Raw genomic sequence first — 143,902 nt, 5'->3', positions numbered from 1 at the left:
GCATCGCAGAACCTCCATATAGAGTTTGCTTCAAATGTGGCAAAACTAGGCATTGGGCAAAAAAACTGCCCTTGTCTTGACTGATGACAGCTTGCTGTCCAAGCTGTGGACAAACAGGACACTGGGAAGTCAATTGACTAACTTTGCAGAGTCAAGGTAGGCTAGTGCTTCAATATTCCTGCTTCACAGATAAGTCTGCCATCTATTCTGGGCCTGTAAGCTAAGGATAGATGGATGCCCCAATGTTGCAGAGGAACCTTGGGTGGTTGTCCAGGCAGGCAACAGTCTTTGTCATTTCTGGAGTTTTGGAAGTGGCTTTCTCTCTACTTCCTGTTTACTCAAGTAATATTTATCCTTCTCAAGTCTCTGATGGGATTGAAAACTAGATAGTTATAGTCTCACATTAAGCTTGATTTGTTTAGGTTTTAAAAAAAGGGTTTAAGGTCTAAAAAAGATATTTTTAGATTGGTAATGCAATTTATAATAGAAATTGATTAGGTACAGAACTTTGAACTCACCAAGATAAGATACAGATGGAGTACTTTCTCCAAGGTTGCCAAATACAAATGGATTAGACACTGTAAATGTAATCTTATGATATAGTTCCTATAATTTCCTTATTGTATATGGTTTATTTATTTTAGAAAAATAATCTTTTACTGGACAAAAAGGAGACATTGGGATAAAAAGATAATAATAACCTTTGTGTAAAGATTGCCTTTGTATTATTTAAGAGTTGATTTCCATGCCAGCAGAGAGCTGAGTACTCTCCAGACTTTGATTTTTTTTATGAAGTGTCACCAGTTTCAGTGTTTTGTAAATATCTTCTCCATCATCTCCTTATTGGTTTAATAAATTACTGATGACGATAGATGAGGCAGGAGAGGGACATCCGGGTAGAGATAGCAGCTGTGGGAAGAACTGAGATGTAAGAGATTAGCTAGGCAGACACAGGAAGTTGTATGTACTGGGACTGAGTTAGAGGTAACAGGCCATGTGGCGAATGTAGAATAGAATAACCCGGTTAATTTAAGCAGTATGAGCCAAGATGGAAATAGCCTAAGCTAAGGACTGAGGTATAATAAATAATAATAGTCTCTGTGTCTGTCACTCTTGGTAGCTGGCAAGTCTAGACAGTGAGATGATAGTCATCTCTACCAGCAACTTCCCCTCCCTGGTGCCTTCCATCCCACAAGCTCAACCTCTGATTCTACCAAACTGGGACAGCTCTGGCCCTCCTCTTTCAGACAGTCTCACCGTGCACATGCTGGAGGAGAAGCAGGAGCTCACAGGCTACAACATACAGTCAATCGGGAAGTCTAGCCAAAGGCAAGGTTGAATCTCAGGCCTGAACCTGTGCTGCTGCTACAAGATGAGAATCTGCTGAGAGCCTCCTGGCCTGGAGAGGGTAGAGATGAGGCACAGAGTGGGACTCTGGTGTGGCTTCAAAGTCTGAGGGTCTCTGGATGTGTTAACTCTCTAACTATACTGAGATGCTGATGATAACTTCGAAAAAGTCCTAAAAACTTTCTTGGTCCTTCTGAGGGTAAAAAGCTGCTGGCTTATGCAATCGACACCTGTAGTCTAACAGCTGGGGGGGATGGGGGGATTAAGTAATGTGGCCTTTGTTTTATCTCTTTAGGAACTGCTGGGTTCTAACTTTCAAGCTTGCTAGTCAGAAGTCAAAGAAAAAGGGACACTTTGAAAAGTGATTACAGCATTTATTATGGCGTTATAAAAAGTTTCATGTGGAAGCTAACTAAGAAAAAGGGGAAAGTGGAAAGATCCTAAGCAGGGCAAAGGAAAAATTATTCCTCTCATCTTTTTGTCCTCAGTAATCACACATCTTTCAGAATACATGAGCACATGTTAAAAAGTTCATCACAAGTTCACACATAAAATCAAATCATAAATTGAAATAGAAGTTTACCATGGAGAATGTTTACATGCATATCCATTAGGAGTCATTATCTGGCTAAACATCTATCACCTGTCACAGCTCCACAGGTTCACTGAAAGTTGAAAACTGTAACTAAATTATTAGTGAAGTTTTGTATAGATAAACCCAGTCAATATTTTATCTTTTGTTCTATCACATATTATAAACTGTTAGTTCCCTTTTACTGACCTTTGGTTAATTGTTTTACAATCTCTTGAAATGTGCTCTTGGTAGTAGAAAGTCTTGTTACTATCTAAGAGCAATTAACTGGTGACACTTGGGAGACTGAGTTCTCATTGCAGTTTTGACTATCAGAAAAGGATCTAATAGTCCCACTATAAAAGAGCTTAATAATCACTGATAAAATTTTAGGAATTCTTATAGGATCATCATTAAGAATTAAGAAGTCATCTATTTGTCTATATTGTATTACTACAAGACAGTATATCTTTGTAGCTCTGCAGGGATCTGCTCAAAAGGGTGGGCTAATACCTAGTGATTTTTATATATGTTTAATAATAACAGGAAAGCATATTAATAGCAGGAATCTTCCCTAAAATGAATTTTCCCTGGAAATTTGCCTATTGAGCAAATCTGTTGCGGATTATAATCAGAAGCAGACCATCTCAGGAAGATCACTTGATAGCTATTAGCTTGTCCTATGAAGGCTCCTGACAAATCTCACAGCAGGAAACAGAAAGGATTGGCCTGGTTCAGGCAGGATTTTGTACATTTAGGGGTTTAGGTGTGGAAATTTGGTTGGATGGGGCAAAGTTCTTATTGCAGAAGAACCAATAAGGCAGAAGTCACAGGGAGCCAAGAGCCAGCAGGTAGGGCAAAGCCATACCTGTAGTTTCTGCTCCTTCCTTGGCCTCTTGGACAGACGTAGCATGGCACCTGAAGTCCTTCTAGAATGCCAGGTTTCCTGTCCTCCAACTCAGATCCACTTCTTCCTCTCTTTCCTCTCAGAAAGGAGCTAGCCTCCCAGGGATATCAACTGAACATGGCTGAACAAGTTACAATAAGACTAGGTGCAAACTCTCATTGTCAAGGTAACCTCGGAGGAGGGAAAGGGTCTCAAGAGTAGGCAAGATAATCACAAACACCCCACTTCTACAGTTAGGAGTCCCACAAAAACACTAAGCTACACAACTATAATATGTATGCAGAGGACCTAGCACAGTTCTATGCAGGCCCCATGATTGCTGCTTTAGTCTCCATGAATCCTTATGAACCCTACTTTGATGATTCTGCGGCTGTGTTATTGGGGTGTCCTTGACCCCTCCTACAATTCTGTTTCCCACTCATCAAAGAATTCCCAAGCTCTGCCTAATGTTTGACTGTGAGTGTCTGCAACTGCTCCCATCAGATGCTGATTGAAGCCTTGGTGATGACAACTGGATTAGACATAGATCTGTGAGACTAGCAGACTATCATTTGGAATCATTTCATTAACTTTTTGGGCAAGTGTTTGGTTCTATCTTAGGTCTCTGGGCATTCCAGACTCTGGTTCCTGGCCATCCAGGCAGTGTCAGGCATGTGCTCCCTCTCATGACATGGGCCTCAAGTTGGATCAGTCATTAGTTGACCATTCCCACATGTTCTCCACCACCATTACCGCAGAACATTTTGTAGGCAGAACAAATTGAAGGTCAGTATGGCAGTTCCTAGGATAATTTGGAATTGATTTATCTCAAAACCCAGCTATACCTCTCTTGGGTATTTACATAATGGATGCTCCATCATACCACAAGGACACTTGCTCAATTATGTTCATAGCAGCTTTATTCATAATAGCCAAAATTTGGAAACAACCTAGATGTCCCTCAACTGAAGTATGGATAAAGAAAATGTATTACATTTACACAATGGGGGACGACTCAGTTGCTAGGAAAACATGGCACCATGAAATTTGCAGTCAAATAGATGGAACTAGAAAAAAATAATCACCCCTAGTGAGGTGACCCTGACCCAGAAAGACAAACTCACTTACGACTGGATATTAGCTGTTAAGTAAAGAATAATCACACTACAGTCCACAGATGACTCAGAGAAACTAAGTAGCAAGGAGGTCTCAAGTGAGGAACATGGAACTCCCAGGGAAGGAGAAGTAAAGCAGATGTTTTTGGGTGGAATGGGCATGTGGGGGAACAGAAGCAGGAATCAGGAGCAGGGGAGGGATGGAAGGAGAGGGCGCTGGAAGAGACGACTGGGATTTGGGGATATTTTGGGGAAACCCAGTGCAGTGGAAACTCCCTGGAATCTACAAGGCTAACTCTATCGGAGACTCATAGTAACAGAGGATACAGAGCATGAAGCAGTCATTTTCTGTAGCCAGGTAAGGCTTCCTGTGGTGAAAATAGGTAGGACAGAAACATTTCTGACAAGGAGAAAATGCTTTAGGGGAACACAGAGACAGGTTGAACACAATTTGTCACCTTTATATGATGGCATAAAGGATAGGAGAAAGTTTTTATTTTTTAATAAAAGGCCCAGAATTAACCAAAGAGTCTCAGGGGCATCTGTGAAAGTTAGAAATAGCTGTCCATACATGGACACACATCACAGTCAAACATATTCACAGATTCCCTGAGCAGGGGAACATGAACCTCCATGCCCTGAGGTTTGAGGAGAAACTTCAGCAGACTCCAAAATACACAGACAGACAGACAGAGAGACAGAGAGACAGACACAAACACACACAGACACTGTCTCAGGCTAGAGGGACTAATGGGCAAGTGTAAGTCCAGATCTCCTTAAAATATGTGTTACCCATCACTTATTAAATAGATACATAAATAAGTGGGTGGATTGTCTTAAATGTCAGTCATAGGTAACACCTGAGTTGTGTCATATGTTGAAGCTCATCCTTAAATATAATGAAATTAAGAATCAGGGACAGTTATAATAAGGTTGTCAAGTCATGGCAACATTGTTTATACTTTCTATCTTGTGAGGACACAAGTTACATCTTTGAGCTAGAAAGCTAGTCCTCATAGCACAGCACATCTACTAGCATCTTGAACCTAGATTTATAAATCTCCAAAACTATGAGCAAAGTTTTATTGTTTATAAGTTGAAAACTTATATGTATAGTCATACAAATATGTTCATATATAAAATTATTGATACATAATTCTTCTATATCAGATGGATAATTCTTATATTCCTGAGCTCACACAATCCTCCTGTCTCTGCTTTCCAAGTAGCTGGGACATAGACACCTGACTCAACACAAAGTTAGCAGTTTAGAATGACTTTGCTACAACAGCTGTATCATGCAGAATCCTTTAAAGAAGTAGAAGTGATAGACTACATACATTATACATAGGGATTTACTGGAATATCTGGCTTACATGATAAGTATTAGGTTCTCTAATGATAACAATCTGTACCTTAGAGAGGCTTAGAATCCTGATAGCTGCTTATTCCATGATGTTTAATGCCCTAGCAGTTTCAGTCTGGTGTTGAAGGCCTGGAAGATTCCTGGAGACTCTCCCATCTTCAACACACATTGGAAGACTTGAAGAAACTAACGTCTGATGTCATTGAAAGATGGTAGTACCATCAGCAGAGCTGGTTAGATGCTCACACCAGGAAGAAGCAGAGGGAAGAAGGCAAGGAATGTTGCCGTTAACATGGAACATGTTAACATGTTAACATGTCTGGGACACACTCTCAAGGAGGCTCCTTTCCCCTCAGCTCATCCCTCCTGCCCCCAGAATGTTCTTCAAGACCCAACCAAAAGTGTGTCTCTTAGTTGCTTCCAGATACTATGAAGTTGGCAATCAAGATTTAATATCACTGCAGCTTCAACCTATTAAGACAAAAGACTTTCAGCTAATCAAGGTTTTAGTGGCCACTCATAGATATGTGAAAACACAGGACTTGCTCAAAGATGATGATAAAAACTTGATACATACGCATAATGTGGCCAAAACTTCTCAAAGCTCCTGCTTACTTTTAGTGCTTGAGACTTGGAGACTAGGTAGGGAAAGAAGATGAGGCAATGAAGAGATGAAGAAACCAAGGCTTATGGGAGGGTGTGGATAAAGTTGGCATTGTTTGGGGCACATACATATACATTGTCTTGTGGGAATTTACTGAGGATTTGTACACACACACACATACACACACACACACACACACGGGGCATTTACTGAGGGAATAAATAAGGCAGGAAGAATATTGTTTTTGCAACTAGGGGCATAGGCATAGCGAGGATTCCTTTTAAATGTTAGGTGAACAGGCTGTTGAAGAGTAGATACATAGAGACATATATAATGCAGCCACCCTTGGCTATCTGTGTGTGTGTAAACATCTCAGAATGCCCTCACTTGCACTCAGGATAGCACCGTCCTTACATGCTGCAGGACTATATGCTTGTCCTCAGCCCATTTGATCTCCTGGGTCATCTGAGGACAGGATCTGCATCTAGAATTTGGCCTGTGGACTTTCAGATGATGGCTCATAGTAGGCAACATGTCCAACTGCAAATGTCACTTATCCTGGTTGAACATAGGGTATTAGAGCTGGCCTTTGATGCTAAGGTTACTGCAAATACCTCCTTTCAGCAGGATGAGAAAAATGTCACTCAGAGTCCTGATGACTCCAAGCCTTATCTCCCAGTTAGGGCCCATATGGGCAGTGAAGGGGGTCATGGAATGGGATCACAGAGCTATGAATTTGATGATTAGACAATCAAAGAGTGATCAGCATCCAATGCATGTAGAGCCATGTGATGGAGACAGCATCTCTTTTCCCTCAGAGGTAAGCTTCTCTCTATAAAATCCATAATACCCAAACCCACTAGATCTTTGTTTACTGACCAGGAGCCAGCATCTAGAAGTTATCCCTGTCTAAATGGATCTTGGCACAGAGGAAGGAGGCTACCATGTGATCAAGAACAAATGCCTGGTGGCAAGGCCACCAAAGAAGAGCAGAGTTCTGAATACTTCACCACCAGGAGACTGAGGGAGGGCCATCTGCTCACACATGTTATGAAATGTTTGTCCAGTAACCCTCCTCCTGCACAGCAGCTCCTCCTCAGTGAAGTCAACTGCAGACAGGAGGAGGATGAGGGTCCTGACCACAGCATGCAGCTCCCAGTTCGTGCTCAATACTTACCATCCCTGCTTCACCTGATCTGAGGACTCTTCTATGGTCCTTTCTTTCCTCCTCTACCATCCAGGATCCAGGCCTGCCCTTTGCCCATCTTTCCCTCACTAATCCTTGACTCATTTCCATGTCAGAATGACTTCCTTCCCTTTGGCACATAGGACTTCCTGACAAACATCAGGTCAATTTAGATTAAGCTATCTGAGTCTTCCCAGCTAAAAGCCTAAGCTATAATAAAAAATAATAAGTATCTGTGTCTTTATTTAACCAATGGCTGGTCCAGAAAGTCCTGGTATATTAGGCAAAGTAATCAGCCTTTTTTTTTTCTTTTTCTATTTTTCGGAGCTGGGGACTGAACCCAGGGCCTTGCGCTTGCTAGGCAAGCGCTCTACCACTGAGCTAAATCCCCAACCCCAGTAATCAGCCTTTTTATACATGTATCAAAGCAGAATTATATCATGGTTCCCATGATATAATGGTGGGTGCATGCCCTAGACATGGGATGTAAGATTAACATTTAATGTTAATTTTTCAACCAAATACCTCATTCTTCACCAAGCTCTATGGTACACAGAGAGACCCATAGGTTACTGTATGCCTCACTGCCTGAGGATGTGCCTCAGTTTCTCAGGAACTGAAAGGCACACAAAACGTGTCAGGTATTTCAGACTCAAACCTGAAAAAGCATGACTCATGCATGCCTCTCAAGGCAGCTAGACCAGACCAACTTTATAATTCCCTGAAATTATAGAACTGAGGACCACCAGCTCAGGGATGACACTACCTACATGTGCTGGACTTTCCCCCATCAATCACTAATTTTAAAAGTGTCCTTCAGCTGTTAGGTTTTATAAAGAATTTTTTTTCATATTAAACTTGTAGTTTTATTCAGGTTTGATTTTTAACAAATGTGTCAGGGAGAAAGCCCACAGGAAAGGGTAAAGCCCATGGGAGCAAGGCCTTCCCAGATGCCTGAGGAGGGATCGTGTCCTCTCCTCCCTCCTCTTCTTGTCACCCCTAAAGAGGGGTTTGGGAAGAGACACAGGCAGGGAAGGGGGCTGGTCCCCACTTTGTACAGTGGTGCTTGGGGATGAAGGACTATGGAGAACAGGGGACCAGATGGGTTTGAGTGGGATAAAGGGCACAAGACCATTTGCCAGAATCCACAGCTTTCTGATTCCAAATTGAATTAAAAAGAAAAAGGGAGAGGGGAACCTAAACCACAAGCAGTGCCCACTCCCTTTCCCCCATCAGGGCTGCGAGAGAAGAGGCAGGTAGCTTCACCAAGGCCATGGCTCCCTCATGCCTGGCCAAGGGAGCTAGGTGAAGGGCAGGGTCTCCCCGACAGTTTGAAGGGGTGAGGAAAACCAAAAGAAAACGTCAAATAAATTGGATAGGAGTCCAGCCAAGGGCCCAGCCAGAGCTGGGGGAGGGGCCTCTGTAGGCTCATGGATCACTGCTGCCACCACCGCCACCCTGGAAGCCAGTTATTTTGCCATGGCCTTGATTGCAACAGCTGCCTCCTCTGTCATGGCGGACAGCACTGTGATCAGGATCTCTTCTCCACAGTCATACTTCTGCTCAATCTCCTTGCCAAGGTCTCCCTCAGGCAGATGAAGGTCCTCTCGTACCTCCCCACTGTCCTAAGAATTTTTTTTCAACTGAGACTCCCTTCTTTCTGATTTCTATGGCTTGTGTCAATTTGAAAAAAAAAAGCCAACTAGGCAGAATACCCTATATATTTCATTTTATTATTAAGGTATCAGTTAGTTTGGTCCAATCTCTTGCTATATAGGTCAGGCTGCCTTGAAACTAGATTCTGCTGTTTCTCTGCCTCATGCAAAGTGCTGGGTTGCAGGTACAGGCCAACACACACAGCTTATACCCACCCTCTAAAGAAATCCCAGGCACTATGTATCAGCGGTACCTAGCACTAGTGTTAGGAGGATGAGGCAGGCTTGGGAGGGATGAAGGAGGAGGGAACACACCTCTACGCCTTCTACTGTTATCACTGATTCTGAACCCATGCATCCCAGCAGAGGATGTTCTGTAAGTGAGGTAGACCTTCCTACCTAGAAAGGCTTGGTGAGATCCCAGAGCCTGGGAAACAGCACGCAAGGGTCACAGGTAAGGTAAGTATGGCCTCTGTAGGTTGGATTAGATTGGCAATCCTGGTGGGAGGTCATCAGAGTTCACACTGGACACATAGAGTGGTAGACATCAAGGGAATTATATGTGTTTGTGTATACATATATGTATATGTATATGTATATGTGTATGTATATATTCTGGATACTGAACCCTCCTGAGTAAACTTTTGATATAAGCCCAGAGAACACAACCTTAACCCTAGAAGCCAACTTGTTTCCATGCCCAAGGTCAAATATATAGGGGAAGATTACGTGTAGATTCTCATTTCAGCAGTAGGATATGGGTATATGAACTGTGTACCTTAGAGCCAGGAAACTTGCTTAATGTCCTTCTAGAGGGTGAAAGGTTGTTCCTATAGCCAAGGAGGTGATACTAAGAGTCCAAACACATTATGATGACATGATCAGTTTCATTATTATCTGAGGGTCAATAGCAGCTACAGTCAATGGTACAACTACAACCCAACATGAAGAAGGGAAATGTCACATCAGTCTTGTTTTGAACTTTGTGCCTGGAAACCTTGACCTGCAGATCCAGCTCATGAAAGCCCCTTTGGAGAGCAGGCTCCTGAGTGATGAGTATCTTTAGTCATTGCTAACCTTCAGTGGGCCACAGGGTCCACCTCCAGGTTTGGCTTTGGCACTATCATTTGTCATCTATACTAGTTTACACCTCTACTGTCCCTTGCCACCAGCCTTTTTAGCTTCTGACTCTCTGACCCCAGTCCTTATCTCCACCAATTTGCAGTGTTAGCAAGCACACAGAGGAGGAGAAGCAGGAACCCATAGAATACAGCATTCAGGAATCTGTTCAAGTGGCATTATTGTCTCCTGAATCTGTTTTGCAATCGCTATACCATTTTCCAACAGGAAGATATGGTAGGCCTTGTCTGTGAGGGAATTTTTACCCACAGTAGGCAGGCAGCTTGGTGGGGCAGGGCAAGAGAGCTGCACTGACTAGACAGAAGAGTCAGCATTTAGCAGGGGGAGGAAGTCATATCTACTCTGCTCGTGGGAAGGCATAGTTGGCCTCTGAAGCCATTGTAGATACCAGCAGCCCTTACCCACAATCTAGAGTTCATGATCTTCACATTCACAGGAAAATGTTGGTTATATATTGGAGATCTTGGAGCAGAGGGCTCTAATCACAGATTCTATTTTCTCTAAGTTGTGTGTGTTAAGGAACCCACAGATGGAGAATGGTCAGGCAATGACTTCTTAGTTTAGGCATCAGAGCTTGGACTGCTCCAAGTGTGTCTTCTACAGCTTGGCTTATTGTCTTTTCTTTTCATTTGACTCTAAACTTTCTATATTTCTTCCTTGATTTCTTCAATGATGCATACATGATGTCTAATCTATAGTTTCTCTTATTGTGGAATTAAAATTTAATTCTGTCGTGATAAAATAGACATAATTACTTCAATTTTTCACTGTTTCTTAAAACTTGTCTCCAGTCCAAACACACAATCTATTTAATAGAAAACTCTCACAGAATTCAAGAATAATGTGTCTTTTGTAGTATTTAGATGGAATGTTCTGTAGGTGTCTATCAACTCCACTATATCTATGCTATGTTTTAATTTAGATGATAGTCTGTTTTCATGTGACACTTTTTTTTTAAATTTAGAGAATACTTTATTAGTTTTTGTAATCAAACCCACATAGGTAAGACCTTACATATTTAATACAGTGCGTTACCCCTGTACAAATGGAAAAAACTTAAGTTCAACATTTCTAGACCAATATGGCTGTTAATTTCTGTACAGTGCCAACTCAACACAGTAAACGGGGATACTTTTTTCCAAAGTTGACAGCACAGCTAAAGTTTCAAAAAATTCAAATTATATATCTGTATATATATATATATTTATATTTATATAAAAAGACCAATAATAGCAGTGTGTTATGCATCAACAGCAGCAACAGCTTTTCCAGGTTCTGCAGTCATCTGAACAAAACTGTAGAGACATCCAGCACACTCCATTAAAAAAAAAAGTAAAAAAAACAAAACCCGAGAAAACAGCACAGTTCTGTTACTCTTGTGGTACCTGGCACCATTTTTTTTTTTTAAAATTAGCTTCTCAATCATCTGGAAAGAAAACATTCTGAGCAACATCATTAAAAACAGCTCTGATAAAGCACGGTCACTACTACGTATCATAAAGCAGGTACAAGCTATTTTACATCCACAGAGGTATGATACAGTACTGTCCTACATCTATAATACTAGAGGATACAATTTAAAAGGCATTATTTGAGACTTGATTCTACTTTTCCAGCAGAGGGCCCAAAGGATGGTGTGACACAGCTTTGTAAAGAAACATACTCTAGACAGGATTTCCTTTCACTAGTGGCACAGTTCTAAGGATTCATTCTCTCCATGAATGTCAGCTAAAACCGTTATTAAAAAAATGAAATATCCCTAGAACAAAACCATATAACCACCGGATTCACATGAAGATGACCTAGTGGAGACAAGCTGGACCTCACCTTACCAACAAGCTATCAAATCTGTTATGTTTAAACAGTGAGACCTCCAAGGAAGGAGATGCCAAGTAGTGCTTCAAAGCTTCGGACCACAATCAAACACAGCATCCTTTTCAACAGAAGCAGAAGCTCATCTGAATATGCTCAAGGATGCTGACATCAACATTTAATCATCTCCTCACTCATCCAGGAAGAAGGGGAGATCAGTTACTACTGTACTTTATTGTGTTCAACCAAATCATCATGTTACAAAAATAGCAAGCTGCCATAATAAAAAATAAGGCTCCTCTATCCAGCACCAGATAGCATCATTTTACTTTCAAGCCTAGAAATTGCACACTTGTATATAAACCAACCGAAGATGAGGATTGAGAGTTCATCTTGGTGGGTTTTTCCTTTGATGAATATGAAGTGTCCTTACTTATCTTTTTTGATGACTTTTAATTGAAAATTGATTTTATTTGATATTAGAATGGCTACTCCAGCTTGCTTCTTCTGACCATTTGCTTGGAAAGTTGTTTTCCAGCCTTTCACTCTGAGGTAGTGTCTGTCTTTGTCTCTGAGGTGTGTTTCCTGTAGGCAGCAGAATGCAGGGTCCTCATTGCGTATCCAGTTTGTTAATCTATGTCTTTTTATTGGGGAGTTGAGGCCATTGATGTTGAGAGATATTAAGGAATAGTGATTATTGCTTCCTGTTATATTCATATTTGGATGTGAGGTTATGTTTGTGTGCTTTTCTTCTCTTTGTTTTGTTGCCAAGATGATTAGTTTCTTGCTTCTTCTAGGGTATAGCTTGCCTCCTTATGTTGGGCTTTACCCTTTATTATCCTTTGTAGTGCTGGATTTGTAGAGAGATATTGTGTAAATTTGGTTTTGTCATGTGACACTTCTTAAGTACCTTTTCTCCCTTCATATGTCCTCTGTGCTGTGGCTAGTGTGGTGGCAAACTCCTACGGAGAACAAGGTCAGAGTCATTTATTCACCTGACAAACATTTTTAGATCCTGATGTTCCCAACACTGGGATTCACTGAACAATCAGAACATATAATAAAACTGGAATACTGGGCTATGAACAGGAGTGTCTCAATTCTACAGAACTTGTCAGGATTCACTAAAGAGTACAGGGGTTCATGGAGGAAACTGGCCGTCTACTGCAGAGAACCATCATTCTATATGTCTCCTTCCCTCCAGCCCCCAGTAATCTAGAGTTCCCACAGCCTGGCACAGCAAGCCTTCTTCCACAGTGCTTTTCCCCTCACCTTGGCAGAGAGATATAACAGGAGAAGCCAGATGGATTCCATGAGAAGGTCACAGTCAAGATGTCACAGGAGAAATGGGCAAATGCAGGAGCTTTGAGTGTGACTTGCGTCCTCAAGACTCCTGTGCTTTGAAGACTCAGTTTACTGAGCCTGCTTCCAGGGTCCCTGATCCCTACAATCATTTAGGGTCTGCATGACACTCTCCTTCTTAGATCACATTTTTTTTCAAGAAAACACACTGAAATTTTGTTGCTTTTAGAGTCCATAGTCCTGTTCTCTCCACTGTTTTGCAGTGTCTCCTCTAGTGGTCAGCTCCTGCCAAGATCAATGTCAAAGTCACTCATCCATTTAACAAACCATTGTGTTTGCCTTTATTTTGCTCATGGATGTGTGGACGCTCCCTGGCCACTTATGATTCATATATTGAGGTGAAAGGATAATTTGTGTTACGTCCTCCCACCATGTCAATCTCAAGGCAGAACTTAGATAATAATAATTATCTCTTACCACACCCTGATCAGTCTCATTCTTATCCATATGACCAGTATTTAATAGGGCCTTAATAGCTCCAACACTGGGTTCAATCTATGATAAAGCTGATAGACAAATCTAAAAATAGAAGTTTCAGAATTACAAAGAACCCCGACAGGATATATGAAAGAATGAAGGACCAGGAGCCAATATCCAGTCCAGTCTGACTCCTTGGAGGAAGTGTTGTGGCTATCAGTGTCAGACAGCCTCTAGTACAACCGCAACTTGACCTTGGCTCTAAATTATAATTGCCATCATAATTAACCAAATAATAATCCAGATCCTGCAGTATGGCATAACAAAACTTCTTCCTTGTATCTTTTTGGCTGCTTCTCTGGCACAACACGGAATGGTTCTTTTTCACTGTTTCTCTAAAATCAGCAGGGGCCATTTGGTTTAATTTTGCCCCTCCAATGGACTCTTTTCTTGTCTATGGTCAAAACCTTTCTTGGTAACTGTTCTCTCTACACCACATTCCATGACCAAAGAATTGCTAGAAGAGGAAGTCTGGGAAGTTCCCAGTTTGTCCAATCTTGGGATGGAGAAACCAGATCCCAATGGGTGCTGGGCATCCATGTGCTTCTTAATCCCAGATATTTCTTTAGCTAAGCTTGGGAAACTCTCCATGTGCTCTGCTATGTACTGCACCATCACTTGAAGGCCCCATGTTTATGGTGACCATGGCCCCAGTGAAGGTATAAAAGGAAGACTTTCAGGTTTTTCCTGTGGATTGAGGGAATAAGTAGGGGAAATATGAGAGATAGACAGAGATGCAAGGGACAGAGACAGAGAGAGACAGATACACACACACACACACACACGCACACACACACGTACACACACACACACACAGAGAGAGAGAGAGAGAGAGAGAGAGAGAGAGAGAGAGAGAGAAGAATGTAGAGGTTTAACCCCATGGAAATACATTCAATGACATACTTCTATATGCCCATTCAGTATAATTAGATTTAAGATCCACAGAGCCAAGTGCTGGCAAAGACATGGATACCCGGACACTCTCATAGAAGAGATACAGGATGGTATAGTCATTATAAATGACCCATCACCCATGCAGGAGCTCAGCAATACCTTGGGCTCCTGTAGAAGTATCAGGCACAGCTCATCTGTGCTCAAAGGAGGGGCTCTTCTCTCTGCCATGCTATAGAATCCAGACTAAATAGAGTGTAGACTAAAGAGTATTCCAATTTCTATCCTGCCTGTGGTGTTTGAAGGTGGCACAGGAAGAACTGTCATCATTTTGATGATGATGATGTTAAATTGGTTTAAAATAATGGATGGAAGAAGGACTGAGTACCAATTTTCCAAGATCAAGGAATAGTTAGTTGCACAGCCCTGTAATTTCAGTCCCCTAGGCAGGAGGGCTATGTTGGGTTTCAGGTCCTGCTAGGCTTGTTCACACTCTTTCTCAAAATAGCATAACATAATGTAATGTAATGTAACATAACATAAGGTACCCCCCTCCCCCTGCCTCATGCTTGTTTCTCTGCTCACTTGGGGTAGATACATAAGGGGGTAGAAGGAGCTTAAATTCTAACCCCACAGTAGCTTTTGAACTTTAAACAGTGCACAACTGGTCCTTTTCTCCCTTGAGGCTATTTCCACACCTGGACATGTTTCTTGCAGGGCAGGGATCAGAAATATGAAATCTGCAATTATCTTTTGGAACTGCAGTTGGAAGGTCAGGGGGTCTTCAGTGCCTCTCTTGAGCTCCTCTACCAGTAGGCCACCAAACTTAGGATTGTATTTGAAGGCTGCAGACCATTCAGGGTGAGGAAATAAAACTTTTGGATTTTCTTATACCCCAAAATGTAATTCTCTCCCACCCCCATATACACCCACTTATTAATTCAGAGTCAAGACAGAACTTAGAAAGAAATTACAGACTTTTTTATAATTGAATGAATATGAATATACAACATATCCAAACTTAAGGGAAAAATTGAAGGCAATTTCAAGGTCACAAGGGTGTACATAAAAATTTTGGAGAGATCTCACACTAGTAACTTAACAGCACACCTGAAAGCTCTAGAAGAAAACATTACATTCAAAATAAGTAATGGTAGAAATAATCAAACCCAGGGATTACATCAGTGATACAGAAACAAATAAAGAATACCAAAAAAATCAATAAAACAAAGAGATGGTTAGTTTTAAAAAATCAGGAAGTTTGACAAATACTTATCCAAAAAAATAAAAGGTGGAGAGAGAAGATCCAAATAACACAACTAGAAATGAAAAAAAAGGATATAACAACAGACACTGAGGAAATCCAGAGAATCATAAGAACGTACTTTAAACACCTGTCCTCCACCAAATTGTAAAAGCTAAAAGAAAAAGATAATTTTCCCAGTACATACCACTTACTAAAGTTAAGCCAAATAAGAGAAGCAATTTAAAGAAAGCTATAACTCCTAGTAAAATAGAATCAGTCATTTAAAGCCTCCTAACCAAATGAAACCCAAGGCCAGATGGTTTCAGTGGAGAACTCTGCATGAATTTCAAATAAGAGTTAGTGCCAATGCTCCTCAAAGTACTCTACAAAATAGAAACTGGGAGAACTTGGCCAATTTGTTTTACAAAACCACTCTGGTACTCAAACAATAATTTTTCTCATAAACATAGGTACAAAAATAATCAAATACTTACAATCTGAATCCAAGAATACATCAAAAGATCATCACCCATGATCTAGTAGACTCTATCCCAGAGACGCAGGGATGGCTCAACACAAATAAAGTGATAAATGTTATATACCAAACAAACAAACTGAAAAAAAAACAACCACATGGTCATCTCCTTAGATGCAGAAAAAGCCTTTGACATCATCCAATATGTGGTGTTCATGAGAAAGTTTATGAAGAGATTACAGATGCACCTCAATAATAAAGGCAGTTTTTAGTGAGGCCATAGGCAATGCCAACTTAATGGAAATAAACAGAAAACAATTCCACAAAAATTAGGAACAAGACAAATTCGTCTATTCTCTCCATGCCTATTCATTATAGTACTTGAATTCTAAGCTAAAGCAATTAGACAATGGAAAGACATCTAGGGGATACAGATCAGAAAGGAAGACATCAAAGTACCTGTATTTTCACATGATATGATAGTATGTATAAGTGACCTGAAAAATTCCACCAGAAAACTTCTACAGCTGATAAACACTTTCAGCAAAGTAGCTAGATACAAAATTAGCTCACAAAAATCAGTCACCCTCCTCTATACAAAGACAAGTGACTAAAAAAGAAATCTGGGAAATATCTTTCATAATAGCTGAAAATAATATAAAATATTTTGAAGTAACTCAAGATCAAAACTTCAAGTCATTGAAGAAAGAAATTGAAGAATATACCAGAAGATGCAAAGATCTCCCATGCTCATGATTTGTTAAAATTAACACAGAAATTACAATCCTATTAAAAAGAATCTATAAATTTAATGCAACCCCCACAAAAAATTCCAATGCAATTCTTCTCAGAATTAGAAAGGGCAATTTCAACCTTCATATAGAAACACACACACACACACACACACACACACACACACACACACACACACACACCAAACAAACAAACAAACCCAAATTAGATAAACAATCTGGAATAATAAAAGAACTCCTGGAAGTATCAACATTCCAGATTTCAAATTGTACTATAAAACTATAAGTAACAATAATGACAGTGGTGGTGGTGATGATGATGATGATGATGATAATAAAACACCATGCTATTGGCACCAAAATCAGACATATTGATCAATAGAATTGATTTGAAGACCTAGATATAAGTCCACACACCTATGGATGCATGATTCTTGACAAAGAGGCCACAAGTACACACTGGGAGAAAAAAAGACATCTTCAACCAATGGAGATGTTCAAGTGGATGGCCGTATATAGACAAATCCAATTTGATCCATATTTAATACCATGCACAAAACTCAATTCCAAGTGGATCAAAATCATCATCACCAACAACAAAACAAAAACAGATACATGGAATCTGATAGAAAAGAAAGTGGGGAATAGCCTTGAACTAATTGGCAAAGGAAAGGAGTTTTTGAACAGAACACCATTAGAACAGGCACTAAGACCAACAATTAATAAATGGGACCTCATGAAACCGAGAAGCTTCACATGACAGAGAACATTGTTATTCAGACAAAGAGACAACCGACAGAATGGGGTAAACTGTTTACCAATTACACAGATGGCAGAGGGTTAATATCCAAAATATATAAAGGAGTCAAGAAACTAGATATCAAGGAAGCAAATAACCCAATTAAAAATGGGATACAGATCTCAACTGAGCATTCACAGTAGAGGAAATTCAAGTGACCGAGGGGCACTTAAGCAATCCAACATCCTTGCCATCAGGGAAATGCAAATCAGAAGGACTTTGAGATTTCATCTTACACCTGTGACAATGGCTAAGATTAACAAAACAAGTGACAGCTCATGCTGGTGAGGATGTGGAGAAAGAGGCACACTCCTCCATTGCTGGTGGGTGTGTTTAATTAGGTGTACAGGCCTTGTTAAGTCAGTGTGGCAGTGCCAATGGAGGATGGGGATAGATCTACATCAAGATCCACCTATACTACTCAAGGACATATGACCAAAGATGATTCATTCTGCCACAGAGACACTTACTTCTTGACCATGTTCATTGCTACTCTATTCATAATATCATGAAGCTGGGATCAACCCAGATGTCCCTCAACAGATGAATGGATAAAGAAAAGCAGTGCATTTGCACAATGGAGTATTACTCAGCTGTTAAAAATATGACATCATGAAATTTGCAGGCAACTAGATAGAACTAGAATAAATCTTCCTGGGTGAAGTACCCAACCCAGATCCTGAAGTCAGGTATTATATGTACTTGCTTATATGTAGAAACTAGCTGTATAGTCAATGATAAGCAAACTATGATTCATTGAACCACAGACAATAGGAACAGAGCAAGGGAGCAGAGGGAACAGAGTGATCCTGTTAGGAAGTGCCCCTCGACCATTTGAATTTCCTCTATTGTGAATGCTCAGTTGAGATCTGTAGGTGCAATAATTAATTTTTGATAGAAGCAGAGAAGGAATTGGATGTTAAAGTGATGAGGATAAGCAGGGTTGTTAAAGGAGGGAATATGGGGAGAGGCAGACAAAACTAAAGGGTGTTTTAAGGGTAGTATGGAAACTTGATAGAATAAATACTTTTTAAAATATGTATGTATATGATGGAGATCTGAATGAAACTGTCAAATAATGGGGGAGACAGAGTATCAGCTGGCCATCTTTTGTCACCAAATGAAGCTTCAAGCATCAAGATTAAGTTACTTCTAATTCAGTTGTAATTGGGTTGTTAGCCAAAAAAGTCCCATGGGAATTCCCAAACAAGCCAGGCTATTCCTAACATCATAGGTTGTAATCCACAAACTGACAACAAGGACTCACTGGTGAAGACAAGACTTAAGTCACTGAACACAGGAAATCCAGCACCTTCACACCAGCATTCTGGCATGTTTGGTACAGAAAGGTACTCATGCATTGTTCCAAAAGAGCGACAAACATAAAACCATTTACAAACCCTGTGATCTACAGTGGTGTCCTTCTTGCAAGTTGTACTAGGGCAATGGTGGTACAAAGATGTAGAAGTGACCAACTAATGTCTGGTTTGAGTTAAGGTCCACTCCATGAGATGGAACCCATACTCAACACTTACTGGTGCTCAAGAACCTGAGACTAGATATCATCCTGAGTGAGGTAACCCAATCACAGAAAAACACACATGGTATGAACTCACTGAAAGTGGATATTAGCCCAAGAGGTCGAATTACCCCAGATGCAATGCACAGACCACATGAAACTCAAGAAGGATGACCAAAATGCAGAAGCTTCAGTCCTTAAAAAGAGGAACAAAAGTATCCATTGGAGGGGATAGGGAGGCAAAGTTTAGAGCAGAGACTGAAGGAACAACCATTCAGAGCCTGCCCCACATGTGGCCCATACATATACAGCCACCAAAACTAGATAAGAAAGATGAAGCTAAGAAGTGCAGGCCGACAAGAACCAGATATAGATCTCTCCTGAGAGACACAGCCAGAACATGTCAAATACAGAGGCGAATGCTAGCAGCAAACCACTGACTCAAGAACAGGACCCTCATTGGAGGAATTAGAGAAAGGACTGAAAGAGCTGAAGGGGCTCGAGACCCCATAAGAACAATGCCAACCAACCAGAGCTCCCAGGGACTAAACCACTACCCAAAGACTATACATGGACTGAACAATGGCTCCAACTGCATATGTAGCAAAGGATGGCCTTGCTGGTCACCAATGGAAGAAGAAGCCCTTGGTCCTGCCGAGGTTGGACACCCAGTGTAGGGGATTGTTGGGGGTGGGTAACGGGGAGGGAAATACCCTTATAGAAGGGTAGGGGGAGGAGTTAGGAGTGTTATGGAGAGGAAACTGGGAAAGGGAATACCATTTGAAATGTAAATAAGAAATACCAAATTTAAAAAAAATGAAAAAAAAAAGGTTGAAAATAGCCCCTCCAAAACTAAAAACTTTCTATATGGGAGGAGGAGAAAGAGAAATCCACAGATCAGTTCCAAATGGACACCATTACTACATTCTCATATAATCAGTGTTGACAAAGTCATGGAGTCACTGGCTTCCTCACACACATCTGGAACAAATGCGAAATGATGTTATCATTTTGAAAGACATATTATCATTTTCTTTAAAAGTTAGCACACTGTTCTTTGATTGAACATGTCTACTTTCATGTTTCTAGCCCTAGGATGTGAAAGTATGTCACAGAAACGCATGCTTGAAATGTTTATAACAGTTTGATTAAAAGACCAATATCGTTTATAAAGTTTTTTTTTACCAATATCGTTTATGAATATTAATGCAAAAATACTCAATAAAATTCTTGCAAACTGAATCCAAAAACACATCAAAAACATCATTTACCGTGATCAAGTAGGCTTCATCCCAGGGATGCAAAGTTGGTTCAATATATGAAAATCCAATAATGTAATCTACCATATAAACAAACTCAAAGAAAAAAAAATCACATGGTCATCTCCTTAGATGCAGAAAAAGTGTTTGACAAAATACAACACCCCTTCATATTGAAAGTATTAAAGAGATCAGGAATTCAAGGCCCATACCTAAACATAATAAAAGCAATTTACTGCAGACCAACAGCCAATATCAAATTAAATGGAGAGCTAATTGCAGCAATTCCACTAAAATCTGGGACAGAACAAGGATGCCCACTCTCCCTATATCTATTCAATATAGTCCTAAAGTGCTAGCTAGAACAATAAGACAACAAAAAGAGATCATGGGGATATAAATTGGCAAAGAAGAATTAGAGGTATCACTATTTGCAGATGATACAATAGTATACATAAGTGACCCAAAAATTCTACCAGAGAACTCCTCCCACTGATAAACAACTTTAGCAAAGTGGCCAGATATGAAATTAACTCAAATAAATCAGTGGCCTTCCTTTATACAAGTGATAAACAGGCTGAGAAAGAAATTAGGGAAACAATTATCTTCACAATAGCCACGAATATAAAATATCTTGTGGTAACTCTAACCAAACAAGTGAAATACCTTCATGATATGAACTTCAAATCTCTGAATAAATTGAAGAAGATCTCAGAAAACAGAGAGATCTCCCAGGCTCATGGATTGTCAGAATTAGCATAGTAAAAATGGCCATCGTTCCAAAGGCAATCTACAGATTCAATGCAATCCCCATCAAAATCTCAACACAATTCTTCAAAGACATGGAAAGAGCAATTCTCAAATTCACCTGGAAAGGTAGAAAACCCAGAAAAGTGAAAAAAAAATCTTAACAATAAAAGAACGACTGGGGGAATCATCATCCCTGACCTCAGGATCTACTACAAAGCAATAGTGATTAAAAACTGCATGGTATTGATACAGAGACAGACAAGTGAATCAACAGAATAGAATTGAAGACCCAGAAATAAAACCACACACTTACGCACACTTGATCTTTGACAAGCCAAAGGATCTTTAATAAATGGTGCTGGTCTTAGGCATCCAAAGATGCCCCATTATGCCACAGGGGCACATGTTCCACTATGTTCATAGTGGCCCAGATGTCCCATGACAGAAGAATGGATACAAAAAGTATGGTTCATTTGCACAATGGAATACTACTGAGCTATTAAGAATGAGAATGTCCTGAGTTTTGCAGTCAAATGGATGGAACTAGAAAATGTCATCCTGATTGATGTAACTCAGACCTAAAAGGACATGCATGGAATGTTCTCACTAATAAGTGGATATTAGTCAAAAAAAGTACAGAATACCCAAGATACAGTCCACAGAACTCAAAAAGGTCAACAAGCTGAAGGGCTTAAGTGAGGACATCTCAGTTCCATTTGGGAGGGACAAGAAAACAACCACAATGGGGGGGGTGTGGAATGGAGGAAGGGAAAGGGGATGGCGGTGGTGGAGCGGGGAACATGGTCTGGTATTGTGTGGGGGAGAAAGGGCTGAAGCCCTGAGGGTCAGCAGAAAGAATGAAAACAGGCAACCTCAGGAGGAAGGAGGTTGGGAAGACCCTCTAGAGTGTACCAGAGACCTGGGAAGTGAGAGACTTTCAGGACTCAAAGGGAGGGGCTCTAGATGAAAGGTCCTAGAGTGGGGAGAGGGAACTTATTGAATCCACCTCCAGCAGAAAGACAGAGCATCAAGTGAGGGATGGGGTTGCTATCCCACAGCCAAAGCTCTGACCCATAATTCTTCCTGTCTGAAAGAAATGCAGGGATGGAAATGGAGAAAAGCCCAAGGATAAGAAGGTCCAGCGGCAGGTCCAAAGTGGGTTCCAGCTCAAGGGGAGGCCCCAAGACCTGACACCATTACTGAAGCTATGGGGTGTTCACAAAAAGGGACCTACCATGACTGCTCTCCAAAAGACCCAACAAGCAACTAAAAGAGTCAGATGCAGAAAAGTGCACCCAATCAATGAACAGAAGCTGCTAATTCCTCTGGTTGAAATAAGGAAAAGCTGGAGGAAGCTGAGGAGGAGGGCACCCTGCAGGAAGACCAGCAGTCTCAATTAACCTGGACCCCCGAGATCTCTCAGACACTGGATCACCAACCAGGCAGTATATAGCTGAGATGAGGCCTCCAACACATATACAGCAGAGGACTCCTGGGTCTGGGTTCAGTCAGAGAAGATGCAATTAATCCTCAAGAGACTGGAGGCCCCAGGAAGTTTAGAGGACTGGTGGGGTGGGTGGGGTGGAGACAGGACCAGGGGTGTGGACAGTGGGGGTGGGTGGGGAAGAGGTGTGGAACCCTGGTGTTGGTGGTGGTTTGGGAGGGGAATGAAGTCTGGAGTGTAAAAACAAACAAACAAACAAACAAACAAACAAACAAACAAACAAACCAAGAAACTCAGGTCAGTGGGTGTGTTGGCACTGACAAAGACACTCGAGTGCCTGCTGTGCCTGAGAACCTGGAAGAAAGACACTCATGCCTCCACCCCAGACACACCTGCCAGGGTGGGCCCCTAGACAGACTCTCAAGTGTCTGACCAGGGCTAGCAGTCCCTGGGTAGCTGGAAGAAAGTGCTCCTCCTCCTCCTCCTATTCCTCTTCTTTCTCCTCCCCTACCTCCTAAATCTCAACATCCACCTGTCCTCCTCCTAGTCCCATCTTCATACAGCTTCTCCCCCATCTCCCTCTCCTTCTCCTCTGAGAAGGGGGAGGCCTTCCCTGGTATCACCTCACTCTGGCAGACCAAGTCACTGCAGGACTAGGTACATCCTCTCCCACTGAGGCCAGACGATGTGAGGGGGACAGAATCCAGAGGCAGGTAACAGGTTCATGGATAGCATCTGGTCCAGTTGTTGGAGGACTCATAGGGAAGACCAAACTACATATCTGATACATTCATGTGGGGAGCCTAGGCCCAGCCCATGTATGCTCTTGGGTCTCTGGGAGTACCCAAGGGAGTATTCTGTTGGTCTTCCTGCAAAGCCCCTGTCCTCTTTGGCTTCCTCAGGCCTTTCCCCAACTCTTCTGCAAGACTCCCCAAGCTCCATCTAATATTTGGCTGTGGGTATTTGTATCTCTTTCCATTGCCTGTGTGTTAAATCTCTCAGAGGACAGTTATGCTAGGCTGCCAGCCTAACACAGTATTATTGATAGTGTCAGGGATTGGTTATTTCTTGCCCATAGGCTGGGTCTCAATTTGGGATAGTCATTGGTTAGACATTCTCTCTGTCTCTGCTCCATCTTTGTCCCTGAACATCTTGAAAGCAGGACATATTTTGGAAGGTTTTGCAGGTGTGTTGCTGTCTTTATCCCTCCACTGGGAGTCCTGCCTGGCAACAGGAAGTGGCTACTCCAGATGCCATATCCCTCACTACGAGGAGTCTCAGCTAGAGTCACCCCCATGACCTCCCTGGTGCCTCCTCCCCTCCCTGGTCTCTGGCATGTGCTAGACATGCCTCAGCACCACCGAATTCCATTCTTTCTCCCCTGATCGATGTCAGCCTGGCTCCCTTTCCCCTTCCCTCTCCCACCAAGTTCCCTCCATCAATCGACCTCAATATCTGTTTAATTTCCCCTCCTGAGAAAGATCCAAGCATCTCCTTTGGGACCTCCTTGTTATTTTGGCTTCTTTGGTTCTGTGGATTATAGCATGTTTATCCTATAATTTATGGCTAATATCCACTTATAAATGAGTACATATCATATCACGCCCTTTTAGATCTGAGTTACCTCACTCAGGATGATATTTCCTAGTTCCATTCATTTGCCTGCAAAATTCATGATGTCCTTGTTTATAATAGCTGAGTAGTATTCCATTGTGTAAATGAACCACATTTTCTTTATCTACTCTTCAGTTGAGGGACATCTGGGTTCCTTTTAGTTTCCAGGTCTTACAAATAAAGCTGACTGAGCATAGTTGAGCAAATGTCCTTGTGGAAAGGTGGAACATCTTTTGGGTACACCCAGGAGCGGTATAGCTGGGTCTTGAGGTAGCATTATCCTAATTTTCTTAGAATATGCCAAATTGATTTCCAGAGTGGTAGTACAAGTTTGTACTCCCATCAGCAGTGAAGAAATGTTCCTCTTACTCCACATCCTAACCAGCATGTGCTGTCCCTTGAGATTTTGATCTTAGCCATTCTGATGGATATAAGTTGGAATCTCAGAGTTGTTTTAATTTGCATTTCCCTGATTACTAAGGCTGTTGAGCATTTATTTAAGTGTTTCTCAGCCATTTGACATTCCTCTGTTGAGAATTCGTTTAGCTCTGTACCCCTCTTTTTAAAAGTTGGGTTATTTGGGTTGCTGGTGTCTAACTTCTTGCGTTCCTTATATATTTTAAATATTAAGCCTCTGTCAGAGGTAGGGTTGATGAAGATCTTTCCTCATTTGTATGTAGGCTGATGTTTTCTCCTCTTTCTTCTCCTCCTCCTCTTTTTTCTTTTCTCCTCTTCCTTTTTCTATGTCCCCTTCTTTAATTACCCACTAAGTAAAATTAGATATATATGATTTTTTTTGTATTTCTTTTTAAAGACAGTTTCTCTGTGTAGTCCTGGATATTCAGGAACTTTCTCTGTAGACCACACTGGTACAGAATTCAGAGATATACCTGCTTCTCCTTCCCAAATGCTAGATTAAAGGTGTGCTCAGTTGCTCCCAGGATCCAGTGGGGATGACATTAGCTGAAATGCCCAACATCGGGGAGATAAAACCTGAAGATATTGCCTCCAGTAGATAGACATGGCCCCCAATTGAGGGATGGGGCCACCCAGCCATCTCAAAAAATTTAACCCATAATTGTTCCTGTCTAAAGGAAACGCAGGGACAAAAACGGAGCATAGATTGAAGGAAAGAGACTGCCCCACTTTGGGATCCATCCCATGTGCAGATTCTAAACTCCAATACTATTGCTGATGTTAAGATGTACTTGCTGGCAGGAACCTGGCATGGCTGTCCTCTGAGAGGCTCTGCCAGCACTTGACTGAGACAGATGCAATACTTACAGTCAATCATTGGACTGGTCCTGCGGACCTGTATGGAAGAATTAGGGGAAGAACTGAAAAACTGAAGGTGATTTCGACCCAAAGCAAGAACAATACTGTCAACTAAACAGACCTCTCAGAGTTCCCAGGGAGTAAGCCACCAACCAAAACACATATATGGGCTGGTCTGTTACTCTGGCTACATATGGGGCAGAGGACTGCCTTGTTTGGCCTAGAGTGGGAGGGGTTGTGCTTGGTCCTTTGGAGGCTTGACAGCTCAGAGAAGGGGGATACTAGAGGGGTGAGACAGGAGTGGGTGGGTCGGGGAGCACACTCTTATAGGCGAGGGAGAGGGGGGAATTGGGTGTGGGGCTTGTGGAGAGAGAACCAAGAAGTGGGATAATTAAAATATAAATAAATATAATTAATAATTTAAAAAATGGTGTGCTCAGTCACCACCTACTGGCCATTTTTTGGTACATTTTATGTGGAAACACACCACAACTAAAATTTATACTAGTATAGTATAGTAAGATAAAGCAATGTCATGTTCACTCTGAAACAGGGCTAAAGATACAGAATGGCAGGAAAAGGGCCTCAGGGAAGCATAGAGCTTATTCATGGCTTTCTTTTTTTTTTTTTATTAACTTGAGTATTTCTTATATACATTTCAAGTGTTATTCCCTTTCCCGGTTTCCGGGCAAACATCCCCCTCCCCCCTCCCCTTCCTTTTGGGTGTTTCCCTCCCCACCCTCCCCCCATTGCCGCCCTCCCCTCAACAGTCTAGTTCACTGGGGGTTCAGTCTTAGCAGGACCCAGGGCTTCCCCTTCCACTGGTGCTCTTACTAAGATGTTCATTGCTACCTATGTGGTCAGAGTCCAGGGTCAGTCCATGTTATTCATGGCTTTCTAAACTATACACCTAAAATAGATGAATTTAATTGCATGTAAACAACCCACAGTGGTCTGAGGGTATAGTTCATGGGTGGAACCATTGCCTAACATGCACAAGTCCTAAGACAATCCCTAACACTATTAAACAATCCACACCCAAGCTATCAATGATGAAATAATTATTAAATGTGTAAAGCATATTCTGATTGTCTGTTCCTGGTTTAGTGTGTATATACAGAGCTGATAAGCAGAGGTATGCTGGCAGTAGGAACACCAATCAGTGCTGTGCATATAGAATGGAAAAATCACACACAGTCTCACTGAGAGGAAGGTCTTCCCTGCCCCTACTTCAAGTCAGCAGGGACTTAATATTATCCTTATAATGGCCTTGTTTACACATCCTACAAGGAGAGGGCACAAGCAGTGCCCTTGAGAATGGTTTCCCTGAGAACTGTTTCTCACCATACAGGAAATCTATGGGTATCTTTACCCAGAATTTCTCAATCTACAAGACTGAATATTTGTTACTGTTTGTAAGATACTGAGGTTATGAGATTTTGTTTTGCTTCAGAGATGTGGGTCTTGTTATCTTGCCCCAGATTTATGTAATCCTCCTATCTCCACCTGCACACATCTGAGGACACAGATACTATTTGTAGTCAATGTTGTTTTAGGAACAGAATTCTGAAGGCAAAAAGACTTAGGGAAAGCAGATTTTCTATTGGTAATTATAAATATGAGAAAACATGAAGTTGTCAAGAGAGGACACAGGATTTGATTCAGTCAGTCTCTTAGTCAACAGTCCTCGAAGCATCTGGTTCATTTGAACAGGGTCTGGGACTTGGAGGAGAGTGAAGATGGGGAAGAAAGAAAGTAAGGAAGGAAGGAATAGAAAAAGAAAGGGAGGAAGGAAGGAAGGAAAGAGGAGCTTAGTCTCAGTGAAGGGTTAAAGAAAATGGAGGTAATTTTGGGCACACACATCCACATTGTTATGAGAGCTTTTATTGACTCTAATGAATGTTTGCCCAGAATGATAACACAGACTGTTTTTCATACATGTCTGAAAGAGTAAATGCTGAGGTGAGAAATGCTTATGTACTTATTGGAATGAATAAATGTAGATAATGGAGTTTGTAACCTCAGAATTACCCCATTTGCTTTCAACCTCACACTCCTGGCCCAGGATGCTACAGCTCTGCATGCTTGCTCTGAGAACCCTTTAGCTCCTGGATCTTCTGGGGCAGAGTCTTGGTCCAGAACTGCAGCCTTCTGGCCTTTAGGGCTCGGCCCACAGCAGGCTGGGAGTTCAACTGCAAATACTGCTCATCATGGTCCAACACAGGCCAGTGGGGTAGATCTTCACCATTGGGGTTCCTGTGGATATACCAGCCAGCAGGTAGGAGTGAAGGTCTCTCTGACACAAAGCCTGATCCCCTTATTTGGTCAGGGTAGTGGGTGAGCAGACCATGGGCTTCAGGGGACAGAGGGACTGGTGTACTGATATAGATACAAGTTTCACAATCAGTGTCCACTCCATGTGAAGCAAGGGGAGCTGGCTAGTTTTGTATCTCCTTCTCAGAGGAAAATCTAAAGAACGGTACTACAGTAGTGTGACTCATCCACCTGATCTCTGTGGGATGAACAGTAACTGAAAGCTATAAGGTATCTGCCTTAGTGTGGCCTGAGTTGTAGACTCTTGTGTTATTAAGGACACATGAACACTAATGGAACACACCCACACTGGGGCTGGAGATGGAGACTTGACCATAAAGAGGTTGAAGATGGGGTCTATTCTCACCCAGTTCTTGCAAAGTTGGCCCAGTACTTCATCACCCTCCTCTTCAGCAGCTCCTCCTCCTCAGTGAGGTCAACTGCAGACAGAAGAAGAAAAAGAGTCCAAGTCCTACCAACTCATGCTCTCCTATAGCAACCACAGCCAGAGAGTAAACCCTAGGCCTGGTTTATACATTCTTCCCTCTCCTCTCAGAATCCAGTATCCATCCAAAGCAGTACTTGAAGTTTCTTGGGTTCATTTCTACAGCAGTGTGCTCTCATTCCTTCTAGCACAAGCTAGACAAGGAAAGGATCATATTCAAACTGTAGCATATTTGGGGGGAAGAGCTTGGGTTGTTTTTTTTTTTTTATTTTTTTGTTTTTCTTTTTTTCTTTTCTTTTTGTCGGAGCTGGGGACCGAACCCAGGGCCTTGCGCTTCCTAGGCGAGCGCTCTACCACTGAGCTAAATCCCCAACCCCTTGGGTTGTGTTTTAAGCTCTGATGTTGTGAACACTTGACCTTGTCCCCTCCCAGACTCTCAGTTTCCCCAACTGGACAGAGAGCTCAATAATCCCTTGGGAACTCATCTGATGCTGATTCAGCCCAAGGAAACAAGAAAGACTCACAGGTCATGCCCCAGAAATAGGAGCCAAAGACAAAGACAGTGTCATCACCATGGTCTGCCTTCGGATAGAATGGCCTGACTTGCTTGATGAAGCTGAGCAGATGCTGGAACTCATAGAAGTAGACAGGAGCTTGGGAACCTGGAACACATGTTGACGTATGATTTCTCATATGGCACTTATCTGCCTCACCTTTGGTGACAAGAAACCTTGCTGTAAAGTTATCTAGAATCCCAGTTGAGTGGTGAGATCCAGACTGGGGCACTGGACACAGGAAATCTGTGTTAAGCAGAGGCCCTGGTATTCTAGCCGAGGAGTTGACAAGACACTGAGTGTATCTCACATGTTTCCTCCTCTAGACCTGGATTGGATGCCATCCTTTATACTAGACATAAAGATTCACTGGGGGGAAAGCTGTCTGCTACCTGAGACCTGACCAGGGCATGGGTCCAGCCTTGACACTGCAGAGCTCACCGGGGTCCCACAGCTCTGAGTACCCCCTGTCCTTGCTCTTGTCACAGATGTACTCACGTTGGAAATGTGCTACTTGCAGAGCAGGGATCACAAATATGAAGTCCCCCAGCATCTCTTTGAACTGTGCTTGGAGTGTCTCTGCATCCTCAGTATCCCCCATGTACTCTTCCATTATCAGGTCAATACACTCAGGAGGCAGCATCTATACCAGGAAGAATCAGGAAGAATGATGACAGGACAGGCAGGCAGCAGCCTCTAAGTAAGGAATGTGGCCAGGAATGAAAGAGGGTCTATGGGTAAAGTAAGAAGCTTTGTAGTGATCCCACTCAGAAACACACACACACACACACACACACACACACACACACACACACACACACACACAGAGAGAGAGAGAGGGGGGGTGCATCTAGGAACCCTCTATCAAGACAGGAGCCAAGGTCTCTCTCACCATCTGTGCTGCTGCGATCTTTAGAGCAGCTGGCAGGGTCTCTCTGGTTATGTTGTTTATGATATGATAAAGGCCCAGGATCTAGAAGGCAGAAGATATTCTTAGGTTTTAGATGGTTTGGAACTACATCCAAGTATCTCTGAGTCCCACCCACCATGTGAGTTTATGTTCTCAGGGGCTTAGAACTGGTCTCACCGTGGGGACTCCCCAGCCACATTCATCTGTGTTGACACCAATGATACTGGGGACAGGGTGAAAATCCTTAGAGGCCAACAGCTCCTGAGGATGTTTGGGTAGGAACTTTCCATCCACCACACCAGGAATCATCTTGAAGACCTATACAGCATTGACGGTCAGTACCGAAGATCAATCATATAAATATTCTAATGCTCATGAATATCCACAGCAATTCCCTATATCATATCTTATCTCAGGATACTATGCACACTCTAGAAGAAATGCACATTAGCTTGTCATGCTCTCTTTGCACCCTGTACTGAAAGGACACCAAACCATGGAGATGAGTTAGCAAATTGAGTAGTAAGTGAATAATGGTAATCCCACATCCTGGTCATCAAGTCCTCCAAGACACACAATTCTCCCAACCTGGTTAATAGCCAGGATCTCTTGTTTACTCTTTGCTCGCAGGCAGCGTATCAGGGCTTCTGAGTCTGAGGCCTCACATCCAGATAGGTTGGCTACTGTCTGTAAATGGAACAGACAATGGTTAGCTCATCCTTCCCAGCAGCGAACAGTTTCTTTGATACTAGTAGAAGTCATTACCCCTAAATACCACATCCTAGTGTTTGCTGGGGATGAAAGGAGTCAATGGAATTGTTGACATTTTCTGTTGCTCAGAGGTGACTGACAGCTGGGAAAGGACATTCTACCTGTGCATTGCTTTGTTGTTGCTTTGTTGTGTGTGTGTGTGTGTGTGTGTGTGTGTGTGTGTGTGTGTGTGTGTGTTACTTTGACAATAATTATTATGTAGCACATTTTGACTGAGAATGTCAGAGAGTAATCTCATACATGTCACCCTATCCCTTGTTCACTTTTTCTATACCAGCTTAGCTGGCCTACCAGGGAGTCTTTGTTTCCTGTATCTCCATAGGAACATTAAACATTTCTCAAACATTAAAACCACCAGCTTTGTATGGGTTCAGGAGATTTGAACTTGGGATCTCATGCTTGCACAGCAAGTACTTTTTCCAGTTGACCCTTTCCCTCAATTGTGTGTTCTTGTTAGATTTTTTTTTTTATCAGCTCAACGCAAGCCAGGATCAGCTGCAAAGAGGAACTTCAGCTGGGAATATTGTCTCTATCAGACTGGTCCATGGCAAGTCTGGGCCTTTTCCTGATAAATGACTAATGCAGAAGAGCCCACCTCACTGTGGGCAGTGTCCCCCATGAGCAGGTGTTCTGGGCTGTTTAAGAATGCCAGCTGAGGAAGCCATGTGTTACAAGCCATATGCATGTTGTTCCTTGGCCTCTGATCGAGTTCTGGCCCCCAGGTACATGCCTGATTGCAAACTTCCCTTCAAGATAGATTAAAAGCTATGAGCTGAAATAAACCTTTTTGTCCCCAAGGAGCTTTTGACAATAGTCTTTATCACAGTGATAAGAAACAAACTGGGAAACCATGCGTACGTGTTTTTGCTAATGACGGAATCCACTGGATATTGGTTTGTTGTTATATAACATACTCAGCATACATAAAATCCAGTTAACTGAACATCAGAGTACCAGAGGCAAAGACTGAGGTAGCTGGTGTTCTTAGGGCGCTTACCTTGTAGACCACCTCAGAAGTGTCAGAGATGAGGCCAGGCAGCAGGGCCACTCCACTCTGCATAATGGCTCTATGAAAGAGTCCTTTGGACATGGGGGACACAACATGGGAAGACACACTTGTGCCTCCTGCTGAGACTCCAAATATAGTGACGCTGTCACGGTTTCCCCCAAAATAAGCAATATTTTGCTGGACCCAGCGTAGGGCGGCCATTTGGTCCAGGTATCCCCAGTTGCCTCTGGCATGCTGGTCTCCAGTGCTGAGAAGTAACAGGAAGAAGAAGAATGTATGGTTGTCCATGTATTACTTAGTCCCCATTACCCAGCCCTGTCCCAGGCTTACCTGAAGAAGCCAAGGACACCCAAACGATACTGGATGGATACAATTACTATTTCCTCAGTAGCTGCCAGTGTGGACGCATCATTCATGGAAGCTGATCCTCCAACCAGCCCACCACCGTGGATCCATACCATCACCTGGAGAGAGGAACTCACCTACCAGGAGGCCCACATACAGCCCAAGCTCATCTAGACTGCCCATTAGGTTATCAACTGCTTTGCTCTGTGCAAGTTGACCTACAAACAGATCTCCTTAGGATCTCAGGAAGTGAGCCACAGATGGGGTACTTTAGGCCTATGAGCATATTTCCGTTCTAGCTTCCCCAACAGGAAATCTCAGTATGGATTAATGACTCTAGATCTAAATTAAAGTCATCATTACTCTCAGACGCATCAAAGTAGAACAAACAACAACAACAAAAACAAAAAACAAAAAAGGAGTGTTCTCTTGAGTGGCTTTCCTGATTGCCAATCAAAAAGGCCATTAGATCGCATTGGCAGAACAGGTAACTTGCATCTAGAAATTTCAGTAATGTCAATATTCAGCTTTCGTGCACTATCCTGAGTGAGTCTGCTAAGTTGATAGAAGAATTCTTGATTTAATTGAAGACCTAGACCCCTTTACCTTTCAGAGTGCCAGAACTCTGATTTGCATACACAGAGTTTCAGGCAGCTCACCATGGGCTGGTATGACCTTCTTGAATCCTAAATCTTAATCAGGCTCTAAACTACAGTGGACCTCAGAATTATTCCTTCCCTTCCCATTTTCCAGAGAAAGAAATGAACTCTTCCCCAGCTGACCATGTCCTGATAACTCACAGGCAGGTTGGAGTCCTCATGGGCATGAGCTGGTACATAGATGTTGAGATACAGGCAGTCCTCAGACATAGGAAGCTTGGTCAATTCTGTCTCCTTCATACCCTCTAAATTCATCATAGCAGTCTGCAAACACCTAGTGAAAATGGAAGACAGGGTGTCCAAGATACATAGTGGTCAAACATATATCCTAGTCTGAATTTTCTCTTAGCCACTTATAGCTACTGCTTTGTATGATGGCTGGCTAACATGATTCTTCTCTAAAGTTTCTACCACAGTAAATGCTACCAGTTCTGTGGAGATGGAAATGGAGTCGGATTTTTCAGGGAGGCCTCTTAATATATAATAATATTCTGGGAGTTATTATATGAAGACTTCTGGCAGCCTCTATGAAAATGATAGTTTTTCTGTTCCAACATTCAATCCTTCTGTTTGTATAATTTAAATCCTGGTGTGGTTGTTAGTTTTGATTGTTGACTGGACACACTGTAGAATCACTTGAGGGAAAAATTTTACTGAGGGATTGTGTAGACCCTGTTGGCTGGTTCGCATGACAGTGGAAAGTTATCTCAATTATGTTCTTTGCAATAGAAATACATGCCCATTTTAGGATGCACCAATCATTCCCTAGCAAGGTGGCTTTTGCATTGTATAAGAGTAGAGAGTCACTGAAGATTAGGCATGCATGTGTGCTTTAAACTCTGTTCCTGATTATGGATGTCATGTAATCAGCTCTCTCAAACTTCTGCCTCTGTGGTTTCCCACCAATGGTTGGTTATAAGCTGGAATTGTGACCCTTGAAAAAAATTTGTCTTTACTAATTTGCTTATGTAAAGATACTTTATCACAGAAATAGAAAGGTAACTAAGACACTTAGGCATTGGGGTACTGTGCCCACATAGCAACTATAGGAATGAATGGACTAAATATCATTCCATAGAGTAGTGAGACATTCTTTAGTTCACTTCCAAGTATCAATAAGTACTTCCTTGTTCCACATAGTCTCCAGTTGGAAGCATGAGTACTTGTTCCTTAGTCAGTGGCACAGGGATAACGGATGGTCACAGAGACTGTGAAAAATGGACTCAGTCTCTGCTCCTTACTGCAGTACCTTCAACAAACTCCCTACAGGTGCCAGGCTCTGACCCAGCAGGCTGGAACAGTTGTTCTACTCTAACCCTTAGCACATTCACCAGAAATGTGCATGGGAGACACCCCTCAGCACAGGAAGAAAACTGCTGTAGAGCTGAGTTGGAGAAAACATCGCAGTGTGGCCTCGAACTCATGCCTTAAGTCCTCTGAGTCCCAGAACTTACATGGCCGGCTGTGAGGTCGCATCTCTCACACCACTCCATGGCTCAGGGTCCTCAGGAGGTGCAAAGCGCAGCGGTCCTACAGGAGGCTTGGCAAAGGGAATTCCCAGGAAGGTATGGATACCAGATTTAGTGTCCTTCACATGGACAAAGCTGCCTCTCACCTGACCCGTGTGTGTGTTCCTGATGGGGCTGGCTGAGTCCTGGCCTGTAAGTAGAGAGATGCCATCAGCTGTCAATACACTTGGGGATTTCTACCTCATCATCATCATGGTACATGGGGAAGGTAAGCCAGGGCCTCCCAGTTCAGCAGTAGGATGTGGAAATGAGGGTTTCTGGATTACCTAGGGACAGAAACCTTGTCTACTGACTTTTCTTCCAAACTAACAGGGTTCTTCCCTAGCCAAAAAAGGGACAGGCTCAGAGCCACTTGGTATTGTGAAGGAATTATTGTCATTATCCAAGTACAGTGGGATTTCTAGCCACAACTACATGCAGATGAGGGACATGTCCTGCTTGTTCTTCTGTCTCTATTGCCTCCTCAGGATGTACTAACCTCAGACATCTCTGACTCCTGTGTACCGCGGTGGGACATTAGAAAGCACACAGTCGGGGGCTGGGGATTTAGCTCAGTGGTAGAGCGCTTACCTAGGAAGAGCAAGGCCCTGGGTTCGGTCCCCAGCTCCGAAAAAAAGAACCAAAAAAAAAAAAAAAAAAAAAAGAAAGCACACAGTCCCCTGTAATTCTGTCATTCTTCACCAGTCCCTTTCCCCTCCTTGGTGCCTTCCATCCCAGAAGCTCAGCCATGACTTTGCAGAACTGGAGCATCTCTGACCCTGGTCCCCTCCGTTCATTTAGACAGTCTCACCGTGCACATGCTGGAGGAGAAGCAGGAACCCACAGGCTACAACATACAGCCAATCAGGAAGTCTAGCCAAAGACATGGTTGAATCTCAGGTCTAAACCTGTGCTGGTGCAAGCCGAGATTCTCACAGCAGGAAACAGAACACATTGCCATGGCCCAGGCAGGAATTTGTAGCTTTTGGCATGTAGGTGTGGCATTTGATTGCATGGGGCAAAGTTTTCATTGCTGGAGAACTGATAAGGTAGAAGCCACAGGAAGCCAATAGCCACCAGGCAGGGAAAATCCACTCCTGCAGTTCCTGCTCCTTCCCTGGCCTCCTGGACAGACACAGCAAGGCATCTGAGGTGCTTCTGGAATTCCAGGATCCCTGACTTTCAATACTGAGCCATTGTGTTTTCTGGTTCTTTTACTCACCAACCCAATTTGGGCGTTAGTGTGAAGATTAGAGAGCAGAAAGTTGTAACAGGAGAAACCATGGGGCTCCTGTCAACAGGTGCATAGTCAAGATGCCAAGATAAAGAGAAGAGCAAGGGCAGGAGCTCTGAGTGTGCCTTCCTTTCATCCTCAAGACTCTTCTGTGCTGACATAACTCATAGAGTACTGAGTCTACCCTCAGAGGCCCTGGTACCTTAGGATTGTAGATATAAACTCTCCCCATCCCCAATTGGGTCATGGTAACTTCATTGAAAGATACTGAAATTCTGACACTTCTGCCTCAATCTCCAATGTAGATGCTCACACCGCCAACTCCTGTTTAGATGAACTACACAGTCATTTGTCCATTGACAAACATTTTACTCTTTCCTACCTTTTACTTATATGTATTGTGTCCATGTATGTATGTATATGAACACTCACAGTCCATCACATACACGCAGAGGTCAGAAGACAATATGTACTATCAGTTCTATCTATCTACTATATGGGTTCAGGGACCAAACTTAGATTGCTACGCTTGGCAGCAAATTCCCTAACTAGCTAAGCCCCTTGCCATCCCCCAATCCCCACCCCCACAATCTGACTTCTATGGGTTCTGGTATACATGTCCAGAATAGGAGTTTCAGAATCAAATGTCCTAGCAAGGTATATGAAGGTATATACAACCAGGAGTTTATAACTAGCCACACCTGACTTCCTGGAAGAAGTGGCATAGGAGCCCACATTGGGTAGTTTTTTGTTTCTGAGATTTGGTTTTGGCTCTATGGTTTCATTCTCAATAATATATGACCCCATAGCCTGGCACTGCAGGATTTCCTTTACAGCCCTGCTTTCTCCTGCCTCCCTGATACAGTGTTGTGCCTCCAACATATGCTTGTCCAATCTGTGGTCCTGGCCCTTCCTAGAGGATATTCTGCTTTTAGTATTGTTCTTCTTCCACATCCTCAGGGCCAAGGAAGTTCTGGACTGAGGGAACTGAAAGGTCTCCAACCCCTCCAATTTCTAGGTCAAGCAGTCAATTTCTTTGTTTCCTGAACCTTCTTGTGCTTTTTCCTAACTCCAAGTGTTTTGTAGCTTGGCTAGAGGAAAGTCCCCATTTCCTCTGCAGAGGACACTTACCATCAGAGATGCCAGAGACATGGTAAAATAGAATGTGTACTGGAGAAAGTTCAAGCCCTCTTTTGTTGAGGGAGTCAAGGACATAGACTAATCAGACAGACAGATTGACAGACTTTGAAACAGAAGTCTAAATGCAGAGGCTCAAATTTCATGGACATATCTTCATTGAGACACCACTCCACACCCATTTAGTATTCAGTGTTGGCAGAGACTTGGGACACCTGGCATTCCCATATATGACTGGAGGAGATTTAAAATGGTGTAGTCATTTTGAAAGATAGTGTGTTATTTTTATTCAAAAATTAACTACAACCTTGTCCTATGATTGAGAATTTCTTCTTTCAGGGATTTAGCACAAGGAAATAAAATTACTGATCACAAAAATCAACAACAAATAAACAAGAACAGCAAAAATTGTTCCAAATGATGATAAGAGCTTCATAAACAACAGGAAAAATAACAATGGACATCATATTCATATATGGACTGACACCATTTGTCAAGGATGGCACTTAAATCTCCAAGACTATTAATTAATTTATTAGCAACAGAACGAGTGACCAATCTTTTATTTTCCATGATAGAATATCTAGGGTCCTGAAATTTCTAAATCATACACCATTTCCAAGCTCTTCCATCAGAAAGCAGTCAAGTGGTTGCCAGAAACAGAGATCAGAGGGTAATTGACATAAAATAATAAAAGGAACCTTTCTCCAGTGAAAGAAACACTCATATCTGAAGTCAGATTGGTTGACTAGTTCGTATTCTTTGTGAATTAACCAGGCTATGTACAAACATTCAATAATTAAGCTTTTCAACAACGGAGTTAGTCAAAGTCTATAAATCTCTTTGGCAATGTCCAATGCATTAGCTGAAATGCCTTGGAACCTCACAGTGGTGTGTACAGCAGGAGTTGAATGATGCATTCAGGCCTGGTAGAAGTACCAGGCATAATCTGCCCTCCTGCAGGCAAGAAGAGCTCTTCCCTCTATGAGCCCAGCTGATCTTAATTTCTCTCTCTCTCTCTCTCTCTCTCTCTCTCTCTCTCTCTCTCTCTCTCTCCCCCCCCCCCCGTCTCTGCTTCCTGGTGTGGAAGATTGACATTGCAAGAATCATCATTTTAGTAATGTCCTAGGGTTGGCCTTCAAGCTATTGCATGAATCTTGCAAAAACCAGCACCCTGGGAAGATGCTGGTTTGTCATATGTAGGGTGCCTGGGACCATGGAGATCTAAAGAAGACAGAACCTGTTAATGACAGAAAATGCTTAGGAGAATACAGAGGCAGACAGAGCAACATTCATCACCATTGTATGATTGCATAAAGTACAAGAGAATGTTTTTAATACAGGGCCCTGAGGATGTGGAGAAAGAACACTTCCCCATTGCTGGTGGGACTGCAAGCTTGTAAAACTACTTTGGAAGTCAATCTGGCAGTTTCTCAGAAAACTGGAAACAGTTCTACCTGAAGACCCAGCTATACCACTCCTAGACATATACCCAAAAGGTTCTCCAACATATAAAAAGGACATATGTTCCACTATATTTATAGCAGTCTTATTTATAATCTTAATTGTAATAGCCAGATGCTAGAAAGAACCTAGATGTTCCTCAACAGGAGAATGGATACAGAAAATGTATATTTATACAATGGAATATTACTCAGCTATCAAAATAATGACTTCATGAAATTGTTAGGCAAATTGGTGGAACTAGAAAATATCATCTTGAGTGAGGTAACCCAGACACAAGTGAACACACATACTCACTGATAATACGTACTCACTGATAATTGGATATTAGCCCAAAAGCTCAGAACACCCATGATATAACCCGTATAAATGATATAAACCATACGAAGAAGGAAGACCAAAGTGTGGATGCTTCAATCCTACATAGAAGGGGGAACAAAATCACCACAGGGAGGAAGGAACCTGGGAGGGAGAGAGGAGGGAGTGGAAAAAGGAGGGGGGCAGGATTAGGTATTGGAAGAGGCAGGATAGAAGTACAGAGTGTCAGGAAAAGGAATAGAAATATGTAGCAGGGAGTATGGGGAACTGAGGTAACCAGTAGAAAGTCCCAGATGCTAGGCAAGCAAGAGGCTCCCAGGACCCAATGGGGGTGACATTATCCGAAATACGCAACAAGGGGAGATAGAACCCATAGAGACAAATTCTTGTAGATAGGCATGACCCACAGTTGAGTGACAGGGGCACCCACCCATCTCCAAATTGTTAACCCAGAAATATTCCCGTCCAAAGGAAAGACAGGAACAAAAACTGAAACAGAGACTGAAGGAAAGGCCATCCAGAGACTACCCACCTAGGAATCCATCCCATCTGCAGACACCAAACCCTGACACTACTGCTGATACCAAGAAGTGCTTGCTGACAAGAGCCTGGTATGACTGTTCCTGAGAGGCTCTGCCAGCTCCTGGCCAGTACAGATGCAGATGCTCACAATAAACCATAAGACTGAGCCTGTGGACCCTAATGGATGAGCTAGGGAAAGGACTGAAGAAGTCGAAAGGGATTGCAACCCCATAAGAAGAACAACACCAACTATCTGGACCACCCAGCTCTCCCAGATACAAACCAGCAACCAAAGTGTACATAGAGGTATCCATGGCTCCAGAGACATATGTTGCAGAGTATGGCCTTATCTGACATCAATGGTATGGGAGGTCCTTGGTCCTAAACATTTTGTAACAGTTGCTATTAAAAGGGCTATGTCAAAGCCTCATGTATTTAAATGATTCGCATAGACACAATGCCTATCTAAGAGTAACAATATTATTTTCATATTTTTATCAAAATACAGATTTATATCAATGAAAACATAAATCCTGTATCAATATTTAAATTCCGTACCAATGTAAGAAATTATAATTTCAATTTTGCCTCAATTATAATAATTTCCATTAATGTAAGGTTATGACTACATAATGCTTTCTTCAAGAATAAATTTAGTAATCTATTCCATCTATTTCTTCCCTGTTAAAAATTATAAACATTTCCAAATTATCCAATAAATGACAAGCTATATATAATTTATAAAATAACCATAACCAGATACCCAAACCCAAGGGATTGGATTGACAATTCTCCATGGCTTCTTCCTGTGGAATACGGGGAATGAGAAATTCTTTAAAGGAGTGAGGAGGGGTAAGAGCGTTAGAAAAATTGGTTAGACTTAAGAAAGTTTTAGCACTTAGTCTCTGTGTGCTTAGAAGGGTCAGGGCTTGACTGAAGTTCTGACTGGGTCTGTCTGAAAGGCTAGATAAACTGACTCCATTTGAAATCAGCAACAATTCCTGAAACTGTTCTGGAAGCAAGTCTCTGGACAGCATCAGAAAACAAGAGGCTGGAACAGCAGGTCATTTCAGTATCCCTGAGGATGAATCTTGCCAAGGGTATACAGCTTGTAATATTTTAGTACCATTCGTATATTTGTATAGATTGTGCAAATTACACAATTCAGATAAGGATGAAATTTTGCTCCTTGTTTGAGCAGGTGAAAGACAACTGTCTTTTATGAGTTAATTTGATCAGTAAACAGTTGTAATAAATCTTCATTCATGCTACATGAAGGAGGGCACAAAGAATCTTAAGGATTTCATAACCAACAAGATTTATTGTCTAACATTAGCTGAAGTTTTGGGCTAGAGACATTTTTATGTCTAAGCCAGTTACTGGACTGTTCCCATGTCGAGGAATCAGCAGATCAAGTTACTTGTCCTGTTTGATTTTCTCTCATTCTTCTCCTCTGTCTTCTACTCTTGTCATACCTGATCCATATCACTCTGTAAGGGGTCTAGAGCCTTCTCTTTTTTCCTGTCGACACAGTTACAGAGTCTCTCTTCTCCAGAATAGCATGTCCTTGCTCCAGCAACCAGAAATCATTAATAGTATAGCTTAACCTTCCTGTCAGAGAAATTTTATTATAACCACCAAACTCATAACCACATGAATTTTAATAATTAAAACAATTCAAAGCAATTAAAGCAACCTAAACAAATATTATCTGTTGTGACAGTGCTTCTTCAATGTTCCCTGCCTTGTTCTACCTGAGATCAAGGACTCTCCCCTCAGCAAATCCTCCCCAGAAATGTTCTTCAAGACCAAACCGAAGGTATTCTCTTAATTGCTTCCAGATACTATGAAGTTGGCAATCAAGATTTAACATCACTGCAGCTTCAACTTATTAAAAGACTTTCAGCTAATCAAGGTTTTAATGGCCACTTATAAGATATGTGAAAACACAGGACTTGCTCAAAGATGAGGATAAAAATCTGATACATACACATAATGTGGCCAACACTTCTCAAAGCACCTGCTTACTTTTAATGCTTGAGACTTGGAGGTAAGTGGGGAAAGATGAGATAATGAAGAGATGAAGAAACTAAGGCTTATGGGAGGGTGTGCATAAAGTTGGCATGCTTTTGGGCTCATACATATACATTGTCTTGTGGGACTTTACTGAGGGCATTCATACATTCTCTTGGGGGGAATTAACTTAGGGAACAAAGCAAGACAGGGACAATATAGGCTTTGTAACCTCATGAATGTTAGGTGAACAGACTATTGAAGTGTAAATATATAGAGACATATATAATGCAGCCACCCTTTCTGAGTAGGGTTGACGCAGTCTGGGATGGCCTCACTTGCACTGAGGATAGCACCCACTGTCCTTACACTCTGCAAGACTATGCTTGGCTTCAGCCCATTTGATCTCCTGGATCATTTGAGGACAGGGTCTGCATCCAGAATTTTAGTCTGTGGACTTTTAGATGATGACCCATGGTATGATACATGTCCAACTGCAAATGTCACTTATCCTGGTGGAACACAGGCTATAGGAGCTGGCCATTGATGCTAAGATTACTGGAAATACCTCCTTTCAGCAGGATGAGAAAAATGTCACTCAGAGTCCTGATGACTCCAAGCCTTATCTCCCAGTTAGGGCCCATATGGGCAGTGAAGGAGGTCATGGAATGGGAGCACAGAGCTATGAATTTGATGATTAGACAATCAAAGAGTGATCAGCATCCAATGCATGTAGAGCCATGTGATGGAGACAGCATCTCTTTTCCCTCAGAGGTAAGCTTCTCTCTATAAAATCCATAATACCCAAACCCACTAGATTTTGTTTACTGACCAGGAGCCAGCATCTAGAAGTTATCCCTGTCTAAATGGATCTTGGCACAGAGGAAGGAGGCTACCATGTGATCAAGAACAAATGCCTGGTGGCAAGGCCACCAAAGAAGAGCAGAGTTCTGAATACTTCTCCACCACCAGGAGACTGAGGGAGGGCCATCTGCTCACACATGTTATGAAATGTTTGTCCAGTACACCCTCCTGCTGCACAGCAGCTCCTCGTCAGTGAAGTCAACTGCAGACAGGAGGAGGATGAGGGTCCTGACCACAGCATGCAGCTCCCAGCTCGTGCTTCATACTTACTGTCCACCATCCCTGCTTAACCTGACCTGAGGACTCTTCTATGGTCCCTTCTTTCCTCCTCTACCTGCCAGGATCCAGGCCTGCCCTTTGCCCATCTTTCCCTCACTAATCCTTGACTCATTTCCATGTCAGAATGACTTCCTTCCCTTTGGCACATAGGACTTCCTGACAAATATCAGGTCAATTTAGATTAAGCTATCTGAGAGTCTTCCCAGCTAAAAACCTAAGCTATAATAAAATTAATATTTCCCTGTATATTTATATAACCTCTGGTGAGTCCAGAGAGTCCTGCTATATTATTCCAAGTAATGAGCCTTTATATACATGTATCAAAACAGAATACAATATGGTTCCCATGATGTAATGGCAGGTGCAAGCTAGACATGGGATGTAAGACTAACATCTAATGTTAATTATTCAACCAGATACCTCATGCTTCACTGAGCTCTATGGCACCCAGAGAGACCCACAGGCTACTGTATGCCTCACTGCCTGAGGAAGTGCCTCGGATTCTCAGGAACTGAAAGGCACACAAAATGTACTAGGAGTTTCAGGTTCAAACCAGAAGAAGCATGACTTGTGCATGCCTCTCAAGGCAGCTAGACCAGACCAACTTTGTAATTCCCTGAAATTATAGAACTGCAGACCCCCAGTCCAGGGATGACACCACCCACACGTGCTGGGCTTTCCCCCATCAATCACTAATTTTAAAAATGTCCTACAGCTCCTAGGCTTTATAAAGATTTTTTTTCAGCTGAGATTCCCTTCTTTCTGATTTCTATGGCTTATGTCAATTTGAAAAAAAAACCAATCAGAATACTCAGGATATTTTATTTTATTTATTACCATACCTGGTTAGTTTGATCCAAGCTCTTGCTATGTAGGTCAGGCTGCCTTGAAACTAGATTCTGCTGTTTCTCTGCCTCATCAGAGTGCAGGCATGTACCAACACACACAGCTTATACCCACCCTCTTAAGAAATCCCAGGCACTATGTATCAGCGGTACCTAGCACTAGTGTTAGGAGGATGATGCAGGCTTGGGAGGGATGAAGGAGGAGGGAACACACCTCTACGCCTTGTACTGTTTTCATTGATTCTGAACCCAGGCATCCCAGCAGAGGATGTTCAGTAAGTGAGGTAGAGCTTCCTACCTAGAAAGGCTTGGTGAGATCCTAGAGCCTGGGAAACAGCACGCAAGGGTCACAGGTAAAGTAAGTATGGCCTCTGTAGGTTGGATTAGATTGGAAATCCTGGTGGGAGGTGAGCAATGTTCACTCTGGACACCTGGAGTGATTGACACCAAGGGAATTATATGTATAGATGTGTACGTGTGTGTGTGTGTGTGTGTGTGTGTGTGTGTGTATGTGTATGTGTGTGTGTGTGAGTGTACACACATTCTGGATACTGAACCCTCCTGAGTATACTTTTGAAAAGAGCCCTTTACTATGGAAACCAAACCAACTTGTTTCTGTGCCCAGAGTGAGGTGTATGGGGAAGATAACCTGTGGATTCTCATTTTAGCAGTGGGATATGGGTCTAGGAACTGTGTACCTTAGGGCCATGAAATTTGCCCAAGATCCTCCTGGAGGGGAAAATGTTGTTCCTACAGACAAGGAGGTGACACTCAGAACTCAATGGCACTATGATAACACGGTCAGCTTCATTATTATCTAAGGGCCAGTAGCAGCTCCAGGTCACAGGTACAGCCACAACCCAACATGGAGGAGGGAAATGTCACATCTGTCCTGATGTGAACTTTGTGCCTGGAACCCTTGACCTGCAAGTTCAGCTCATGAAAGCCCCTTTGCTGACCAGGCTCCTGATGATGAGTGTCTTCAGTCATCGCTGACTCTCAGTGGGCCACAGGGGCCACTCCTGGGTTTGGCATTGTCACTGTCATCTGTCATCTATACTAATTTACTTCTCCACTGTCCCTTGTCACCAGCCTTTTTAGCCTCTGACTCTCTGACTCCAGTCTCCAACTCCCCCATTTGCAGTGTTAGCAAGCACACAGAGGAGCAGAAGAAGGAGGCCATAGGCTACAGCATTCAGAAATCTGCTCAAGTGGCATTATTGTCTCCTGAATCTGTTATGCAATTGCTGCACCGTTTCCCAGCAAGAAGATATGTTAGGCCTTGTCGGTGAGGGAATTTTTACCCACAGAGGTATAGGCAGGCAGCTTGGTGGGGCAGAGCAGGAGAGCTGCACTGACTAGACAGATGAGAGCCAGCATTTAGCAGGTGGAAGAAGTCATATCTACTGAGTTTGTTTACTCTATAGTCCCCTGGGAAGGCATAGAATGGCCTCTGAAGCCATTGTAGGTACCAGCAGTCCTTACCCACAGTCTAGATTTCATGGTCTTCACATTCACAAGCTCTAGTTGGTTTTATGTTGCAGAGGATGGAGTAGAGAGCTCTAATGACAGATTCTGGTTTCTCTAAGTTGTGTGTGTTGAGGAGCCCACAGATGGAGAAGGGTCAGGCAATGACTCTTAGTTTTGGCATCAGAGCTTGGACTGCTCCAAGTGTGTCTTCTAGGGCTTGGCTTATTGTCTTTCCTTTTCATATGACGACTGTACACATTTCTAAATTTCTTTCTTCATTTCTTCAATGATTCATACATGATGTCTAATCTACACAGGATTGTATGTGTTCTATAGTTTCTATCCCTGTGGAATTAAAGTTTTATTCTATTGTGATCAAATAGGTATAATTACTTCAATTTTCAGTGTTTCTTAGAACTGGTTTCCAGTCCTAACTCACAGTCTATTTTACAGAAAACTCTCACAGACTTCCAAGAAGAGTGTAGCATTTTGTAGCATTTAGATGGAATGTTCTGCAAGTGTCTATCAACTCCTCTAGATCTACTATACCTTTTAATTTGGATGATAGTCTGTTTGTTTCCTGGTGACACTTCTTAAGTACCTTTTTCCGTTTCATTTGTCCTCTGTGCTGTGGCTAGTGTGGTGGCAAACTCCCACTGAGAACAAGTTCAGAGTCATTTATTCACTTGACAAACAGTTTTAGATCCTGATGTTTCCAACACTGGGATTCACTGAACAATCAGAACCTGTGATAAAGCTGGAATACTGGGTTATGAACAGGAGTTTCACAATTCCATAGAACTTGTCAGGATTCACTAAAGAGTACAGGGGTTCATGGAGGAAACTGTGTGGATATCTACTTCACAGAGTCATCTTTTCTACATGAGAGCCAGCCTCCTTCTCTCCAGCCCTCAGTAATCTAGAGTTCCCACAGCCTGGCACAGCAGGCCTTTCTCCACAGTGTGAATGACATCCTTAAGACACTTGGGCTTTGAAGACTCAGTTTACTGAGCCTGCTTCCAGGGTCCCTTGTCCCCACAATCATCTTAGGATGTTCATGGTCTCTCTCCATACAAGGTTACATTTATTTCAAGAAAACACACTGAAATTCTGTTGCTTTTAGCGTCCTCAACTCTGGTCTTTCAACTGTTATGAATTGTCTCCTCTAGTGGTCAGCTCCTGCCAAGATCAACTTCACAGTCATTCATCCATTTAACAAATAATTGTGTTTGCCTTTATTTTGCTAATGGATGTGTGGACGCTCCCAGGCCATTTATGATTCATATATGGAGGTGAAAGTATAATTTGTATTGAGTCCTTCTACCACGTCAATCTCAAGGCAGAACTTAGATAATAATAATTGGAGGAATGTTCTCTTACCACATCCTGATCAATCTCATTCTTATCAATATGACCAGTATTTAATAGGGCCTTAATAGCTCCAACACTGGGTTCAATCTATGATAAAGCTGATTGACAAATCTAAAAATAGAAGTTTCAGAATTACAAAGAAGCCGACAGGATATATCAATGAATGAAGGACCAGGGGCCAATATCCAGTCCATTCTGGAAGAAGTGTTGTGACTATCAGTGTCAGACAGCCTCTAGTACAACTGCAAATTGACCTTGGCTCCAAATTATAATTGCCATAATAATTAACCAGATAATAATCCAGATCCTGCAGTATGGCACTACAAAACTTCTTTCTTGAATCTTTCTGGCTCTTCCTCTGGCACAACACAGCATGAGATTTTTTACCCCAGTTTCTCTAACCAACAGGGGCCATTTGGTTTAATTTCGTCCCTCCAATGCACTCTTTTCTTGTCTGCGGTCCTAGCCTTTCTTGGTAGCTGTTCTCTCTACACCAAGTTCTCCAACCAAAGAATTGCTAGACCAGGAGGTCTGGGAAGTTCCCAGTTTGTCCAAGCTTGGGATGGAGAAACCAGATCCTAGTGTGTGCTGGGCATCCATGTGCTTCTTAATCCCAGACATTTCTTTAGCTAAGCTTGGAAAACTCTCCATATGTTCTGCTACCCACTGCACCATCACTTGGAGGCCCCATGTTTATGGTGGCCATGGACACAGTGAAAGTGTAAAATGAAGAAGACTTTCAGGTTATTTCTGTGGATTGAGGGAATGCGTAGGGGAAGAATGAGAGATAGACAGAGATGCTAGTGACAGAGACAGAAAGAGACGCAGACACAGACACAGAAACACACACACACACACACACACACACACACACACACACACACACAAGAAAGTAGAGATTTGGTCCATGAAAATACATTCAATGACATACTTCTATATGCCCATTCAGTATAATTAGATTATTAGATTTAAGGTCCATAGAATCAAGTGTTGGCAAAGACATGGATACCCTGGCACTCTCATAAAAGAGATACAGGATGGTGTAGTCATTATAGATGACAGTTTGACCATTTTAAAAGTCAAACATATTTATACCATGACTGAGCAATTGGACTTCAGGTGTTTAGTTTAAGGAATTGAAGGCACCAATCACAAAGACTCATGCTTTTAAAAGTTCATAAAAGCTCAATTGAAAGCAGTCAAAATCAGGTCAGCTAGATGTGCATCAACCAAGGAGTGGCTAAAATGTTTTGTGTGCATATATGGAATGACACTGTTAATCAAATGACATAGTCGACTCTCAAATAGGTTTTATTTAGTAACCGGACCAGTCACAAAGAATTCTTTGACCATGAAAAAGCAGATGAGGCTCTGATGTTTTCAAATTATATGCAGCTTTCAAATTATAGCATCTGAAAGTGGTTGCTCTGGAGCAGAGACCAAGCAATGGTTGACAGAGAGGATACTAGTGAAAGAGTAGTCTCAGACCTAAGTGTAGGTGGTCGCATAACTCATATCTTCATGTAAAATTTACCTATGTATGCTGGTACATGAGTAAATTTGGTTGCATAGAAATCATTAGGCAACAAAGTAAAGCTTTTAAAACATAATAAGGATACTGAAATTCTTAATGCCATTTGGTGTAGTGTTTGTATGTCAGCAGAAATGGGGACCTCACAGATGTGTATGTGTGCAGCAAGAACTTAATACTGCATTGTGGTCCCAGTAAAATATCAGCAGTAACTCTCTTGCACTCCAAGGAAGAGGTACAGCACAGCTACTAAATAAACCAAGGCTAAAGGACAGATTTTTCTGTCCCTGATATTTGGAATGTGCAATATAAGAATCATCTCATCCATAAGGTATCAGGAATACAATGAACATACACAAACACAGTAAGGCAATATACAGCAAGACAATATCTAACATCAAATTGAATGGCGAGAAACTTAAAGCAATTCCACTTCAATCAGGGACAAGACAAGACTGTCCACTCTCTTCCTATCTCTTCTATATAGTACTTGAATTTATAACAAGAACAATAAGACAACTAACAGAAATCAACGTGATACAAATTGAAAACTAAGAACTCAAAGTATCACTATTCCCAGATTATATGATAGTATACATAAGAGACTCCCAAAATTCTACATCTGGTTTCTACAGGGAACTCCTACAACTGATAATAACCTTTAGCAAAGTGATTGGATATAAAATTAACTCAAAAAATCAATAGCCCTTCTTTATATAAATCATAAATTGGCTGAGAAAGAAAGAAGTTAGGGAGACAACATCCTTCACAATAATCACAACTAATACAAAATATCTTGGTGTAAATCCAACCAAGCAAGGGAAAGTCCTATATGACAAGACCTTCAAATCTCTGAATAAAGAAACTGAAGAAGATATCAGAACATAGAAAAATCTCCCATGCTCCTGGATTGTAAGGATTAACATTGTGAAAGTGTCCATCTTACCAAAAGCAATCTACAGATTAAACGCAATTCCTGTCAAAATTCCAATATAATTCTCAATAGACAAGGAAAAACTGTTCTCAATTTTACAGGGAGAAACAAAAAATCCAGGGTAGCTAAAACAATCCTGTATAATAAAAGAACGTCTGGAGTCATTACCGCTCTGATTCAAGCTGTGCTACAGAGTCATAATAATGAAAGAAATGCATGGATTTGGTATAGACAGACAGGTTGATCAATGGAATAAAAACTGAGATCCTGAAATAAACCTACATCCTATGGACACATGATTTTGATAAAGAAGCCAGAAATACACACTGGAAAAAAGACAGCATCTCCAACAAATGAAGCTGGTCAAATTGGATGCCTGAATGTAGAAGGATGCAAATAGATCCATGTTTGTCACCCTGAACAAAACTAAGTTCAAGTAATCAAAGATCTCAACCTAAAACCAGATACAATAAATGTAATAGAACAGAAAGTGGGGAACAACTTTGAACTCCTTGGTACAGGAGACAACTTCCTGAACAGAACACCAATGACTCAGACAATAAGATCAACTGTAAATGAGACCTTATGAAACTGAAAAGCTTCTGTAACACAAAAGACACCATCGATAGGACAAAATGGCAGCCTACAGACTAGGAAAAGATCTTCACCAAACCTTCATCTGACAAAGGCTCATTATCCAAAAAACAAATAGAACTTGAGAAGTTAGACACCAATACCCCCCCACCCCCCCAAAAAAAACAATTAAAAATGCGGTACAGAGCAAAACAGAACTCTTACCAGAGGAATCTCTACTGGCTGAGAAACACTTGAAGAAATGTTCAACTTCCTTAGTCATCAGGGAAATGCAAATCAGAACAACTCTCAGATTCTACTTTATACCCAGACCTAAAGACATGTATGTTATATACTCATTTATAAGTGGATATTAGCCATAATGTATAGCATAACCATGCTATAATCCCTAGAACCAAAGAAAGCAAAATAACAAGGAGTGTCCAAAGAAAGATGACAGAATCCTTCTCAGAAGGGGAAAAATAGATATTGAAGGTGGATGGAGGGTGGAACTGGGTGAGAGAGTGAAGGGGAGCAGGGCTGATAGGGATCAGGTGTAGTGAGAGCAGGGTAGAGAGAACAGAATTCGGTGGGGGGCATCTCTAGGAGGTTCCAGAGACCTGGGACATGGGCGTTGGGCAGAGGGTATAGGGGAATTTCTAAGAATCCTAGCAGTTGGGCATATGGGTCCTGAAGTGGTCAATCCTGTAGCCAGGCAAGACTGACAGCAATCCACCCACAAAATCTTTGACTCAGAATGTGTCCTGCCTGCAAAATGAGCAGGGACAAAGATAGAGCACATTCACAGGGAGCAGCGAACCAATGATTGTCCAAAATTGAGACCCACCCTATGGACAAGAACCAATCCCTGACACTATTAATGATACTGTGTTATGCTTGTAGACAGGAACCTAGCATAACTGTCTTCTGAAAGGCAACCCAATAGCCAATGGGAACAGATACAGAGACTCACAGCCTAACATTAGATGAAGCTCTGGGAGTCTTGTGGAAGAGTTGGGGGAAGGACTGAGGGACCTGAAGAGAACAAGGACTCCACTGAAAGATCATCAGAGTCAACTAACCTAGACCCTTGGGTACTCCCAGAGACTGAACCATCAATCAAAGAGCATACAGGGGCTGGCCCTAAGCCCCTTGCACATATGTAGCACATGTGCAGCTTGGTCTTCATGCAGGACCAACAACTGAAGGGAGGTTGTCCTTGAATCTGATGTTTGTCAGTGGATTCTGTTCCCCTAGCTGGGCAGCCTTGTCTGGCCTCAGTGGGAGAAGATACACATAGTTTTACAGTGAGGTCTTGGAGGATAGGATACAGGGGGGATCCCCCTTCTTAGAGGAGAAGTGGAAGTGGAAATGGAGGGGGTTGTGGGAAGAGGAGGCTGATATTGGGATATAAAATGAGTACATAAATTAATTAACTTAAAAAAGAGTTGGTCTCACTAAAAAGCCCAGGACAGAAGCATCACTATTTGCTTGAGTAGCTTAATGTAAACCAAAAGAACACTCTTTGATGAGAAAGCTAACCCTCAACATATAGCACAGAGAAGGTATATTAGCCTTGGATTTCATAGTCTCCAAAGTTAGATCCACATTTTTGCTGGTTATAAGCCACTTGGATTATGATACATACATACTCATTCATGTATGTAACACATATATATGTATATATAAGTGTACATATATGCACATAACTATGTGTATATGCAATGTAAGTGTATGATACAGGCTGACTCTTAGGATATTAGCCCTCTATCAGATGTAGGATTGGTAAAGATCTTTTCCCAAAGTATTTTAAATTTTAAAAAGTTAAAAAAAACAGAGAACCAGTAGTGTTATGCCCCTCAATAATCAAATACCTCTACTTCAATCCCATTTGAGGAAGCTCCAAATAATACTAAGACCCCCGAGTACTTTCTCACTCACGTGCCCCACTTGCAGTAGACTTCTCATCTCCACTATGTATTTCCTTTTGAATGAATTTTCTTAACTTCTTTGTAATTTGTACATCAAATTCTAGTTCTTTGAATAACCCCACAAGTACCTGGAAACAATAATTCCAGACACCAACTTCTTGTAACTTTTTGGGTCGGAACCGTAGTCATTTATGAGAGTAGAATTCCACAACCTGAATATTTCATTCAGACTCTACTTTGCAATATTACACAACTGGGAAGCAAACTCCCCACACAGGAGTTCTAAGGGGTAGTACAAAATTACAAGAGTGCACCTTGTAATATTTTTGGTAGTTTGACTGGGAAATTTTTCCTGTAGGCTCATGTATTTGAACACTTGGCCCCCAGTTGGTGGCACTATTTGTGTAGGTAATGCAACAAATTTGGAGGTGGAATTTTGCTGGAAGAACTACATCACCAAGGACAAGCTTTGAAGTTTTATGGCCTCACCACACTCCCTGTGGCCCATCTCTGCTTCCCATGTACAGATAAAATGTGATTTCCCTGGTTCCTGCTTCTGTTATTATGCCATGCCTTCTCTGTCTTAGTGAGTAGATTCCTCTGGAACCATAGTGAAAAGAGAAAATTTCTTCCTTGAGTTGTTTTTGGTCATGATATTTTTCTGCAATAACAGAAACGTGACTAATATATAAACTGGTACCGGAGAGAGTGGAGTTGTTTTGTGAGGAACCTGCTGATTTTTGGAGAAGAGTGGAAGACTTTCGATTGGGAAAACTGTTGAACTATTTAAGCAGATCTTAATAGCCCAATTTAGTTTGCCACATGGGAGACATAAGTGTTGTGAGTATTGTGGACAGTAGAGCCTCTCTGATGAGACTTCAAAAGAGGGCAGGAACTCTATTGGTGACTGGCTTAGAGGCCATTAACATTATTTTGCAAAGAAACTTTTCTGCCCATATACTAAAAAGTTACCTGAAGCTTAATAAAAAATCAATTGACTAATTTTTTTGAGCAAATTTCAAGGGGTAGATATCGGGGTGACCTTCCTCAAATGTTATGAAGGTGTGTCTGTGTTCTCAGTTGTTAATTTAGCTAGGACTTCAGTCAATCCCTGCTCTTCCAGGGCCTGGAGAGCATATGAAACTGCAAGCTCTCCCAGGATTTGGCCAATATCCCAAGCATTGTAGGGTCCCTATGTGGTGTTGTCACCCCACAGACTACAGGAAACACTTTAAAAGAACCCGACACCCTCATTCTCAAGAGGAGGGACGAGTGGGTGGTTATTTGTCATTCAGTGGGTTATAGATGGTTATTGTCATTTAGTGTGTTGGTTGTAAGTTGTTACTGACCTTGCTCAGTGAGGAAAGAGTGAAGATTAGAGTCAGGGATGCCTTTCTTCCTTTCTCTTTCTCTCCTCAATCCCTTTTCTCTGCTATCCAGTGTTGGGGGAAAGCAGGGGAAAGGGGCTGAAATGACAAAGAGCATGGATTATTTCATCTCTTTTCAGACTAGAAACAACACCAGGTCTCAAATATTTTAGGATGGCATGGATTTTGTATTATGATAGAATTTAAAATTGTACTTGCATAAATGATTCAAATGTTGTTTAAGGTATATGCATATGCAACTTATTAATGATGTGGTGTGAAGTTCTAATTCTATAAAAGCTACTATTGTACACTGCTATGGATAATTAAGGAATGCAAGCTAGTAGTTACTAGCTTACTTTTGAGAATGCTAATGAAGACTATAAGAGAGCATTAATACCTATAAAGGAGACTGGAGATATTAATGCTTTTATGAAGGCATGCAAGAATATCATTTCTGAAAATGGAAAGATGCATTTTTGGCACATATTGATCCAGATAGAGTTATTAAATTAAATATTTTAAATGCCTTTAAATATTCTACAGGAATTTTAGCTCAAGTTGTATTGCCTTTAGAATGGATATATACTAAACATAAATTTAGTAAAACATTAACAACTTATGAGGGACAATTTCTTTAATTATTCAACAAGGCAGACAAAGAACTGTTATACTGTCAGTATATGATTGTGGTACTATCGTTTTCCCATTAGGTAAAGATAAAGTGGAATATTTAATACAGATGTCTGAAGTTTTTCAGTTAGCCATGATTTCTTACACTGGAAATACTGAATTTCATTTTCCTCACAGGAAACTGTGGGATTGCTATAGAAAGCAGAAATTTGTGATAAATACACTAATTCTATTGATCCATTACCACCCACTGTTACTGTGTTTACTGATGGCTCTAAGTCCAAGAGGGTTTATTGAACCAAAGATAAATTTTGCGTACAGCAATATTCTTTTGGGTCAGGAGAGCAAAATGAATTATTAACAGTAATTAATGTAATACACAATTTTAATCATTATGTAAATATTATAGCTGATTCAGCTTGTCTTGTAGGAATAGTACAGAATATTGAGACTGCTGTTATTTCTACATCTAAGCCTGTATTAAATGTTATTTTGTCATATTAAAGGACTATTGTTAGTATGAAACTCTAGAATATTTATTACACATTTTAGATCACATTCAAAATTGCCAGGAACTTTAACTTTTGGCAATCATATGGTAGATTCGTTAGTGGAATTTGCTACCCCAGAAGAAGAATATGGCCATAATCATGTCAATGCAGGATATTTATATATTAAATATAAGATTCCCTCTTCTCAAGCCAAACAAATTATTGCTAATTGCCCTATTTGTAAGCCTTTGCATATAAAATGTATTCCATCTGACACTAATCCCAGAGGAATACAACCTAATAAATTGTGGTAGATGGATGTAACTCATATTTCTGAGTTTGGTCGATTTCCATATGTAAGCATAGATACTTTTCCAAAATTGTATGGGTTAAGCCATTGCTGGGAGAACGCACTGCTCATGTTATACAACATCTATTGGAAACTTTTGCTGATATGGGAGTGCCGTCTAAAATTAAAACTGATAATAGACAAACATATTTCTTATAAATTTAAACAATTTTGTCAACAGTATCATATTATACACATTACTAGTATAGAATATAATCCCCAAGGACAAGCTTTTGTTAAAAGAACACAACATACCTTGAAACACAAATTAAAAAATTTAAAAAGGAGGAAAAGAGATGACCTTACACAGCTTGAATGGAGTTTACAGACTAATTCCAGAGCTATACTGGCACAAGCATTACTTGTTATTAATTTTCTTAATTTACCACAAGGTGAAATTTTATCAAGATCAGATAGACACTTTATTGACCTTCCCCCTGAAGGCATGAAACAGCCAGTATGGATAAAAATTGCCCGAGATGCTGAATGGCAGGAAGGGACATTATTTTATTTAGGGAGGGGATAGGGTTTTGTCTGATTACATGATGGGAGACAATTCTGGTTACCCAGGAGATGGATCCAAGCATGTACTGATAAGAACCACGCCCTACTCTCACAGGAATCCAGTTAAACCAGCTACATTTTCTCCTGATGGATGTCCTTCGGTGATGAAGGAGGTGTCCTCCGTTACTGAGGCCATGGCTTCTTTTAAGGTTGACAAACGACAATGGAGAAGGATACATGCAGTGACAACACCATTACCTATGTGAGGTCAGGTGAAGGGATTAACCACTGAAAGACAAAAAATGTTCTCTCCTACACGAAAGTCCTTTACTGCTGAGCATTTATTTTTAGCAATGTGTGCTTTACTCATGGTATCTTCTGCTGAGGCCAATGTCACTTATTGGGCTTATATTCCTAATCCACATTTACTTGATCCTGCTACTTGAGGAGGGGAACAGACTTCGTTTTATACACCACTCCTAGCATTTTATCATCTCCTTGGAATAATTTGACTTATTGGAATAGATATGATGGAGCTTTGTATAATTTTCCTTATGCTGGAACAAAGATGCCTTTGTGTTTAGGACAGAGACCATGCCTGCAAATGGGTTATCAAAATTGGCTATTACCAGGAATTAATGTTACAGGCTCCAGGACTTGTCTACAGCAATTAACAGCATGGTTTATAAACCAAAATTGGAATAACATTACATTTGTTAGTGAGCCAGTATAGCCTATTTATGCTCAATTTACTTATATAGGCTTAAAATATTGTCCATTCATTTGGAAAAAGTGCCCTGGCACGTTTAGAAAATTTATTCAAGAAAAATGGATAAATTAGGTCCTTATGGCCAATTTATTAATACATGTTCAGAATGGAATGTTACCACTTGTGATTTGCGAAATGTCCACGAGGATGAGTGGAGAGAAGAATGAATGCCTTAATGGATCCTTGCCGATGGAATGGGGAGATGGTGACATTGCTGATAATTGACTGGCCTCTGTGGAAGAACCTACTGCATTCCAAATTCATTGGTGGAAGACTGCTGCTACATTGAAAGAAGTTGTGCTTACTAATGGAGGACTTTCACAGACCGCTCAATTTGCCTCTCAATATAATTTTATCACATTTATGAAAGAAAAGGTTACTACTTGTATTCCTATGCCATGTTTGTTTCTAACAGGTAGATTTAATTTTATTAATGCTTGTATTTACTGTAGTTTGTATTCATGTATTAACTGATCTATTTAGTTTAACATAAACCAAGATCTATTATGATTATTCAACAAAAAATACACGTATAGATTCCTGTTAATTTTAGACGTCATTGGTCACAAGATCCCCTTAATCATATGATAATTGATGCACAGAACACATGAAACTCAAGAAGTACGACCAAAACGCGAATGCTTCACTCCTTCTAAAGGGAACAAGAATACTCTTGGCAGGGAATAGGGAGGCAAAGTTTAGAACAGAGGCAGAAGGAATACCCATTGAGAGCCTGCCCCACATGTGGCTCATACATATACAGCCACCAAACTAGATAAGATGGATGTGGCAAAGAAGTGCGGGTTGACAGGAACTGGATGTAGATCTCTCCTGAGAGACACAACCAGAATACAGCAAATACATAGGCGAATGCCAGCAGCAAACCACTGAACTGAGTACGGGACCCCTGTTAAAGGAATCAGAGAAAGGACTGGAAGAGCTTGAAGGGGCTCATGATCCCATATGAACAACAATGCCAACCAATGAGAGCTTCCAGGGACTAAGCCACTACCCAAAGACTATACATGGACTAACCCTGGGCTCCAACCTCATAGGTAGCAATGAATAGCCTAGTAAAAGCACCGTGGAAGGGGAAGTACTTGGTCCTGCCAAGACTGAACACCAGTGAATGGGATTGTTGGGGGGAGGGTGGTAATGGGGGGAGGATGGGGAGGGGAACACCCATATACAAGGGGAGGGGAAGGGGTTAGAGGGATGCTGGCCTGGAAACAGGGAATGGGAATGACAATCGAAATGTAAATAAGAAATACTCAAGTCAACAAAGAAAAAAAATAATGTGTTTGTGGCTGGAATTGAGTTACCTCAGCTGTGTTGCTCAGACGGCTCAGTGCCCATTCAACCTCACTCTGTTTCTACAGAGGAACTCAAGGTTTGCCCCAGCCGTCTGTGAGCCAGATATTGCACAGAAAGACCAGGAAACAGTGCTGCTTTCCCGCTCCTCAGTTATGCTGGGTTTCCCACTACTGTACTTGTACACACAAGTACAGTGTGGTCAGTTGTTATACATATTTGTCATTTCTTACACAGGGCAACAGTGATTGACTACACCCCATTCTATAAAGAACAAAACTCAGGAAACCTGGCCCTTGGCAGCCATGTATCAAGAAACATCAAGGATGGTGGGGCATAAATCCTGCCAAGCAATGAACTCAGATAGGTTGGTTGCCAGAAAGATGTCTGGTTAAATAGCCCACTAGATTCACATTGTATCATCTTGATTTAATCTAAGGACAAAGAAGTGGAGTATCTCTGATGGCTTCCTTCTAACCCCTTGAAAGGTTCACTGGGGTTTGACCTCAGTACCTCATTCTTCTTGCTGGGGCAGCAGCACTCAGGGAAGCTTGAGATTGCTGTAGGCACAGTATTAGGCTAGAAATGCTGAGTAGGTGATAGTAAGTTGTTCAGATGGTGACAACCATTTCATTTGTTCTTAACGTGGACCTAAGAAAGACAGATCGAGGTCCTTAGAATAGAAAGATCATTTCCAGTTCTTTTCTACCACTCCAGAATGAAAGACTGGTCAGCAGAGAATCGTCAAAATTCCAGAATTGGTAGATGATGCTTTGAATGAAGAGTGGGTTTCAGTGCTGGTTTTAGACAGGGTCTCAATTACCCCAAGTTGTCCTCTTCCATGCTCGCCAGGTTCACTCTGAGCTCAGATAAACCTGCTTCCACTTTCCAAAGGATAGTCTTACAGGAGGGGCCTCCAAGGACTGTGAGGACATTCTTAGCCATTCACAATTGAGGTGTGTAACCCACAGCTATAACTTTATCCACTTTCTCCCAAGTCTACCAGCCATTTCAGGTCGTTGCTGTAATATGCCTGACAATCAAGGACACAGAAAATTAACTCGATACACAGCAAGGGCATGGCAATCATATCCTGTGTCGTTATGTATGTTCTGGATGAGGTTTGTTAAAACGACAATATTGCACAAAGCTTTATATAGGACCCATCAAATTCAGGGTCACTATGCATTGTCATATCTAAAATGTCCTAAGGAGAACTGACCACTGGACCACTATTCCTGTAACTTCATATGAGAAGCTTGTGCTTTTTGTTTTTTTCTTTTCTTCCTTCCATCCTTCCGTCCTTCCTTCTGCCCTTCCTTCCTTCCTTCCTTCCTTCCTTCCTTCCTTCCTCCTTCCCTTCCTTCCTTCCTTCCTTCATTCTCCCTTTCTTTCTTTCTATGTTCCTCTTTCTGTCTGTCTTTCTGTCTTTCTTTCTTCCTTCCTTTCTTTCTTTCTTTCTTTCTTTCTTTCTTTCTTCCTTCCTTCCTTCCTTCCTTCCTTCCTTTCTTTCTTTCTCCCTTTCTTTCTTATGTATTTATTTATTTATTTTGCTTTATGAGTTGTCAGGAAGATAGTTCAAGTCATGGATCTGCCCCCAAAATCTGAGCTATGCCTCTGATTAATCAGCATTAGTGTGTGCATTCAATAAAATAACTTGTTCTTTTTTTATGACAATAGAGGATTTGTGTTTTGTGGGGTGATCCATGAACCAGAAGGGAAGATGCTTGTTTCTTACTCTGTCCACTGAGTCATGTCTCTAGGCTTGTCCTACCCCTTTGGCTGCACCCCTCACATCTGCTGACTATTTTGTTTTTTTTTCAGATAGAATCGCGTGTTAGAGCTTAGAGAGGCCTGTAAGCAATCCTGCTTTGGTAACTTAAGTGCAAAGAGGAGAGCCCCACACTCAGCCTGAGGGTGCATTCACTGGTGGATCCAATATTTCCATTTCCTCTGCCAACAGATCTCCACATTGTTGCCAGGACCATAATGATTGCAATTCTCTCTCCTAAGGAATCTGGTGGCAACTGTCAAATGTTAAGCACAAAGCTTCAGGTTGTACCCATAACACACACCCACATTGCAACCTACCCTGCAGGCTATTTCTGGGTGTGATTTCATGCACCTGCACATGATGAGACAGGAGACCTCTTTGGCTACTTATGTAAACTGGTGTGATTTCTCAGTAATTTTTAATGGGTAATATTGCTGAGTGAGGAGAATTTGAGGTAGGATGAAACATTTCTGTGCAGGGATTCAGGAGGAAGCACTCATTTAGATACAGAGCAATGACTTAGGTTTTTCCACTCAAGCCTAGAGCCAAATTTGGCTTTGGAAGCATGTGGTGCTCAGTGGCTATGCCACAGGGAAGTCTCCCGAAAAGGGCACATCAGCTTTTGCTCAGTACAGGGAGAACATAAGCAGGGAGGCAAAGTCTGTTCCCCGTGACATCAGCCGTCCCTTCTTGGACATTCTATTGTCTCCTAGAGACTTCTTGGAATCCCTGTGATGTCACCAGTGTTGTAGTGACAACCAGTTCCCTAATTTTTCTCTCTTAGTGTCCAAAGGATATATCCACAGGCATGTTTGCCCGTCTTCGCGGGCGCTTTGGGAGAGTTGATTTTGATGGAGAAGAGTCTAGAGTGAAGCAAACGAAACCTAAAAGTAATGATGGACACAGGACGTGGTCATGTGGAATGTGGAGTAAGTTCTGGGCAGTGTATGTTGAGCTTCCTGTCAGGGGTGTGTGTGGGAGCTATAGATGGCCTTTATAGCAGTGGGCCACAACCACTGGAACATCTCCAAAGATATTGAATTCCATGATTATCACAATTCCTGAAAGTCGAGGTTTTCACATCATTAGTTTCTCCATACCCAAATGGAGGATATGATAATGCCTATGCTATCATTCTGTGAACTTCTAGCCTTTACTTTTACAGTGCATTCGGTATGTTAAATTGGTATAATAACACCATCAGGAGTCATGGAGGGTATAACTTTTCTGAATTAAACAGGGCATCAATGTACTTCACTTTCATTGCTTCTTTAAATTGAGTGGCTCTCTGACAGTCGCAACAGGGAGAGAATGGTGCTCCTGGCCATGACCTTATCTTTTTAGAACTCCTCTGACTACCTCTGGCTGGCAGGGCCAGCCTTCCCCTCATATATTAGAGGTTCTGTGTGGCAGATATTTTTCTACAGTAGCCAAACTATTTGGAGTGGGTAGACCAAGAAAGAGCCTGTAACCTATTGGCACTTCTGGGGCATTTGTCATTTCGGTAGGGGGAATTGATAAGTCTGCCAACCATGTCCTCCCCCTGCATGACTTTGTAATCCAAAGTTATTGGACTAGAATAGCAGTGAAGGATATCTGAGTATCCCTGATCACTCAAGTCTTTGTGGATGCTGAATTGATGATCTGACTTCTGAAACCACAGGGTGTGGGTCTTGAAACCAGGTTGTAGCCTGCGTAGCTGGTAATAATCCTGGAGAAGCCATTCTCTCTGGTACTTGTAAGCCTGTGTCGGCAGGCATAGGAAACACGTGGCTGCTTACATCTCTTAGTCTCTATATTTAGTGGGGGAACTGAGATCTACTTAGGAGGCCTCTTATGCATAGACCAAACTCCTTGCAGCGACACTGGCTTCCAGGCATGTTCTCCTGTTTGGGCCTCAGGGTGGTCTCTGTATGCTCTATGCATTCTCCCCATGCAGGTTCACTTATGTTCTTCTACCTACAGAGGCCTGCAGACAGACGTCATCCCCTGAAACTGTCCTAAACAAGGTGCAGGGCAACGAGGAAGAGGAGAGGCTGATTAGAGAGCTCGAGCTAACTACCAAGGAGAGAAATGAGCTGAATGATCGCCTCCTTTATGTGACAGATGTATCCATGAACAAGAGGTATGCATTGCTCCAAAAGCTCTTGTGTCATTCACCGCTGTGCAGTATCACTCTCATCTTATCCTATTAAGGTGGTGGGCTCTAGAATGCTGTGCCTCCCGAAAGACCTTGTCCTAAACCTCGTCTCCCATATAGAGGAGATTCAGAACCTGACCCTTAGTGAGGAGTGAGTTTGGAAATGTACTCTCTGGTTCCTCCAGTTGAAAATCGGAACTTGTGATCTGAGTGAAGAATTCAGGGATCAAGTCCCTGGAACATGAGTTCCCAGTGTATACTTGGAAAGCCCTCGACAGGTGGTAGCTTTGGCAGGTTCTAGGTGCTGTGAGTTTGTGGAGAGTCTTTGTACTTTCTAGGAAGGTGACTGAATGCTGGCATCTCCTGGGAGCAGCCTGAGGTGACAGGTCCCACATTGTTTATATCATTGCTTAACTAGAAGGCCCGAGACTCAGGCCTGTTCCTTCTTGTCTGTGTGCCTTATACTCGGAGACAGTAATGGTGCATACATTTCTACTGATTCTCACTGTGCTCTCTGTTTCCATATTTATCTCTCTTTCTCATTCTCTGAGTCTGTTTTCTTTTCTTGTGGGTGTGTCCCAGCTTGTGTGTCTGTGTGTGCACATGTCTACACGCATATGCACAACTTTTATATGTTTGTATATCCCTCCACACCTGGAATTTAGGGGTCTGTTTTTTGGCCTCAGGATTTACCTGTATAACAGTTTCATGGAGATGTGAGTGCTATATTTTGGAAGCCACACTTTCAACAGTACAGATCTTTGCCTGTGTGGTTACATTTGTCTGTACATTTGTATGCCTTGGGCAGATTATAAGTTTGTGGCAATATCTGGTCTCATCTCCAGAATTATGTGTACTGTCTGCCTCTAGAATATTAGTTATTCAGCTTGTAGCATCCCAGTTGTCAAAACAGGAAAAATGAAATCACAGGTTTCTGGTGTGTTTGTGTATGTGTATTTGTGTGTGTGTGTGTGTGTGTGTGTGTGTGTGTGTGTGTGTGGGCATAAGAGCTGTGGCCTAGGCTCCTGATGGCATAACAGGTATCAATGCAGATCCAGCCCTCCTGATTGAAAAAAGTGAGACAGGGATCCCTTTCTCTGGGTGTTTACTTTCTGTTGTCCTGGGCGCACAATTACAAGTTTCTGAACCTGAAGAAGATCCCATTATGTAGAATTCAGAAAGTGTCCTTCCAGAGCTGGGTTAGTACAGGACTCAGCCGAGTTCCTATAATCCTAAACGCCGATGTTCATTGGGTTCTCTCTTCCTGGGGCCAGCCCCTACTTCAGGCCAAATCCATTTTATGAAAAATTGAAGATAAAGGAGAAAGAGGTCATGTCATTACTGCACAACTTAGAGATAAAGAACACTGAACATTGTCAGAAATTTCAGGAGCTCAAGAAGGAGATTAACTTCTATCGGTAAGTACTGGTCAGAAGGGCCATCACTTGGGGAATGGCCATTTCTGCCTTTCTTTGTTCTGGATTGGAGATTCTGCAGCTCTGGTTCCATTACTTCTGCTGTTTAAATATCACTGTGCCGTGGGTCTTTTGGACTCAGTTTCAGTTTCATAAGAGACTGTTACTTATGAGCACAGTGTCTATGCATCTTTAGAAAACTCTGGATAGAACTACACTGATTCAGGCATCAGAGTGTTATTAGGCGGACCTGGGCCTCTGGAGTCGTACCAGGTTTAACAAAGCTCAATGTGTGGACCACATGGTTAGCATGACCTTCCCTTGGTTCTACTGTCCTCCTTTGTGGTTCTTTGCCTGCTACTAATAGATGTTGCCCCCACGCATTGGGCTTTCATGGATACTTGTAGATCCCTTGTTCTTTTGGAGAGACATGGACTCTTATTGGTGCTTGGGTCACAGAAACAATGCATTCTTCCCTGGATTGGCCGTTTGCTGTTTGTGCAGCAGCAGCAGCAGCAGCAGCAGCAGCCATGTATGTGTTTGGAGATGTATTCTGTGAAGTCTTTGTGGGTATCTGGGTCCTGGTGGAGTCTGTGGGATTTGGCAGTTGGAATGGGAGAAAGAGGCTTCAGGATCTTACTATGCAGAGTGTGTTTCCAGCAACCTGCAGAGCCGGCTCCTGATGGACCAGGCATGCATGAAGAAGAAGTTGGTCACATTGAAGCAGGAGAGCAAGGAGGTACAGCGGTACTTGTTTGAGTTGAACCCGAATGATGAAGACGAACAGGAGAAGACCAGCATCCTCCAGACCCAGCAAAATTTGGTAGGAACAAGCAGCTGCGTCAGATTAACAATGTCTGATACCATTTGCCTATTTGATACATCTTTGCTTTCCCCTATCATCTTTCTAATCTCTCACACCCAATCAGTCAACCACCTCCTGTGATACAGTTATTCATTGCTCTGTCTATGCACAGTATTCTGGGAAGTTAACCACTTTTCAGAAACTGAATTACTGGCAAGTATACTTTTCTGCTCTTTTTGAAACTGCAGTCCAGAAATGGTGACAGAGGAATAGCATATCACATTACTGCATCTCCCTGTGATAGATTGGATGCTATGAAGAGTTTTGAACAAGTTCTTGGTCGTGTTACAAAGGTCATACAGGGGTCATGTGATGGTTGGAAGCACCTTGCAGGGATAAGAACCAAGTGCAAATGGCAAATGAGTCCTTGTCATTGGCTTTGATCTGGCTATCCTGTGCCCTTCTCCTTTCTTCCTGCAACCCAATTAGTTCTCTTCCTGTTTCCCCGTTCTTGGTTTGCACTGGTAGAAGTCTGACTAGCAGCTTGTTATCCCACATTACTGTGAGGGTTGCTGGTGATTTTCCCCAGGCTGCAGAGATATTAGCAATGATTTCAGTTAAAAGATCAATGTTTTCTGCCTAATGCAGCTGAAGGGAGAGAAGGCAGCAACTTGACAGCTGGCAAGCGTGTCCCCACCAAATCAGCGTCTTAATAGCTGCCTTCTTCTCCCAGGTCTCAGAGATGCAGGAGAGATGGAATAGGACACATCCCAGGAAGACGGCCACCTGAAGAATGAGTTTCTTTCTCAGGAGTTCCCTGCTGACGACCATCGTCAAGTGCCAAAGCCTTTTTTGGGTGAATGTTCCTCATCTCAGTTAATTTTTTCAATGGTTAGAGACCCTAAATTTATCTATCAGTATGCCAGCCTGTCTGACTGAGGTCTTCATCCCTTTCTCATATCCACAACACCGTTTGAGAGACAACTGAGGGGACTTCCTTGACATCTCGTGTCCTACAACAGAAACAGCAGTACAATTGTTCTTCTAAATGTCCATCATAAAACGTTAAGAAACATTTTTGGTTATGATTTTCATTGAAGTTTGATTTTTGTTGTTTCATAGTTATATATTCCTGTTACTTTTTTTCATTTTTGATAACACTTTAGTTGTTCATTAAGACTGTTTTTTGTTAATTGTATTCCTTATGAATAAAAATTGATTTGGAACTCTTGACTCTTAAGACCACCTTCGTTATTCAATAGTCCTTTCCCCTCCTGTAGCCTTAGAACTGACATCTAGAATTGGATCTTTGAATGTTCGAGGGAACATGGGCTAAATAGTGAATTCAAAGCCACCAAGGGCTACACAGGGTGATAGGGTCTTTTGTGGGGATACTGTGACTTTTTTTTTTATGGACACACACTTTATGATGCAATCACTGCCATACTCTATCCATGCTGTCATGTGTTCTGCTCCTCCTAGTCTATATCAGTCCACAACACACATTCCTTATTGATTGTGTGCACCAGACATTGAGTAAAATACACTCATTGCTGTACAGCTGCAGAAAAAACATGACAACGTTCACAAAGGAATACAGAAGTAATCCTTACCGAGAACCATGTGCCTCAGTTTTTCTTACAATACAGCATCAGCATTAAACCACAGAGATAATGACCTTCAAAGTCATTTTGGGAAATAGGTTTTTATAGGTGCTGTTTTACTTGATCATTCATATGCTGTGTTTTTTATGGTTGCTGATTATATTTATTTTTATCATTTAAGTCAATGGATCTTTCTTTCCAACTCTATGTCTGGGTCCCTCCTGGGTGCATTTTCCCCATGACCCAAAAGAGGGAATAACATTCTCCGTTGTAGATGATTGTTAGGGACCACGTGGTTCTTCTGAGAGAGCAGCAGATGCTCTAACCTGGGAGTCATCACCACAGCTCCTGTAGGTAGCTTTTGTCCTTCCAGGGCATGTGCTGTAGTAGGTGGACATGATCACCTCCAATTAAGGAGACAGATCTCAGGAGATGTGTATGTACAGGTGGTTGAGCGGTGCCTGCTCAATGTGGTAGGCTGCTAGGCATCCATACCGGGCTCTGGTGCCTCCACTGCTCATTGTGCATTCAGGATCATCCTCCAGCATCACCCAGTTTCAATTCCAAACAGATCTCTCACTTACTATCAATGATGATTCCATAGATTATGCACATTTGATAAAATACAGAAGAGACTAGCCTCCTTCTACAGGCCAACTTGGCATAATGAATTCTTTTGATAGAAAGCAAGATAATTATCTTAATCTATGCAGCTTAGGGAGGACCTCAAGAGCATCCATACTGGAATGCAGACCGCAGCTGTGAACACATGTCTGTGTAAGCCCAGAACTTAGGTGGGACAGTTCATGTTGCCCCTTTTCCATGGGAAATCTGTGATTGTATTGAGAAAGTATTTTTTCGTGTGACTCATTTCCAATTTATGGAATTAAACTGACTTACTGAGAGTGGAGGTGACTCAGACAGATAAAGTACAGAAGAATAATCCAGTATGTCTGCAAATGGATGCTGCCTCATTAGGGCTTTTCAATGCTCAGCAGCTAGAGAAGCAAGGGAGAGGCATTGGTTACTCTCAAGCTTAGGTCCTCTAGTCACTATAAGCCTACCATGACAGGAAAAGAGTCATAGGTAACACAATAGAAACTAGTGACCAGATCTAACCAACCTATCCCATTAATGCTGTATTTGGTGGTATTTTTGGCTCTTTTAGAACCTGGAAGAGTTTTGGGGTTTTCTAATCATACTCATAATTTATTATCCTTCCCAACACTATGTGCTTTGTTCTGTTAATGCTAACAGCGGCATCCAATACCTTGGATATTTTCTACTGACACGTGTGACATGAGACAAAATAGTTGGTGTCATCCCTTACCTAAATAGACTGTCCTTAGAGTTCAGTGTAGTTGTAGGGTCCTTCTTTCCCCTCCAAGAGAGAGAAACATTTCCCGTCTTCAGACAAGTCTGTCAGCCATTGTCCAGTGACTGACTTGAGATGTCCACATTGTGGGCTGAGTGTCTTCATCCAGCCTGCCCTGTAACTGTTGTAAACGATTAATAGGGTTCCAGCCCTAGGATTTAATTCAGTGCTACAGTACTTGCCAAACACACTGAAAGCCCTGGCTGCCAGCCAAGAGAAAGAAAATAAAGCACCACATTGTCTATCAAGTTTCTCCTCCAATAACAGGAGACTCTGCATCGGGTCTTTTAAGTAACTCTAAGCCCCAGCTTCCCCACATTCCATTATTGGTGTATTTTCAGTAATGCTCACTTTATTCTTGGTGTGCAAAGGATGTGCAACATTTCAGTAAAGTCTCTGTGTGTGTATGTGTGTGTGTGTGTGTGTGTGTGTGTTTGCGTGTGTGTGTGTGTGTGTGTGTGTGTGTGTGTGTGTCTGTTCGTCCTCGAACTCACTATAAACTTTTATCAAATGACCCAGAAGACCATAGAGAAACCTGTCGAGGTGCATGCAGAACTATCCCTTGGCACCTTGCAGGGAACACTGAAATAGTGGGCTGCCTTAAGAGATCCTCAAACGAGGCTATGCATGGTTTTCAGTGAGATTGTGATGTGCAACACCACAGCAGGGATCAGCAGAAGCTTCATTTATTACATGCTGCTGTACCAAGGTGAGGCAAAGCCTCATCCCATAGAGAGTCTGGTAGGAGTTGATGGAAGGAAATAAACTCAGGGTTCAAATCAAGCCTTTAGAAACAAAGAGAAAAATACAAAGAGTCAGGGAAACCAAGATCTTTCTTTTTTTTTTCTTTGAGAAGATCCACAGGAGTAACAACCCCTTCCTCAAACTAACAATGCACGAGAGAGCCAATACATAAATTAAAGGTCAGCAATGCAATGAGGACATAACAATAGACGCCGAGCAAATTCCAAAATCATTACTTCTTATTCCCGAGAACATTATGCCAGAAAACTGAAATATCAATTCGATATTGTTGATTTTCTAGACAGATAACAATGACGAAAGGTAAATCCAGATCTGGGAAGGTATCTGAATCATACCCCTAAGAAAATAGATAACAGTCATTAAAGGTTGCGGACATTATATATTATGTTGCTTTCTTTTAGCATGATTAAACCCCTTCGAGGACATTTAGCTATGTTATAGAAAGTGTTACTTTTAAAACAAAAGAACAAAGAAAGAAATTGTGGAGTCATTGAGATACAGTTCCCAGACAGGATCAAGTAAAGACTGGTGACAGTTGCAAGCAGGGGCTGGAATGCTGCCCTTGAGAAGAAAATATTTTTTCTCACTTTACCTTACACTCTGTTGTACTATGTCCCATTTTTGTGGAAACGGCTCTCATGCTCTCTGGGTTATGACAAGTATATTGTGATTCTAGGAAGGGAGGTATTTGCTATACAGATATTGTAAGAAGAAGCCTTTGCTTAGTCTTATTGCTTTGCTTAGTCTTGCTTCGGTTGTTCCTGGCATCATGGGAATAACGATCTTATTATATCTTGCCAAAAGGAAAAGTGAGGTAATTCATATTCATGTCTACATAAGGATTAATAAACTTGCAACTGCATGCAGTTGCATCTGCCTTTGCTCTGCATCTCCTGTGTCCTGGTTATTTGCGAACCTACCTGGGCCCCAAATGCACAGGACGCTGACAAGAATCACCCTGTTCAGTGTCAGGTTTATTGTTTTTTTGTTTTTAAGAATCTATGATGTGGAGGCGTATTACAGCAACAACATGAAATAGCAGGCTGGCATGTATGAAAATTGCTGTGGTTAAGCTAGGTGTGGGGACAAGACCATGAAATGAGGTGTTGAGATGGGAAACCAATAATGTGTTTGTTGCTGGAATTGAGAAGCCTCAGCTGTGTTGCTCAGCCAGCTCAGCGCCCATTCAACCTCACTCTGTTTCTACAGAGGAACTCAAGGTTTGCCCCAGCCGCCTGTGAGCCAGATATTGCACAGAAAGACCAGGACACAGTGCTGCTTTCCCGCTCCTCAGTTATGCTGGGTTTCCACTACTGTACTTGTACACACAAGAACAGTGTGGTCAGTTGTTATAGATATTTGTCATTTCTTACACAGGGCAACAGTGATTGACTACACCCCATTCTATAAAGAACAAAACTCAGGAAACCTGGCCCTTGGCAGCCATGTATCAAGAAACATCTAGGATGGTGGGGCATGAATCCTACCAAGCAATGAACTCAGATAGGTTGTGTTGCCAGAAAGATGTCTGGTTAAATAGCCCACTAGATTCACATTGTATCATCTTGATTTAATCTAAGGACAAAGAAGTGGAGTATCTCTGATGGCTTCCTTCTAACCCCTTGAAAGGTTCACTGGGGTTTGACCTCAGTACCTCATTCTTCTTGCTGGGGCAGCAGCACTCAGGGAAGCTTGAGATCGCCATAGGCACAGTATTAGGCTAGAAATGCTGAGTAGGTGATAGTAAGTTGTTCAGATGGTGACAACCATTTCATTTGTTCTTACGTGGACCTAAGAAAGACAGATCGAGGTCCTTAGAATAGAAAGATCATTTCCAGTTCTTTTCTACCACTCCAGAATGAAAGACTGGTCGGCAGAGAATCGTCAAAATTCCAGAATTGGTAGATGATGCTTTGAATGAAGGGTGGGTTTCAGTGATGGTTTTAGACAGGGTCTCAATTATCCCATGTTGTCCTCTTCCATGCTCGCCAGGTTCACTCTGAGCTCAGATAAACCTGCTTCCACTTTCCAAAGGATAGTCTTACAGGAGGGGCCTCCAAGGACTGTGAGGACATTCTTAGCCATTCACAATTGAGGTGTGTAACCCACAGCTATAACTTTATCCACTTTCTCCCAAGTCTACCAGCCATTTCAGGTCGTTGCTGTAATATGCCTGACAATCAAGGACACAGAAAATTAACTCGATACACAGCAAGGACATGGCAATCATATCCTGTGTCGTTATATATGTTCTGGATGAGGTTTGTTAAAATGACAATATTGCACAAAGCTTTATATAGGACCCATCAAATTAAGGGTCACTATGCATTGTCATATCTAAAATGTCCTAAGGAGAACTGACCACTGGACCACTATTCCTGTAACTTCATATGAGAAGCTTGTGCTTTTTGTTTTTTTTTCTTTTCTTCCTTCCATCCTTCCGTCCTTCCTTCTGCCCTTCCGTCCTTCCTTCCTTCCTTCCTTCCTTCCTTCATTTCTCCCTTCCTTCCTTTCTTTCTATGTTCCTCTTTCTGTCTGTCTGTCTGTCTGTCTGTCTGTCTTTCTTTCTTTCTTTCTCCCTTTCTTTCTTTCTTTCCTTTCTTCCTTCCTTTCTTTCTTTCTTTCTTTCTTTCTTTCTTTCTTTCTTTCTTTCTTTCTTTCATTCTTATGTATTTATTTATTTATTTTGCTTTATGAGTTGTCAGGAAGATAGTTCAAGTCATGGATCTGCCCCCAAAATCTGAGCTATGCCTCTGATCAATCAGCATTAGTGTGTGCATTCAATAAAATAACTTGTTCTTTTTTTATGACAATAGATGATTTGTGTTTTGTGGGGTGATCCATGAACCAGAAGGGAAGATGCTTGTTTCTTACTCTGTCCACTGAGTCATGTCTCTAGGCTTGTCCTACCCCTTTGGCTGCACCCCTCACATCTGCTGACTATTTTGTTTTTCAGATAGAATTGCGTGTTAGAGCTTAGAGAGGCCTGTAAGCAATCCTGCTTTGGTAACTTAAGTGCAAAGAGGAGAGCCCCACACTCAGCCTGAGGGTGCATTCACTGGTGGATCCAATATTTCCGTTTCCTCTGCCAACAGATCTCCACATTGTTGCCAGGACCATAATGATTGCAATTCTCTCTCCTAAGGAATCTGGTGGCAACTGTCAAATGTTAAGCACAAAGCTTCAGGTTGTACCCATAACACACACCCACATTGCAACCTACCCTGCAGGCTATTTCTGGGTGTGATTTCATGCACCTGCACATGAGGAGACCTCTTTGGCTACTTATGTAAACTGGTGTGATTTCTCAGTAATTTTTAATGGGTAATATTGCTGAGTGAGGAGAATTTGAGGTAGGATGAAACATTTCTGTGCAGGGATTCAGGAGGAAGCACTCATTTAGATACAGAGCAATGACTTAGGTTTTTCCACTCAAGCCTAGAGCCAAATTTGGCTTTGGAAGCATGTGGTGCTCAGTGGCTATGCCACAGGGAAGTCTCCCGAAAAGGGCACATCAGCTTTTGCTCAGTACAGGGAGAACATAAGCAGGGAGGCAAAGTCTGTTCCCCGTGACATCAGCCGTCCCTTCTTGGACATTCTATTGTCTCCTAGAGACTTCTTGGAATCCCTGTGATGTCACCAGTGTTGTAGTGACAACCAGTTCCCTAATTTTTCTCTCTTAGTGTCCAAAGGATATATCCACAGGCATGTTTGCCCGTCTTCGCGGGCGCTTTGGGAGAGTTGATTTTGATGGAGAAGAGTCTAGAGTGAAGCAAACGAAACCTAAAAGTAATGATGGACACAGGACGTGGTCATGTGGAATGTGGAGTAAGTTCTGGGCAGTGTATGTTGAGCTTCCTGTCAGGGGTGTGTGTGGGAGCTATAGATGGCCTTTATAGCAGTGGGCCACAACCACTGGAACATCTCCAAAGATATTGAATTCCATGATTATCACAATTCCTGAAAGTCGAGGTTTTCACATCATTAGTTTCTCCATACCCAAATGGAGGATATGATAATGCCTATGCTATCATTCTGTGAACTTCTAGCCTTTACTTTTACAGTGCATTCGGTATGTTAAATTGGTATAATAACACCATCAGGAGTCATGGAGGGTATAACTTTTCTGAATTAAACAGGGCATCAATGTACTTCACTTTCATTGCTTCTTTAAATTGAGTGGCTCTCTGACAGTCGCAACAGGGAGAGAATGGTGCTCCTGGCCATGACCTTATCTTTTTAGAACTCCTCTGACTACCTCTGGCTGGCAGGGCCAGCCTTCCCCTCATATATTAGAGGTTCTGTGTGGCAGATATTTTTCTACAGTAGCCAAACTATTTGGAGTGGGTAGACCAAGAAAGAGCCTGTAACCTATTGGCACTTCTGGGGCATTTGTCATTTCGGTAGGGGGAATTGATAAGTCTGCCAACCATGTCCTCCCCCTGCATGACTTTGTAATCCAAAGTTATTGGACTAGAATAGCAGTGAAGGATATCTGAGTATCCCTGATCACTCAAGTCTTTGTGGATGCTGAATTGATGATCTGACTTCTGAAACCACAGGGTGTGGGTCTTGAAACCAGGTTGTAGCCTGCGTAGCTGGTAATAATCCTGGAGAAGCCATTCTCTCTGGTACTTGTAAGCCTGTGTCGGCAGGCATAGGAAACACGTGGCTGCTTACATCTCTTAGTCTCTATATTTAGTGGGGGAACTGAGATCTACTTAGGAGGCCTCTTATGCATAGACCAAACTCCTTGCAGCGACACTGGCTTCCAGGCATGTTCTCCTGTTTGGGCCTCAGGGTGGTCTCTGTATGCTCTATGCATTCTCCCCATGCAGGTTCACTTATGTTCTTCTACCTACAGAGGCCTGCAGACAGACGTCATCCCCTGAAACTGTCCTAAACAAGGTGCAGGGCAACGAGGAAGAGGAGAGGCTGATTAGAGAGCTCGAGCTAACTACCAAGGAGAGAAATGAGCTGAATGATCGCCTCCTTTATGTGACAGATGTATCCATGAACAAGAGGTATGCATTGCTCCAAAAGCTCTTGTGTCATTCACCGCTGTGCAGTATCACTCTCATCTTATCCTATTAAGGTGGTGGGCTCTAGAATGCTGTGCCTCCCGAAAGACCTTGTCCTAAACCTCGTCTCCCATATAGAGGAGATTCAGAACCTGACCCTTAGTGAGGAGTGAGTTTGGAAATGTACTCTCTGGTTCCTCCAGTTGAAAATCGGAACTTGTGATCTGAGTGAAGAATTCAGGGATCAAGTCCCTGGAACATGAGTTCCCAGTGTATACTTGGAAAGCCCTCGACAGGTGGTAGCTTTGGCAGGTTCTAGGTGCTGTGAGTTTGTGGAGAGTCTTTGTACTTTCTAGGAAGGTGACTGAATGCTGGCATCTCCTGGGAGCAGCCTGAGGTGACAGGTCCCACATTGTTTATATCATTGCTTAACTAGAAGGCCCGAGACTCAGGCCTGTTCCTTCTTGTCTGTGTGCCTTATACTCGGAGACAGTAATGGTGCATACATTTCTACTGATTCTCACTGTGCTCTCTGTTTCCATATTTATCTCTCTTTCTCATTCTCTGAGTCTGTTTTCTTTTCTTGTGGGTGTGTCCCAGCTTGTGTGTCTGTGTGTGCACATGTCTACACGCATATGCACAACTTTTATATGTTTGTATATCCCTCCACACCTGGAATTTAGGGGTCTGTTTTTTGGCCTCAGGATTTACCTGTATAACAGTTTCATGGAGATGTGAGTGCTATATTTTGGAAGCCACACTTTCAACAGTACAGATCTTTGCCTGTGTGGTTACATTTGTCTGTACATTTGTATGCCTTGGGCAGATTATAAGTTTGTGGCAATATCTGGTCTCATCTCCAGAATTATGTGTACTGTCTGCCTCTAGAATATTAGTTATTCAGCTTGTAGCATTCCAGTTGTCAAAACAGGAAAAATGAAATCACAGGTTTCTGGTGTGTTTGTGTATGTGTATTTGTGTGTGTGTGTGTGTGTGTGTGTGTGTGTGTGGGCATAAGAGCTGTGGCCTAGGCTCCTGATGGCATAACAGGTATCAATGCAGATCCAGCCCTCCTGATTGAAAAAAGTGAGACAGGGATCCCTTTCTCTGGGTGTTTACTTTCTGTTGTCCTGGGCGCACAATTACAAGTTTCTGAACCTGAAGAAGATCCCATTATGTAGAATTCAGAAAGTGTCCTTCCAGAGCTGGGTTAGTACAGGACTCAGCCGAGTTCCTATAATCCTAAACGCCGATGTTCATTGGGTTCTCTCTTCCTGGGGCCAGCCCCTACTTCAGGCCAAATCCATTTTATGAAAAATTGAAGATAAAGGAGAAAGAGGTCATGTCATTACTGCACAACTTAGAGATAAAGAACACTGAACATTGTCAGAAATTTCAGGAGCTCAAGAAGGAGATTAACTTCTATCGGTAAGTACTGGTCAGAAGGGCCATCACTTGGGGAATGGCCATTTCTGCCTTTCTTTGTTCTGGATTGGAGATTCTGCAGCTCTGGTTCCATTACTTCTGCTGTTTAAATATCACTGTGCCGTGGGTCTTTTGGACTCAGTTTCAGTTTCATAAGAGACTGTTACTTATGAGCACAGTGTCTATGCATCTTTAGAAAACTCTGGATAGAACTACACTGATTCAGGCATCAGAGTGTTATTAGGCGGACCTGGGCCTCTGGGGTCGTACCAGGTTTAACAAAGCTCAATGTGTGGACCACATGGTTAGCATGACCTTCCCTTGGTTCTACTGTCCTCCTTTGTGGTTCTTTGCCTGCTACTAATAGATGTTGCCCCCACGCATTGGGCTTTCATGGATACTTGTAGATCCCTTGTTCTTTTGGAGAGACATGGACTCTTATTGGTGCTTGGGTCACAGAAACAATGCATTCTTCCCTGGATTGGCCGTTTGCTGTTTGTGCAGCAGCAGCAGCAGCAGCAGCAGCAGCCATGTATGTGTTTGGAGATGTATTCTGTGAAGTCTTTGTGGGTATCTGGGTCCTGGTGGAGTCTGTGGGATTTGGCAGTTGGAATGGGAGAAAGAGGCTTCAGGATCTTACTATGCAGAGTGTGTTTCCAGCAACCTGCAGAGCCGGCTCCTGATGGACCAGGCATGCATGAAGAAGAAGTTGGTCACATTGAAGCAGGAGAGCAAGGAGGTACAGCGGTACTTGTTTGAGTTGAACCCGAATGATGAAGACGAACAGGAGAAGACCAGCATCCTCCAGACCCAGCAAAATTTGGTAGGAACAAGCAGCTGCGTCAGATTAACAATGTCTGATACCATTTGCCTATTTGATACATCTTTGCTTTCCCCTATCATCTTTCTAATCTCTCACACCCAATCAGTCAACCACCTCCTGTGATACAGTTATTCATTGCTCTGTCTATGCACAGTATTCTGGGAAGTTAACCACTTTTCAGAAACTGAATTACTGGCAAGTATACTTTTCTGCTCTTTTTGAAACTGCAGTCCAGAAATGGTGACAGAGGAATAGCATATCACATTACTGCATCTCCCTGTGATAGATTGGATGCTATGAAGAGTTTTGAACAAGTTCTTGGTCGTGTTACAAAGGTCATACAGGGGTCATGTGATGGTTGGAAGCACCTTGCAGGGATAAGAACCAAGTGCAAATGGCAAATGAGTCCTTGTCATTGGCTTTGATCTGGCTATCCTGTGCCCTTCTCCTTTCTTCCTGCAACCCAATTAGTTCTCTTCCTGTTTCCCCGTTCTTGGTTTGCACTGGTAGAAGTCTGACTAGCAGCTTGTTATCCCACATTACTGTGAGGGTTGCTGGTGATTTTCCCCAGGCTGCAGAGATATTAGCAATGATTTCAGTTAAAAGATCAATGTTTTCTGCCTAATGCAGCTGAAGGGAGAGAAGGCAGCAACTTGACAGCTGGCAAGCGTGTCCCCACCAAATCAGCGTCTTAATAGCTGCCTTCTTCTCCCAGGTCTCAGAGATGCAGGAGAGATGGAATAGGACACATCCCAGGAAGACGGCCACCTGAAGAATGAGTTTCTTTCTCAGGAGTTCCCTGCTGACGACCATCGTCAAGTGCCAAAGCCTTTTTTGGGTGAATGTTCCTCATCTCAGTTAATTTTTTCAATGGTTAGAGACCCTAAATTTATCTATCAGTATGCCAGCCTGTCTGACTGAGGTCTTCATCCCTTTCTCATATCCACAACACCGTTTGAGAGACAACTGAGGGGACTTCCTTGACATCTCGTGTCCTACAACAGAAACAGCAGTACAATTGTTCTTCTAAATGTCCATCATAAAACGTTAAGAAACATTTTTGGTTATGATTTTCATTGAAGTTTGATTTTTGTTGTTTCATAGTTATATATTCCTGTTACTTTTTTTCATTTTTGATAACACTTTAGTTGTTCATTAAGACTGTTTTTTGTTAATTGTATTCCTTATGAATAAAAATTGATTTGGAACTCTTGACTCTTAAGACCACCTTCGTTATTCAATAGTCCTTTCCCCTCCTGTAGCCTTAGAACTGACATCTAGAATTGGATCTTTGAATGTTCGAGGGAACATGGGCTAAATAGTGAATTCAAAGCCACCAAGGGCTACACAGGGTGATAGGGTCTTTTGTGGGGATACTGTGACTTTTTTTTTTATGGACACACACTTTATGATGCAATCACTGCCATACTCTATCCATGCTGTCATGTGTTCTGCTCCTCCTAGTCTATATCAGTCCACAACACACATTCCTTATTGATTGTGTGCACCAGACATTGAGTAAAATACACTCATTGCTGTACAGCTGCAGAAAAAACATGACAACGTTCACAAAGGAATACAGAAGTAATCCTTACCGAGAACCATGTGCCTCAGTTTTTCTTACAATACAGCATCAGCATTAAACCACAGAGATAATGACCTTCAAAGTCATTTTGGGAAATAGGTTTTTATAGGTGCTGTTTTACTTGATCATTCATATGCTGTGTTTTTTATGGTTGCTGATTATATTTATTTTTATCATTTAAGTCAATGGATCTTTCTTTCCAACTCTATGTCTGGGTCCCTCCTGGGTGCATTTTCCCCATGACCCAAAAGAGGGAATAACATTCTCCGTTGTAGATGATTGTTAGGGACCACGTGGTTCTTCTGAGAGAGCAGCAGATGCTCTAACCTGGGAGTCATCACCACAGCTCCTGTAGGTAGCTTTTGTCCTTCCAGGGCATGTGCTGTAGTAGGTGGACATGATCACCTCCAATTAAGGAGACAGATCTCAGGAGATGTGTATGTACAGGTGGTTGAGCGGTGCCTGCTCAATGTGGTAGGCTGCTAGGCATCCATACCGGGCTCTGGTGCCTCCACTGCTCATTGTGCATTCAGGATCATCCTCCAGCATCACCCAGTTTCAATTCCAAACAGATCTCTCACTTACTATCAATGATGATTCCATAGATTATGCACATTTGATAAAATACAGAAGAGACTAGCCTCCTTCTACAGGCCAACTTGGCATAATGAATTCTTTTGATAGAAAGCAAGATAATTATCTTAATCTATGCAGCTTAGGGAGGACCTCAAGAGCATCCATACTGGAATGCAGACCGCAGCTGTGAACACATGTCTGTGTAAGCCCAGAACTTAGGTGGGACAGTTCATGTTGCCCCTTTTCCATGGGAAATCTGTGATTGTATTGAGAAAGTATTTTTTCGTGTGACTCATTTCCAATTTATGGAATTAAACTGACTTACTGAGAGTGGAGGTGACTCAGACAGATAAAGTGCAGAAGAATAATCCAGTATGTCTGCAAATGGATGCTGCCTCATTAGGGCTTTTCAATGCTCAGCAGCTAGAGAAGCAAGGGAGAGGCATTGGTTACTCTCAAGCTTAGGTCCTCTAGTCACTATAAGCCTACCATGACAGGAAAAGAGTCATAGGTAACACAATAGAAACTAGTGACCAGATCTAACCAACCTATCCCATTAATGCTGTATTTGGTGGTATTTTTGGCTCTTTTAGAACCTGGAAGAGTTTTGGGGTTTTCTAATCATACTCATAATTTATTATCCTTCCCAACACTATGTGCTTTGTTCTGTTAATGCTAACAGCGGCATCCAATACCTTGGATATTTTCTACTGACACGTGTGACATGAGACAAAATAGTTGGTGTCATCCCTTACCTAAATAGACTGTCCTTAGAGTTCAGTGTAGTTGTAGGGTCCTTCTTTCCCCTCCAAGAGAGAGAAACATTTCCCGTCTTCAGACAAGTCTGTCAGCCATTGTCCAGTGACTGACTTGAGATGTCCACACTGTGGGCTGAGTGTCTTCATCCAGCCTGCCCTGTAACTGTTGTAAACGATTAATAGGGTTCCAGCCCTAGGATTTAATTCAGTGCTACAGTACTTGCCAAACACACTCAAAGCCCTGGCTGCCAGCCAAGAGAAAGAAAATAAAGCACCACATTGTCTATCAAGTTTCTCCTCCAATAACAGGAGACTCTGCATCGGGTCTTTTAAGTAACTCTAAGCCCCAGCTTCCCCACATTCCATTATTGGTGTATTTTCAGTAATGCTCACTTTATTCTTGGTGTGCAAAGGATGTGCAACATTTCAGTAAAGTCTCTGTGTGTGTATGTGTGTGTGTGTGTGTGTGTGTGTTTGCGTGTGTGTGTGTGTGTGTGTGTGTGTGTGTGTCTGTTCGTCCTCGAACTCACTATAAACTTTTATCAAATGACCCAGAAGACCATAGAGAAACCTGTCGAGGTGCATGCAGAACTATCCCTTGGCACCTTGCAGGGAACACTGAAATAGTGGGCTGCCTTAAGAGATCCTCAAACGAGGCTATGCATGGTTTTCAGTGAGATTGTGATGTGCAACACCACAGCAGGGATCAGCAGAAGCTTCATTTATTACATGCTGCTGTACCAAGGTGAGGCAAAGCCTCATCCCATAGAGAGTCTGGTAGGAGTTGATGGAAGGAAATAAACTCAGGGTTCAAATCAAGCCTTTAGAAACAAAGAGAAAAATACAAAGAGTCAGGGAAACCAAGATCTTTCTTTTTTTTTTCTTTGAGAAGATCCACAGGAGTAACAACCCCTTCCTCAAACTAACAATGCACGAGAGAGCCAATACATAAATTAAAGGTCAGCAATGCAATGAGGACATAACAATAGACGCCGAGCAAATTCCAAAATCATTACTTCTTATTCCCGAGAACATTATGCCAGAAAACTGAAATATCAATTCGATATTGTTGATTTTCTAGACAGATAACAATGACGAAAGGTAAATCCAGATCTGGGAAGGTATCTGAATCATACCCCTAAGAAAATAGATAACAGTCATTAAAGGTTGCGGACATTATATATTATGTTGCTTTCTTTTAGCATGATTAAACCCCTTCGAGGACATTTAGCTATGTTATAGAAAGTGTTACTTTTAAAACAAAAGAACAAAGAAAGAAATTGTGGAGTCATTGAGATACAGTTCCCAGACAGGATCAAGTAAAGACTGGTGACAGTTGCAAGCAGGGGCTGGAATGCTGCCCTTGAGAAGAAAATATTTTTTCTCACTTTACCTTACACTCTGTTGTACTATGTCCCATTTTTGTGGAAATGGCTCTCATGCTCTCTGGGTTATGACAAGTATATTGTGATTCTAGGAAGGGAGGTATTTGCTATACAGATATTGTAAGAAGAAGCCTTTGCTTAGTCTTATTGCTTTGCTTAGTCTTGCTTCGGTTGTTCCTGGCATCATGGGAATAACGATCTTATTATATCTTGCCAAAAGGAAAAGTGAGGTAATTCATATTCATGTCTACATAAGGATTAATAAACTTGCAACTGCATGCAGTTGCATCGGCCTTTGCTCTGCATCTCCTGTGTCCTGGTTATTTGCGAACCTACCTGGGCCCCAAATGCACAGGACGCTGACAAGAATCACCCTGTTCAGTGTCAGGTTTATTGTTTTTTTGTTTTTAAGAATCTATGATGTGGAGGCGTATTACAGCAACAACATGAAATAGCAGGCTGGCATGTATGAAAATTGCTGTGGTTAAGCTAGGTGTGGGGACAAGACCATGAAATGAGGTGTTGAGATGGGAAACCAATAATGTGTTTGTTGCTGGAATTGAGAAGCCTCAGCTGTGTTGCTCAGCCGGCTCAGCGCCCATTCAACCTCACTCTGTTTCTACAGAGGAACTCAAGGTTTGCCCCAGCCGCCTGTGAGCCAGATATTGCACAGAAAGACCAGGACACAGTGCTGCTTTCCCGCTCCTCAGTTATGCTGGGTTTCCACTACTGTACTTGTACACACAAGAACAGTGTGGTCAGTTGTTATAGATATTTGTCATTTCTTACACAGGGCAACAGTGATTGACTACACCCCATTCTATAAAGAACAAAACTCAGGAAACCTGGCCCTTGGCAGCCATGTATCAAGAAACATCTAGGATGGTGGGGCATGAATCCTACCAAGCAATGAACTCAGATAGGTTGTGTTGCCAGAAAGATGTCTGGTTAAATAGCCCACTAGATTCACATTGTATCATCTTGATTTAATCTAAGGACAAAGAAGTGGAGTATCTCTGATGGCTTCCTTCTAACCCCTTGAAAGGTTCACTGGGGTTTGACCTCAGTACCTCATTCTTCTTGCTGGGGCAGCAGCACTCAGGGAAGCTTGAGATCGCCATAGGCACAGTATTAGGCTAGAAATGCTGAGTAGGTGATAGTAAGTTGTTCAGATGGTGACAACCATTTCATTTGTTCTTACGTGGACCTAAGAAAGACAGATCGAGGTCCTTAGAATAGAAAGATCATTTCCAGTTCTTTTCTACCACTCCAGAATGAAAGACTGGTCGGCAGAGAATCGTCAAAATTCCAGAATTGGTAGATGATGCTTTGAATGAAGGGTGGGTTTCAGTGATGGTTTTAGACAGGGTCTCAATTATCCCATGTTGTCCTCTTCCATGCTCGCCAGGTTCACTCTGAGCTCAGATAAACCTGCTTCCACTTTCCAAAGGATAGTCTTACAGGAGGGGCCTCCAAGGACTGTGAGGACATTCTTAGCCATTCACAATTGAGGTGTGTAACCCACAGCTATAACTTTATCCACTTTCTCCCAAGTCTACCAGCCATTTCAGGTCGTTGCTGTAATATGCCTGACAATCAAGGACACAGAAAATTAACTCGATACACAGCAAGGACATGGCAATCATATCCTGTGTCGTTATATATGTTCTGGATGAGGTTTGTTAAAATGACAATATTGCACAAAGCTTTATATAGGACCCATCAAATTAAGGGTCACTATGCATTGTCATATCTAAAATGTCCTAAGGAGAACTGACCACTGGACCACTATTCCTGTAACTTCATATGAGAAGCTTGTGCTTTTTGTTTTTTTTTCTTTTCTTCCTTCCATCCTTCCGTCCTTCCTTCTGCCCTTCCGTCCTTCCTTCCTTCCTTCCTTCCTTCCTTCATTTCTCCCTTCCTTCCTTTCTTTCTATGTTCCTCTTTCTGTCTGTCTGTCTGTCTGTCTGTCTGTCTTTCTTTCTTTCTTTCTCCCTTTCTTTCTTTCTTTCCTTTCTTCCTTCCTTTCTTTCTTTCTTTCTTTCTTTCTTTCTTTCTTTCTTTCATTCTTATGTATTTATTTATTTATTTTGCTTTATGAGTTGTCAGGAAGATAGTTCAAGTCATGGATCTGCCCCCAAAATCTGAGCTATGCCTCTGATCAATCAGCATTAGTGTGTGCATTCAATAAAATAACTTGTTCTTTTTTTATGACAATAGATGATTTGTGTTTTGTGGGGTGATCCATGAATCAGAAGGGAAGATGCTTGTTTCTTACTCTGTCCACTGAGTCATGTCTCTAGGCTTGTCCTACCCCTTTGGCTGCACCCCTCACATCTGCTGACTATTTTGTTTTTCAGATAGAATTGCGTGTTAGAGCTTAGAGAGGCCTGTAAGCAATCCTGCTTTGGTAACTTAAGTGCAAAGAGGAGAGCCCCACACTCAGCCTGAGGGTGCATTCACTGGTGGATCCAATATTTCCGTTTCCTCTGCCAACAGATCTCCACATTGTTGCCAGGACCATAATGATTGCAATTCTCTCTCCTAAGGAATCTGGTGGCAACTGTCAAATGTTAAGCACAAAGCTTCAGGTTGTACCCATAACACACACCCACATTGCAACCTACCCTGCAGGCTATTTCTGGGTGTGATTTCATGCACCTGCACATGAGGAGACCTCTTTGGCTACTTATGTAAACTGGTGTGATTTCTCAGTAATTTTTAATGGGTAATATTGCTGAGTGAGGAGAATTTGAGGTAGGATGAAACATTTCTGTGCAGGGATTCAGGAGGAAGCACTCATTTAGATACAGAGCAATGACTTAGGTTTTTCCACTCAAGCCTAGAGCCAAATTTGGCTTTGGAAGCATGTGGTGCTCAGTGGCTATGCCACAGGGAAGTCTCCCGAAAAGGGCACATCAGCTTTTGCTCAGTACAGGGAGAACATAAGCAGGGAGGCAAAGTCTGTTCCCCGTGACATCAGCCGTCCCTTCTTGGACATTCTATTGTCTCCTAGAGACTTCTTGGAATCCCTGTGATGTCACCAGTGTTGTAGTGACAACCAGTTCCCTAATTTTTCTCTCTTAGTGTCCAAAGGATATATCCACAGGCATGTTTGCCCGTCTTCGCGGGCGCTTTGGGAGAGTTGATTTTGATGGAGAAGAGTCTAGAGTGAAGCAAACGAAACCTAAAAGTAATGATGGACACAGGACGTGGTCATGTGGAATGTGGAGTAAGTTCTGGGCAGTGTATGTTGAGCTTCCTGTCAGGGGTGTGTGTGGGAGCTATAGATGGCCTTTATAGCAGTGGGCCACAACCACTGGAACATCTCCAAAGATATTGAATTCCATGATTATCACAATTCCTGAAAGTCGAGGTTTTCACATCATTAGTTTCTCCATACCCAAATGGAGGATATGATAATGCCTATGCTATCATTCTGTGAACTTCTAGCCTTTACTTTTACAGTGCATTCGGTATGTTAAATTGGTATAATAACACCATCAGGAGTCATGGAGGGTATAACTTTTCTGAATTAAACAGGGCATCAATGTACTTCACTTTCATTGCTTCTTTAAATTGAGTGGCTCTCTGACAGTCGCAACAGGGAGAGAATGGTGCTCCTGGCCATGACCTTATCTTTTTAGAACTCCTCTGACTACCTCTGGCTGGCAGGGCCAGCCTTCCCCTCATATATTAGAGGTTCTGTGTGGCAGATATTTTTCTACAGTAGCCAAACTATTTGGAGTGGGTAGACCAAGAAAGAGCCTGTAACCTATTGGCACTTCTGGGGCATTTGTCATTTCGGTAGGGGGAATTGATAAGTCTGCCAACCATGTCCTCCCCCTGCATGACTTTGTAATCCAAAGTTATTGGACTAGAATAGCAGTGAAGGATATCTGAGTATCCCTGATCACTCAAGTCTTTGTGGATGCTGAATTGATGATCTGACTTCTGAAACCACAGGGTGTGGGTCTTGAAACCAGGTTGTAGCCTGCGTAGCTGGTAATAATCCTGGAGAAGCCATTCTCTCTGGTACTTGTAAGCCTGTGTCGGCAGGCATAGGAAACACGTGGCTGCTTACATCTCTTAGTCTCTATATTTAGTGGGGGAACTGAGATCTACTTAGGAGGCCTCTTATGCATAGACCAAACTCCTTGCAGCGACACTGGCTTCCAGGCATGTTCTCCTGTTTGGGCCTCAGGGTGGTCTCTGTATGCTCTATGCATTCTCCCCATGCAGGTTCACTTATGTTCTTCTACCTACAGAGGCCTGCAGACAGACGTCATCCCCTGAAACTGTCCTAAACAAGGTGCAGGGCAACGAGGAAGAGGAGAGGCTGATTAGAGAGCTCGAGCTAACTACCAAGGAGAGAAATGAGCTGAATGATCGCCTCCTTTATGTGACAGATGTATCCATGAACAAGAGGTATGCATTGCTCCAAAAGCTCTTGTGTCATTCACCGCTGTGCAGTATCACTCTCATCTTATCCTATTAAGGTGGTGGGCTCTAGAATGCTGTGCCTCCCGAAAGACCTTGTCCTAAACCTCGTCTCCCATATAGAGGAGATTCAGAACCTGACCCTTAGTGAGGAGTGAGTTTGGAAATGTACTCTCTGGTTCCTCCAGTTGAAAATCGGAACTTGTGATCTGAGTGAAGAATTCAGGGATCAAGTCCCTGGAACATGAGTTCCCAGTGTATACTTGGAAAGCCCTCGACAGGTGGTAGCTTTGGCAGGTTCTAGGTGCTGTGAGTTTGTGGAGAGTCTTTGTACTTTCTAGGAAGGTGACTGAATGCTGGCATCTCCTGGGAGCAGCCTGAGGTGACAGGTCCCACATTGTTTATATCATTGCTTAACTAGAAGGCCCGAGACTCAGGCCTGTTCCTTCTTGTCTGTGTGCCTTATACTCGGAGACAGTAATGGTGCATACATTTCTACTGATTCTCACTGTGCTCTCTGTTTCCATATTTATCTCTCTTTCTCATTCTCTGAGTCTGTTTTCTTTTCTTGTGGGTGTGTCCCAGCTTGTGTGTCTGTGTGTGCACATGTCTACACGCATATGCACAACTTTTATATGTTTGTATATCCCTCCACACCTGGAATTTAGGGGTCTGTTTTTTGGCCTCAGGATTTACCTGTATAACAGTTTCATGGAGATGTGAGTGCTATATTTTGGAAGCCACACTTTCAACAGTACAGATCTTTGCCTGTGTGGTTACATTTGTCTGTACATTTGTATGCCTTGGGCAGATTATAAGTTTGTGGCAATATCTGGTCTCATCTCCAGAATTATGTGTACTGTCTGCCTCTAGAATATTAGTTATTCAGCTTGTAGCATTCCAGTTGTCAAAACAGGAAAAATGAAATCACAGGTTTCTGGTGTGTTTGTGTATGTGTATTTGTGTGTGTGTGTGTGTGTGTGTGTGTGTGTGTGGGCATAAGAGCTGTGGCCTAGGCTCCTGATGGCATAACAGGTATCAATGCAGATCCAGCCCTCCTGATTGAAAAAAGTGAGACAGGGATCCCTTTCTCTGGGTGTTTACTTTCTGTTGTCCTGGGCGCACAATTACAAGTTTCTGAACCTGAAGAAGATCCCATTATGTAGAATTCAGAAAGTGTCCTTCCAGAGCTGGGTTAGTACAGGACTCAGCCGAGTTCCTATAATCCTAAACGCCGATGTTCATTGGGTTCTCTCTTCCTGGGGCCAGCCCCTACTTCAGGCCAAATCCATTTTATGAAAAATTGAAGATAAAGGAGAAAGAGGTCATGTCATTACTGCACAACTTAGAGATAAAGAACACTGAACATTGTCAGAAATTTCAGGAGCTCAAGAAGGAGATTAACTTCTATCGGTAAGTACTGGTCAGAAGGGCCATCACTTGGGGAATGGCCATTTCTGCCTTTCTTTGTTCTGGATTGGAGATTCTGCAGCTCTGGTTCCATTACTTCTGCTGTTTAAATATCACTGTGCCGTGGGTCTTTTGGACTCAGTTTCAGTTTCATAAGAGACTGTTACTTATGAGCACAGTGTCTATGCATCTTTAGAAAACTCTGGATAGAACTACACTGATTCAGGCATCAGAGTGTTATTAGGCGGACCTGGGCCTCTGGGGTCGTACCAGGTTTAACAAAGCTCAATGTGTGGACCACATGGTTAGCATGACCTTCCCTTGGTTCTACTGTCCTCCTTTGTGGTTCTTTGCCTGCTACTAATAGATGTTGCCCCCACGCATTGGGCTTTCATGGATACTTGTAGATCCCTTGTTCTTTTGGAGAGACATGGACTCTTATTGGTGCTTGGGTCACAGAAACAATGCATTCTTCCCTGGATTGGCCGTTTGCTGTTTGTGCAGCAGCAGCAGCAGCAGCAGCAGCAGCCATGTATGTGTTTGGAGATGTATTCTGTGAAGTCTTTGTGGGTATCTGGGTCCTGGTGGAGTCTGTGGGATTTGGCAGTTGGAATGGGAGAAAGAGGCTTCAGGATCTTACTATGCAGAGTGTGTTTCCAGCAACCTGCAGAGCCGGCTCCTGATGGACCAGGCATGCATGAAGAAGAAGTTGGTCACATTGAAGCAGGAGAGCAAGGAGGTACAGCGGTACTTGTTTGAGTTGAACCCGAATGATGAAGACGAACAGGAGAAGACCAGCATCCTCCAGACCCAGCAAAATTTGGTAGGAACAAGCAGCTGCGTCAGATTAACAATGTCTGATACCATTTGCCTATTTGATACATCTTTGCTTTCCCCTATCATCTTTCTAATCTCTCACACCCAATCAGTCAACCACCTCCTGTGATACAGTTATTCATTGCTCTGTCTATGCACAGTATTCTGGGAAGTTAACCACTTTTCAGAAACTGAATTACTGGCAAGTATACTTTTCTGCTCTTTTTGAAACTGCAGTCCAGAAATGGTGACAGAGGAATAGCATATCACATTACTGCATCTCCCTGTGATAGATTGGATGCTATGAAGAGTTTTGAACAAGTTCTTGGTCGTGTTACAAAGGTCATACAGGGGTCATGTGATGGTTGGAAGCACCTTGCAGGGATAAGAACCAAGTGCAAATGGCAAATGAGTCCTTGTCATTGGCTTTGATCTGGCTATCCTGTGCCCTTCTCCTTTCTTCCTGCAACCCAATTAGTTCTCTTCCTGTTTCCCCGTTCTTGGTTTGCACTGGTAGAAGTCTGACTAGCAGCTTGTTATCCCACATTACTGTGAGGGTTGCTGGTGATTTTCCCCAGGCTGCAGAGATATTAGCAATGATTTCAGTTAAAAGATCAATGTTTTCTGCCTAATGCAGCTGAAGGGAGAGAAGGCAGCAACTTGACAGCTGGCAAGCGTGTCCCCACCAAATCAGCGTCTTAATAGCTGCCTTCTTCTCCCAGGTCTCAGAGATGCAGGAGAGATGGAATAGGACACATCCCAGGAAGACGGCCACCTGAAGAATGAGTTTCTTTCTCAGGAGTTCCCTGCTGACGACCATCGTCAAGTGCCAAAGCCTTTTTTGGGTGAATGTTCCTCATCTCAGTTAATTTTTTCAATGGTTAGAGACCCTAAATTTATCTATCAGTATGCCAGCCTGTCTGACTGAGGTCTTCATCCCTTTCTCATATCCACAACACCGTTTGAGAGACAACTGAGGGGACTTCCTTGACATCTCGTGTCCTACAACAGAAACAGCAGTACAATTGTTCTTCTAAATGTCCATCATAAAACGTTAAGAAACATTTTTGGTTATGATTTTCATTGAAGTTTGATTTTTGTTGTTTCATAGTTATATATTCCTGTTACTTTTTTTCATTTTTGATAACACTTTAGTTGTTCATTAAGACTGTTTTTTGTTAATTGTATTCCTTATGAATAAAAATTGATTTGGAACTCTTGACTCTTAAGACCACCTTCGTTATTCAATAGTCCTTTCCCCTCCTGTAGCCTTAGAACTGACATCTAGAATTGGATCTTTGAATGTTCGAGGGAACATGGGCTAAATAGTGAATTCAAAGCCACCAAGGGCTACACAGGGTGATAGGGTCTTTTGTGGGGATACTGTGACTTTTTTTTTTATGGACACACACTTTATGATGCAATCACTGCCATACTCTATCCATGCTGTCATGTGTTCTGCTCCTCCTAGTCTATATCAGTCCACAACACACATTCCTTATTGATTGTGTGCACCAGACATTGAGTAAAATACACTCATTGCTGTACAGCTGCAGAAAAAACATGACAACGTTCACAAAGGAATACAGAAGTAATCCTTACCGAGAACCATGTGCCTCAGTTTTTCTTACAATACAGCATCAGCATTAAACCACAGAGATAATGACCTTCAAAGTCATTTTGGGAAATAGGTTTTTATAGGTGCTGTTTTACTTGATCATTCATATGCTGTGTTTTTTATGGTTGCTGATTATATTTATTTTTATCATTTAAGTCAATGGATCTTTCTTTCCAACTCTATGTCTGGGTCCCTCCTGGGTGCATTTTCCCCATGACCCAAAAGAGGGAATAACATTCTCCGTTGTAGATGATTGTTAGGGACCACGTGGTTCTTCTGAGAGAGCAGCAGATGCTCTAACCTGGGAGTCATCACCACAGCTCCTGTAGGTAGCTTTTGTCCTTCCAGGGCATGTGCTGTAGTAGGTGGACATGATCACCTCCAATTAAGGAGACAGATTTCAGGAGATGTGTATGTACAGGTGGTTGAGCGGTGCCTGCTCAATGTGGTAGGCTGCTAGGCATCCATACCGGGCTCTGGTGCCTCCACTGCTCATTGTGCATTCAGGATCATCCTCCAGCATCACCCAGTTTCAATTCCAAACAGATCTCTCACTTACTATCAATGATGATTCCATAGATTATGCACATTTGATAAAATACAGAAGAGACTAGCCTCCTTCTACAGGCCAACTTGGCATAATGAATTCTTTTGATAGAAAGCAAGATAATTATCTTAATCTATGCAGCTTAGGGAGGACCTCAAGAGCATCCATACTGGAATGCAGACCGCAGCTGTGAACACATGTCTGTGTAAGCCCAGAACTTAGGTGGGACAGTTCATGTTGCCCCTTTTCCATGGGAAATCTGTGATTGTATTGAGAAAGTATTTTTTCGTGTGACTCATTTCCAATTTATGGAATTAAACTGACTTACTGAGAGTGGAGGTGACTCAGACAGATAAAGTGCAGAAGAATAATCCAGTATGTCTGCAAATGGATGCTGCCTCATTAGGGCTTTTCAATGCTCAGCAGCTAGAGAAGCAAGGGAGAGGCATTGGTTACTCTCAAGCTTAGGTCCTCTAGTCACTATAAGCCTACCATGACAGGAAAAGAGTCATAGGTAACACAATAGAAACTAGTGACCAGATCTAACCAACCTATCCCATTAATGCTGTATTTGGTGGTATTTTTGGCTCTTTTAGAACCTGGAAGAGTTTTGGGGTTTTCTAATCATACTCATAATTTATTATCCTTCCCAACACTATGTGCTTTGTTCTGTTAATGCTAACAGCGGCATCCAATACCTTGGATATTTTCTACTGACACGTGTGACATGAGACAAAATAGTTGGTGTCATCCCTTACCTAAATAGACTGTCCTTAGAGTTCAGTGTAGTTGTAGGGTCCTTCTTTCCCCTCCAAGAGAGAGAAACATTTCCCGTCTTCAGACAAGTCTGTCAGCCATTGTCCAGTGACTGACTTGAGATGTCCACATTGTGGGCTGAGTGTCTTCATCCAGCCTGCCCTGTAACTGTTGTAAACGATTAATAGGGTTCCAGCCCTAGGATTTAATTCAGTGCTACAGTACTTGCCAAACACACTCAAAGCCCTGGCTGCCAGCCAAGAGAAAGAAAATAAAGCACCACATTGTCTATCAAGTTTCTCCTCCAATAACAGGAGACTCTGCATCGGGTCTTTTAAGTAACTCTAAGCCCCAGCTTCCCCACATTCCATTATTGGTGTATTTTCAGTAATGCTCACTTTATTCTTGGTGTGCAAAGGATGTGCAACATTTCAGTAAAGTCTCTGTGTGTGTATGTGTGTGTGTGTGTGTGTGTGTGTTTGCGTGTGTGTGTGTGTGTGTGTGTGTGTGTGTGTGTGTGTGTGTCTGTTCGTCCTCGAACTCACTATAAACTTTTATCAAATGACCCAGAAGACCATAGAGAAACCTGTCGAGGTGCATGCAGAACTATCCCTTGGCACCTTGCAGGGAACACTGAAATAGTGGGCTGCCTTAAGAGATCCTCAAACGAGGCTATGCATGGTTTTCAGTGAGATTGTGATGTGCAACACCACAGCAGGGATCAGCAGAAGCTTCATTTATTACATGCTGCTGTACCAAGGTGAGGCAAAGCCTCATCCCATAGAGAGTCTGGTAGGAGTTGATGGAAGGAAATAAACTCAGGGTTCAAATCAAGCCTTTAGAAACAAAGAGAAAAATACAAAGAGTCAGGGAAACCAAGATCTTTCTTTCTTTCTTTCTTTTTTTTTTGATAATATCCCCAAGGGTAACAACCCCTTCCTCAATCTAACAATGCAAGAGAGCCAATACATAAATTAAAAGTCAGCAATGAAATGAGGGACATAACAATAGACGCCGAGCAAATTACAAAATCATTAGCTCTTTTTCCTGAGAACATTATGCCAGAAAACTGAAATATCAATTCGATATTGTTGATTTTCTATACAGATAACAATGACGAAAGGTAAATCCAGATCTGGGAAGGTATCTGAATCATACCCCTAAGAAAATAGATACAAGTCATTGAAGGTTGCGGACATTATATATTATGTTGCTTTCTTTTAGCATGATTAAACCCCTTCGAGGACATTTAGCTATGTTATAGAAAGTGTTACTTTCAAAACAAAAGTACAAAGAAAGAAATTGTGGAGTCATTGAGATACAGTTCCCAGACAGGATCAAGTAAAGACTGGTGACAGTTGCAAGCAGGGGCTGGAATGCTGCCCTTGAGAAGAAAATATTTTTTCTCACTTTACCTTACACTGTGTTGTACTATGTCCTATTTTTGTGGAAAAGGTTCTCATGCTCTCTGGGTTATGACAAGTATATTGTGATACTAGGAAGGGAGGTATTTGCTATACAGATATTGTAAGAAGAAGCCTTTGCTTAGTCTTATTGCTTTGCTTAGTCTTGCTTCGGTTGTTCCTGGTATCATGGGAATAACGATCTTATTATATCTTGCCAAAAGGAAAAGTGAGGTAATTCATACTCCTGTTTATATTTTAAAAAGATGAAAAATAATTTTTAAAAAGAGCTATTGTTATGAAGACATGTTACATTATGCATAATACTTTTCCTCTAAAAGGAAAGTATTTCCTCTTTTTTCTAGCATGTGATTATGGTTTTACAATGTTTAACAAATCCTGCACTTCTATGAGATAGGTCACTAGGTCATAACGTATTATCCTTTCTCCATATGGTTAAATTTTTACAAAACCCTTTTGAACTCAGACTGGCCTGTAATTTGCCATGTAGTCCAGGACAGACTCGAATTGGTTGCATCATCCTAACTTGATTTGTAAATATTTTGTTACATATTTTTGTATCTAGGGCTGGGAATGTAACTCAGCATTAGTCAGCATACTTGTGTAACATATACAAAGCAGTGAGTTTAACTCCCAGCCCCAGATAAATCAAGCAGAATGATGGCACAGATCTGTAATTACAGCATTTGGGAGAAGAGGCAGCAAGGTCAGGAGTCAAGCTTATCCTCAACTACACAGATTACATGAGGCTCTGTCTCAGACAAATAGTATTTTATACCTATGCTCATAATAGACTTATAATTTTATTGAAATGCCTTTTTTGACTTGGGTATAATGCTGGCTTTACAGGATATATTCAGAAGTGTTTCTTTTACTTTTATTTTTAGGAATAATTTATATAGAATTTTTGAGGGCCTTTTCCCTGACCTGTTTGTTGGAATTCACCAGTAAAACCATCATGCTGTGATATTCTCTTGTGTCTATAAAAGCTTTCATTTGTGAGTTCTATTTGATATGGAACTGTGGAGTCAGGTGTAATGGCACACAACTGTCATCTCAGGAAGAGAAAGAACCAGTTCAAAGCCAGCTCTGCTACACAACAAGTCCAAGGCCAGACTGAGATACACAAAACCATGTCTTGAAAAAATAACAAACTTGGGACTGGAGAGATGGTTCTTTGGTTAAGTCCACTCTCTCCTCTTGAAGGAAGGGGACCTTGGCTCAGTTTTAAGAACCCACATGGTAGGTCACGACGGCCTATGACTCTAGTTCCAAGGGCACTGCACATACAGACATATAGGCAAATATTCATTTTAAAAAAATCCTTCAAAAATAAAGAAAACAAGAGAATAAATAGACATTTCAGATAGAGGAATATTCAAATTATCTACATTTTAAAGTTCTAGTAACTCCTATATTTTAAAGAATTTGTCTAAGTCATTAGAATTTTCTAACTGCACGATATAAAACTGATTCTACTATAATTTTACTAAGTTATGATAATGAGGCTGGAGAGATGGCTCAACAGATAAGAGCACTGAGTGCTCTTCCAGAGCTCCTGAGTTCAATTCCCAGCACCCATACAACCATCTGTAACGGCATCTGGTGCCCTCTTCTGGCATAGGTATAGACACAGTAGAGCACTCACATACATTATACAAACACACAGCTCCGATAAGATCATGAGTGAGTACTTGAGAGATGGCTGAGCAGTTAAGAAAACTGGTTATCCTTCCAGGAGACCTGAGTTTGACTCCCAGCATTTTGAATATCCTATCCAAAATGGTCCAAATTAGAAGCACCAAACTCAACTGAATTCAGTAGACTTTTGTTATGCTTTGAAATATGTTTCTAATATATAATCTAGAAAATAATGAATACTTACTATTATTTGTAAGAGTTAGTCCAATAAATGAACATATAGGTCGAATTATCTCAGGTTTCATGCAATTCATTAGCCATTCATTTACATATGAAAAAAGTGAACAACAAAGAAGTTGATTCTCATCTGAAAGGAGGATTAACAACCATATTTTAATCTGGTTTTTGCAAAATATCAGTCACGATTTGTTTTTATATTTGGATTTATACTGTTGAAATAATTACCATTTTGAGGATTGTTGACACACTCACACAGAGTACTGCACACTGAAGACCATAACAGATAACTCTGGAAATCATTATTATCTGACAAGTTCAACTCATAATTGGAAAGAACTGTCCTATTGGGTTAAAAAGAAAAGGTAATGAATTTCCATAAATTTTCTAATGTCCTAAGCAATGACTAATAAGACATTTTATTTACTTACTTGAACATCTCTGACAGAACTTCAATACAACCCATTTTTCTCACAAGAGTTTGTCCATTCCTTAAAAAAAATGAGCCACATTACATGAACATGACTTTTATTTAAAAATAATTTTATACAAATTAAGACACTGAAATGGTATCTTAATTAGCTTTTAAGCTACTTGAAAGTATTCTGGAGTATACAGAATTATAGTAGGAAAAAACCTATAATCAAGGGGCTGGAGAGATGAGTTGGCAGTTAAGAAAGAGCATTTCCTGTTCTTCCAGAGGACCTGGGATCAATTCCCAGCACCCACATGGTGGCTTACAAGCATCTGTAACTCTAGTTCCAGAGGATCTGATGCCCTCCTATGGCCTCTATGGGTACCAGGCAGGCACATGGTGCATAGACATACATGTAGGCAAAACATCCATACACACACATTTTTAATTTCTTTTAAAAATACTACAGCAGCTTTCCTATAGAAAATACACTATGCTTAGCAACGTACAACATTCAGTTTTCCTCTAAAAAGTTATAGTTCTGTTACAAAATGAATATCTCCAAACTAGAAAAACTGCAAATCTTTTTCAGATTTTCCAAAGCTGCACAAAAAAAAATCTAGAAGTAATTCAATTAGCTAACAATTACAAGAGTTAAAGGAAGCAAGATTTTAAAACATGGAGGACTGGGGAGATGGCTCAGCCAGTAAAGTGGCAGCCTAAGGGCTTGAGCTTGATCCCCAGCACTGTGTAAAAAATGAAGAAGAGCCAGGTGCAGAGGCTTATGTCTGACCCCAGTCTGACCCGGGGCTCACCCGAAGCCAGGCTAGCCAGACTGCCAAGCTTCAGACTCAGTAAGTGACTCTGCCTCAAAAGGCAAAACAAACAAACGAAGAAACTGATTGAGGAAGGCATCCAACCTCCAGCTTCTACGTCAAGCACAAACACGTGCACCTGCATATGTACGTTGGTACACACGTGAAGTTTTAACTGCATAAACTCTTGATAATTTATACACATATATAAAGTATATGTACACGTTATATCATGTTTTCAACTTTTCAATAAACCTAAAATTATTCCAAAATGAAAACCACTGGGGACCAAGAGTAAATTTTGTAACAAAATAATCAATTCAGTGAAAAGTCAGCCTGTTCATTGAGTACTTGTTTTTCTTTCTAAAGATTAAGTAGTACAAATCACTTTACTGTTTTTTAAGTTTAACAGATATTGTGATTAAATGTATATACTACTGGGGCTGGAGAGATGGCTTAGTGGTTAAGAGCACTGACTGCTCTTCCAGAGGTCCTGAGTTCAAATCCCAGCAACCACATGGTGGCTCACAACCATCTGTAATGGGATCTGATGCCCTCTTCTGGTGTCTGAAGACAGCTACAGTGTGTGTGTGTATATATATATATATATATATATATATATATATATATATATATATATATATACACTCTCTCTATATATATATACACTGTATATTATATATATATAATAAATCTTTAAAAATGCATATACTATTAATTTTTTCCTTAGAACTAGTATCTCTCACATATCAATGAAATAAAACGTTAGTAATACATTTGGGAAGCAGAGTCCAAGACCCAGTCTCATCTACATAGTGAATACTGTCTCAAAAAATGAATACATAAGTAAGTAAATAAATAAATAAAGGCAGGGCTAGAGAGAGATGGCTCAGTTCAGTCATTGCTCTTCTGAAGGTCCTGAGTTCAATTCCCAGCACCCACATGGCAGCTCACAACTGCCTGATGCTGTCTTCTGATGTGTAGACGTACATGCAGACAAAGTACTTGTATACATAAAATACATAAATAAATCTTTAAAGAAATAAAGGCACTAATACAAAAATGACTGGATTAAAAGTATTGATGACTATTCCAAAAATATATTAAAATGTATTTAAGCATTCATGAGAATGTACTTACTATTATTTGACACCAGAACCAAAAGAACATAGACAGACATTCTTTTCAAATTTGTGTTTGAATCATCATTAGTTAAGAACAAGGTTAAATCTTGAAATAATTCTGAAGTACACAACGATTGCTGACAGTAAACTGAAACACAAAATACAATTTCATTTTAACATATTAGCACAAACCATTGCAAAACTATATTGAACAAAACACAAAAGTTGTCAAACCGAGGACGCTTCTAAACTTGAGTTCATTTAACTGGCATGTATTAGAAACAGTTAAATCTATGAAGACGTGCATGCTTAAGTAGCAGATTTTAAAACATATTTCAAAATTACATTTATTTATTTACTTATTTGTATGTGCAACTACACATGTGTGTGCTCATCCGTATGTGCAGACATGCAAGCACACGTATGTGCTCACCCGTATGTGCAGACATGCCATAGCACTCTTGTGGATAAGAGGGCAATTTATGGGAGTTAGTTCTCGCCTTCCATCATATGAGTTCTAGGCATCAAACTCAGGTCATCAGGCTTGTTGGCAAGCACCTTTACCTACTGAACCATCTACCCAGTCCCAAACCAGCAATTTTTTTTGTATTGGATATTTTTTTATTTACATTTCAAATGTTATTCCCTTTCCCGGTTTCCTGGACATAAGCCCCCATCACATCCCCCTCCCCTTCTTCTATAAGGGTGTTCCCCTCCCCACCCACCCCTCCTTCACTGCTCCCCGTCATTCCCCTACACTGGGGGTCCAACCCTGGCAGGACCAAGGGCCTCTCCTTCTTGTTGCCCAAGAAGGCCATCCTCTGCTACATATGTAGTTGGAGCCATGGGTCAGTCCATGGATAGTCTTTGGGTAGTGGTTTAGTCCCTGGAAGCTCTGGTTAGTTGTCAAACCCAGCAATACCTTAAAGTTAAAATGTCTTGGTCTAAGCTCCAAACGTTTAAAATACTCTAGAACGGCCAATAAAATCCTAATCAAATAACAAACAAAAATCATCCCAAGTGAAAAGAGAGGCCAAATGAGAAAAAAAAAAAAACCAAAAAACAAAACAAAGCTGTAGGTTGATGTCATTATGAAGGGGAAGGCAGGTACAGGACAGAACGAGGCCTGTCATTGGACGAGAAGTAAGGATGAAGCTGGAGAAGAGTTTTAGAGAGGCAGAGGAGGCCAGAGGAGTGGGAGTGGAGAGAACATGGCAGTGGATGTTAAGATTCCTCTCTGCACTTATTACAGGTTGTTATGACTATTCTTAAGGGATGGGTGTGTACAGGATTTTGTGTGTCTAGATGGGCAAATTATATCTTACCAATTGAATCAGAGGATACTGTGTGATGTGTTCTTTCATGTGGTGACTTAATTGAGCTCAAGAGAGTGTATGGTGGCCGGATGCACCAGGCCACCACAGAGTTGGGATGTGTATGCCTGACATGGTGGAAACCAGCCAAGAGAGCTGTGAGGGTGCGGTGGGGTGGGGCGGCCTCACAGGGTTCCATGTTGGAGTGGCGCTCAGACAGCAGATCTGAAAGTAGATGGAGGCAGCGTGGAGCCGTTGAGATAAATTAGCACTAGTTCCAATGTCCCGCTGGAGCCAGAACTGGTGAAGGGTGCAACTGCCAGGGTACGTGTGGGAACTGGTTCAGCCCCTTTTTAATTTTTACCACAACACAAAACAAGAGAAAAAAAGAAAATTTTCTTAAGAAAATTCAGATATCTGCTTGGAAACCAGAGGGACAAACAATAATTATGATATTTAAAAAAAAACTTTTTTGAAGATGTAAGAGTCTTTTCAAAGCTCAAAAATAACATGAGCAATAGCAATATTTAGGAAGCAAACCAGGGCAACTGTGCACTTAGGCCACCCTGTGCTGTATAGCAAATTTGACTTAAAACAAAACCAAAAACACCACCAAAAACCTCCAATGGAAACAAACAAAAATAACCCTAAATAATGTGAGTCGACCAGGTGTAGGGACATTCACCTTTAAATGAAGAGAAAAAAATTTAAAGATTTATTTAAAATCATTTCATGCACATAAAAATAATATTTTATATTTTACCATTTTCTTCCACAATAGATCCTAATGTGTATAAGGCTGCTTCTTTTACCATGCTATGCTCACTTGACTTTGCGAGATCTATTATAAACATCAAACCACCAATTTCCCGGAAATAAATACCCGCATCACCTGTAAGATTTGCAAATAAAACAAGAAATTATATTTACTCTGCTAAGGATAAAATAATCAAATGAATAAATATAACACACACTAAGTGTACAAGAAGCCACCATGCATATTGATATATTACTGTACTACAAAGCCAGAATCAGAGGGGCTGTGGGCTGCGGTGGCACAGGCACGCAGTCCTGGGCTGGTGAGGCTGTCAGGAGGATCAAGCTTATCACCAGCCTGGGTTACTTGAGGGATGAGAAGAAAGAGAGGGAAGGGAGAGAAGAGAAGAGGGAGAGAAGGAGGGAAAGAGGAAGGAGAAGGGGAAAAAAGGAGAAAAAATAGAATATGAATAAAGTTAATTATTATTTCTTACTATTTTGATTACAAACTGAATGAATAGTGATCAAAACTTCCTTTTGTGTCAAAGGGTTGCCCATATGATACTTCAGACATTCCAACAGTAACTTCAGGTCAGTCTTCATTTCTACCGGAGGAAAATTTATTATTTTAAAAACAAAGTTTTCTTTTAAAGAACAATTCAAATTCTATTTCATAATTGTACATCCTTGAAATGCTTGCTTTTTTAAGGAAGTAAGCATATATTTGCTTTATAATCTAATAAAGATATCCTTAAAACATACTTTAAATGAACTGAATGAAAATATATTAGAACTTAGAGGATGCTAATGAAGAAGTATTTATGAGGAAATTTATAGTACTAAATATCCATGCTAGAAAAAATATGGCTCTCAAATCAATGACCTTAGCTTCTACCTTAAGAAACTAGAAAAAGCATAAACTCAGCCCAAAGCAAGCAAGGAAAAACCTATAAAGGAAAAACCTGTAAAGGAAAAAGCTGAAGTCAGTAAAACAGAAAAATAGAAGAAAATGGGCTCCGAGAGATGCTCAGTGGTGCAGAACACTGGCTGCTCCCCAGAGGACCCAGGTTCAATTCCTAGCACCCATGTGACAGTTCACAGCTGTTCGTAACTCTAGTCCAGGAAATCCAATGCCCTTTTCTGACCTCACTGGGCATCAGGAATGCATTGATACACATGCAAGCAAAATATCAATATGCATAAAAATAAACTTGAAAATTACACAGAGAGAATTCTTTAAAAAGGTTAATAACACTGCTCTTTCTCTAGCCAGACTAATTTGGATAAATGAGTACAGATACAAATTACCAATATCAGATGAGACAAGAGCCAGATATGATGGCTTACGCCCATTAACCTAGCATTTAGGAGGCTGAGGCAGATTTCCACAAATTCAAGGACTACATAGTAAGTTCCAGGCCAGCCTAAACTATAGAAAAAGACATTATAATTAAACAATCACCTCAGATTCAATCACCTCAGATCACCTGAAGATAGCATTTTGCACAACTTCATACAGATTCAATGACTTAGATAAAATAGTAAATTGCTTTCAAAGATGGAAATCATCCAAGCCCACACAAGAACACATTACCTGAATAAAACTATGTTTATGAAAGGAGCTGAAATCTTAGTTACAAAGCTTTCCACAACAAAAACTCTAGTTTCAGGTGTTTACATTTGACAACTCCACCAAACATTTAAAGAAGCAACAGTATCTAAAAGGTTATTTCCCAATTTAAAAAAATAGGTCTCACTATACTCCATGCCGATCTCAATCTTAAGATCCTCATGCCTTCAGCCTCTTCAGTAACCAGGGCACACCACTATGCCTGGCTTCCCAACTTATTCTAAGGTTGGCATTACCCTTGTATCAACACTAAAATCATTAGAAAGAATAGGAAACTATATAGACTAACATCCTTCATGTACATATAAAACATCTAATAAGATGTTTTAGTAAGCTGAATACAACAATATATTAACAATGCACCAGGACCAAGTTGGTTTATCCAAGGAATACAGGGTGGATTTCATATTTGAAAGAAAATCAGTCAAGATAACCTATCAAACTAAAATCAAATCCTTTTATTATGTAAATGACATATAGGTGTTGGAACAACTTTGTTGTTGTTGTTTTGTTTTTTTCCAGACAGGGGTTCTCTGGGTAGCCCTGGCTGACCTGGGACTCCCTGTGTAGACCAGGCTGGCCTCAAACTCAGAGATCTGTCTGCCTCTGTCTCTTGAGTGCTGGGATTAAAAATCACTGCCTGGTTTGTTTTGTTTTGTTTAAGTTTTTTACTTCTTTGTTTTGGCTTTAACAGTATTTTATTGTTATTCACTTATTTACTTGTTTATTTATTTATGAGGAGGCACATGTGGCGGTCAGACTATAATGTGTAGGAATCAGTTTTCTTCTACCATGTGGGTCCCGGAGATCAAGTTAGGTTGTTGGACATGGCCGAATGTGCTGAGTCATCATTACATCTTTGGCATAGGTGTCGTTAACTAACATTTACAAGGGGCAAACTTAAAAATAAAAAGATGTATAACTACAAAAATCTGAGATACATCAATCTTTAGTCTATTTATAAAAAAAATCACCTAACAGTTTGTTTCAATTAAACGATTTGTGATGTAATCTGTTGGAACAATATGTAGTACAAAGGTTATTACTGAGTTGGCTTTGGGCAACATCCCACATTTATTCATAATTATTGTACTTATCAACATCATCTGGGTATCAACGTCACATTGATAACATGCCAAAGAAAATTTCGAATAAGACACAGTGCTTTTCAATTCCGGCACATTTTAAGATATGCTCCTCCATTCCATTCAGCAGGTCCTTCTCAGTCTTCTAAGATTTCCTATCACATTCTTTTCCTCTTAGCCAAAGCACCTCCCTAACTATTCAATTGTCACATTTCCTCTTCATTTAACCTCTTTTGGGCTGAGTAAACTAGTTCCTTCAATTCCTGAAGAAAATGCACACAATACCAAAAGCTACAAAGCAATAAAAGAAAATATGATTAAGGGGCTGGAGAGATGGCTCAGTGGTTAGGAACACTGATTGCTCTTCTGAAGGTCCTGAGTTCAATTCTCAGCAGCCACATGGTGGCTCACAACCATCTGTAATGGAATCTGATGCCCTCTTCTGGTGTGTCTGAGGACAGCTACAGTATACTCATATACATTAAAATAAATAAATCGTTTAAAAAATGACTAAATGGACCTAAAATTTAATTTTTTTGAGTGTTTGTTAATTTGTTTTGAGATAGGGCCTCAGTATGTAGCTTTAGCCGCTCTGAAACTCACTATGTAGGGCAGGCTAGACCTTAACTCACTGCCTGCCTCTGTCTCAAAGGCATGTCTTAGAGGTATGCATCACAAGGCCTGGCTTAAAATTTAAAACCTTTATGTTGCAAGATACTATGCAGAATGAAAAAAGCAGCTCAATCTAGAAGGAAATAATTTTTCTATTTTAAAAAACTTCTTGGTTCTTTGTGAGTTTCACATTGTTTTCCCCAAGAGGGAAATATTTTCAAACCAGATATTCAATTTTGTGTTCATCCCCTGGGATCAAACCCAGCACTATTTACCAGCTCACACCTGTCTGCAACTATAATGTCAGAGGATCTGATGCAGCTTTCTAACTTCTGCAGATACTAGGTATGCAAGTGGTTCAAATATACTTGCAAGCAAAATACCAAATACATAACATTTTTTAAATTAGTGTTTATGGGGGTCAGAAGACAACTTGTGGGAGTTGATCCTCTCCTACTACATGGATCCTGGAGATCAAACTCATGTTGTCAGGTTTAATGATCTTTACCCACTGAGCTATTCTACCAGCCTCAACATATTTAAATCTGCTTTTTGTTTATTAAAGACATGGCCTCAATGTGGCCCAGGCTGGTCTCATTGCTACATAGCTACGGATGACTCTGAACCCTTTCTCCTGCCTCTATCTCTTCACTTCTAGTTTTCCTCAGACCTGTAGCTGAGAGTGACCTGTTTCTACAGCAGCAGTATTCCAGCACACCCAGTCATGCCCATTATCTCTGCCTCCCTAATAGCTCCCCATTCTCTACTTCTCAGCCTTCTATAAAACTTCTTGAAGCCTGGTATAGTGGCGCGTGCCTTTAATCCCAGCGTTTGGAAGACAGTCTGAGTTCAGAGCAGCCTGGTCTATGAAGTGAGTTCTGGGACAGCCAGGGCCACACAGAGAAACCAGTGAGGGAAGGAGCAGCAGTAAACAAACAAACAAAGATAAAAAACAAAGCAAACTTGGACTCTGATGAGTCCTCTTTGACCCTTTGTAATCGGTCAGACAGACCGAAAACAAATTCACTGTGTGATGAGGGATGTCTGATCTGAGAGTTAATTAATAGTAGTAGAAACTGGCATGAAGGAACCTGTTTTTGTCAGGGCAGGCTATTGATAAATTAAAGTGGTCCTATGTGGCAAATAAACGCCAATGAAGCCATTGTACCTTTTAAACTTACTGTTATTGATGCAGTGTGTAGTTCAATTGGTAAAGGCCTTGCCTACCACAAAGCTCTAGTTTCAATCTCCAGCATAACATAAACCAGGCATCACTGCAAATGCCTCCAATCCCAGCACTGGGGACTGGGAAAGAGGAAGATCAGACATTTAAGGTCATCCTGTGCCATATAATGAGCTTGAGACCAGCCTAGACTACGTGAGAGCCTGACACAAAATAAAAAACCAATTTTGGCATTGTAGACAGACACAAAACATATTCATCTGCATTTCTGACAGAACCCCCACCATGTCTAGGGACATCTTTTATATTCTGGCAATAAATCTGTCATATGGATTTTATTATTATTTCTAGTAGAGTCTCACTATGTAGTCCTGGCTGGCCTAGAAATATGTAAATTAGGCAGGCTTTGTATTCAGAGATAGGCCTGTCTCTCTATCATGAGTCTTGGGATTAAAGGCATGAGCTACCATACCCAGTTCATATGCCACTCTAAGTATCAGCATGACTTTCCCATAATTTCTGATGTCAGAAACTATATTACAGGCATTGTGATAGTTTCTATGTGCTTGGCCCAAGGAGTAGCCCTATTAGGAGTAGCACTATTGTTGGAGTAGATGTGTCACTGTGGGCATAGGTTTTAATACCCTTGTCCTAGCTGCCTGGAAGAGTTTTCTCCTGTTTGCCTTCGGAATAAGATGTAGAGCCCACAGCTCCTCTTGTACCATGGCTGCCTAGACCTCTGAACCTGTAAGCCAGCCCCAATTAAATGTTGTCTTTATAAGAGTTGCCTTGGTCATGGTGTCTGTTCACAGTAGGCACAAAGCAGGTGTCCAAATGTATGCTGTGGTATATTATTTTCCTTTAAGTTAATATATACCATCTTGCAAGGAAGCTCATTAAGACCTATGATGGTGCTGCATAGCTTTTTTTTGTTGTTGTTGTTCTTTTTTTTTTTTTTTTTCGGAGCTGGGGACCGAACCCAGGGCCTTGCTCTTCCTAGGTAAGCACTCTACCACTGAGCTAAATCCCCAGCCCGGTGCTGCATAGCTTTAATCCCAGCATTTTGCCTCCCTAGGCAAAGGCCGAAGGACTTTTGTGAATTCAAACCCAGCCTGGTCTACATAGTGAGCTTAAGGTCAGGCAAAACTACATTGAGAGACCCCATCTCAAACAAACAAAACAAACCCAGGATAAGCCTTCTTAATAGTTAGGAAGTAGACAACCTAGAAGCTTAAGGAAGTCCCTGAAACTAATCTGATGTGCTAGTCCCCTCCCTCCTCGTGTATAAGAGGTAAGAACTGCTGAGAAACACTCTCAGACCAAAAGAATTGTTTCAAAAAGGCTTAGACCAACTAAACTGCTTGGAGGAGACAGAACAACAGAGCTGCCCGAAAGGGGTACTTTCCAACCTGTTAAGCTGCTTGCAGGTTGTACTGTGTGTTCCAGTTTCCCAGCTTTCATGAGCTGGAGGAAGCCTCTGATGGTACAGCTGCCTCTGAGTCATTTCTGCGTCTGTAAGTCACTCCTCCTCATTCATATACTTTGTATGCAGCCCCAGGAAGCTCACTGGCCTACCAATTGGATTTGGTGGTATCCTTAACTTTGATCTGCTGGCAATTCCCTATCTGGGGTAAGTAGATGTTTGTTGGTATCCTCTCATAGAACATATGTAAGTTGATGAATGAGTCTTTTGTTTTCTAGATGTTATTAGATATATTTTATATATACATATATATATATACCACATACACATGTGAATATATCCCCAGTTATACAACTATAAAACACATAAAACTAATGTAAGTCATGATTCATGATTTCTCACCTTGTGTATTCTTTGTATTCTCACTTTCCATGCTTGTCTTTTTCCCTTATATTTCATCTATAAGATAGGGCATTTTTAGTTACGTCGGCTTCTAAGAAATATTCTGGACCATATGCTTGCATCAGCAGCACACATACTAAAATAGGAATGATACAGAGGGGATGAGCACGGCTCTTTCACAAGAACAAGACACAAATTCATGAAGCAATCCATGTTTAAAAAATGTAAGGAATGAAATATTCTGGGCATGATGGTGCATGTCTGTAATCTTCAGGCAGGAAAGGGAGTGGAAGAAGGGTCATGAGTTTGAAGCCAGTCTGAGCTGCATTTAAAGTTTCAGAAAAGAAAGAGGGGAGATGGGAAGAGAGAAGGAGGAGATAAAAGGAAAGACTGTTTCAAAACAAGCAAGCAAACAAAACCCCTCACAAACACAGGAGGGATGATCCCTGGGATCCACAGGGTAGGCAAAACCAGACTCTCATTGGTTATCTTTAACCATACATGTGCTAACCCATACATGTGCACACACACACACACACACACACACACGTACCACGTACATACACATACATACACAAATGGATGTAATTAAAGTAAATATCTGCAGTAAAGGACCAACTTTAATTTTCAAAAGGTTAAATAATTATGCTTAAAATTAAAAATAGGACACACAATCCTAACAGGTTTGACTCAATTTACTCTCCAAACCAACAAAGTCAAGTATAAACGTTACTAGGAAAACTAGTAGAAAACATAAATTAGAAAGCTAGCTGATTATTCTTCTTCACACCTCTTTGGTCCTGGAATGGGACTCAAGGTAGAATCTATCAATAAGCAACAGGTCAGCCCCTGAAATTTGATACTCGAAAAATGGTCACATTGAAAGCTTTGTGGAAAAAAAAACTACATTCCCCCCTTCCCCCATGAGAGAGAAAATATCTTCCTGAGTGAGGCTGGCAAGCTGAATATTCTAGTATTAACTGCCACCTGTTAAGTTGTCCAAGGTGGACGTCTGTCTTGGAATCCTATATTGTGGAAGGCATCCTCTAATGGGAGCAAAAAGGCAAGCATGTAACTTGCACTATCAACTTTCTGCTACAATAGTTTAAAGAGAGTGAGAAATAAGTCGTTCGGGTCCCAGAAATACTGAGGGTAACAGGAACCAGTTGCTCTACGGGACGGATAGGATGTGGGGGCCCAACCCCTCACCTCTCGCCCTGGTCCATCCTCTTTGCATAGTTAAGGCTCCCTCACTCTCGCTCTAGGTTACAGAGGCCTGGCTCACCTAAAGAATTGGAAGAACTCCTGTAGGGAGGGTGGCAGGCCCAAGACTTCTCCACAGCTCTCCGCGGGGCACCATGCACTGCTCCCAAGCCCGGCTCGGGCGGACTTCAATGGAGCAATCACCAGTTCCCAGCTTTCGCGCCTCAGCTGCTGTTGGACACGTGGTCCCGTCCTCTTTCTCGCAAACGAAATCCCGTGGACCCGACGCTTTCCCAACACCAGAATCACCTGCAGCAGCGCGGACGCACACAGCCGTCCGACTAATGAGACTGCGACCGCCTTCTCTCCCACACAGGTTGTGCCACTGAGGCCCGGCCTGGCACCAGCTCAGGAAAGCCCTTGCCCTCCTCAGCTCAATCCATCTCCTCAGGTGAGCCAGTGAAGCGGGGCCACGCCAGCACCATAGCTCTGCCCCAGGAGAGCAGGCAAGACAGCGAAGCTGGACTGAGCTGAGCAAGACCTGAAACCTGGGAAGCTGAAGCCCTGGCCTTTCTCCTGCAACCCAGAGCCTTGTCAGGCCCGCACCAGTTCTTCCCCTTGGCAGCCTATAAACCTCGACGCCTGACTGGGTTTCCCAGCAAGGCTCACATCCGCTGGGCGGGACTTCCGGCCGAACAGTGTTCCGAGGACAGAAGGAGGCCAGTGCAGGGTGCCGGGTTTTAGATGGGGGAAAGTTACGATTTGAGGGTAATGTAACTTTAATATTTGGGACTTCCAACTTGGAAGGGGTCTTTGCTCCCTCCTGACCTTGCCAGATACCAGGCTATCTTTGGTTGCATTGGATATTCCATTGACGACACCCTTCACTGGGTTAACTCCAAAAACCATAATTCTTGGTTCTGGCCAAACTAGCTCCTCATTGAGTAGACCCAAGAACCAGAGCTCTGAGTTGTAAATGTGGTTAAGGTGTACCGTCGTTTAACATTAGTCCTGTCATGCTTCCTAACAGAATTCATCCAATGGGAGTGTTGAGAGATGGAGGTACTGTCAGAGGGCAGTCTCTGCTGTGCGAAAGTCACTTGATAAAGTAGACACAGCCAAGCAAGAATGACACACTGGTATCCGAGAAATAAAATCCCCATGGCCCCATGCCCCAGCGCCCCTTGTCAAATATAACACAGGTTCTCACATAGGAGACAGCCTTTGATAACTATTCTATGCAGGCAATTCAGGGCTTTAAGATGCCCAGTCACATTAACACATTCAGCCGGCCAGCCATAAGTCAGAAGCAGGTTCTGCTCCCGATTTTGAATTTCTAGTTTGCTAGTACTCTTCACCTTACAGAATTTTCTTTCCCATCTAACATGCTGATAAATGTTATTATTCCAGTAATGATTATTTGATAAAATGAAATTTATGGATGGGGCAACCCCATAAAATTTGAATATGTAGGCATAGTGGCAAAACTTTAGGTATATATAAAGGATGACAGTACAAGGGAATGGCTTTTGTTTTCTGATAAGGTTCCTGAAATGCTTCTTTTAAAGTTCTATTTTAATAAGTAATGATCTTTAAATGTCCACAGCTAAAATCCACATCTTAAATTCATTAATTAATTTTTTACTCTTTTTAGTGAAACAGACATATCCATGAAATGTAATTGCAAAATAGCAAACCAGTATTAATGAACTGAATTACAAAGAGCTAGCTTTGATTCTTCAGCAAAGTGATGCTTTCTCCTCACCATCCCAAACAACAAGACTATATTACAAATGAGAAAAAATTTTATTAAGGAAACAATTTAACTTCTGTCCTTAAACAGATGTTTACAAACTAAAGCACAACAGGAAGACAATTACAGTTTCAACCATTAACATATTACACGGGGTGCTTATTCTACAATTGGAAAGTTGCAGAAGTTTGTGACATACCACTATAAATATAAGTATTGTTAAAAATTACAAATTGTTTGGTGATTATTTTGATAACTTCTTGAGTGGCAGCTCCTGTAGGAAAAAGGAGAAAAGTGTTTGAAAAGAATAAATTTTAGGAGTTAAGTAATATATACCAGACTGGGCCTGATGGTGCATGCTGTAAATCCCGGCACTCAGTAGACAAAGACAAGTGGATCTCTGTGAGTTCTAAAGCAACCTGTTCAACATAGTGTATTCTAGGCTGGCCAAGGCTATACAATGAGACACTTGTCTCAGGAAAAAAAATCAGGTGTGATAATGAATGACTATATTCATCAGTCTGAGGAAGTAGAGGCAAGAAGACCAAGAGTTCAAGGCCAGTCTCAGATACAAATGGAGTTGGAGACCAGCCTGGTGCACATGGATCTAGGCTATGATGAATACACCATAGATGAGTACTAAAGACAGACAAACAAAAACCATAAAGAAAGCAAAGCTGTTTAAAATCTAAAACAAACATAGTTTAATGGGTCATAACAAAATAAAAGACTATAATAATATTTATTTTTGTTTGTTTGAGACAGGGTCTTTCTACATAGCCCTGACTGTCCTGGAACTCATTATGTACTAGGCTGTCCTCAAACTCACAGAGCTCCATCTGCCTCTGCTTCCCAAGTGCTATGATAAAGAAGAAAAGAAGGAAGAGTGAAGAGAAGTGGCTCACGTTTAAATAGGAAAAACCTCAGAGAATTGTGTTAAAAGTCATTACAAGACACATTAAAACTAAAGACCTCTACTTACACTCATTAGGCATCTCTGATTGTGTCTCCTAGAACCTGGCCTATCTAAATAAATAATAATTTGCCATTTTCTATGAATTTGCAGGTTACTTTACTATTTAGACATGAAAGAATGATTTTATGTAAATAAGTTACCCAGAATTAGGCTTCAGTTTGCTTACTTAAAATATGGCTTTCTTAGGATTACATTATTAGCATTCTAAACACTGATTATTAATCAAACTGATCTGCCTTCAACATCTAGAAAAGAAAATATCATAAGTGAACAGACCAGACTATTGGAAGTAACAGGCAGAAGAGTCACTTTTCAAAAGAGATCATTTGCTTCATGTTTTTGCTCCCTCTCCCCTTCTCCCTGATGTTAACATGTGGGAACCCGATGCATGGTATTAGAGATGGGGCTTCTGGGGAGTGATTAGACTATGAGGGTGGAGCCTTCACAAACGGATTCATGCCCTTATAAAGGAGATCCTGCTGGGTTCTTTTTATATGTGAGAGCAAAGTGAGAAAAAAAACACCATTTATGAGTCAGGTGGTGAGATCTCTCTCAATGGGCTCTAACTATGCTGGCATCTGAAGCTCTGAAAACCATAAGAAATACATTTCTGATGTTTATAAGGTCCGATCTATGCTGCAATTACAGTAGCTAACTTAACTGGAGCAAAGAAGAAACAGTGGGAGCAAACAGATAAAGGGAGTTTTTATGAAAGAAACAGCAGGTTTTAACTGGGCCCTGAGGTGCAAAGATCTAGGGCATGTCTCAGGAAAAGAAGGTACATAGGGCCTTTTAGTCTAGTTAGTCTTTGTTTCTAAGAACTGACAGAAAGACATGAGGGAGAGGAGGAAGAAGAAGGTCTGTGTGTCCGTGTACCCAGAGAGCTAAGTGAGGCTCATGATAGGTCTTCAAAAGGACTAAAGACTCCAGGAGTGGTTTGCTATGGGTGGCACAGGAAGTCGGAGGGCAAAGAGAGCAGTATGGAGGGCAAAGACTAACATAAGCTTAACAGCCAGCTTTGCTGACCTCCCTAATCACAAGGGATAAGAAAACAAAGCTAATACAAATAATAACTGTATAATGACAAATAAATCATCTCGTCTACAAAACTCACCTCCCAGGAATGCAGCAATGGTGTGTGGCTCAGCAGCTCTGTACCGGCAACTACAGAAAGGATGGAGTATACAATTTTATTAGTTTCATAACAACAAGCTGGGAGAGTATTATCTCTATATGCTCTAAAGGATACTCACAATTCATGGACATAATCGTCCTTCACCATTACAGACAACCCATATTCCTGAAGGAAGTCAGTAAGACAGGACTTCAACTTCCCTATATCTTCTTCAACTTGATAGTTAGATACTCCTAAAAACAAGTATTATATTATGTATAATATATACATTTCCATTAAAATAAGTATGTGGGCTGGATATAGTAGCACACATCTTTAATTTCAGAATTTAGGAGGCAAAGGCAGGTGGAACTCTGTGAGTTTGTGAATACCCTACACTACCTAGTGAGTGCCAGGACTGCCAGGACTGCCAAGGCTGCATAGAGACCAGGTCTCAGGGAAAAAAGTGATTCAAACTAATGGTTATCTCTTACTTAGTTTCAGGTGGTCTAATCAAAACAGTAAGGTATGAAACTAAAGAACAAACATAAACTAACACTTGAAAATATAGGAAATCTGTAAATAAAGACATAAACTAAAATCTATCACAAATTTAAGTTCAGTAAATATGACTTAGTGACAGCATATAATAATTGTTGTTCTGGAAGATTAACACAAAATACTCAATAATTATTTGATAAAAGAATTAAAGAGAAAATACCTTACTTATATCCTTTAATTTAAAATTTTATTTTCTTACTTTTTGGAAACAAAGTCTTATGAATCCCTGCTAGTCTCAAACTTGTATGTGGTCAGGGTGACCCTGAACTTCTAATTCTCCTGACTCTACCTCCTGGGTGAGATAACAGCCACACACTTTCTCGGTGAGGAAGATTTCCAAACCTAGGGCTTCGTTCATGCAACAACAACAAACCAAGCTAGATCCCCAGCCCTTTGTCTCCAGTTCAAGTGATTTAATGGCACCAAGGACACTTATAATATATAACATTAATGTTATAATATATAACATTAGTAGATGCTGGGTACTCTTCTACATACCTCATGCTCATGCACTGAGTCAATTCTCCTAAGAACTCTATTAAGTAACCACAGCTATTTCTATTTACAGATAGAAAAGCTGGGACAAAGACAAATTAAGTTAATTAGTTCAGGAACAGCAAAGCTAGAATACAACACAAGCATTTTGTTGTTTTCTCATGTAGGAAATGTAATCCCGGGCTTTAGGAATGCTAGAGCAGGCATTCTCCACTAAGCCAGTCCAACATTATTCTTTCTCTTTGTTGTTTGGGACAAAGTCTCACTCTGAAGCCCAGCTGACCTCAGATTCCCAGCAATCTTTCTACTTCAGCCTCCTGAATGAACGCATCATACAGTGGGTAAACCAGCATACCCAGGTGCCAAACGTCTCAGCAGAGACTGAAGGGGTCTCTTAGATATTCAACTCAGTCAAGCCTTCAGAATCTCAAGCCCAGGTATGGTACCACTACAGAAGAACCTCCCTCTTAAAAAAGAACTGCTTCAGCTCAAACAATAAAGCACCAGAGGCAATTTATTGAGAGGCTGACAAGATGGGTCGGTCAGTGGGCAAAGTGCTGCTGTAAAAGCATGAGGATCCCAGTTCAATCCCCAAGAGCCCACTTTAAAAACTGAGCATAGTGGTACATATCCATAATCCTGTCACTGGGAAACCCAAAGGCAGGAGGACACCTAGGCCCTGCTGGCCAGCCAGCCTAGCCAATCTGTGAGTTCTCAGTGCAGTGAGAAACCTTTTCTCAAAAAATAATGTGAATAGGAACTAAAGAAGACATTAAATATTGCACACGTGTACACTCATGCACACACACACTTTAACCTGTTCTAAACCGCTAAGCTTTTGAGACCGACCTACACACACACACACACACACACACACACACACACACACACATATATTCTCTCTCTCTCTCTCTCTGTCTCTCTCTCTCTCTCTCACTAAAGTTGTTTTGAATGATTTGATACGTAAAAAATAACCAAAGTACATTTTAGTCAAATAATACAAATAAAACAATTATGTTTGATGATTCTTTTTTCCTTCTGGTAAAATTTGTTCACTGTGCCTATAAACTGGAGTTATTTTATTAGTTGGGGCAACTGGTTTTATTATCTACCTAGAATATATTACTATATAATAATCTTGCACAATTATGATTAACAATAAAAATATTCTGAGCACTGTGGATCTTTAAGATTATACAAGTTTTCCAATTATCACCCTTGCAGACAACAAAAAGTAATGAGCAAAGAAATCTTTGTATCTTTACAGAGTTCAAAGTTCAGAAGCCACTGATATACTGCTAGTGGGTTTCCTATTCCTTCGGGTTAAGCTCAGTACAAGTTATGGGAGTAAACTATGAGCTGGAAATAGTGGTACACATTTATAAATGGTCCTCTGAAGGATGAAGCAAGACCAAGAGTTCAAGGCCAGCCTGTGATATACAGCAAATTCCAGGCCAGGCTTTAAAAACCTAAAGAGCTAGTTGTGGTAGCCATGTCTATAATTCTAGTACTTAAGAGATGGAAGCAGGAGGATTGCCACAAGACTGAGGCCAGTGTGAGCTCTACAGTAAGTCAAGGGCAAACTAAACTGTAGAGTAAAACCCTGTCTCAAACACACACACACACACACACACACACACACACACACACACACACACACGCACGCACACACACAGTCACACACACAGTCACACATGCACACACTCACACACACATACTCACACAGGCACATACAGTCACACACTCACACACATATACAGACACTCACACACACACACACACTCACACACATACTCACACACGCACACACACAGTCACACATACACACACATACGCACACTTAAACAGTCACACACTTATACACGCACACACACTCACACACACAGAGTCTCACACACACAGTCACACACACATATACACATACACACAGAGTCACACACACATATACACACACTCACACACACATTCACACTCACACACACACACTTTAAAAAGACAACTATAAAGAGACATATCAGTGATCTATACATATTCAACCAACACTCCTCTCTAACAGTTTAGAATCAACAGTTTGAAAGTAGTCAGCCTTAAAGGTCAAATAATAGAGCACTGGGCTGGGGAGATGGCTCAGTGGTTGATGCACTGCCTGCTCTTTCAGAGGACCTGAAATCAATTCCCAGCAACCACATGGTGGCTTATGACCATCGGTTATGGTACCAGATTCCCTCCTCTGGCATGCACTCATATATATAAAATACATAAATAAATCCTCTTTTTAAAAAATCAAATAATAGTTCCTCTAAATGCCCACAGAATACTAAATTCTGGTCAAGTGGGTTTTCCTGTTTGTTCTGTTGGTTGGTTGGTTTGTTCTCTTGAGACAGGTTCTCTACATATCCCTGGTTGTCCTGGAACTCACTCTGTAGATCACACTAGCGTCAAACTCAGAGATCTGCCTGCCTCTGCCTCCACTGCTGGGATGAAAACTGAGTACCACTCTACCTGGCATCAAGTCAAGTATTTATTCAAGATTTTATTGAGTGAATCTTATAATTCATGCCTATAAATACAATACTTAGGAGACTGATAGAGGAAGATCACAAGTTCAAGGCCAGCCCAAGCTAAGTAAAATCCTGTCTTAAAACAAAAAAACAACAACAAAGTCAAAAGATTTTCTTTGTATCTGGTAAATCAACTGCTGTTTTTACCTGGGTATCTGCCATGCTGCTTATGAAATCGATCAACAGCCCGCAACATTAGGTACAGGACTATCTCATTATCCGGATTGTCCATGCTAGAAACTGAAAGGGAAAGAAAAATCAGTAGAACTAGATAACATACACAAGCAGCAAAAGGCTGAATTTATCCTTAAGTTTCAGGATGTAAGAATATTAGCAAAAAAATTAAATATTTTATTAACATAAAGTATAAAATTATAAATAATACATTAAGATATAATACGGGTGTCTGTGTGTATGTGTGTGTGTGTGTGTGTGTGTGTGTGTGTGTGTGTGTGTGTGTGTGTCTGTCTATGGACTCCTAGCTGGAGTATCTACCAAGTTAGAAACATAATATTAGTTTAGTTTTGTTTTGTTTTTTATAAAGATTTATATATTTATTTTATGTATGGAATACACTGTAGCTGTATTCAGACACACCAGAAGAGGGCATCAGATCCCATTACAGATGGTTGTGAGCCACCATGTGGTTGCTGGGAATTGAACTCAGGACCTCTGGAAGAGCAGCCAGTTCTCTTAACCACTGAACCACATCTCAAGCCCGATATTAGTTCTTATATACAGCACACAATGCACTCAGTAATCTAAACACAATTTTATATAGTATATGTAAATTAAAATCATTCAGGTAAATGTAGAAAATACAAAATACATTATTTTTAAAGCACCGTTTATTCAACACTATTATACACATTTTATTAATATTTGGTTGTTATACTTACTAATTTCATCTTTGTTGACTGTATGCAAACCATACTCTTCAGCTAAAGACTGACATCTTACCACTCGAAGAAATGCAGAATTGCTACCTGGAAACAGAAAAGACTTCAGGATGGTTGTGACAACTGAACATGCCAAATTATGGGTCACTTTAAGAACAAGAAGTTAGGGCTACAAGATGGATCAGCAGTTAAGAGCTGGTTGTTAATGGAGAGAAACTGAGTTCAATTCCCAGCACCTATCCACATCAGGTACCTCATGACTACTTATAATTCTAGCTCCAAGGGGATTTGACATCTCTGACCTCTGCAGGTGCACATATCCATACACAGACGGGCACATACACATAATTTGAAAAGAACAAAAAATTTGAAGCATTTATTTATTAAAAATTTTACTGAGTGGCCACAGTACTGGGGGTTTTGTTAGATATTGACTATTAATGGTAAGAACAACTCCTGCCTTGGTTATATTCTCTGTTGGGTGTGTAAGAAAGGCTTAAAACATAATTGTGTGTGCCTATGTACCTGTTCTTGGGGTTCCTTCGCTTAAATGATAAGCCACCTTTCTAACCCTATAACTCACTTTATGAAACTGTTGCTTCTGTGTGTGCTCTGTCATGGATGTGCTTGCCCATACGTGAACAAGTGGTGGCAGAGATTGCTTCTGAGTATCTTCTATCAATCTCCAATGTATGATCTGTCTTTTTGTTTTTATTAGTTTCCCTCCTATGTGCTTTGAGACAGGGTCTCATACAAACTCAAAGCTCACCATCTCAGAGTAGCTGACCTCAGGCCTTTATGTTTGCAAGGCAAGCACTTAACCCACTGAGCTATCTCACCAACCTGCAACTGACTCAAAGAAAAATGCTTTTGCCTCCTGAAAAATTAGGGAGAAAACTCCAGAAACACAGCCATGAACTATAATGGCAAATTCTTAATTCCATTACAATCACTTTAACACAGGTCAAATAAATAGCTATGGCCCAGTCTTAAAATGTCCTTTATATTACAAGAAAATAAAATAAAATTTACTTAACGGCAGACACGCCCTACTTCAAGAATTTCAATCATTTAAAACTCCCAAGAACACCCTCTATAGCTTATTTTTATCAAGCACAATAAGAAAATTAAAAGGACTTACAAAGCAGTTTTAATTCTTTCTCTGAAATGGACTCTGGTGCCTATGAAGAGACAGATGCAGGTTTTTCTCTAGCACGCACACACACAGGCAAACAACAATAGCACAGAGTCACTGGCTGTAAGATGAGCAGCTCTTCCCAAGAGCCGGGAAATCATTACAAACACACCTGTTCACTGGTAACAGGGTCTCGTTAGCGACAAGGAAGCCAGATGCCTTCCATCTCCAACCCCGCCCTGGCTGCGTTCCACGCCATAGGGAGCAGCACTGTAGAGATGCCATGTATTCACCACTTACCTGGCCAACAGACTGAAGCAATTTGGCAACATGATTACCTACAGCAGCAGCATCTTTCTTTGCTTTCTCACGATAACTGGAAAAGAACAACAGCAAAACCCTATAATTAAAGACTCCTAAAATTAGCAAAACTAAAGTTATCTTTAAGTGAACAAAAATTTACTTTTAATTAAAAAATATTTGGAAATATGAAAATGCTAGAGAAATGCCAGCAGTGGCACCTCTCAGTAGTTAGGTGTCGTTGAAGAGCTGGCAGGAGACTTTTGGAGTCCTCTAAAACCAAGACTCCCATTATACCCTGCAGCATCCAGATTAAATCTACCCAGGTAACACCCATGGCAGTCTTTATTTTGAGTCATTTTCTTTTAGTCATTAACCTTTTATAACTTAAGGAGTCAATGACTGTAGATAAACATCTACTATCCAGTACCCCTACTCTGACACACATGGACTCATAAGATTGGGTCTCTATGACTGTTACTTTTTTTGTAACTGAGGTACAGTGCTGATGAATCCAAGGGAATTGGCCTGGTTTCTTCCAGACCCAAATGTTGCCATACGGAGATGATCTTGGTCAGTGTTTGACACATCTTGGTTAGTTGTCCTAGTCTAAGAGTCAAAATACTGAAAATTTGGGAAAGGACAATGGAAGATAGAAACCAATCTGACTTTAAGGACATTGCTCAGAGGTAGAATTCTTGCTTAGCATGTATATGAGGACCCAAGTTCAACCCCCAATAGTACCACCTTCACCCTAAAAAGGTATGGCCTTACCTGGGAGAGACTCAACTTTAATACTGATCATTTTTACAGAGTCAAATATAACTAGATATTAAAGTTTTTCATGATCTATACTATTGGTCAGGATTTTCCTTGGACTTAACTTCAAGAAGGGAAGGTGTTCATGTAACATATTTTCTTGGGTCCTCTGTCGAAGCCAGGGTCCGAGTCCCTCTAGGAGGGCAGATTTAAGTAGCCTGTTACACATAGTTTAAAATCAGTGATGAGGCACTGATGGTGCTACATTCCTTTAATCCCAGCTAAATTCAAGGTTAGCCTTGTCTACAAAGCTAATTCTAAGACAACCACGATACACAGAAAAACACCGTTTTGAAAAACAAACAAAATAACAACTAAAAGTCACTTACACATTCTGCAATTTTATGTTTTTGCTTGAATATGCAATCATATCAGGAATTGTGCCTCGAACAGGTAAATTTCCTTGACCCTCCTTGGCCACAAATTCCTTTAAGGCATGAGCTAAAATCCAAAAAGATGGGGTCTAAAAGAACAAGAAAAAATGACAGTGAAGGTGTGTATTTTGAGCTAGAGTTGAAGGCAATTTGAGTTTTCCTTTTTGCTGTTACCTGTTTGGTGATATTTATGCAGCAATCATCATTAAATATATCTTCAATACTGCTTGGGATCTAATAAAGGAACACAAAACATTTACTGAAGTTAAGAATTCTGTCCACCTTTATTTTCAATATTATTTCTTCAAATAAGTTCTTTACATTTTCAAAGTGCAGTAAAATATCAACTTCTGATGTATTGAGTTTTATTTACAATCAGATTCTGATGGGAAAGAGAACGGAAGAAAATCCTTTCCTGTCCAGTTAACATTCCAGACAAGCCTTCCTATATCTCCATGGAGTAAAGGAAAAGACAAACAAATCATTTTATATACTTTATATCTGAAAACAACAAGGATTATGGACATCCCTACAAAGCTAGATTTAAAGCTATTTATTCATGGTGTCCCAGCTTAGGGAAATCCTGAAATTCAGCACCCTAATTCCAGGCTGTTCAAAGAGACAACCTCTCTAATAAAAAAATAAGTTTATGCAATTTTATTACTCATGAGATCACCACACTAGTAAAGACTTTACAAACTATGGGCTTTGATTCTACCACTGTGCAGACAAAATAAGAGTTCTTAGTGATAACCTCTTGACTGATGTCTTAGCTTCCAACCCTACACCCTCTATTGCATTCCTAAGAGTCAACAGTCTTTTGAATGGTACAAGGCAGTGCTACACATCTTTAATCTCAGCACTAGGAGGCAGAGGCCGTGAATCTTTGTGAGCTCCAGGCCAATATGGCCTACCGAGTTCTAGGCCAGCTATCACTATATATAGTGAGATCTTGGTCCTGCTAACTGAACCCCCAGTGAATGTGATTGTTGGGGGGAGGGCGGTAATGGGGGGAGGATGGGGAGGGGAACACCCGTATAGAAGGGGAGGGGGAAGGGGGGAGGGGGATGTTGGCCCAGAAACCAGGAAAGGGAATAACAATCGAAATGTAAATAAGAAATACTCAAGTTAATAAAGAAAAAAAACATCTTAATAGAGACTTAGGGTGAAAAACAGGAATAGAAACATCTCAACCTAAGATCAAACAGGAAAGCACAGAGGACAGACGGAAAGCTGTGAACATACTCTCTTATGATAAAATAGGAAGGAACAGAGCTGAGAACCAGCCTGAAATACTGTCCAGATGAAAACTGAGGCTGTGTCAGTGTGCTCTCCGAGCACAGTAGTATGTGGCAGTATCTGCAGTGTCCACACTGGTGATCTTGAGGAATGCTCAGTTGTTGGAGCTGTCCTTGGAGATTGTGAGCCGGTTTTTCAGAGATGGGTTATAGACCATATCGTCATCCCACAAAATGGTTGCCAGCCACTCTAGACCCTTCCCTGAAACCTGACAAATCAGCTGACACCCATAGCAGAAGTGCTCAGTGAAAACCCAGAGAAAGAGGAAGTCATACTGAGAGTCTGGGAGGGCTGCAATATCCCAGGGCAAGACTCTCTCAGAGCAACCTGGGATAGGACATCTTTGGAGAATGGAAGGGGGAAAATGAAAGGTTGGAACAGTTGAGGATAGAAAAGTTCATCCCTTAGAGACCCTTGGCACTCACATGCAGGGACAATCAGCAGCAGGGAGGAGGAAGTAAGCCTGTCCATGGCTGCACACCAGTGAGTGCACAGGCCCAGCTTTGGCTTTTCAACCAAAGTTTGGGTGGAGTCAGTAGAAATTTGCATTCCCTCATCAGGTGCTGACTCTGATGGTGTCCTATAGTTGTAGGACTTAAGAGGTATCATTCTATGGTTGGAGATGCAGGGTCCCTCAAGAGAATTCATAAAAGCTTCCCTCAGAGTGTATGTAACACACTAATAAAAATATATATATCTGTATAGCAAATACCTCCCTTCCTAGTATCACAATATACTTGTCATAACCCAGAGAGCATGAGAGCCGTTTCTACAAAAATGGGACATAGTACAACATAGTGTAAGGTAAAGTGAGAAAAAACATTTTCTCAAGGGCAGCATTCCAGCCCCTGCTTGCATCTGTCACCAGTCTTTACTTGATCCTGTCTGGGAACTGTATCTCAATGACTCCACAATTTCTTTCTTTGTTCTTTTGTTTTAAAAGTGACACTTTTAAATGTCCTCGAAGGGGTTTAATCATGCAAAAGGGAAGCAATATAATATATAATGTACGCAACCTTTAATGACTGTATCTATTTTCTTAGGGGTATAATTCAGATACCTTCCCAGATCTGGATTTAACTTTGATAACTGTAATCTGTCTAGAAAATCAACAATATCCAATAAATATTTCTGTTTTCTGGCGTAAAGTCCTTGGGAGTAAGAACTAATGATTTTGGAATTTGCTCGGAGTCTATTGTTATGTTCCTCATTTCATTTCTGATTTTTTTCTTTATTAACTTGGGTATTTCTTATTTACATTTCGATTGCTATTCCCTTTCCCGGTTTCCAGGCCAACATCCCCCTAGCCCCTCCCCCTCCCCTAATATATGGGTGTTCCCCTCCCCATCCTCCCCCCATTACTGCCTTCCCCCAACAATCACATTCACTGGGGGTCCAGTCTTAGCAGGACCAAGGGCTTCTCCTTCCACTGGTGCTCTTACTAGGCTATTCATTGCTACCTATGAGGTCAGAGTCCAGGGTCAGTCCATGTATAGTCTTTGGGTAGTGGCTTAGTCCCTGGAAGCTCTGGTTCCTTGGCATTGTTGTTCATATGGGGTCTCGAGCCCCTTCAAGCTCTTCCAGTCCTTTCTCTGATTCCTTCAACGGGGGTCCCGTTCTCAGTTCAGTGGTTTGCTGCTGGCATTCACCTATGTATTTGCTGTATTCTGGCTGTGTCTCTCAGGAGAGATCTCCATCTGGTTCCTGTCAGCCTGCACTTCTTTGCTTCATCCATCTTGTCTAATTGGGTGGCTGTATATGTATGGGCCACATGTGGGGCAGGCTCTGAATGTGTGTTCCTTCAGCCCTAACCCTAACCCTAACTCCCTTTCCACTCCCAAGGGTATTCTTGTTCCCCTTTTAAAGAAGGAGTGAACATTCGCATTTTGATCATCCTTCTTGAGTGTCATGTATTCTGTGCATCTGGTAATTCGAGCATTTGGGCTAAGATCCACTTATCAATGAGTGCATACCATGTGTGATTTTCTGTGATTGGGTTACCTCACTCAGGATGATATTTTCCAGTTCCATCCATTTGCCTATGAATTTCATAAAGTCATTGTTTTTGATAGCTGAGTAATAATCCATTGTGTAGATGTACCACATTTTCTGTATCCATTCCTCTGTTGAGGGGCATCTGGGTTCTTTCCAGCTTCTGGCTATTATAAATAAGGCTGCTATGAAAATAGTGTCTTTGTTGTATGTTGGGGCATCTTTTGGGTATATGCCCAAGAAAGGTATAGCTGGATCCTCAGGTAGTTCAATGTCCAATTTTCTGAGGAACCTCCAGACTGATTTCCAGAATGGTTGTACCAGTCTGCAATCCCACCAACAATGGAGGAGTGTTCCTCTTTCTCCACATCATACAGGAGTCCTGTAATGGTTGGAAGCAACTTGCAGGGATAAGAACCAAGTGCAAATGGCAAATGAGTCCTTGTCATTGGCTTTGATCTGGGTATCATGTGGCCTTCTCCTTTTTTCCTTCAACCCAATTAGGTCTCTTCCCATTTCCCCGTTCTTGGTTTGCACTGGTAGAAGTCTGAGTAGCAGCTTGTTATCCCACATTACTGTGAGGGTTGCTCGTGATCTTCCCCAGCCTGCAGAGATATCAGCAATGATTTCAGTTAAAAGATCAATGTTTTCTGTCTCATGCAGCTTCATGAAGGGATAGAAGGCAGCAACTTGACGGCTGGTATGTGTGTTCCCACCAAATCAGCGTCTTAATAGCTGCCTTCTTCTCCCAGGTCTCAGAGATGCAGGAGAGATGGAATAGGACACATCCCAGGAAGACGGCCACCTGAAGAATGAGTTTCTTTCTCAGGAGTTCCCTGCTGACGACCATCGTCAAGTGCCAAAGCCTTTTTTGGGTGAATGTTCCTCATCTCAGTTTTTTCCTCAATGTTTAGAAACCCTAAATTTATGTATCATTATGCCTGCCTGTGTGATTTAGGTCTTTCTCCCTTTCTCGTCCCCACAACACCATTTGAGAGACAACTGAGGGGACTTCCTTGACATCTTGTGTCCTAGAGGAGAAACAGCAGTACAACTGTGCTTCTAAACGTTCATTAAGAAAATGTTGTTAAGAAATATTTTTGGTTATGATTTTCATTGAAGTTTGCTTTTTGTTGTTTTATAGTTATATATTCCTGTTACTTTTTTCATTTTTGATAACACTTTAGTTGTTCATTAAAGATTGTTTTTTGTAAATTATATTCCTTGTGAATAAAAATTGATTTGTACCTCTTGACTCTTAAGACCCTCTTCGTTATTCAATAGTCCTTCCCTGTCCTATAGACTTAGAACTGACATCTAGAATTGGATCTTTGCATGTTCGAGGGAACATGGGCTAAATAGTGAATTCAAAGCCACCAAGGGTTACACAGGGTGATAGTGTCTTTTGTGGGGATACTGTGACTTTCTTTTTATGGACACAGTTTATGATGTAATCACTGCCATACTCTATCCATGCTGTCATGTGTTCTGCTCCTCCTAGTCTATATCAGTCCACAACACACATTTCTTATTGATTGTGTGGACCAGATATTGAGTAAAATACACTCATTGTTGTAGAGCTGCAGAAAAAATGACAACTTTCACAAAGGAATATAGAAGTAATCCTAATTGAGAACCATGTGCCTCAGTTTTTCTTACCATATAGCATCAGTATTAAACCACAGAGATAATGACTGTCAAAGTCATATTAGGAAACAAGTTTTTTTCCTCCATCTTTATCAAGTTGGGCATTTCTTATTTACATTTCAATTCTTATTCCCTTTTCTGGGTTCCAGGCCAACATCCCCCTAACCCCTCCCCCTACCCTTCTATGTGGGTTTTCCCCTCCTCATTGTCCCCCCATTACCACCCTCCCCCCAACAATCACGTTCACTGGGGGTTTATCCTTGGCAGGATCAAGGTCTTCCCCTTCCACTGATGCTCTTACTAGGCTATTCATTGCCACCTATTCGGTTGGAGCCCATGGTCAGTCCATGTATAGTCTTTGAGTAGTGGCTTAGTCCCTGGAAGCTCTGGTTGGTTGGCATTGCTGTTCATATGGGGTCTCAAGCCCCCTCAATCTCTTTCAGTCCTTCCTCTGATTCCTTCAACGGAGATCCCGTTCTCAGTTCAGTAGTTTGCTGCTGGCATTCGCCTATGTATTTGTCATATTCTGGCTGTGTCTCTCAGCAGCACATACCTCTCCTGGCAAATACCCAATACACAAAATGATGCTCCAACACACAACAAAGAAACATGCTCCACTATGTTTAAAGCAGCCTTATTTACAATAGCCAGAGGATGAAAAGATCCCAGATGACCTTCCACAGATGAATGGATTCAGAAAATACGGTACATCTTCTGAATGTAATAGTATTCAGCAATCAAAAACAATGACTTCATGAAATTCATAGGCAAATGGAATAAGCTAGAAAATATCATCCTGAGTGAGGTAACCAATCACAGAAGAACATACCTGGTATGTACTCATTGATAAGTGGACATTAGCCCAAACGCTCGAATTATCCAAGATGCAATCCACAGACCATATGAAGCTCAAGAAGAAGGATGACCATATGCTGCAGATGCTTTACTCCTTCTTAAAAACAAGAACAAAAATATCCATAGGAGGGGATATGGAGGCAAAATTTAGAGCAGAGAGTGAAGGAATGGCCATTTAGAGCCTGCCCCACATGAAGCCCATATATATGTATATATATGTGTATATATGTATATATATGTATGTACATGTATGAATGGATATATATATATACATACATATCCACTAAAACTAGATAAGATAGATGAAGCTAAGAAGCCCATGCTGACAGGAAATGGATATAGATCTCCCCTGAGAGACACAAGCAGAGCATGTCAAATACAGAGGCGAACACTAGCATCAACTACCTGAACTGAGAACGGGACTCCCACTGCAGGAATTAGAGAAAGGATTGAAGAGCTGAAGTGGCTTGTAACCCCATAACGATCAATAATGCCAACCAACAAGATCTTTCAGGGACTAAACCACTACCCAAATACTATGTACATGGACTGACTCCAACTCCATATGTAGCAGAGAATAGCCTTGTTGGTCACCAGCTGAGGGGGAAGCCCTTTGTCCTGCCAAGGTTGAACCCCCAGTGCAGGGGAATGTTGGAGGGGGGAGTGGTAAAGGGGGAAGGATGGAGAAAGAATACCCTTATGGGGGAGGGAGAGGGAATAGGGGGTTTATGGACCAGAAACCGGGAAAGGGAATAACACTTGAAATGTAAATAAAGAAATATATCTAATTGAAAAAGAAAAGAAAGAAAAAGTTGGGGAAACAAAACAAACAAATAAAAGGTAAAGAAACAAAAGGCCCTAAACATAAAACAAGCCTACAGATCGCCAAATTAATTAGACCAGAAAAGACTTCCTCCGTTCACATTATAATTAGAACATGAAATGCACATAACGAAGAAAGAATTTTAAAAGGGGTAAGGGATAAAGACCACGTAACAAATAAATTCAGACCTATCTGAATTACACCAGACTTCTCAACAGAGACTCTAAAAGCCAGAAAATCTTGGGCAGATGTAATGCAGACCCTAAGAGATCCAAAATATCAGCCGAGGCTATAACACCCTGCACAATTCTCAATCACCATAGATGGAGAAACCAAAGATATTCCATGACAAAACCAAATTTAAGCACTATTTTTCTCTAAAAAAAGCACAACAGAGGATAATAGAAGGAAAACTCCCAGACACGAGCTAAACTATACCCAAGACAATATCTTTTGCAAAATCTCACAGCAATTCCTGAAAAGGTCCTGGAGAATCTGTGATATGGAGAAGATATAACTTAACGTTATAAAGACAATATACAAGGCCAAGAGTATCCTATCTGGGTAAAATCTTAATGCATTTCCACTTAAATAAGACGTAGATGTCCACTCTTTTCATCTAATTCTACTAGTATGTGAAGTCTTATCTAAAACAATATGACAATAGAAAGACAATATGACAATATGTCAATATGAAAGAAAGCAGTCAGAGTATTCTTATTTGCAGGTGATGTGATCCATATATAAAGGCCACTACGATTCCTCTAGAAAACTCCTACAGCTCATGGCCCACTCATAAGGAGGCAAAATTGACACATTAAAATCAGTAGAATTCCTGTATACCAACAATAAATATCAACAAAGATACCATGAAAACAAATCCATTCAGAATAGCCTTAAAAATCTTGTAATGAATCTAACTAAGGAAGTGAGAATTGTTACAATGAAAACAGGAAGAAACAGAAGAAAAATGGAAGAAACCAGATAATGGAGAGACCTCTCATTTTCCTCTATCAGTATGATTAATATTGTCATATCTAATCCTACCAGAATCAATCTACAGGCTTAAATCCATCGCGTCATAACTCCAATTCACAGCTCATGGAATTGAAAAAAAATCTCAAAACACATATGAAAGCACAAATGAGTAGGGTAACCCAGATACTCCTAAATAATAAGACAGTAAAATGCTTAATAATTTCAAGTTAATTTTGAGCCATAGTAAAAAACAAAACAAAACATCATGCTAATATCATAAGAACAGACACAATGCTTAATGGAATAAAATTGAAGAACCAGATATTAGCCTATGTTCTTATCACCATATGGGTTTTGACAAAGAGGCAAAACAAACAAACAAAACAAACAAACAATACCTGCTCCCCAACACACAACACACACACACACACACACACACACACACACACACACACACACGCAGCAGTTTTCAACCTGTGGGTTGCAACCACTTCAGGGGGAGCTCACATAAGAGATACATGGTAGATAGGATATTTATACCACAATTCAAAACAGTAGCAAAATTGCTGTTATGACTTAACAAAAAAATAACTTTGTAGTTGTGTTTTGGTTACCACAACAGGAAGAACTGTAATAAAGTGTCATTATGAAGGTTGAAAATTATTGCAAAAGGCCATGTTCAACAAATGCTGCAGGTCCTACTGTGAAGCTACATGTAAGTGAATAAAACTAGATCCTTATCTTGATCAACTCCAAGTGGATCAAGAACTTAAAATGAGACCTGACACCCTAAATCTAATGGAAGAAATGATGAAAATATATTTGACCTTGTCACAGTAACTGGCTCTCTGATTATCTACCTTTAAATTGGAATACCCAATGGAAAGGGAACAATAGGACAGGAAGTGTTAAATGGGGTAGGAAATGAGTGTGCATGGTAGATCGGAGAATATGGGGAGTTATAAATAGCACAAAAACCTTAAAAAGTGTCCTATTTACTTATTTTATAATATATACATATGTAAAAGGAACTTAAGTGGGGTTAACCTACAACAGGAGAACCGTAACAATAATTTCCTAGACACATATTCTATGAAATACAAATTCTATCACCAGATGTAGGTTTCCTCTTTTGCAATTGTTGGTCAGTGGTTTTCCTTTAGATATGTGGCCAGGAGTGCAATTGCTTTGTCTTGAGGTAGATCTAGTCCCAATTTTCTGAGAAACTTACTGTTTTCCAAAGTGTTTGTACAAGTTCGCACTCCCTCCAGTAATGGAGGAATATTCCCTTGTTCCATATCCTCACCAGAGGATACTACAGATTTTATTGCCAGATTCAAACGACTGAAAATGAAAAGCAAAGACAATGAAGAACTGGGGTGTTTCTCTTAAGAACCAGTTGTATTTTACAAAGTATTTTAAGTTTTAAAAAGTTTGAAATAAAAAAAACAGAACCTGTAGTGTTACGATAATCAATAATCAAATACATTTTTGACGACGCCTACACCGCCAGTGTGAGGTCTGCGGGATTGAAAGAAAACCCATACACAGGTCACCCGTTTTCAGAAGAGTGTCCCCAAGGCTTTACTGAGATCTCCTTATATACCTGAGGCAAAAGCTGTGGAAAAACAATAAAGCAGGTGAAAATCCCCAACCAGGAAAACAGGAAAACAGGAAAACTGTGTTGTGTAAAGTCCCGGGCCCAAATCAGGGGCATAAACAATTTCTTAATCACAACAAGCTGAAAGGCTCGGTGAGGGAGAAGGGTGCCATGGAAAGTCCTGGGCCCAAATCAGTACTGAGAGCAGCTGCCAAGGGTGTAAATAACTTCTTGCTATAGCAGGCTAAAAGGCTCAGCGAGGGGGAAGGGAAACACCAAGGTAGGGCCCAACACACTTTCTTCAATCCCATTTGAGGAAGCTCCAAATAATAGTAACAGCCCTGAGTACTTTCTCACTCATGTGCCCCACTTGCAGTTACTTCTCATCTCTACTATGTATTTCCTTTGAGTGAATTTTCTCTTCTACTTTGTAATTTGTACATTATTATTATAGTTCTTGAATTACACCCCAAGTACCTGGAAACAATAATTCCAGACACAAACTTCTCATAATTTTTTGAGTCAGAACAATAGTCATTTATTAGAGCAGAACTCCATAACCTGAATATTTCATCAGACCCTACTTTGCAATATTACTCAACTAAGAATCAAATTCCCCGCACAGGAATTCTAAGGCATGGGACAAAATCACAAGGGTGCAACTTATAATAATTGTGGTAGTTTGACTGGGAAATTTTTCCTGTAGGCTCATGTATTTGAACACTTGGCCCCCAGTTGGTGGCACTATTTGTGTAGGTAATGAAACAAATTTGGAGGTCGAATTTTGCTGGAAGAATTACATCACCTAGGACAAGCTTTGAAGTTTTATGGCCTCACCACACTCTCTGTGGCCCATCTCTGCTTCCCATGTACAGATAAAATGTGATTTCCCTGGTTCCTGCTTCTGTTATTACGCAATGCCTTCTCTGTCCAGAGTAGATTCCTTTGGAACCATAGTGAAAAGTGATAATTTCTTCCTTGAGTTGTTTTTGGTCCTGGTATTTTTCTGCAGTAAGAGAAATGTGACTAATATATAAACTGGTACTGGAGTGAGTGGAGTTGTTTTTGTGAGGAACCTGTTTTTTGCTGTTTTGTTTTGTTTTGTTTGGAAGAGGGTGGAATAATTTGGATTGGGAAAACTGTTGAATTATTTAAGCAGATCTTAACAGCCCATTTTAGTTTGCCACATGGGAGACATAAGTGTTGTGAGTATTGTGGACAGTAGAGCCTCTCTGATGAGACTTCAAAAGAGGGCAGGAACTCTATTGGTGACTGGCTTAGAGGCCATTAACATTATTTTGCAAAGAAACTTTTCTGCCCATATACTAAAAAGTTACCTGAAGCTAAATAAAAAAGCAACTGACTAATTTTTTGAGCAAATTTCAAGGGGTAGATATCGGGGTGACCTTCCTCAAATGTTATGAAGGTGTGTCTGTGTTCTCAGTTGTTAATTTAGCTAGGACTTCAGTCAATCCCTGCTCTTCCAGGGGCTGGAGAGCATATGAAACTGCAAGCTCTCCCAGGATTTGGCCAATATCCCAATCATTGTAGGGTCCCTATGTGGTGTTGTCACCCCACAGACTACAGGAAACACTTTAAAAGAACCCGACACCCTCATTCTCAAGAGGAGGGACGAGTGGGTGGTTATTTGTCATTCAGTGGGCTGTAGATGGTTATTGTCATTTAGTGGGTTGGTTGTAAGTTGTTACTGACCTTGCTCAGTGAGGAAAGAGTGAAGATTAGAGTCAGGGATGCCTTTCTTCCTTTCTCTTTCTCTCCTCAATCCCTTTTCTCTGCTATCCAGTGTTGGGGGAAAGCAGGGGAAAGGGGCTGAAATGACAAAGAGCATGGATAATTCTCTTTTTATACTAGAAAGCAACACCAAGTCTCAAATATTTTCGGATGGCATGATGTAGATTTGTATGATGATAGAATTTAAATTTACTTGCATAAATGATTCAACTGTTTAAGGTATATGCATATGCAACTTATTTACAATGTGGTGTAAAGTTCTAATTCTGTAAAAGCTACTATTGTACACTGCTATGGATAATTAAGGAATGCAAGCTAGTAGTTTGCCAACTATGAATAATCAGTCTTCTAGTCATGTTAGGTACTAGTTTAGTTAGGTACAGAAATTAACTTTATCTAGCTTCCTGTTTATGCTTTCAGTGTTCAGCAGAAAGTAAATCACTTGAAAAAAAGAACCATTTGTCCACTGAGATAGACTTTACATACAAAGGTGGTTCTCAAATCCTTTAGAGATCTGAAGAGTATGGCAATTATGATGTCCTTATATCTAAAGGCTTTTCACACTGAGAGACACCAACTCCTGGCAGTGCCCCCAGCTTATTCTGAAGAAGATGATGGGGACTAAAGAGCCCTACCTGGAGTTTCCTTCAAATGTAGCAAAACGGCCATTGGGTGAAAAACTACCCACTTACCTCTACTGCTGCCAGAAAGCTGTCCAGACTGGAGAAGTGGATCATGGTGAAGTCTATTGTCCCAGTTTATGGAGAAAAACCTAGGATAGTCCTTCAAGTGACCTGCTTCAAAGGATTGTTAGTCAGAGCTCCTGGCCCTGACAGTTGAAGGCGGATGCCACATTGACACAGGAATGTTTGCTGACTGTCGGTCAGGGTAGCCTACATTTTCTGTCATTTCTTTAGACTTGGAAGCTGTTTGCTCTGAATTTCCTGTTTATTCAGGCAACGTTTCTCCTACGCGGGTCTCAGAGGGGGTTGAAGATGGGACAGTTTAGTCTTAAACTTTTCTTGTTCTGAGAATCAGAAAACTTGTTCCCCGTCGTGCAGGAACGTGACAGCTCAGTATCTGGACAGGACCAGGGTGGACATGGGAGGCCCAGAAAGCGGGGTGATCGGACAGCCCACCCCAGCACCCACACACCCGCGCCACGCGCTCTGGCGCCATAAAACCTGAGCCACGATGGGGATGCCAGGAGAGTGTGCATGGCCTGACCAGCGCCCGGGACCACCCCGGAGCGCACAGAAGAGCCTGACCAGAAAGAGGTGGATGCCCAGAAGCCGCTGCTGTGGTAGGAGGCAGTTATGGCAGTTGGAGGTGGAGGCAGAGCAGAGGAGGGAGGGGAGAGGACCGAGGAGTTTCGCTGGAAGGAGCAGAACAGGCACCATCCTTACCCACTCCAGAACCGCACCCGCACCCCACTCCCCCCACACACAAACAAATGCCCAGTCCACTGCCAAACCTCTCCATGCCAAGCATTCGCTGCTTTATCCCCACTGTGCTCATTTCTTGTTTTTTAACTTATTTGTTCTCTGTGAATATCACATCCTGCAGCTCAACTTCATTCACATACACTTCTCTCATGTCTGCACTCCACCCTTGGATCCTTCTCCAGATCAGAGCAAAAATAATCTTTTGATGGAAGCTAAAAAAAAAAAAAAAAAAGAGAGAGAGAGAAAGAAAAAAACTTGTTCACAAAAGAGCTGTAAAATTATAAAGATGAAAGACATAAACCTTTAAATTGTCTAGAATGAACAAAAGTACTTTTGGTCTCAGAAGATGTATTATGGCTAATAAATGCAAGTTATGATAGATAGAGGTTATAAAAGCTTAAAAGGTGGTAGAAAGTGATGTAGGTACAAAATTTTAGACTAATATAGTTTAGGTAATGAGGTACCTTCTCCAGTTTTGCCAAATATAAATGTACTGAATTACCATCCACCATTATTGTGTTTACTGATGTTGCTTATTGGACCAAAGATAAATTTGGGGTACAGGAATCTTCTTTTGGGTCAGTACAACAAAATGAATTATTAACAGTAATTAATGTAATACAGGATTTTACTCATGATGCAAATATTATAGCTGATTCAGCTTATCTTGTAGGAATAGTACAGAATATTGCAACTGCTGTTATTTCTATATCTAAGCCTATATTAAATACGTTATTTTCACATATTAAAGGATTGTTGTTATTATGAAATTCTAGAATATTTATTACACATATTATATCATATTTAAAATTGCCAAGACCTTTAATATTTGGCAATCATATGGTAGATCAATTAGTGGCATTTGCTAGCCCAGAAGAAGAACATAGTCATAATCATGCCAATGCAGGATACTTACATATTAAATACGATTCCCTATTCTCACACCAAACAAATTATTGCTAACTGTCCTATTTGTAAGTCTTTACATATAAAATGTATTCCATCTGAAATTAATATCAGGGGAATAGAACCTAATAAATCCTGGCAGATGGATGTAACTCATATTTCTGAAGATGGTTTCTTTTCATATGTACATGTAAGCATAGATACTTTTTTAAAATTTGTATGGGTTACACCATTGCCGGGAGAACACACTGCTCATGATATACAACATCTATTGGGAACTTTTGCTGCTATGGGACTAACATCTAAAATGAAAACTGATAACGGACCAGCATATATTTCTTACTACAATATCAATTTTGTCAACAGTATCATATTATACACATTACTGGTACAGAATATAATCCCCAAGGACAAGCTGTAGTTAAAAGAGCACACCATACCTTGAAACACAAATTAAAAAATTTAAAAACGAGGAAAAGAGATGACCTTATACAGCTTGAATGGAGTTTACAGACTAATTCCAGAGTTGTATTGGCACAAACATTATTTGTTATTAATTTTCTTAATTTACCACAAGGTAAAATTTTATCAAGATCAGATAGACACTTTATTGAACTTCCCCCGAAGGCATGAAACAGCCAGTATGGATAAAAATTGCCCGAGATGCTGAATGGCAGGAAGGGACATTACTGTATTTAGGGAGGGGATAGGGTTTGTCTGATTACTGGACGGGAGACAATTCTGGTTACCCAGGAGATGGATCCAAGCACGTACTGATAAGAACCTCGCCCTACCCTCACAGGAATCCAGTTAACCCAGCTACATTGAGTAGAGGAAGTCTACTGATTTGTTTGAGTTAATTTTATACCCTGACACTTTGCTGAAGTTGAAAAGTGCAAGCTGAAAGGGACCAGATATAGATCTCTCCTGAGAGACACATCCAGAGCATGTCCAATTCAGAGGTCAATGGTAGCAGCGAACCACTGAACTGAGAATAGGACTCCTTTTGGGGGAATTAGAGGAAGGATTGAAAGAACTGAACAGGTTGCAACCCCAAGAGAACAACAATGCCAAACAACCAGAGCTTCCAGGTACTAAAACACTACCCAAAGACTATACATGAACTGACCCAGGGCTCTAATTGCATATGTACCAGAGAATAGACTTGTTGGGGCACCAACAAGAAGGGGAAGCCCCTGGTTCTGCCAAGGTTGGACCCCCAGTGCAGGGGAATATGGGGGTTAAGGGGGGGTGAATGGGGGGAATACCCGTATGGGGAGGGGGAGGGGTTGGGGGCTTATGGACAGGGCTTATTTTTAGCAATGTGTGCTTTACTCACAGTATCTTCTGCTAAGGCCAATGTGAGTTATTGGGCTTATATTCCTTATCCACCTTTATTTGAGCCTGCTACTTGGGGGGAAAACAGATGTGGTTTTATACACCATTCTAAGCATTTTATCATCTCCTTGGAATAATTTGACTTATTTGAATAGACACGATGGAGCTTTGTATGATTTTACTTATGTCGGTCAAAGATGCCTTTGTGTTTAGGACAAAGACCATACCTACAAATGGGTTATCAAAATTGGCTATTACCGGGAATAAATGTTACAGCCTCCAGGACTCATCTACAGCAATTGACAGCATGGTTTATAAACCAAAGTTGGAATAACATTACATTGGTTAGTGAGCCAGTATATCCTATTTGTGCTCAATTTACTTATATAGGCTTAAAATATCATCCATACATTTGGAAAAATTGCCTTGGCACATTTGGAAAAATTATTCAAGATAAATGGATAAATTGGGGTCCTTATGGCTAATTTATTAATACATGTTCAGAATGAAATGTTACCACTTGTGATTTGTCAAATGTCACCAGGTGCACTGAGAGAAGAATGAATGCCTTAATGGATCCTTGCTGATGGAATGGGGAGATGGTGACATTGCTGATAATCGACTGGCCTCTGTGGAAGAACCTACTGCATTCCAAACTCATTGGTGGAAGACTGCCGCTACATTAAAAGAAGTTGTCCTTGCTAATGGAAGACTTTCACAGACTGCTCAATTTGCCTCTCAATATAATTTTTATCACATTTATGAAAGAAAAGGTTACTACTTGTATTCCTATGCCATATTTGTTTTTAATAGGTAGATTTTATTTTGTTAATGGATTTGCTTGTATTTACCGTAGTTTGTATTCATGTATTAACTAACCTATTTAGTTTAATATAAGTCAAGATTCTATTATGATTATTCAACAAAAATTATATGTATAGAGGCCTGTTAATTTGAGACGTCATTGGTCTCAAAATTCTCTTCATCATGTGATTATTAAATTTTTTAATACTCTGTTGAAGAGAAGTAAAAGGATGATTGGAGTTACTGTAGCTACTATTTTAAGCCTTACTACCATTGCTCCTTTGCCAGCAGTTTCCGATATAACATTAAAAACATCTCTTCAGACAAAGCATTTTGTTAAAGATTGGCATAAAGATTCACTTGGACAATAGATAAAGCAAACTAAAATTGATTCTAGACTTCAACATTAAGTAGATGCCTTAAAACAAACAGTAAAATGGTTGGCTGGAAAGATGTTATCTACTGAAAAATATGTCGATTTAAAATGTGATTGGAATTCTACAACTTTTTCTGTTACTAAAATATGTATAACGATACAGAACATGGTTAAATGTTAATTAAAAGTCTGTTTAGAAGGTAATGATAGTGCTACAAAAGTAATGAATACCTTGAAATATGATATTTGAACATCTTTTGGTAAACAACTAGAAGATACTACCCCTGAGAAAAATAGCTAAATTATTGGATGTTCAGTTGACAAGATTAGATCCTAAAGCTTGGCAACAAAGTATTTTCCATAGCATGGGAGGAGCTAGTTTTGCTGTAATATGGTGTACATTATAATTATGTTGCTTTCTTTTTGCATGATTAAACCCCTTCAAAGACATTTAGCTATGGCATAGAAAGTGTTACTTTTAAAACAAAAGAAATAAGAAAGAAATTGTGGAGTCATTGAGATACAGTTCCCAGACAGAATCAAGTAAAGACTGGTGACAGATGCAAGCAGGGGCTGGAATGCTGCCCTTGAGAAGAAAATATTTTTTCTCACTTTACCTTACACTCTGTTGTACTATGTCCTGTTTCTGTGGAAGCAGCTCTCATGCTCTCTGGGTTATGACAAGTATATTGTGATACGAGGAAGGGAGGTATTTGCTATACAGATATTTTAAGAAGAAGCCTTAGCTTAGTCTTATTTCTTTGCTTAGTCTTGCCTCGGCTGTTCCTGGTATCACGGGAATAACGATCTTATTATATCTTGCTAAAAGGAAAATTGAGGTAATTCATATTCATGTCTACATAAGGATTAATAAAGCTTGCAACTACGCGCAGATGCTTCTGCCTTTTCTCTGCATCCCCTGTGTCCTGGTTATTTGTGATTGTACGCAGGGCCCGCAATACACTAGACATTGACCAGCATCACCCTGCTCAGTTTCAGTTTTTTTTTTCTTTTTTGGAATCCATGATGTGGAGGCATATTACATCAACTATATGAAACAGCTGACTGGCATGTAATAAAATTGGCGCGGTTAAGCTAGGTATGGGGACAAGACCTAAAAGAAGCTGTTAAGATGGGAAAAATGTGTGTTTGTTGCTGGAATTGAGAAGCCTCAGCTGTGTTGCTCAGCCGGCTCAGTGCCCATTCAACCTCACTCTGTTTCTACAGAGGAACTCAAGGTTTGGCCCAGCCGTCTGTGAGCCAGATATTGCACAGAAAGACCAGGACACAGTGCTGCTTTCCCACTCCTCAGTAATGCTGGTTTTCCACTACTGTACTTATACACACAAGAACAGTGTGGTCAGTTGTTATAGATATTTGTCATTTCTTACACAGGCAACAGTGATTGACTACACCCCATTCTATAAAGAACAAAACTCAGGAAACCTGGCCCTTGGCAGCCATGTATCAAGAAACATCTAGGATGGTGGGGCATGAATCCTGCCAAGCAATGAACTCAGATAGGTTGTGTTGCCAGAAAGATGTCTGGTTAAATAGCCCACTAGATTCACATTGTATCATCTTGATTTAATCTAAGGACAAAGAAGTGGAGTATCTCTGATGGCTTCCTTCTAACCCCTTGAAAGGTTCACTGGGGTTTGACCTCAGTACCTCATTCTTCTTGCTGGGGCAGCAGCACTCAGGGAAGCTTGAGATCGCCATAGGCACAGTATTAGGCTAGAAATGCTGAGTAGGTGATAGTAAGTTGTTCAGATGGTGACAACCATTTCATTTGTTCTTAACGTGGACCTAAGAAAGACAGATCGAGGTCCTTAGAATAGAAAGATCATTTCCAGTTCTTTTCTACCATTCCAGAATGAAAGACTGGTCGGCAGAGAATCGTCAAAATTCCAGAATTGGTAGATGATGCTTTGAATGAAGGGTGGGTTTCAGTGCTGGTTTTAGACAGGGTCTCAATTACCCCATGTTGTCCTCTTCCATGCTCGCCAGGTTCACTCTGAGCTCAGATAAACCTGCTTCCACTTTCCAAAGGATAGTCTTACAGGAGGGGCCTCCAAGGACTGTGAGGACATTCTTAGCCATTCACAATTGAGGTGTGTAACCCACAGCTATAACTTTATCCACTTTCTCCCAAGTCTACCAGCCATTTCAGATCGTTGCTGTAATATGCCTGACAATCAAGGACACAGAAAATTAACTCGATACACAGCAAGGACATGGCAATCATATCCTGTGTCGTTATGTATGTTCTGGATGAGGTTTGTTAAAATTAAAATATTTTACAAAGCTTTATATAGGACACATGAAATTAAGGGTCACTATGTACTGTCATATCTAAAATGGCTGATCAGAACTGACCACTGGACCACTGCAAACTTCATATGAGAAGCTTTTGCTTCTTGTGTTTTTCTTTTTCTTTTTTTCTTCCTTTTTTTTTTGCTTTTTAAGTTGAAAGAGGAAAATATTTGGTGCCATGGATCTGCCCCCAAAATCTGCCCTAGAAATCTGATCAATAAGTATTACTGTGTTCATCCAATAAAATATCCCTTTTTGACTATGATAGATGCTTTTGCGTTTTGTGGGGTGACCTAGGAACCAGAAAAAAAGGTGCTAGGTCCTTGCTGCCCACTGTGTTACGTCTATAGCTTGATCCTACACCTTTGGCTGCACCCCCCACAGCTGCTGACTATTTTGTTTTTCAGATAGAATCGCGTGTTAGAGCTTAGAGAGGCCTGTAAGCAATCCTGCTTTGGTAACTTAAGTGCAAAGAGGAGAGCCCCACACTCAGTCTGAGGGTGCATTCACTGGTGGATCCAATATTTCCGTTTCCTCTGCCAACAGATCTCCACATTGTTGCCAGGACCATAATGATTGCAATTCTCTCTCCTAAGGAATCTGGTGGCAACTGTCAAATGTTAAGCACAAAGCTTCAGGTTGTACCCATAACACACACCCACATTGCAACCTACCCTGCAGGCTATTTCTGGGTGTGATTTCATGCACTTGTATATGATACGATGGGGAATTTTTGGCTGCATATTCAAACTGGTGTGATTTCTCAGTAATTTTTAATGGGTAATATTGCTGAGTGAGGAGAATTTGAGATAGAATGAAACAATTCTGTTCAGGGCTTGGGGAGGAAGCACTCATTTAGATACATAGCAATGACTTAGGTTTTTCCACTCAAGCCTAGAGCCAAATTTGGCTTTGGAAGCATGTGGTGCTCAGTGGCTATGCCCCAGGGAAGGCTCCTGAAAAGGGCACATCAGCTTTTGCTCAGTACAGGGAGAACATAAGCAGGGAGGCAAAGTCTGTTCTCCGTGACATCAGCTGTCCCTTCTTGGACATTCTATTGTCTCCTAGAGACTTCTTGGAATCCCTGTGATGTCACCAGTGTTGTAGTGACAACCAGTTCCCTAATTTTTCTCTCTTAGTGTCCAAAGGATATATCCACAGGCATGTTTGCCCATCTTCGCATGCACTTTGGTAGAGGAAATATTGATTGTGAAGAGACAAGTGTGAGGCAGAAAGAACCTGGCCTTTCATCTAAATGTAGTGATGGACACAGGACATGGTCATGGGGAATGTGGAGTAAGTTCTGGGCAGTGTAAGTTGAGCCCTGTCGGGGGTGTTGCAGACATAAGCTGGCCTTTCTAGTAAAGGGCCACAAAAACTGGAGCATCTGCTAAGGAATTGAATTTCCATGATTATCACAATTCCTGAAAGTCAAGGATTTCAGAACATTAGTTTCTCCATCCCCAGAGGGGGATATGGCAAGGCCAATGTTGTTATTCTGTGAACCTCTTGCCTTTATGTTGAAAGTGTATTTGGTGATGTTATGTGTATATAATAACAACATCAGGAGGGGCTAAACTTTTTAATTTAGGGGAGGGCATCAATGCACTTCACTCTCATTACTTCTTTAAATTCAGGGATATCTGACAGTAGTGGCATGGAGAGAATTGTGCTCCTGGGAATAACTTTATGTTCTTAGAACTCCTCTGACTTCCTCTAACTGGCAGGGCCATCCTTGGCTTTATGTATTAGAGGTTGTGTGTGGCAAACATTTTTCTACAGTAGCCAAACTTATCAGAGGTGATAAACCAAGAAAGAGCCTGTAACCTATTGACACTTCCTGGGTATTTGTCATTTCAGTAGGGGGAATTGATAAGTCTGTTGACCATGTCCTCCCCCTGCATGACTTTTTTTTTTTTATTAACTTGAGTATTTCTTATATACATTTCGAGTGTTATTCCCTTTCCCGGTTTCCGGGCAAACATCCCCCTCCCCCCTCCCCTTCCTTATGGGTGTTCCCCTCCCAACCCTCCCCCCATTGCCGCCCTCCCCCCAACAGTCTAGTTCACTGGGGGTTCAGTCTTAGCAGGACCCAGGGCTTCCCCTTCCACTGGTGCTCTTACTAGGATATTCATTGCTACCTATGAGGTCAGAGTCCAGGGTCAGTCCATGTATAGTCTTTAGGTAGTGGCTTAGTCCCTGGAAGCTCTGGTTGCTTGGCATTGTTGTTCATATGGGGTCTCGAGCCCCTTCAAGCTCTTCCAGTTCTTTCTCTGATTCCTTCAACAGGGGTCCTATTCTCAGTTCAGTGGTTTGCTGCTGGCGTTCGCCTCTGTGTTTGCTGTATTCTGGCTGTGTCTCTCAGGAGAGATCTACATCCGGCTCCTGTCGGTCTGCACTTCTTTGCTTCATCCATCTTGTCTAATTGGGTGGCTGTATATGTATGGGCCACATGTGGGGCAGGCTCTGAATGGGTGTTCCTTCAGTCTCTGTTTTAATCTTTGCCTCTCTCTTCCCTGCCAAGGGTATTCTTGTTCCCCTTTTAAAGAAGGAGTGAAGCATTCACATTTTGATCATCCGTCTTGAGTTTCATTTGTTCTAGGGATCTAGGGTAATTCAAGCATTTGGGCTAATAGCCATTTATCAATGAGTGCATACCATGTATGTCTTTCTGTGATTGGGTTACCTCACTCAGGATGATGTTTTCCAGTTCCAACCATTTGCCCACGAATTTCATAAAGTCATTGTTTTTGATAGCTGAGTAATATTCCATTGTGTAGATGTACCACATTTTCTGTATCCATTCCTCTGTTGAAGGGCATCTGGGTTCTTTCCAGCTTCTGGCTATTATAAATAAGGCTGCTATGAACATAGTGGAGCACGTGTCTTTTTTATATGTTGGGGCATCTTTTGGGTATATGCCCAAGAGATCCTCAGGCAGTTCAATGTCCAATTTTATGAGGAAACTCCAGACTGATTTCCAGAATGGTTGTACCAGTCTGCAAGCCCACCAACAATGGAGGAGTGTTCCTCTTTCTCCACATTCTCGCCAGCATCTGCTGTCACCTGAGTTTTTGATCTTAGCCATTCTCACTGGTGTGAGGTGAAATCTCAGGGTTGTTTTGATTTGCATTTCCCTTATGACTAAAGATGTTGAACATTTCTTTAGGTGTTTCTCAGTCATTAGGCATTCCTCAGCTGTGAATTCTTTGTTTAGCTCTGAACCCCATTTTTTAATAGGGTTATTTGTCTCCCTGGAGTCTAACTTCTTGAGTTCTTTGTATATTTTGGATATAAGGCCTCTATCTGTTGTAGGATTGGTAAAGATCTTTTCCCAATCTGTTGGTTGCCGTTTTGTCCTAACCACAGTGTCCTTTGCCTTACAGAAGCTTTGCAGTTTTATGAGATCCCATTTGTCGATTCTTGATCTTAGAGCGTAAGCCAGTGGTGTTTTGTTTAGGAAATTTTTTCCAGTGCCCATGTGTTCCAGATGCTTCCCTAGTTTTTCTTCTATTAGTTTGAGTGTATCTGGTTTGATGTGGAGGTCCTTGATCCACTTGGACTTAAGCTTTGTACAGGGTGATAAGCATGGATCGATCTGCATTCTTCTACATGTTGACCTCCAGTTGAACCAGCACCATTTGCTGAAAATGCTATCTTTTTTCCATTGGATGGTTTTGGCTCCTTTGTCAAAAACCAAGTGACCATAGGTGTGTGGGTTCATTTCTGGGTCTTCAATTCTATTCCATTGGTCTATCTGTCTGTCTCTGTACCAATACCATGCAGTTTTTATCACTATTGCTCTGTAATACTGCTTGAGTTCAGGGATAGTGATTCCCCCTGAATTCCTTTTATTGTTGAGGATAGTTTTAGCTATCCTGGGTTTTTTGTTATTCCAGATGAATTTGCAAATTGCTCTGTCTAACTCTTTGAAGAATTGGATTGGTATTTTGATGGGGATTGCATTGAATCTGTAGATTGCTTTTGGTAAAATGGCCATTTTTACTATATTAATCCTGCCAATCCATGAGCATGGGAGATCTTTCCATCTTCTGAGGTGTTCTTCAATTTCTTTCTTCAGTGTCTTGAAGTTCTTATTGTACAGATCTTTTACTTGCTTGGTTAAAGTCACACCGAGGTACTTTATATTATTTGGGTCTATTATGAAGGGTGTCGTTTCCCTAATTTCTTTCTCGGCTTGTTTCTCTTTTGTGTAGAGGAAGGCAACTGATTTATTTGAGTTAATTTTATACCCAGCCACTTTGCTGAAGTTGTTTATCAGCTTTAGTAGTTCTCTGGTGGAACTTTTGGGATCACTTAAATATATTATCATATCATCTGCAAATAGTGATATTTTGACTTCTTCTTTTCCGATCTGTATCCCCTTGACCTCCTTTTGTTGTCTGATTGCTCTGGCTAGAACTTCAAGAACTAAATATATATTTTTTTTGGTTCTTTTTTCGGAGCTGGGGACCGAACCTAAGGCCTTGCGCTTCCTAGGCAAGCGCTGTACCACTGAGCTAAATCCCCAACCCTTCAAGAACTATATTGAATAAGTAGGGAGAGAGTGGGCAGCCTTGTCTAGTCCCTGATTTTAGTGGGATTGATTCAAGTTTCTCTCCATTTAGTTTAATGTTAGCAACTGGTTTGCTGTATATGGCTTTTACTATGTTCAGGTATGGGCCTTGAGTTCCTATTCTTTCCAGGACTTTTATCATGAAGGGGTGTTGAATTTTGTCAAATGCTTTCTCAGCATCTAATGAAATGATCATGTGGTTGTGTTCTTTCAGTTTGTTTATATAATGGATCACGTTGATGGTTTTCCGTATATTAAACCATCCCTGCATGCCTGGGATGAAGCCTACTTGATCATGGTGGATGATTGTTTTGATGTGCTCTTGAATTCGGTTTGCCAGAATTTTATTGAGTATTTTTGCGTCGATATTCATAAGGGAAATTGGTCTGAAGTTCTCTTTCTTTGTTGTGTCTTTGTGTGGTTTAGGTATAAGAGTAATTGTGGCTTCGTAGAAGGAATTCGGTAGGGCTCCATCTGTTTCAATTTTGTGGAATAGTTTGGATAATATTGGTATGAGGTCTTCTATGAAGGTTTGATAGAATTCTGCACTAAACCCGTCTGGACCTGGGCTCTTTTTGGTTGGGAGACCTTTAATGACTGCTTCTATTTCCTTAGGAGTTATGGGGTTGTTTAACTGGTTTATCTATTCCTGATTTAACTTCGGTACCTGGTATCTGCCTAGGAAATTGTCCATTTCCTGAAGATTTTCAAGTTTTGTTGAATATAGGTTTTTATAATAAGATCTGATGATTTTTTGAATTTCCTCTGAATCTGTAGTTATGTCTCCCTTTTCACTTCTGATTTTGTTAATTTGGACACACTCTCTGTGTCCTCTCGTTAGTCTGGCTAAGGGTTCATCTATCTTGTTGATTTTCTCAAAGAACCAACTTTTGGTTCTGTTGATTCTTTCTATGGTCCTTTTTGTTTCTACTTGGTTGATTTCAGCTCTGAGTTTGATTATTTCCTGCCTTCTACTCCTCCTGGGTGTATTTGCTTCTTTTTGTTCTAGAGCTTTTAGGTGTGCTGTCAAGCTGCTGACATATGCTCTTTCCTGTTTCTTTCTGCAGGCACTCAGAGCTATGAGTTTTCCTCTTAGCACAGCTTTCATTGTGTCCCATAAGTTTGGGTATGTTGTACCTTCATTTTCATTAAATTCTAAAAAGTTTTTAATTTCTTTCTTTATTTCTTCCTTGACCAGGTTATCATTGAGTAGAGCATTGTTCAATTTCCAAGTATATGTGGGCCTTCTTCCTTGATTGTTATTGAAGACCAGTTTTAGGCCGTGGTGGTCCGATAGCACGCATGGGATTATTTCTATCTTTCTGTACCTGTTGAGGCCCGTTTTTTTGACCAATTATATGGTCAATTTTGGAGAAAGTACCATGAGGAGCTGAGAAGAAGGTATATCCTTTTGCTTTAGGATAGAATGTTCTATAAATATCCGTTAAGTCCATTTGGCTCATGACTTCTCTTAGTCTGTCTACATCTCTGTTTAATTTCTGTTTCCATGATCTGTCCATTGATGAGAGTGGGGTGTTGAAATCTCCCACTATTATTGTGTGAGGTGCAATGTGTGTTTTGAGCTTTAGTAAGGTTTCTTTTACGTATGTAGGAGCCCTTTTATTTGGGGCATAGATATTTAGGATTGAGAGTTCATCTTGGTGGATTTTTCCTTTGATGAATATGAAGTGTCCTTCCTTATCTTTTTTGATGACTTTTAGTTGGAAATTGATTTTATTTGATATTAGAATGGCTACTCCAGCTTGCTTCTTCTGACCATTTGCTTGGAAAATTGTTTTCCAGCCTTTCACTCTGAGGTAATGTCTGTCTTTGTCTCTGAGGTGTGTTTCCTGTAGGCAGCAGAATGCAGGGTCCTCGTTGCCTATCCATTTGTTAATCTATGTCTTTTTATTGGGGAGTTGAGGCCATTGATATTGAGAGATATTAAGGAATAGTGATTATTGCTTCCCGTTATATTCATATTTGGATGTGAGGTTATGATTGTGTGCTTTCATTCTCTTTGTTTTGTTGCCAAGACGATTAGTTTCTTGCTTCTTCTAGGGTATAGCTTGCCTCCTTATGTTGGGCTTTACCATTTACTATCCTTTGTAGTGCTGGATTTGTAGAAAGATATTGTGTAAATTTGGTTTTGTCATGGAATATCTTGGTTTCTCCATCTATGTTAATTGAGAGTTTTGCAGGATACAGTAACCTGGGCTGGCATTTGTGTTCTCATCAGTCCAGGATCTTCTGGCCTTCATAGTTTCTGGCGAAAAGTCTGGTGTGATTCTGATAGGTCTGCCTTTACATGTTACTTGACCTTTTTCCCTTACTGCTTTTAATATTCTTTCTTTTTTTTGTGCGTTTGGTGTTTTGACTATTATGTGACGGGAGGTGTTTCTTTTCTGGTCCAATCTATTTGGAGTTCTGTAGGCTTCTTGTATGCCTATGGGTATCTCTTTTTTTAGGTTAGGGAAGTTTTCTTCTATGATTTTGTTGAAGATATTTACTGGTCCTTTGAGCTGGGAGTCTTCACTCTCTTCTATACCTATTATCCTTATGTTTGATCTTCTCATTGAGTCCTGGATTTCCTGTATGTTTTGGACCAGTAGCTTTTTCCGCTTTACATTATCTTTGACAGTTGAGTCAATGATTTCTATGGAATCTTCTGCTCCTGAGATTCTCTCTTCCATCTCTTGTATTCTGCTGGTGAAGCTCGTATCTACAGCTCCTTGTCTCTTCTTTTGGTTTTCTATATCCAGGGTTGTTTCCATGTGTTCTTTCTTGATTGCTTCTATTTCCATTTTTAATTCCTTCAACTGTTTGATTGTGTTTTCCTGGAATTCTTTCAGGGATATTTGTGAGTCCTCTCTATGGGCTTCTACTTGTTTATTTATGATTTCCTGGAATTCTTTCAGGGATTTTTGTGACTCCTCTCTATGGGCTTCTACTTGTTTATTTATGATTTCCTGGAATTCTTTCAGGGATTTTTGCGATTCCTCTCTGTAGGCTTCTACTTGTTCTCTAGGTAGTTCTTCATGTCTTTCTTGAAGTCCTCCAGCATCATGATCAAATATGATTTTGAAACTAGATCTCGCTTTTCTGGTGTGTTTGGATATTCCATGTTTGTTTTGATGGGAGAATTGGGCTCCGATGGTGCCATGTAGTCTTGGTTTCTGTTGCTTGGGTTCCTGCGCTTGCCTCTCGCCATCAGATTATCTCTAGTGTTACTTTGTTCTGCTATTTCTGACAGTGGCTAGACTGTCCTATAAGCCTGTGTGTCAGGAGTGCTGTAGACCTGTTTTCCTGTTTTCTTTCAGCCAGTTATGGGGACAGAGTGTTCTGGTTTCGGGCGTGTAGTTTTTCCTCTCTACAGGTCTTCAGCTGTTCCTGTGGGCCTGTGTCTTGAGTTCACCAGGCAGGTCACTTGCAGCAGAAAAGTTGGTCTTACCTGTGGTCCCGAGGATCAAGTTCGCTCTCGGGGTGCTGCCCTCGAGCTCTCTGTGGCGGCAGCAACCAGGAAGATCTGCGCCGCCGTTTCCGGGAGCTTCAGTGCACCAGGGTTCCAGATGGCGTTTGGTGTTTTCCTCTGGCGTCTGAGATGTGTGCAGAGTGCATTCTCTTCTGGTTTCCCAGGCGTTTCTGCCTCTCTGAAGGTTTAGTTCTCCCTCCCACGGGATTTGGGTGCAGAGAACTGTTTATTCAGTCTGTTCCTCCTGCATGACTTTTTAATCCAAAGTTATTGGACTAGAGTAACAGTGTAGGATATGTGAGTATCCCTGATCACTCAAGTGTTTGTGGATGCTGAATTGATGATCTGACTTCTGAAACCACAGGGTGTGGGTCCTGAAACCAGGTTGTAGCCTGCGTAGCTGTTAATAATCCTGGAGAAGCCATCTCTCCGGGACTTGTAAGCCAGTGTCGGCGGGCATAGGGAACACCTGGCTGCTTACATCTCTTGGTCTCTATATAGTAGTGGGGGAACTGAGATCCACTTAGGAGGACTCTTAAGCATAGATCAAACTCTTTGTGGTGACACTGGATTCCAGGCATGTTCTCCTGTTTGAGCCTCACTGTGGTCTATGAACACTCTATGCATTCTCCCCATGCAGGTTCACTTGTGTTCTTCTACCTACAGAAGCTGATAGACAAACATAATCCCGTAGAACTGTCCTAAGGATGAAACAGGCCAAGAAGGAAGAGAAGAAGCTGATTAAAGAGCTGCAGCTGACTACTGAGGAAAGAAATGAGCTGAGAGATCGCCTGATTTACATGACAGAGGGATCCATGAACAGCAGGTATGCATTGCTCCAAATGCTCTTGTGTCATTCATGGGTCTTCAATGTCACCCTTAGTATATTCTACAAAGGCTGGATAATTGTCCCTCCCAAACCACCCTGTGCTAAAGCTCATATCCCATATAGAGGAGATTCAGAACTTGACCCTTGGTAAGGAGCCAGATGGGAAATGGACTCATCTACTTCCTCAAATTGAAATCCATAACTTGTGGTATGAGTGAAGAATTCAGGGATAAAGGTAGTGGAGAGTGACTTTCCAGCGTGCATTTGGAAAGCCATTGACAGGCGGTGGCTTTGCAAGATTCTAGGTGCTATGAGTTTGTGGTGAGTCTTTGTACTTGCTAGGAAGGTGACTGAATGCTGGAAGTTCCTGGCAGCAGCCTGAGGGGCCTAGTCACAAGTTGTTCAGCTCAGTGCTTGACTAGAAGGCCTGAGGCTCAGGCCTGTTCCTTCTTATCTGTGTGTCTTACACTCTGAGACAGTAATGGTGCATGCCCTTCTTCTGATTCTCATTGTGCTCTCTGTTTCCATATTTGTCTCTCTTTCTCATTCTCTTACTCTGTTAACTTTTATTTCCTTGTGGGAGTGTCCCAGTCTCTGTGTTCATGTGTGCACACATCCACATTCATATGCACAAATTTTACATATTTATATTTACCTCCACACTTGAAATCTAGGGGTCAGTGTCTTGGTCTGAGGATTTACCTGTATAACACATTCATGGCGATGTGAGTGATATGTTTTGGGAGCCCCACTTTAAACAGCACAGTTCTGTAAAAAACAGGAAAAATGAAATCACAGGCAGGGGGGAACTGTGGCCCAGGCTCTTGATAGCATAACTGGTTTGGCTCCCCATCCAGCCCTCCTGAGGGAACAAAGGGAGCCAGGGCACCCTCCATCTGCATGCCTAGCTTCTAGTGTCCTGGGCCCAGAATAACAAGTTTCCAAAGCTGAAGAAGACTCCATTATGTAGAATTAAAAAAGTGTCCTTCCAGTGCTGGGGTAGTACAGGACCCAGTCTGAGTTCATATATCCTTAAATACCAATGTTCATTGGGTTCTAGCTTTCTGGGCCCAGCCCCTACTTCAGGCCAAATCCATTTTATGAAAAATTGAAGATAAAGGAGAAAGAGGTCATGTCATTACTGCACAACTTAGAGATAAAGAACACTGAACACTGTAAGAAATTTCAGGAGCTCAAGAAGGAGATTAACTTCTATCGGTAAGTACTGGTCAGAAGGGCCATCACTTTGGGAATGGCCATTTCTGCCTTTCTTTGTTCTGGATTGGAGATTCTGCAGCTCTGGTTCCATTACTTCTGCTGTTTAAATATCACTGTGCCGTGGGTCTTTTGGACTCAGTTTCAGTTCCATAAGAGACTGTTACTTATGAGCACAGTGTCTATGCATCTTTAGAAAACTCTGGATAGAACTATACTGATTCAGGCATCAGAGTGTTATTAGGCGGACCTGGGCCTCTGGGGTCGTACCAGGTTTAACAAAGCTCAATGTGTGGACCACATGGTTAGCATGACCTTCCCTTGGTTCTACTGTCCTCCTTTGTGGTTCTTTGCCTGCTACTAATGTTGCCCCCACGCATTGGGCTTTTGTGGATACTTGTAGATCCCTTGTTCTTTTGGAGAGACATGGACTCTTATTGGTGCTTGGGTCACAGAAACAATGTATTCTTCCCTGGATTGGCCGTTTGCTGTTTGTGCAGCAGCAGCAGCAGCAGCCTTGTATGTGTATGGAGATGTATCCTGTGAAGTCTTTGTGGGTATCTGGGTCCTGGTGGACTCTGTGGGATTTGGGAGTAGGAATGGGAGGAAGAGGCTTCAGGATCTTACTGTGCAGAGTGTGTTTCCAGCAACCTGCAGAGCCGGCTCCTGATGGACCAGGCATGTATGAAGAAGCGGGAGAGCAAGGAGTTTAAGCTTGACTATGCACTCCTGCAGAAATATTTGGTTGAATTGAACCTGGATGATAAAGACCAAGAAGGAGAAAACCAGCAACCTCCAACCTAGCAACATCTGGTATGGACAAACAGCTGAGTCAGATTAACAATGCCTATTACCATTTGCCAATTTGATACGTCTTTGCTTTCCCCTACCACTTTTCTAAGTTACACTCCCTATCAGCGAACCACCTCATGTAATGTAGTTGTTCATTGCTCTGTCAATGCACAAGTATTCTGGGAAATTAACCACTTTTCAGAAACTGAATTTTGGCAAGTATACTTTGCTGCTCTTTTTGAAGCTGCAGTCCAGAAATGGTGACAGACGAATAACTTACCACATTAGGGCATATCCATGTGATAGATTGGATGCTATGCAGAGTTTTGAACAAGTTCTAGGTCCTGTGACAAAGGTCATACAGGGGTCATGTGATGGTTGGAAGCACCTTGCAGGGATAAGAACCAAGCGCAAATGGCAAATGAGTCCTTGTCATTGGCTTTGATCTGGCTATCCTGTGCCCTTCTCCTTTCTTCCTACAACCCAATTAGTTCTCTTCCTGTTTCCCCGTTCTTGGTTTGCACTGGTACAAGTCTGAGTAGAAGCTTGTTATCCCACATTACTGTGAGGGTTGCTGGAGATTTTGCCCTGTCTGCAGAGTTAGCAGCAATGATATAAGTTAAAAGGTCAATGTTGTCTGTCTATTACAGCTGAGGTGGCAGAAGGCAGCAACCTGACAGCTGGAATGTATGTCCCCACCAATTCAGTGTCTGAATAACTGCCTTCCTCTCCCAGGTATCAGAAACTTCAAGAGAGTTGGACTTGAACACACTCCAGGAAGAGAGCCTCCTGAAGAATGAGTTGCTTTCTCAGGAGTCCCCTGCTGACCATAATTCTGAACAGTCTAAGAAACTTTGGATGAATATTCTACCTCTTAGTTGATTTCCTCAATGTTTAGAGACCCTACATTTATGTACCAGTAAGCCAGCCTGTATGATTGAGGTCTTACTCCTTTTCTTGTTCTAACAACACCACTTGAGAGACAACTAAGGGGGCTGCTTTGCCATCATGGATCCTAGAGGAGAAACAGCAGTACAGCTCTGTTTCTAAATGCTCATTAAGAAAATGATGTTTAGTAATATTTTTTGTTATGATTTTAATTGAAGTTTTCTTTTAGTTGTTTCATAGTTTTATGTTCTTGTTACTGTTTTCCATTTTTGATAATACATTTAAATCTTTATATTAATTGTTCTTTTAAAGCTCATATTTTAGAAAATTGTATTCCTTATGAATAACCCCATTGCACTTGAAGTTTCACCTCCAAAAAATGGAAAGTCTGCACAGGACCTTTTAACTAACTCTAAGCCCCAACTTCCCCACAGCTCCCTCCATTGATTACATTATTGGTGTATTTTCATTAGTGTTCACTTTATCTTGGTGTGCAAAGAATGTACACCATGTCAGTAAAGTGTGTGTGTGTGTGTGTGTGTGTGCATGTTCATCCATGAATTCACTATAAATTTTTGTAAAATGACTTAGAGAACCATAGTGAAACCTGTCGAGGTGCATGCAGAATTATGTTACTACTGTCCCATGGCACCTTGCAGGGAACAGTGAAATGGTGGCCTACTTTAATAGAGCCTCAAACCAGGCTATGCATGGTTTTCAGTGAGATTGTGATGTGCATCAC

At 41.3% G+C, this 143,902-nt stretch overlaps 5 protein-coding genes and 1 non-coding gene across 13 annotated transcripts; 4 read left to right on the top strand and 2 right to left on the bottom strand.

Moving 5' to 3' along the window:
• Window positions 1–27,127: 27,127 nt before the first annotated feature.
• Window positions 27,128–53,554, bottom strand: Ces2j (carboxylesterase 2J). 2 transcript variants are annotated; one of them, XM_039097983.2, is made up of 12 exons: window positions 51,895–53,554; window positions 34,006–34,210; window positions 32,693–32,825; window positions 31,878–32,011; window positions 31,536–31,794; window positions 30,356–30,454; window positions 29,945–30,085; window positions 29,750–29,830; window positions 29,356–29,500; window positions 28,828–28,965; window positions 28,226–28,298; window positions 27,128–27,801 (listed from the first exon to the last, which is right to left on the bottom strand). In XM_039097983.2, exons 1-12 carry the CDS (start codon window positions 52,028–52,030, stop codon window positions 27,615–27,617), a joined length of 1,731 nt encoding a protein of 576 aa, XP_038953911.1. In that variant the 5' UTR covers window positions 52,031–53,554; the 3' UTR covers window positions 27,128–27,614. The 2 variants fall into 2 exon arrangements, with proteins under 2 accessions (XP_038953911.1, NP_001177309.1); NM_001190380.1 differs by lacking the exon at window positions 51,895–53,554 and adding an exon at window positions 34,871–34,946 and having other exon boundaries at window positions 27,412–27,801.
• A 4,916-nt stretch (window positions 53,555–58,470) lies between these two features.
• On the top strand, window positions 58,471–63,343 carry LOC120098496 (disks large homolog 5-like). 2 transcript variants are annotated; one of them, XM_039098088.2, is made up of 5 exons: window positions 58,471–58,672; window positions 59,709–59,868; window positions 61,158–61,301; window positions 61,959–62,121; window positions 62,837–63,343. In XM_039098088.2, the coding sequence occupies exons 1-5, from the start codon at window positions 58,552–58,554 to the stop codon at window positions 62,891–62,893; spliced, it is 645 nt and encodes a 214-aa protein (XP_038954016.2). In that variant the 5' UTR covers window positions 58,471–58,551; the 3' UTR covers window positions 62,894–63,343. The 2 variants fall into 2 exon arrangements, with proteins under 2 accessions (XP_038954016.2, XP_063134826.1); XM_063278756.1 differs by having other exon boundaries at window positions 61,959–63,343.
• On the bottom strand, window positions 60,842–131,387 carry LOC120098497 (uncharacterized). 5 transcript variants are annotated; one of them, XM_063278752.1, is made up of 23 exons: window positions 124,896–125,627; window positions 113,432–113,491; window positions 113,213–113,346; window positions 112,065–112,140; window positions 111,771–111,810; window positions 110,630–110,716; window positions 109,878–109,970; window positions 106,253–106,367; window positions 106,114–106,163; window positions 102,353–104,297; window positions 101,068–101,203; window positions 95,227–95,337; window positions 94,740–94,868; window positions 92,680–92,811; window positions 90,741–90,800; window positions 90,538–90,653; window positions 90,317–90,439; window positions 87,010–87,175; window positions 86,580–86,677; window positions 76,033–76,198; window positions 75,603–75,700; window positions 65,038–65,203; window positions 60,842–64,705 (listed from the first exon to the last, which is right to left on the bottom strand). In XM_063278752.1, exons 1-10 carry the CDS (start codon window positions 124,938–124,940, stop codon window positions 104,188–104,190), a joined length of 810 nt encoding a protein of 269 aa, XP_063134822.1. In that variant the 5' UTR covers window positions 124,941–125,627; the 3' UTR covers window positions 60,842–64,705; window positions 65,038–65,203; window positions 75,603–75,700; window positions 76,033–76,198; window positions 86,580–86,677; window positions 87,010–87,175; window positions 90,317–90,439; window positions 90,538–90,653; window positions 90,741–90,800; window positions 92,680–92,811; window positions 94,740–94,868; window positions 95,227–95,337; window positions 101,068–101,203; window positions 102,353–104,187. The 5 variants fall into 5 exon arrangements, with proteins under 5 accessions (XP_063134822.1, XP_063134823.1, XP_063134824.1 ...); XM_063278753.1 differs by having other exon boundaries at window positions 101,068–101,124; XM_063278754.1 differs by lacking the exons at window positions 60,842–64,705; window positions 65,038–65,203; window positions 75,603–75,700; ... (12 more) ...; window positions 106,253–106,367; window positions 109,878–109,970 and adding an exon at window positions 130,744–131,387 and having other exon boundaries at window positions 111,771–112,140; window positions 124,896–125,860.
• Dlg5l13 (discs large MAGUK scaffold protein 5 like 13) lies at window positions 69,471–74,338 on the top strand. Of its 2 annotated transcripts, XM_039098086.2 has the most exons (5): window positions 69,471–69,675; window positions 70,712–70,871; window positions 72,153–72,296; window positions 72,954–73,116; window positions 73,832–74,338. In XM_039098086.2, exons 1-5 carry the CDS (start codon window positions 69,555–69,557, stop codon window positions 73,886–73,888), a joined length of 645 nt encoding a protein of 214 aa, XP_038954014.1. In that variant the 5' UTR covers window positions 69,471–69,554; the 3' UTR covers window positions 73,889–74,338. The 2 variants fall into 2 exon arrangements, with proteins under 2 accessions (XP_038954014.1, XP_063134825.1); XM_063278755.1 differs by having other exon boundaries at window positions 72,954–74,338.
• Window positions 80,448–85,315, top strand: Speer4c1l (spermatogenesis associated glutamate (E)-rich protein 4C1 like). The gene is made up of 5 exons (XM_039098087.2): window positions 80,448–80,652; window positions 81,689–81,848; window positions 83,130–83,273; window positions 83,931–84,093; window positions 84,809–85,315. Exons 1-5 carry the CDS (start codon window positions 80,532–80,534, stop codon window positions 84,863–84,865), a joined length of 645 nt encoding a protein of 214 aa, XP_038954015.2. The 5' UTR covers window positions 80,448–80,531; the 3' UTR covers window positions 84,866–85,315.
• Window positions 101,180–101,286, top strand: LOC120098667 (U6 spliceosomal RNA). Its single transcript, XR_005497094.1, has one exon. It is a non-coding gene; the product is annotated as a U6 spliceosomal RNA (small nuclear RNA).
• Window positions 131,388–143,902: the final 12,515 nt, after the last annotated feature.

This window comes from Rattus norvegicus, chromosome 19, assembly GCF_036323735.1.
Source record: "Rattus norvegicus strain BN/NHsdMcwi chromosome 19, GRCr8, whole genome shotgun sequence".
Taxonomy (NCBI): domain Eukaryota; kingdom Metazoa; phylum Chordata; class Mammalia; order Rodentia; family Muridae; genus Rattus; species Rattus norvegicus.
Note: the sequence above shows the minus strand (reverse complement) of the source record. Positions and strands in the feature narration are given on the sequence as shown.

Excerpts from the sequence above, each read along its gene's own strand:
- Ces2j (XM_039097983.2), bottom strand. The coding sequence starts at position 52,030 with ATGCTCTTTGTCATTTCAGCCCCTTTCCCCTGCTTTCCCCCAACACTG. Across the intron at positions 30,455-31,535 it reads CTTCTGAGGTGGTCTACAAG|ACAGTAGCCAACCTATCTGG; the intron begins GTAAGCGCCCTA and ends TTCCATTTACAG. Across the intron at positions 29,831-29,944 it reads GTGGCTGGGGAGTCCCCACG|ATCCTGGGCCTTTATCATAT; the intron begins GTGAGACCAGTT and ends TCTGCCTTCTAG.
- LOC120098496 (XM_063278756.1), top strand. The coding sequence starts at position 58,552 with ATGTTTGCCCGTCTTCGCGGGCGCTTTGGGAGAGTTGATTTTGATGGA. Across the intron at positions 58,673-59,708 it reads GTGGTCATGTGGAATGTGGA|AGGCCTGCAGACAGACGTCA; the intron begins GTAAGTTCTGGG and ends TTCTACCTACAG. Across the intron at positions 59,869-61,157 it reads GATGTATCCATGAACAAGAG|CCCCTACTTCAGGCCAAATC; the intron begins GTATGCATTGCT and ends TCCTGGGGCCAG.
- Dlg5l13 (XM_063278755.1), top strand. The coding sequence starts at position 69,555 with ATGTTTGCCCGTCTTCGCGGGCGCTTTGGGAGAGTTGATTTTGATGGA. Across the intron at positions 69,676-70,711 it reads GTGGTCATGTGGAATGTGGA|AGGCCTGCAGACAGACGTCA; the intron begins GTAAGTTCTGGG and ends TTCTACCTACAG. Across the intron at positions 72,297-72,953 it reads AAGGAGATTAACTTCTATCG|CAACCTGCAGAGCCGGCTCC; the intron begins GTAAGTACTGGT and ends GTGTGTTTCCAG.
- Speer4c1l (XM_039098087.2), top strand. The coding sequence starts at position 80,532 with ATGTTTGCCCGTCTTCGCGGGCGCTTTGGGAGAGTTGATTTTGATGGA. Across the intron at positions 83,274-83,930 it reads AAGGAGATTAACTTCTATCG|CAACCTGCAGAGCCGGCTCC; the intron begins GTAAGTACTGGT and ends GTGTGTTTCCAG. Across the intron at positions 84,094-84,808 it reads TCCAGACCCAGCAAAATTTG|GTCTCAGAGATGCAGGAGAG; the intron begins GTAGGAACAAGC and ends TTCTTCTCCCAG.
- LOC120098497 (XM_063278752.1), bottom strand. The coding sequence starts at position 124,940 with ATGATCCACTTCTCCAGTCTGGACAGCTTTCTGGCAGCAGTAGAG. Across the intron at positions 109,971-110,629 it reads AGTCAACAAAGATGAAATTA|TTTCTAGCATGGACAATCCG; the intron begins GTAAGTATAACA and ends TTTCCCTTTCAG. Across the intron at positions 104,298-106,113 it reads CATTGCTGCATTCCTGGGAG|GAGCTGCCACTCAAGAAGTT; the intron begins GTGAGTTTTGTA and ends TTTTTCCTACAG.